Source organism: Equus caballus, chromosome 20 (genome assembly GCF_041296265.1).
Source record: "Equus caballus isolate H_3958 breed thoroughbred chromosome 20, TB-T2T, whole genome shotgun sequence".
Classification (NCBI taxonomy): Eukaryota; Metazoa; Chordata; class Mammalia; order Perissodactyla; family Equidae; genus Equus; species Equus caballus.
The window spans coordinates 39807029-39950003 of record NC_091703.1 but is presented as its reverse complement, the minus strand read 5'-3'; the positions used below and the strand labels follow the sequence as shown (position 1 = coordinate 39950003).

The following is a 142975-nucleotide window of genomic DNA, read 5'->3' as shown; positions in this document are numbered from 1 at the left end:
CTTCCACTAGATTCCCTCCCTACCTTTCATCTTTCTTCCTGCTTTCCTTCCTTCCTTCCTCTGTCATGAAAGTAATACAGAATATTGTAATAGTTTTAAAATTACCTGTGGCTGGCCCCATGGCTGAGTGGTTAAGTTCGCACGCTTGGCTTCAGCAGCCCAGGGTTCGCCGGTTCAGATCCTGGATGTGGACGTACACACTGCTCGTCAAGCCATGCTGTGGTGGCATCCCACATAGAAGAACTAGAATGACTTACAACCATGCGTGGTGCTTTGGGGAGCAAAAAAAGGAGGAAGGTTGGCAACAGATGTTAGCTCAGGGACAATCTTCCTTGCCAAAAAATAATAATAAAAATGTTTTTAAATAAAATAAAAGTTACCTAATATCTTATACCCAGAGACAACTATTGCGAACATTTTGTGTATTTCCTTCCAATCTTTTTCATTACCTTGTTTTTATAATTGAGATTTTTTTTTTTTTAAAGATTGGCACCTGAGCTAACAACAGTTGCCAATCATTTTTTTCTGCTTTTTCTCCCCAGATCCCCCCAGTACAAAGTTGTATATTTCAGTTGTGAGTCCTTCTAGTTGTGGCATGTGGGACGCCGCCTCAGCGTGGCCTGATGAGTGGTACCATGTCCGCACCCAGGATCTGAACCAGCAACACCCCGGGCGCCACAGTGGAGCACGAGAACTTAACCACTCGGCCACAGGGCCAGCCCGCATAATTGAGATTTAACAGAGTATACAATTCCCCTAGTATTTTTGTATGTCACTGATTTTTTTCTAGTAATAAAAGCAATATATGTCTATTATAGAAATTTCTGGAAAAAATTACAAAAAAGGAGTAAAAGTTATCTAGAATATTCCTTCCACAGTTAGAAATTTTAACATGCATTTATTTTACATAGTTATAATCCTACTGCATAGTTTTTAATCTTTTTTCCCACATATAAGCATTTTCCCATGTTGCCTCATAGTCTTTATAATTAATTTTAGTTTTTAACCTTTAATAGATAACACATTTACATGGTACAGTATTTAAACGATTCGAAGGATATTCAGTGGAAAGATTTCTGCCCACCTTGTTCTCCATTTGCCCATTTTTCCTCCTACAGGACCCACTGTTACCTGTTTCTTGTGACTTCCTTCCTGAAGGACCTTTCTACGCATATCTAAACACATATGTGTATATTTAATTGTATTCCTTCCCAATCACCCTATTTTTTGGTTTTGAGGAAAATTAGCCCTGAACTAACATCCACCACTGATCCTCCTCTTTTTTTGCTGAGGAAGATTGGCCCTGAGCTAACATCCATGCCAGTCTTCCTACATTTTGTATATGGGACACCGCCACAGGATGGCTTGCTAAGCCGTGCATAGGTCCGTGCCCAGGATCTGAACCAGCAAACCCTAAGTTGCCCAATCGGAGCATGCAAACTTAACTGCTGCACCACCAGGCAGGCTACCCATCACCTTGTTTTTACACAAAGAATAATGAAATGCCACACTCTTCCTCACTTTCCTTTTTTTTTTAAATTGAGTTCATAATAGTTTATGTCATTGTGAAATTTCAGTTGTACATTATCTCTTGCCTGTCATCACATAGGTGCTCCCCTTCACCCCCTGTGCCCACCCCCCATCCCCCTTCCCCTGGTAACCACTGAACTCTTTTCTTTGTCCATGTGTTTGTTTATATTCCACATATGAGTGAAATCATCTGGTGTTTATCTTTCTCAGCCTGGCTTATTTCACTTAACATAATTCCCTCCAGGTCCTTCCATGTTATTGCAAATGGGATGATTCTGTCTTTTTTCATGGCTGAGTAGTATTCCATTGTGTATATACACCACATCTTCTTTATCCAGTCATCGCCTCACCTTCCTTTTTGACTCCACATGTATCTTAGAGGTCTTCCTATTCCTATTCAAAGAGAGCTTCCTCAGTCTTTCTTTCTATACCGCATAGGCTTCTGCTCTATATGGGTGTAGCATAACGAGTATTAGGCTAGGCTCTACAGATGAACATTTAAGTTGTTTCCAGTCTGTTGCAAACAATGCTAGTGACTAACGTTGCACATATACCATTGCAAGCATCCAGCTGTTGAATGAATGAACTGGGAGTGGAATTGCTGGGTCAACAAGTGCATGCATTTATCATTTTGCTTGATATGGCCGAACTGCTCTCTGTAGGCTAGCAGCAGCAGCAGACGATTGAACCCGGTGTCTAGCCTTCATTACTTTCCCCATCTTTTGTTATGCCTACATAACAGAGTTAGGACCAGCTTCAGGCCAAACCCAGTTTCCCTTCCTGGCCACTCAAATGTGCTGTGCAGGATACTGAAGGCCTGTGAGGTGACAGGCACTTGCTGGGTGCTGAGAAGCAAAGATGCCAGAGACCAGGTGCTGTCCTTGGGGGCTGGCCTGGGAGCTAGTAGGGGCTGAGAAGGAAGGGATATGTAAGAAGAGCCCCCGCCCTGCCCCCAGGCCCTAAGCTCCACAGGGGAGCAGCCGGGTCTGTTTTAGTTCTCCTTTCCCCAGCATCCCGCAGAGTGCAGGGTAGGTAGGCGGCAGCGCTCAGTATGCATTGTGCGGGTAAATGATAGAATATCGGATGTCTGGTGTGGAGGGGGCGACGGTGGGGGTGGGGGGAGGTGCGGAGCGGGCATCGGTTGGAGCAGGTTTCACAGAGCAGAGCGTTTGAGGGCCTCTTTTTGGAGGATTGGTTTCACCCAGTGAAATTCTGGACCTGAGGGGCTGAATGTTTGTTGGCCTCCTGACTCGCAAAGGACAGTTGTGTGAGGGGGGTGACAGTTAGGAATGATTTGGGGGTAAATCTGTGGGTGGGGTTAGGGGTCCCTCTGAGGAGCCCTGGACAATGGGCATCTCCAAAATAAGGCGGAAGTTCTCTGAGTTGAGACAAAGGAGGAAAAGGGAGGTGGTAGTGAGGACCACCAAAGAGAACATCCCCTGTCGTGCTGTCGTACTGGTGTCCGTCCGCCCCTCCCCCACCACCCCTCCAGGCTCAGAGTGCAGCTGCTGTGCAGAGGACAGCTCTCCTGCCCCGCCCAGCCCGGGGGCACCCTGTGCGGTCCAGAGGCCACGGCCTGCTGTGCAGGCTGCAGAAGGGATGCCCACCCCGGCCTCATCAACCAGATGCCGAACTCCAAAAGCTGTTCCGACGGCTCAGAAGCAGCGGCTGCATCTCCAGGAAGGCAGGTGCCCATTTCTCTCTTTGGGGAGGAAACCAGCACAGTTTCAGATCCTCTAGTTCATTTCCTAGAATTTTAGAAAGACAGAACAGTTAAAGATCTGACTCTTACAGAAAATCAAGTACCAGCCCGTCGCCCACCAGCCCACCGGTTTTACAGATGAGGAAACTGAGGCCTAGAGAGGAGAAAGGGACTGCCTGCGGTCACACAGACAATTAGAGGCACTGCGAGGTTTGGGAACAGAGGGCCCGACTCTGCATCCAGTGCTCTCTGCTCTGAACCAGGGCGTGGAGGTCATGATGGTGACCTAGATGTGGCTCTGGGGCCAGAGAGGGGAGAGCAGGGCAGGAGCTGGAGGCAGGGTCAGAGCCAGGGCAGGGTGGGGGCAGCTACCTACACCTGTCCCAGCTGCTGGGTCATAAATCCTCCAGGAATTCCAGATATTCCACTCACGTCTAAATTCCCTGCTTGGAAGCAAACTGGCCAGCGTGGGTTTCAGGGAGGCCTCGGCCCAGAGAAGAGACGCATGTCGTGGAGAGAAACGGCCTGACTAAGGGAGGGGTTGCCAGGCCACCAGGTTCAGGGGACCTCCATGGAGAGAGCTGTCCCAGCCCTGTCATCCCAGGGGCCCAGGGTGACTTCTAGCAGTGACTCAGCTAAGCAATGTTCAGCGGGCAATGTTCCTGGGAGCCCAGCCAGAGTGCGGAGGGGGGGCAGCAGGCCCAGACCCCGCCGTTTCCTGGACAAAGGGTGGGAGGTGCTCCTCTGGCCTCCTGGGACACTGACTCACCTTTGGAAGCTGCTTTGAGAGTTTACCAGAACTTGATTTTATCTGCATAAAATCCTTAGGAGAGTCCCACCATGGGATTTAGCCTCTAAAATTCCTTTCTAGATACCCCTGAGACCCTGGCCCACCCCCAGCCAGGGATCTCTGAGGGGTGAGGGGCACACACATTCCTTTCTCCTGAGGCGGAAGAAGACAAAAATAGTTCACGTACTAGAGCAGACAAACCTGAATTAAATGATGAAATAACAAAATGATGAAATAACAAACCCGCCTCTTACATCAATGAGTGGGTGCCTTCAGGTTCCTTGGCTCCTGGTAATCCTCGCAGCACCCCTGTGAGTAGGTTTTATAAGTCTCCTTTTACAGATAGGGAAACTGAGGCCCCGGGAAGTGGTGTCACTTTTTCCAGGACATAGGAAAGAACCCAAGGCCAGGGATCCATGGCTATTGGTCTGGACAAAGCGACGCCACCCGTTTCAGGCATCACCCTGAGGGCCCAGCTGCCACCCCCACCCTGCCCTAGGCCCCCCTCCCCAGGCCTCCTCTGGACAGCTGACTGGCTTTTCAATCACAAACCCATTCGAAGAGAAATTGAAAACCACTGGTAAGTCAGTATTTCTTCAGGCTTTGGGGATCGCACCTCTCAGTAAGAAATGCATCTACCACCACAGTGCAGTACCCAGACTCACAAACATAACTCATAGCACTTAGAATAATTTGTCATTATTTTATTTGTCTGCTTACAAATATGTAAAGCCAAACGCAAGTCTCATGGAATAATGGGTCCCCTCACTCCCTGAGACGCGCCCGGGCATCTTTTCTCTTCCGCTCTGTGTTGTTATTCTTGAAAGGTGCTCGTGTGACTCCCTAAATTGACTCCATGACTGAAGTTTGAGAGGCACCTCGGTGGATGGCAGCGGGGTCCCCACCCTTGTCGGCAGGTGGGCGGAGCCGGCAGTGAGCACAGGGCTCCGCGTGTGTGCCCCCTGTGCCTGGCATCGAACTGCGCCCTCCGGGCCCACAGGGAAAGACACAGCTGCCTGGAACTTGCCCTCCAGTCATTTATAAGCCGAGGAACAAGCCTTCTCACACACCAAACAAGGCTGACACAAAGTCAAGGCCGAAAGGATTGGCGCCTCTTAAGGACTGTATTTGTCTGCCCCGGCTGCCATGACAAAGTACCACAGACGGGGTGGTTCAAACAAGTTGACCTTCTCACAGCTCTGGAGGCTGGAGGTCCAAAATGGAGGTGCCAGAAGGCCTGATTTCTCCTGGCCCCCTCTCCTTGGAGTGCAGACAGCCGTGCCCTTGCTGCCTCTTCACATGGCCGTCCCTCTGTGCACGCGCCCTGGTGGCTCTCTCTGTGTTCTGATAGCCTCCTCTTCCCAGGACACCATTTTCACTGTGTCAGGGCCCACCCTAACAGCCTCATTTTAACTTACTTCCCTCTTTAAAGGCCCTCTCTCCAGATACAGTCACATTCTGGCACTGGGGGTTAGGGCTTCAACATAGGAATCTGAGGGGACACAATTCAGTCCATAACAAGGACCTACTGTGTGTGCAGCACATTAGCTCGTCTTCACACCCACCCCTGCCGGGCGCTGTGGGCCTTACTCCTGTTTGAAAGACGGTGGAGTGGTGTTGGACCAGGCTGCAGTGGCTCTCGGTCCGCGGCTGACAGTAATGGCGCAGCATTCGAGGCCATGCTCTGCCCTCTGGCATGTCGCCTTTCGTGGGAGAAGCAGGTGGAGCCGGGCTGAGTCTTAAAAAGCCGTCCTTCGGATGAGTCGGGGGTGAGTGGGGCCGGAGGAGCCGGGGAGGCGGTGCCAGGGCAGGAGAGATGGAAGAAGAGGAGACAGCCTTCCAGGTAAGGGCGGGAGAGCTGCAGGGCCCTCCTGAGGACTCAGTCCAGCCCGCCCACTTCACTGGTGAGGAAACTGAGGCTCGGAGAGGAGGAAGCGATGCAACGGTCCACTTGGTGTATCTGCCTGTGAGTCTTGTCTTCTCTCTTCAAGGCCAGGCGGTGGCGTGGGTTTCTCTCTGCTCCCCATAGGGCCCAGCAGGCCCTTCAGAGAGGAGACTCAGGTGTGGACAGGAGACAGCGGGAGGAAATGGGACAGTGGGGGTTCTCAACTTGACGCCCCGACGCCGAACAGTGTGTAAGTGTGTATCACACCTGAGGAAAAGCAAGCAATTGCTAATCACAGACACTCCTAGAGCATGAGGATGTGGATTATATAGACACACACACACTTTTTCCCTCCTTTTTAAGTTTTTCACAGAGAGAGACACCCTTCAGCCAGCATGGAGTCAGCATCAGAGGGTCTTTCTCCCTCTGGACCCCTCTTCCCTGTTCTCCCGGCATGCCCTGGAATTCCCCAGATCCTCCCACGTTTCTTCAAGTGAGGTTTTTGCTGGACAAACCGATCTCTCTTTGACTGAAATCGATCACCTCTCCAAGTGTTATTTTGCTAAAAGACTTGCCCAGTGGTGTGCTGGCAAGTGCTGGACAACCAGCTCTCCAGGGGAAAAAAAGATTAGAGAGATCAATAACTTCTAAAGAACCAATAATAATAAAATTGTAGTAAAGTAACTAGGAACTGATGAGTTTTGAGTATATGCTACTTTTGTTTTTAATATAATTTGTGAGTTTGTGTCATGCATTCTCAGCGGGGGCGAAATTGGTTCTTGGTGGGGGACAAACCATTCTTACTCTCTGTATGTATAAAGCACAATTTACATCCAGTACATAAACGGACATACACTATGTCTGTGATATTAAAATTTCATGGGGAGAATGGTAGGAGATTAGGGGGAGAATGTCTGAAAGGGCTCCTTAGGGGGGAATAATGAACAAAGATTGAGAAATATTGGCGCATATAATTTAATTTCTAATGATGGCTATGTTGAACAACCAGCTCACAAAATACCTGAATATTTAACAGTGGGCTCTTGCGAGCCTGTGTGAGCTGGCCCCGCACACCCCCAGACCTGCCCACCTGGGGTGAGGTGGAGGGAACGAGGTGGAGGGGGGAGGGAGCAACCCCCTCTGCCACCCAAGCAGTACACCAGGCTAGTAAGAAAGATGTCGTGCGAGAGGTGTTGGGGGCAAAGAGGGTCTCTGGGGCCCCACAAATCAGTGGGAGCTGCCCCTCTGTCAGCCACTGAGTCCCTGCCCAAGACACTGGGTCCTGGCCATGTCATCCTCTCAGGTGATTCCCTGTCCTCCAATGGCCCCCAGGCCCAGTCAGCACGGCAGATGGGTGGTGGCATCCTGCAGGGCGCCCCAGCCCCACAGGGCGCAACAGAGGTTTGTGCACATACCCTCACCCCCGCCCTGGAAGGGAGGCTCCAGAATTCAAGTCACCTTCCTCCAGTGCCTCTGGTCTGGTGGTTCTGCTGGAAGGCCGACCTCCGGCAGGCCTGGGGGGTCAGGAAGGGAGGGGCTTGTTTTCCCCTTGGGAATCCAAGGGGCCCATGTATTGCTGTTCCTCCTCATCAGATGTTGCCAGCCATCAGGATGACACAGCCCTCGCTGCTCTATTAGCTTGGGCCCATGGAAACTTGGACGCCTGGGGCACCTTTCAGTGCTGCCCAGGGTGGGGGTGGGGGCCCCCAGGCATGCCGATCCCAGCAGATGCCAGCATGGGCCCCTAGTTGGGCCTTCAGCCTCCGGGAGGGTGGCAGGATGAGGGGGGAGGGTGCCCTCCCGGGAGCATTGACAGTGTTGCTCTAATTGCTTTGGAGGAACCGGTCCAGAGTCAGCCAAAGGCACTTTGTTTTCTGTAAATAGGGCAGAGAGAGGCACGGGAACCTGGGAAGAGGCGGTTCCTCTCTTTCCTCAAGTCTGCCTGTCCCCCTCTCCAGACCCATTGGGAGGCTAGGGTCTTGCTGGCTCATCCCAGAGGCTCTGTGGATCCTGCGAAAACCTCCACATGGCTCCTCAGAGTCTCATCCTCAAAAGGGTCGGCTGAGAAGCCGCCCCAAACAGCAGCGTTCCTCTCCAGCCTTGCCTTTCCCTTTCCCTGCCCTGTAAAATGGGCTTACTCACGGCCTTCCCACCCGGTCAAGGAGTGGGAGTTAATTGGTGTGTGTTGGGTGCTCCAAGACTCCAGTGGAGGTTCTCGTGGTTGGGGGAGGAGCGGTCATTGCCCATTTGTGTCCCCAGCTGCCCTGAGGCTTCTTTTTACAAAGGTCATTTATATGGTGCGCTCATTCGCTCACTCTCCCAAGACTCACTGGGGACTTGTCCCACTCCCCATCCCACAGACTGTCCCTGTGGGTCCCTAGACCAGCTTCCAGTTTGGGGGCTTTTTTAGAAGACCCCGAGGCCAGCCTGTTACCTGGAGCTGAGGGAGGCTGGCACCCATACTAGCCGGTGATACCAGCCTCCAGCATGATCCAGGAAGGGTGGGCTGGAGGGCTCCAAACTGGAGTGGTGGGGTCCTGACAGGTGGGCTACATGCCTGGGAGGGCTGGCCAAGGTCAGCTGGCCAGAGTTCAGGGACAGGACTTGCAGCCCTCATACTCACCATGCCCCCCTGCCTCAGAGCCTTTGCACATGCTGTTCCCTCTGCCTGGAATGCTCTTCTTTCTTTTCTTGATTTGATTAACTCTCACTCATCTTTTCTGCCTCAGCCCAACCATCATTTCCTCCAGGAAGCAGCCTTCTCTCATTTCCATGCTTATGACAAACCTCTGTGTTTATAGTTTTCATAGCAAAAGGCACCTGTTGATTGGAGCTAACATTTTGGGGGGGTGGGGGTGGGGGTGAACATTTAAGTAATGTCTGTGTCTCCACTAGAAGTTTCCCAAAACAGGTAGGATGTCTATTTTTGCTCTACATTACACCCCAGTCTAAAGATTTATTGAATGTACGCGTGAAATGAGTTACCACCTCTGTGAGGCCCTCCCCACATGGCATTCTCCACCTTGTGCTGAAATGATCTGTTTCCATGTCCATCTTTTTAGGACTTGGGGCAATGAGGTGACATCGTGAAGAATCTGGGTAGTGGAGCCACACTGATTCGGTTCGTATTCAGGCTCTGCTGCTTACTGGCCAAATAATAATCTTAGGCAAGTTCCCAAAGGTCTCTGCACCTCAGTTTCCCCATCTGTAAAATGAGAGTAATAGTAAATGGGTTAATGCATGTGAGATGCTGAGAGCAGGGTTGGGCAGGTAACTGTGCCAGTGAACGGGGGTGCTCTTACTGTATGTGTGTCTCTGGCACCCAGCCGCCAGGGCTGGGGGCATACTAGGCGTTTTCCATGAAAGTCTCATTGATTGAAACGGCAATGTTCAGGATTGGTCCTGGAAGGAAGAAAACTGAGAGACGGAACCGAAACCCAGCTGCCCAACATCCCGTCCCCTAGCCAGGCTTTTCCGCCTGACTGACAGCAGCAGTTCACTCCAGGAGGAGCCGTTGAGTCCCATTTGCATGTTTTTCCAGGACTCGCAGAACCAGCCTCATGGTTTCCCCTCAGGGACACCAGCACCACCAGCTGGCACCCCTTCCCCAAAGGTCTGGTTTCACCTCTGCGGCTGTCCTCCAAGCTTCTTGTTCTGACAACTGCAACCTTTTCCCTGTGTGCCTCCAGCCCCAGGGAAGCCCCACTGCTTCCTGGTTGTGACTGAGTGAAGCTGTGACACCTCAGCCTTCTCTCTGCCTTCTCAATGCTTCAGAACCTAATTAACACTTCTTGGTACTACAGTCTCTCTGTTAAAGTGACCGCAGTGGTTTCTGGGTCTGTCTGGACCCTGACTGACACACTCGCGGGTCCTCCGCCCCCAGGTTCACGGTGACCCAGCCAGAAGCAGCCGCCAGACCCCCACACGGCTGCCCTGCCTCAGCTCTAAGGAGAAACAGCTGCTTCGGCCCCCTTTCGGGAATCCTGTGACTAGAGAGGGATGTGCTGCTCGCAGGGATAACTCATCAGCCCTGGAAAACTGGGCCAACAGTTAAACCACACAAACAAAAGAGCTGCAGCTCCACACAGAGCCTCCCGCTGGTCAGATGCCAAGACAAACAGCTCGGTGCCCGGGGCCTGTGGGGCTGCAGGCTTCCTGGGCCTCCTGGGGGCATCTCAGGAAGGAGGGCCTGAGCCCCAGAATCTCTCCTTCCTGGACTCCAAGTCTTCCTTCGTTCCCTCCAGGAGTGTCTGGAACAGGCTGTGCTCTTCTTCTACTCTAGAACCTTCTGGTAAATTGTGGAGCTTTCCAGGGCTTACCTCCCCCAGTGAATGTCAAAGGCAGTGGGGTGCACGTTAGGTTCTTGCGGAGAGCTTCTAAAACTGCTGATGTCTTGGCCCCACCCCAGAGATTTTGGTCTGGACCAGCACTGGTATTTATTAAAACTCCCAAGTGATTCCACTGTGCGATCAGGAGTGAAACCCACCGAGCCATCAGGAGTGAAACCCACGGAGTTCAAAGACCGTATTAGGACTGCGCTTCCCAAATTTTCGAGCCCATCAGCGTCACCTGGAGGGCACGTGAAACCACAGACCGCCAAGCCTCACCCCAGGTTCCTACTCAGTCGTTCTGGGACAGGGCCCGGGACTGTGCATTTCTTACAAGTTCCCAGCTGATGCTCCCGCTGGGGACCACACTTTGAGAACCTCTGGCCATGGAGTCGAACAGCCCAGGTTCAAATGCCAGCTCTGCCAGACCCAGTTGACTGTCCACCTGAAAGGGTTTTGCGGGGACCGAAAGACACAACTCAGACAAAGAGCTTCACACAGTCCCTGCACGTAATCACGTCCAGTGAACACTGTTGTTGCTGTGATTATGATGACTAGCAGGCAAGGCTACAGAAATCTGGAGTTATAGCATGCGACTTTGAACCATCGTTTCCATCAGAGCCTCAGTTTCCCCATCTGTAAAATGGGGATGATACCCTGGCCCAGCCCACTCTACGGCTTGTGGAAGGATCAAAGGAGTTCCCTGATGTGAAATGTGGTGGATGCTGTGAAGCCCAATAGGGGAGTTATATAGGAAGGGGTCAAGCAGGCACAGCCCCATCCCGGGGCCATGGCGTAGGGCTGCTTGCTCACGTGGACGTCTGAAACAGCAGCTTTACGTGCTGATGAGAGAGGAATCCCCATGTCTCCCTCCAGCTGCCTGCATGGCTCCCTGACCCCCTCAGGCATCGGGCATGCCTGGGTGGGGCAGTGGCTAGTTGGCTCTTCAACCGTGTAAGAGGAAGAGATAGGGGCTGGAGGACTCAGCCGCCCCCACCCCACCCGTCTTTCTGCTAAGAAAAGGAATGTGGTGGAAGAGACCAAAGGTGTGCAATCAAAGGTTTCCCTCTCCAGCCCTCGCCGCACACTTTCCATCTTGGTGCCGTCCCTCCTTGATCCCCCCTCTCCTTTTGTCATCCGCTCACCCACACGCACCTCCCGCCCGCCTGGCTCCAGGGAGGGGAGCTGGGCATAAGCTACACCCCGGGGAAGCCCAGAGGGCAGGGAGGAAATGACTGTTCTGCTCAGACTAGGAACTTACTGGTCCACCTGGTCCCATCCCTTTTCAGTTCAACTCGCAGACACTTAGTGCATGTCTGCTGGTGTAAGGCTAACGGGCAAGTTAATATTACTGCTTTCTGCATTGGGGGGGCGGGGGTGGGAAAAAAAGAAAAAAGACCTATTTGGGAGGAACAGCCTCAGAGGAGCTGAGTTGGAAAGAGCTGGAGTCCTTGGCAGTGAGAACATGAAAAGTGAGTCGGCCCCCACGCTGCTGGTGGGGAGGGGCAATCGGGCTTGACTTTACTCAGGGGCGATTTGGCAGAACAGGTCAAAAGCCTGAAAACGGGCATACGCTGACCTGGGGGTTCAGGCCTGGAATCCATCCTGAGGAAATATCACTAAATGATCAGCCTGATTTGAGTCTTGGCTCCAGGGCTGGGTGACCTTGGACAAGTTATGGTCTGGTCCCTAAAATGGGGCTTCATGATCACATCCCCTCACAGGGTTGAGGAGGAAATGAGACAATGCCTTGCATGCAGTAAGCGCTCACTGACACTGCCGTCTTGGTTGGGGTTCCCCCAGATGCAGACTCCAAGACAAGGATTCTGGAGGTGGGGGCGTGGGGCCGTGAGACAGGGAAGGGAGGAAGCCCACGCAGGCTGCATTTATCCAGCTCCATGTGGAATGCGCTGCCTGCGTGGGAAAATGCCTGGAAGTGGAGTCGGGAAGGCATGGGTACGCAGCTGTCTCTATTCCTTTAGGTCTTGCTTCTAAAATCCTCAGGACTGTCTGCCTCCACAATTCTTTTACATGAGAGAAAAATAAAGCTTTCTCCAGTTTAAGCCATTTATTTTGCTTTTCTGTTACATGCAGCTGAGTTTAATGCTTATCTGAAGCTGGAGGCCAGTGGCCAGCCCATCAGGAAGTTGTTCAAGGGACCCACTGTGGAGACCCAATGGCACAGGCAGGTGCTGTGGTGTCAACATCACACCTGCGAAATGATCTCACCAAATGATCTCAACCACTTGCCCTACCCACCCTCTGGGAGCCTAAGTGTGTAATGAAAAAAGTCCTAGGTAGGGGTTCGTCCCTTCTGCCCCAAACCCCGGGTGTCTGGCACCTCCCCGAGCCTCGGCTCCATGCCCCCAACCCCCTTCCTACACTCTTCTTCACAACTTATCTGCTCCATGTGCCCTTCTCCTTGGCTCTGCTCTGTTAGGCAACAGCTGGCACATCTGACAAGTGGATTGGTGTTACTGGGTTAATGTGTCACCCTCCCAAGTAGCAGATGTGCATTTTTGACGGGGGCCAGGAGACACGGCCGTATGCCCAGAGCCGAATGACGTGAAGATCACCAGAAAAACAAGAGGCCGCCTGCTGCTGGCCTCACTTCCTCTGTTCCACTCCCGGTTCCTCCTCCATCCTATCCCCTCCCCTGGCACAGCTGGCCGTGGCCACAGCTCCTACCTCAGCAAATGCCAGGTCCCCACCCTCCACCGCCATTTGGCCAGAGCTTCTATACTGAAAGCGAAAGGAGGAGTTGGAACAGAAAGAAAAATAATAAAACCACTGAAAGAGAAGAAACAGCTGGCAGAATATTGGAAAAATTCCCGGGCAGGAATCCCCAGCCCTCAAGGGCTGTGCCAGGCTGAGGATGTTCTTAAAGGACAATCTTGAAATTCGTTCTTAACACTGTTGCTGGCTCATGGGAGTACCTGACCCCTGGCCCCCGCCAGGCCCCAGAGGGGTATATGCATGATGTTGGGGTTGTGTTTTGAGGGTCAGAGCAGAGCTAGGGTGGGAGGGAGAGGGTAGGGCTAGGTAGGGGGTTGGGGGGGGCATGGACCCTGGTGGGTGGGCCTAACTGGCCGAGGGTCCAGGCCCTTCTGGAATTCAAGGGCAGGGTCTTTCCCTGAGGCAGCGCATGGAGAGGAGAAAGCTTGGCAGAGCTGTGTGGCCAAGAGGGCGTGCAGGTGCAGGGAGGGGCGCTCTCAGAGGCTGCACTAGCAGCAGCCAGGTGGCAGCAGCCAAAAAATAAACTTGGCTGCTCTTACCTAAGCCAGAGTGAGATCCTACATCCGTTCGGGAAATGTGGATGAAAACTGGAAGAGGTTGAAACAGGGATCTGGCTTGTTCTTCTGGGAGTGTGGAGCAGGCGCAGCAGTGGATGGCAGGCAGGGAGACGGAGGCGGTGGTACCACCCCGCACAGGAGCGTGGCTCCAGCCATGCACAGGGACCTGCAGGCTGGCCACCAATAGGGGCTGGTGCCAGGATTCCTGATGGAGAGATGTGAAGGGTCCTGCAGCCAGGGCTGGGAGGAGGGGACAGGGGATGGAGGAGAATGGAAGTGGGTCTGCAACTCACCTGAACACCCAGTTTGGGGTTTGGCTGATGGAATTTGGAGAGGAGGACAGAGGCTGGACATTGTGCAAATCATCAGGCTTCTGGCCAAGCCTGGCAGGCCCTCCTGGCCCCTTGCCGTGGGCTGATGGCTTGACCCACCAGAAAAGCCCCCTCACCCCTCATGAATTGCAATTTATGATAATAAAAAGAATAGTCCACAATAAACTGGGAGCCAGTCCTCTCTGACAGGGAGGGAACAATTTCTGCCAAGTTCATTAATTCCAGGCAAGGTACGGCCTGAGGAATGTTCCAAGCCCTATCTACTGATTCTTCTCTGTCTTCACTCCTCTCCCCCTCCTCAGTGAGGCCAGGGGGCCGTAGTGCCCCCCGAACTCCCAAGTCCCTCCATGCACCTGCCCCTCAGTTGACTCCACACACACCCCAGATTAATCTCCCAAAACACTGGCTCCTCCCTCCCCGTGCCCGGCATTCACCACCCTCCAGACCAGTCCACGTCACCTGTTGACCTGACCTGTCCCCCTCTTACTGAGGGTAGTGGAGGAATGGGTGTCACAGTCAGGTTAGGGCACAGGCACTGGGTTTAAAGTCTGCCTCTACCACTCAGTGCCTACCCTTCTGCTTCCTCATCCAGGAAGTAGAGGTGATAACCATATCTACTTTATATGGGTGTGGGGTTTTTTTCTTTTCTTTTTTTGCTGAGGAAGAGTTGCCCTGAGCTAACATCTGTGCCAATCTTCCTCTACTTTGTATGTGGGTCACCACCACAGCATGGCTGCCCAGTGGTGTAAGTCTGTGCCCAGGATCCAAACCCATGAGCTGGGCCACCAAAGCAGAGTGGGCTGAACTTAACCACTATGCCATGGGGCCAGCTGCTTTATGTGAGTGTTTTGAGGATTAATGAGTAAATAAATATAAAGTACTTAAAACAGTGCCAGGTATGTAGTGAGCTCTCAATAAATGTGAGCTCTTATAATTTCTATTGTTATTCACTGGAATGTTCACTGAAGAGAGATTTTTGTTTTATTCACCAACTTCATCCTGGTGACTCGAACAGTGTCTAGCGCATAGTAGATGCTTAAGGAATGTGTGTGAATTTATTGTTGTAAACTCCGTTCCGACCAAATTCTTCCCTGTAACATACTTTATATACTCCTACCTCCACGCCCTTGCTCATGCCATTCCTGCCTCTGGAAGGGCTGTACCCGGTCCAGCCTAATTTCTCCTACTACTTGGAATTTCCAGCCCCAGCCTCCCCTCCCCTCAGAGGACCTCGCTGGCTCAGAACCTGCACAAAACCACCGCCCAGTACAGGCTTGGTGGTTTGTGGCTGGGCTTTTATGCTTTGGCTCCAAAGCAGAGTTTCCGCACCGACTTGGCGCTTAGCGCTCCCTGCCTCCTGGGGTGGCCCCTAAGAACTGGAGCACCCCAGCTACTATATGTGTCCTTTATCTTGTGACTTTGACATTCAGACAGGGCTTCCCAGGTGAAGCCACCTGAATAACTAGACACAACTAGACATGTGGGCTCCAAACCACAGTTTCTGGGCTTCCTCATTGGTGAGCTGAGAGACATGGCATCTGTGTGTCCGAGAAAGACGAGCCAGGCGGCTCCACATCAACAGGCTGCCTTCCACCCGGACGGGGCGACAGCTGCCTGTAACTTGGCTGTTTACGCACTAAAAAAAGAAATTCCATGGTGACCAGTTGACTCAAGCCAGCTCCCGTTGTGAGGCGGTAGTTTCAAAGAAATCCCTGATGACACCAAAGGCTCTCCACCCAGTCCTTAATAAAAAAGAGGGAAAACAGGAGCCGAGCTTGAGCAGGAGCACGCGTGAGTCAGTCGTCCGAACCGCCTGCAGGGTGCAGTCTCACGGCTGGAGCTGGATCTAGAAGGTCTCGGCCTAACAGCCCCCTCCAGGCAGGCTTGTCCCCTGCAAACCCCGCTCCCCAGAGACGGGGCACTCACCACTTCCAGAGAGGGCCCGTTCTGCCATCAGGAAGGTCTTCTCTGCCAGGCTGGGGGCTGGTGGACAGGAGACTGAGCTCACCAGTGCCAGGCATGGACCAGGCCGGACACGGGCCCCCTCGAATAGCATGATTTCATGTTTTCTCACAACCAACAGATGCGCTCTGATCCATACTAGGCCTTCTAAGTACGTTATATACACAGCTCTCTTCACCTCACACAGGGCGAGGACTGCAGGCCCGATTATTTCTGCCATTTTACAGGTGGAGAAACCGAAGCCCAGGGAGGCTGACTGTCCCCGCTGCACCACCTGAAAATGGCCGGGCTGGTGGGGAGCTGGCTCTGCTGGGCCCCGAGTCCACTCTCTGAGTCTGGGGCTAAGTGGCCTTGAGTGGGGGCCCTTCTTTTGCCATCAGAGCGCCACTTCCTCCTCTCCCATACCACCGCCATGCTTCCTGCCTCTCAGGCTACTATCTGCGTGAACTTTGTGCTCTGCCCTGTTGACCCAGGAGAAGGGCTGGCTGATAAAGAGGACATCGCCCAGGTTTATAGTTTCCTCCCAGCCTCTCTGGCGACACCTAAACCTGCTGCTTCCCCCTTCCCCCAACTTACAGTCACACTCTTAGGCTCACGTACACCGTCACCCTCACACACACAGTAATGCACATACACAATCATATGTTCACATATAGACACACATAAACACCCATGCAGTCACACACAGCGTCACCCACCCCTGTGGAGATCAATGGCTGAAGACTGACAGGCTTGGAGATTTACTTTCCAGAAAATCATGCCTGCCTCTCCTTACCACTCTTTCCCAGCCATTGAGGTTACATGCTTCTGCCTCAGTGCATGTTGAACAAATGAGCTGCTTTTGAAGGCCCGTGGTGCCCCCTTCCCATATCCGCAGGCAAACCTGGATGTCCTTTGCATGGAGTCGCGAACCAGCTTACTTCCCCATGCTGCCACCTTGTGACGTGAGCCCAGAACTGCAGGTTCTGTGCCCAGGGGATAACCACTTCCCAGGGAGGGAGGTTTCAGTAGCCAAGCGAGCTGTCAGGGGAGGTCTCCACGCAACCGGGCCCCGCCTACACATGGGCAAGCCGAGTAAGTGAAGATGCCCTCTTCCTCCATCTGACCCTCATAGGCATGCTCTCTGTATGGGAGATGAGTGTGTGTGCCACTTGGACCAGCATGTGACAGGACCCTTACAGTGACCTAGCCTACAATCATCATACAATCACAAGATTATTGGCCTATATCTGTGTCATCTTAACATCCTTAGAATCATCCAAATAGTGGATTTGGCTAAGCCGTGGTGAGGAAGCTGTGGCAGCAGGTGACTGTGTGACCTCCAACACTAACCCAGGAGCTGCTCTTCACCCTCCTCTAGGGCCTTGGAGGGTGTGTCCACGGTGTCCAGTCTGGAGCTTGAGCTCACAGAGATAGATGTGACTGACTCTCCCCTTGACCTCACTTGCCTGACCCAGGGTCACTCCTCCAGGCCTCTGCCTTTGGTGAGGTTGCCCAAGAGGTGTCCCCACCCTTGCTCCTCGAGCCCAGAGCCAACATGCTTCAGGCAGAGGATTTCATCCCATCTCTTGTTTCTACTCGCTTTTATTTTTGGCCCTCCAGTGCAGGTGGATGAATTAATCCTACTCTCCGGGTGACAGCTGATGGTCATCACTGTCCTGGCTAGTCCCCTCTTGCTTTACGTATTCTTCAATCTGTGGGTCACTCCCGTTCCGCTGCCCCCTGGGCAGCTGTTCCAGTACATCCTTTTATTTGCATGTGTTCTAAAGTGCAGGGTTTTATAGGCACATATCGCCACACAGCATTGCACTGTGCCTTACTCCTTCATTACCATTTTAGTAACAGGGTTTTCACGTGTTTGGGGACAGGGTTAATTTATACATGTCGGAGAGAGGTAGCGCCTTAAGAGTTCACTGAGACTCTGCATTAATGATTATGGAAGTGACTGACTACACTTTTTCACTGAGTTGTTTCCTAGACCATAACCTCAGGATTGGGACCATGGGTGCCCCGACATGGGCATGGCTGTCCAGAGGCCTGGTCCTCACCTCCGCTCTCCCACAGACTTACCAAGATCTCCAGCAGGTCTTTCACCCTCTGACCCCCGGGGTCCTCATCCATTAAACAGCAGGTTAAACTAAGGCCCCTCTAAGGTCTACCTTGAATAGTCCTTGACACCCAGAAAGCTGTTGTCTAGGATTCACCAGCCACAGAATTCATCTATTCATCCTATGGATTCTTACTGAACACCTGCTCCAAAGCCAAACTATCTAAGCTCCAATCCCAGCTTCCCCACTTGCTACTCTGTGACATTGGGCAACTTATTGAACATTTCCATGCCCGTTTCCTAAAATGGAGACAGTAGGAACACCAACTCTCTGAGGGTTGCTCTGAAGATTAAATGAGTTAATACAGGCGAACAGCGCCTGGCACCTACCAAGCATTCAGTAAAGGTGCTTGCTTTTTCCATTCAAACCTTATAATAGCCCTATGAAGTAGCATAATTAGTTCCATTCTACAGATGACAAGACAAAGGCTGAAGGAGCAAAGTGACTTGCCCAGGCTTGCATAATAGTATTGCCAGGAGCCAAGCCAGGCCTCTGGACTCTGAATGCGGTGCTCTTCCCACAGAGATGGCCATAGGACCTCGATCCCAATGTAAAACCTGGAAAAGTGCAGGCAGAAAACTCTGCTGTTGCTGATCTGAGTGACAGGAGGTAACCTAGGGGCCACTGTAGAGACAACTCCTAGCCCCAGCGGTCTTCACTTCTCAGGAGCATCCTTCACCCACTGGCCCTTTCTGAGAAAGCTGCTGCTTCCTTCAGGGGTTTCCTGGGTATCCATGTTCACCAGGCAGCCTCTGAACCAATGTGAATCCCAATGCGAGGCCTGTTAGCACACACACAGCTGAGACGTGCTGAGAAGGCAGGCCTTGGGTTGTAGTCCTGGCTGTGGCATTTCCTCCCTCGAGGGTAAGTTATCTTCCTTCTCTAAGCTTCAGTTTCCACATCTGTACAGTGGGGACAGTAACTCCTAACAGAGTGGCATGAGGACTAAGGTTTAAGAGATTACTCCAATCTTGATCAAATACTAACACTTGCCTGAGTCCTGCAGAACAAAAAGCCTGTTATATAGCCTGCCTTGCCTGGACAGTTACCCACTGTATGCATTTAACATTCTTCCTTTCCCCTCCGGGAAGATGACCATCTGGACCTGCCATCCCTACAAAGAAACAACCTTGTTCTTTCTCTGGAGTTGCCAAACCCTAGAATGTCAGTGCTGGAAAGGAGCTTGAGCCATCTGGTCCCAGCGTGGCAGCCTCATCTCCTGTCAGGGTCCGCCTCTGCCTGAAGCAGTGGATGGGGCCGGGTCAGAGGCTGGCTGTGAGCACACTGTGGTCCATGTGCTCCAGGGTGCAGTGTGGACAGGGCGTGGGCACGTGCTGCATCTGGCCCAACTGCCCCCTCCTACAGATGGGCAAACCGTGCAAGTGAAGATCCTTTCTCTTCCTTCACCTGACCCTCAGGACTACCAGATCTGACTGCTGTGTTGTCACAGGAGACAGGTTTGTGGGCCACCTGGACCAGCATACGGCAGAGCCTACGTCACCCATGCTTACTTACAATCATCACGCAATTAGGGTTCATAGCTGATGTCTTTATCTTTTGGTATTCTTTAGAATTATACTAAGAGTAGATTTCAGGAAACAATTTGCCCACAATCCACTTGGCCTTCACCTCAAGGCATAATTTTAACCACAGAAACAGTGTATATTTGTTACTTTAGCCATTAAAAGAGTGCATGTTTGTTTCTTCTAGAAAACAATGGAAATACCTGCTGGGAACCCCAAGACAGCCAGCTAGAAAACAGGACAGGTCAGAAGAAAGCAAACACAAAGTAAAGAGCACCCTTTAAAATGAGGGAAACACCCAGAACAGCACTTCCATGCAAACCCACTATCCTTGGGAAAGCAAAACTGACGGGCTGAAAAACCCCACCTAAGCAGGTTGTTTATTGGCCACCTGCCCCCTCCCAGGACTCCAGGACTGGCTTGGCCACGAAACAGCAGTTTGTCTTCAGTGGGGAATGGTAAGGACCTGAAGTGGTCATGAGGGAAATACGGTGTGGGCACAGGCTCCCAGCACACGTGGGAGTTCAGGGACCGGTGTCTGGGACCCACCTCTGAGGCCGCTCCCCGTCCTGACATGGCTGCTGGGCTTGGACTCAGCAGCTGTGGGTCTCAAACCCAGCTTAACCTCCCTACTATCTGCGTGACCTTGGGGAAAGCACTTCCTCTTTCTGGAATTCAGTTTCCTCATTCGCAAAGCAGAGCCATGATATCACCTCTCTAACACCCTCTAAACACAATGAAGAAACCTACTCCAAGCAAACAGACTAAAGAGAACAGGATGGGAAAAACTCCTTATGAAACCCAGCAGCTACTGGGTCACTTTTCTCCTCTTTTGTTGATACGTGTTCTCCAATTTTTCGACCATGGTCATGGATTACCTTCGAATTAAAATTGGGTAATTACAGAGGATGGAGCAGAGCTGATGTGAAGGAAAATGCTGAGCTCGGCAGCTTCTGGGGCCTCCCCTGTGCCGGGCACAGCTGTTGACGCTTTACACGCGTTCCCTCAGGTTTTTGTCCCAACAAGCCTGGAAAGGGAAGCAGGGTGGCTCCCACTTCTGGGCTGCTGCACAGACCGAGTTTGCAGAGAAGTCCGAGGCTTCACTATTACGAGGCCACAGTGCCATGCCAGAAGGGAGCACACAAACGCGCAGCAGGATTATCAAGGTCAGCATGGGGAAAGCAGAACCTGCTCCCCCGCCGGACCATGACCGTGACTGCAGGGCCTGAGCCAAGCCCTCCCCAGCAGAGTGCTACCCCAGAACCTGCTCTGGAAGACCCGCTCCAGGTCAAGGGCAGGTTAATTTACGGTTAAATAACAGCCTCGCGGCCAGCCACAGGTTTCAGTGTATGAACTTACTTTTAAAACATTTGTTTCTGTATGAAAACATGGCTTGCATGTGGCATTCTCCTTCTCTTCAGTAGCAATACAAGCCATTCTCTAAACAAAAATGCTAATTATACCGTGATAAGAGACATCTCCTAAGAATAATTTAATATGAATGCTTTCTGAAAACAGAAAAACAAAAGAGCAAGTTAAATTTCTAAACATTCTGACATTTGTAAGCAGACTGCTTCTTTCGAAAGGCAAAGGCTGATAAATGGTATTTTTGAACTCCTGGGGGAGGTAGCCCACCTGTTCTCCCTTGCTCCCGAGCCACCACCTGTCGCCAACATGTCTGCGCCCTGGTAACACAGAGCTCCACCCCGCGACACTGCCCCACCCTGATCCGAAACCGAGGCTGATGGGGCAAGGCCCTGAGGCGCCCAGAGGAATGGGGCCAACAAGCCCCGAGCAGCCTGGAAAACCCTCCTGAAAAGCGCCAGCCCCAGTCTCATGCTCACAGGTGTCTGCCTGTTGCTCAAGAGTCCCAATCTGGCCACAGCGAGGGAAGCGACAACAAAGAGCAGTGGATCAGGGGACAGCTTGGGGGCTGGCACGGGCACAAACCCCCGGGTGAGTCAGACCTGCCCTGACTCCTGGAGCCACATTCTGTTTGCCCTCTGTCTGCGCTTTATCTGCCAGGGAGATGGGCGGGCGGCCAGGCCCTCTCAGGTGAGGGGTTGAACAGCCAGGCTGCGGCACGCTGCCACACCAGATGTCATGGCTGGCCTCTCAGCGCACGGGGCTGGGCGTCAGGAGGCCGAGTGCCGGGAGATGGCCCCGGCTGGGCTCCCTGAGTGTGAGCGACTCACTCCGCGTCCCTTCACCTCAGGCTGCTCATATGTGGGCGGCTCGAGGAAGTCTCACCCCACGCTGCAGGCGCAGGCGGCTCAGACATCTGAGTCGGTTTAAAACATATACACGTACGTCTCACAATTTTTTTAAAGTATTTTTTTACCATAAAATCTATTCAACCATATGCACACTAACATGCTGAAGTGAAGCTATGCTTCTAGGTTGTTTTGGGCTAGACTTTCCTATCATGTCACTTGCGGGAGTGCAAAATGAGGTGTTGACAAATATTACCACTTGCATTTACTTCTCTCCACAACCAAAATACAGGAAAAAAATTGGTTTCTGAGGTCAATCTAAGACTGCATTCATCAAAACAACATTATTTTTCCTGTCTTTATAAGCCAATATTATCTACTAGAATTTACTTTTTATAGTAATATCATTTAAATTTTACATATTTTATAAGATTTCATTCCCAAAAAAGGTTTGGCTCATTTTCAAGTTTGAAAACCACCATCTCCAATGACCTCTAAGTTTTCCTCCAGCTCTGACTTTCTACTAATCTTCAATTCTAAAGCCTGAACAAATTCAGAGGGTCTTAAACTTGTCCACATAAAACCTTGAAGTCTCCTGCCTTCACTTTTACGCACACAGCTTGCCTTCTGTAGCCAGCTTTCTATCCCAGTCCCCTCCTACGACTCTTAGCTCACAACCTCCCTCTTCTACACGAAACCCTTGTCGTGAGTCTTGGACTTAAGCCTGTTTCTTCACCTGCAAAATGAGGTACCAGAACCTCCCTCAAGCGGTGAGACTTAAGTGAGCTGGTGGTATGCATAAGCACTAAACACTCCGCAAAGTGCTGGCACAGTTTAAGAAACGCTAATTATCATCACTGCTGTCTTTAGTATCATCTTTGTTATTGTCTTAGAGGAAAAGACTTTGGAGTCCCTGGAGACTCAATTCTACTAAGAGACAGGTGTGTGACCTCGGGCAAAGAATCTGGTCCAGTATTCTCAATGAAGCAGTACTGCCTCCCAGTGGTTGGTTGGGAAATTGGTTTTGTTTGTTTTTTTTTGATGGCTGTCACACTGTCCAGGGAGCATAACTGGCTTTAGGGGAAGGAGTTTGAGAGATTAAACGTCTGGCACACAAAGAATTGCCCGTGCCCACAGAACCGAACCAACTAGAGGTATAAACCATTTAAAGTGCTTCCATAAGCCCATTGAATGAATAAATGGAAAGAGAGAACAAATGAATGGAAAAAAGACACTGTCTACAAATAACTGAATAATTACCCCGTGCATTCAGACTACGCAATTTTTCCTAATCCACTTATGCCGCTTCTAACAAAGGCTATATACTACTTAATACCTAGACAGTGTTTAAGTTCCCGGAACTGTTTTGAGCACATTTCCTGTATTAATTCACTTAAACCCCCATCACAGCTCCACGGGACAGCTACCTCACCATTTACTTCCCTCTGCCCCACACTGACGAGTTATTTTTGACATCAGTTTTAAGGCCCAGCTCATTTGTGGGAATACTGCACTTCCTCATTTCTCCAATTCAGCAGTCTGTTTGTCCGGCCGTGCTATTCCTTCTTCGATGAAGCTTATTTCCCTCTCTCTTATTACGTCTTCGGGCAGTCATATCTAACACTTTCGCACAGAAAAATATAGACTATTTTATAATCTGCTTCCCCTTTATTTTTTATATTACAGTTAAGGCTTCATCTTGATTTTTAAAAAAATAATGTAGAAAATGGATTTCACTTCAGAATACTCGAATCATTACAAAGCATTTTTTTACAAAAAGGGGGGCCGAGTCTGATTAGGGCTGAGACCACTCTCCCTGTCTGAGCTTCTTGAGTAAATGGGACACAACCCAACATCAGAGTTAATGAGAAAAAGCACCATCCACGTGCTCAGCATGTGGTAATTCCATTTTAGTTCCCTTCCCATCTGCTTGTCTACCTTTTCTCTCCCACACCTTGCTCAAGGGGTATCCCCAATACCAGCACTGTGAATGTGCTCCACGAAGGAGCAAAGGGAAGCATTTTCTTTTTTAAATTTTTTTCTGCCTTTTCTCTCCAAATCCCCCCAGTACATAGTTCTATGTTGTAGTTGTGGGTCCTTCTAGTTGTGGCATGTAGTATGCTGCCTCAATGTGGCCTGACGAGCGGTGCCATGTCCGCACCCAGGATCCAAACTGGCGAAACCCTGGGCCACCGAAGCGGAGCACGGGAACTTAACCACTAGGCCATTGGGTCGGCCCAGAAAAGCATTTTCTGATGATAACAATCTCATCCAGCTGCTAGGCGACACCGAGAGAGGCGCCCAAGGAATGCTGGGAGTTTTCAATCCAGCTCCACAGCCTCTACAGAAACAGAACCAGGGCTGCCTCTCCCAGCGAGGTTAAAAGGCAGAGATGGGCAGATACTCTGTGAAGTATGTTTTTGTTATCCCCAAGTTTACAAATAAGAAATAAAGGAAGATAAGTGACTTGCCCCAGGCACGTGGCCAAAAGATGGAAATTTGAGCCCAGGCTGGCCTAATTTGAAAATTCGTCTTTGGGGCTGGCCCGGTGGCGCAGCGGTTAAGTGTGCACGTGCGGCTTTGGCAGCCCCAGGGGTTCGCCGGTTCGGATCCTGGGTGTGGACACGGCACCGCGTGGCAAGCCATGCTGTGGTAGGTGTCCCACATAGAAAGTAGAGGAAGATGGGCATGGATGTTAGCTCAGAGCCAGTATTCCTCAGCAAAAAGAGGATTGGCAGATGTTAGCTCAGCGATAATCTTCCTGGGGGCGGGGAGGACCCCTCATCTTTAGAAAGCTATTTAACAGTTTTAATCCTTTATCCTATCTTTCCCACCTGCCTATCCTTGTGACTTTCGAGCCCTTTCTTGAACCCCTTCAAGTCACACACGTCTCTCAAACCCCTCAAACCAGTGTGCCCTCAAACTGGAGAATAGACTCAAAAGTGGGTAAGGCCCGGGGTCAGTGGAAACACACTCCCAGCATGCACTGGGGAATGCAAAAACGCACTGGGGGCACTCTTGCCTGCCCAGCACCAAAATGAGTCCATTCTGCTTAAAAGCCATTCCTTGAGTGCTAATTGCACACCAGTGAGCCCACCATAGTGATTGTTTACTGAGCAGTGGCATGCTCTATCTGCCTCACATCACTACATTCTCAAGATACAAACAGTACGAGGTAGTTGTTTCTATTATCCCCATTTTACAAATGAGAAAAATGAACCTCCAGAGATCATGTAGCTGGTCCAGTCATTGAGCTATAAGCGAGGAAGCCAGGATTCAAACTCTGGCTACTGGCTTCAAAGCCCGAGGAGCTTAACATACTGCTCCCTGGAACTAGCACTGGACTGGGCAGTCCTCGTCCCAGCTCTGCCGTGTCCCTGCGTGACACTGGACAAACCCACCTTCTCATCGCTAAACACAGGACTGGGATTACGGACTCTACGGCTCCTTCCAGTTACTCTACACCTGGTCGCAACCTGGGTTACACCACTCCAGCCCCGTCACTGCTGGGCTGTGACCTCGGACAAATAATGTCCAGCTTCCTCTGTACTGCAATCTCTTCCTCAATAAAGTAGTATGATCACATCGCCCTATTACTAATACCTTTTTGGATTAGTTTCTTCATGTCAACTGCTGTCAGGTCCAAAAAGTTGGCCTTGATTCAGGAACCAGTCTTGGATGATGCACACAGTTAAGTACTTAAACACCCTTCCTTCAATCCACCTCTACTGAGAATAAGTCAAAATCATCTGAGGAAAGGAATTGTGTTCTTCCAGGTCAGAGTGCAGCTGCTGGTGGACAATTAAACTTTAATCACCAAGTCCACTGTCAACATCTGAGTGATCACTCACATATGCCTGCTTAACCTGTATCAGTAGATTCTTCCCCAGCAACTAAGAAATGCCGCACAATAGACTCCTAACTTGGGCCACCTGGTTTTCAAACCAGAGAAGGTGCTCTCATGAATCTCTGCAACAGTGTTGTCTGGCCATGGAATTCTTCCGGGGTGCTCCCCACAAGATTCCATTTAAAAAAACAAAAAGAAAAAATAAGTGTGCACTTTCCTCTATGAAGTTGAAAAAGTTAAATTAAAAAGCCCCCAAAGTTTAGTATTTATCAGTCCTTGTCTAAAATACTCACCAACGTCACTCTCACATTCCTAAATGGGTTAACACCACTGGGGTGGTGTCAAGACCAGGAGACCGGAGGAGCTGAAGCAACTAAGTTATAGCTTTGAAGCATGTGAACGACGAGGCGAAAAGTGAACATGGACAGATGGAATCAATGTCAATCCATCCCATCCACATTGGCACAGCTCTGTCCTCCTTGACAGTGACATTTTAGTCACATTGAACATCACTAAACATGAGGACAAAGTTAGAAAGGCCTTTGCCAAGTAACATCTTAACTGTTTAACAATTGTGGTACCTGCCCAGATGGCACATTTTGTAGATTTATATAGTATATACACCTCAGATGTGCATGCTCTGGATGTGTAAAAAGGAAAAAGCTGACAAGACACGATTAGCATTTCTAGCTGTATAAATACTCACCACATATGCCTAACTTCCTAGAAGAAAATATTTTAACAAGTTACCTCTAGAAAGACTAGGGGACGTTAATTATTTTCCAGTGTACATACAACTTACATTTTTTACCAGGAGCACGTTTTACAATTAAAAAGGCATGCCCTTAACTCCTGACAATCAGTGAATGCAATAAAATGGCATGTTAGCGCTGGGCTGAGAAAGCAAAAATGTCACAGAACATAAAACAAGGGCTTTGGTGGCAACGCTAGCCTGGGTTCTGAAGACGCCACTTGCTTAGTAGGACGAGTCACGCAAGTGCAAGGAACTTGGCTCTCTTTTACCAGTGATACTCACCTCTCGAGTGCTTCACGTCACACACAAGTCCTGCAAGATGTTTGGCAGAGTGGTACTCAAAGACAAAACTTCCTTTCCTGGAGGCCACAGCTGGCCTCTGGCCCAAGAAAGGACTTGAGGGGGCAGGGGACGGGCCAGAAAAAGAAACGGAAAATAATAATAAAAACCCTTCCTATCCTGACCGCTCCAGCTGTCTTCACTGCAGCTTCCAGTACCCCAAAAAGCAGCTACTTTCAAAAATTCAGTTCTTAGCCCTCTCCAAATTATCAGTGTTCATCTACTCCTTGCTACTTAGAGGTGGGCAATTTCTACTCCCAATCTCACTCCTGGAAGCCAATTTCACGTTAAATGGACTGCTATACACTGCCAACTGAAGTCCACCCAGGACGACCAGTTCAGTCAACTTCTTGTCCCCATTTAACCCCAGGCAGCCGGGATACACGAGCCAACCATCTCATTAGGGCAGTCCAACGCTCCCAGTTTCTTGGCCTTCCTGCCAGTCTAAAGCTGGACAAGCCATCCACACCCGCTTATCTGGCAGTATGGCTCTAATACACTAAAAATTAGACTGGGGCCAATTCATGCTTTCAATTGTTCCAAACCCTTGTAGACTTGCACACTAAACTGCTCCTGTCCTCTAAACTTGTACTTTGCGACTAGGTACTCACCCATTCCTTCACCAGCTGGTTTACACAGCCTTTCCTTATCCGTGAGCTCTGCCTTTAGTCCCCCAGCACCCTGCCATCTGACTCAATCCACCAGCTTTCCTCAGCTGCTAAGGGGCTTTCCAAAGCGCCCTCAACTAAAGATTACTTGCCACCTCACTGCAGGTCCAAGAGCCTTTTTCTTAGGCATCCAAAGCCCTAAAATGAACCTCTTAAATTATCCTAATCTAAGAGGGGTGAACACTGTTTGGTCCAAGGTCTCAACATCCTCAACTTGAACTGATGCCAAACACAAGTATTATATATTCTTTCTAGATACTGAATTAGTGTTGTGCCTTATTGCTGTACCCTATTCCCCACTAAGCAGCTGTGTCATGGACTGCCACGTGGGGAAGGTGTTACACAATAAAATTAGAGGATAAATCACTCTAATTTGTATTTGTTTGCAAAGCACTTCTTGAAACTTAAAATGGTTTCATCTAAATTTCCTTATTATAAACAAATTCTGATGACAGAAAGCCAGCTGGAATGTGTTAAATCAAAGATTTAAGCCAGCCATCTAAGCTTAAAAAGATTTAGAAATTGTTTCCTGAGGGTTGTTCTTTCAAACAACTTCTAGCTCTCAAAACTTACACGTGTTTTTTACATTGATCATTTCCTTTTCCAAATGATCAATACGAACAGCAACCCCTCCTCCTCAGAAGGGCAGCATTATAGAAGCATTCAGCGACTGCCCCCTTGGCTCTGATTTAAAGTTTTGGGGTGGGGCCAGCCCTGTGGCCACGTGGTCAAGTTTGCACGTTCCACTTCGGTGGCCCAGGGCTTTGCTGGTTCGGATCCTGGGCGCAGACATGGCACCACTCATCAGGCCATGCTGAGGCGGCGTCCCACATGCCACAACTAGAAGGACCCACAACTAAAAATACACAACTATGTACTGAGAGGCTTTGGGGAGAAAAAGGAAAAATAAAAAATCTCTTAAAAAATAAAGTTTTGGGGCTTGTCAGCAAGTAAAACAACCACTAAAGCATGCTAACTTGCCCCAAATGACATCTGAGGTCTGTACTGAAACAAAGGAGCACATTCACAAGTGAACAGGACTTTAAAGAGAGGGAACATCACCCATAGACTACTTTTCTAGAAGGCTTAATTTTGCTCTGGAAATAAAGCAAAATATTTTCCCATCTCAGGACCTCTCCAAATGATGACTAGCAAGGAAGTGAAGTATCAATGTTCCCAGAGATCTTCACTTCCTCAAGACTAAGTACATACACATAGTAACTTACAGTAAAATACTCATATGATCAGATTCTAAGACTTTAGGGAACAATCATATAATACAATGTTTTATGTAGGTCAGAAGGAACTGAGGAAAACTAAAGATGAGAAGAGTACAATGTTCTACACACGTATTTCATGTATTAATCTGGGAAACATTTTGGCTGTTGTCACATGTTCCAGATATTTAAAAAGAACTAGGATACTACATGATAAATCTAAATACCATATGAATTTCTACAATCCCAATAAGGGAAAAGTTGCATGAATAAAACTAAGCAGTTATACCACGTTTATCAAAAGACCAATTTTCAACGCTCTCTTCTCAGAACCTCACAAGTGTGCTACAGCTGAATTCTTCTGAAGCACCCAATGAATCTTCAATAAAATAGGATGAAGATAATTTGCGTGGACATACAAAAATCAAATTCAACACTATCGGACTATTTTGATAAAAATATACTCCAACCCAGTTTTTCTTCATCTACTTTAATTATAAAAATCTTTCAAGTTCTCAAAAAAATGTAAAACCAGAAGGCAACAGTCTAGTACAAAAATATACAACTGGAAGACATCATCACCAACTAGATCTGACAACTGAATCACGTTCAGGATTCTGAAAATAAAAGCATATTAAGACAAAGTGGCTAAACCAGTGGCTCTTGTATAACCAAGGAAGTTTATCACCTGGGAGAATTTTTCCAATTAACACAGGGCTAGATCACCCTGGAAAACTGAGTCAATGGGCCTGGAATTAGGTTGTGTATATTTTGAAAAATTTCTATGATCAACACCCTTCCTGATAAAGCAGCACTGTACTAGTATGAACCATGACTCTACGATAAAAAGCAAGCAGAACTTCCCGTCCCTGGGTGAATCCAATTAAAAGGGTAGAGGCGCCATCTCTAATAAAATTCTCTCTCAAAGGACTGTAAAAAGGATATAAACAGTAGATAAAAGGTATCTGCACCTCATGAAATTAAAATTTCTCTAGTTAATTTATCTTTGTCTTCACCTTTCTGCTTAAGTAAGACATGGAGGTCAAAAGTAACCCACTGTGAACTGAAAACCACAGATCATTAAATATTCTTGAAAGCATAAAAACCAATTATAATCCTTAGATACGTTTCCTTAAATTATCACCAAATATTAATAACAGTGACCTCTAGTGAGCACCTGTACTCATTACACTGCAAGTCAAAAATTTTTGTGACTTTCAGTATCATATTCAACTCAGTGTATGTTATGACAAAACTAATGGGACTTGTAATTTTAGAAATTACAGTAACTTTAGAACTTTCAATAGCCACAATCCAAATGTGCAATCTAAGGTTTTAATAATTCCTATCTTCCATATTTTTTACAAGCCATAAAATTGCGATAGGGCCTCTGGTAAAAGTGATGGTAAACTCGGACCCTAAGTCAGGCTAACTCCCGAAGGTCAACTTTCTCTCTCAGGTTCTGTATTAACCACACTATACCCATTATCTATTATCCTTTTTACAGACATCCTTCCAATTTAAGATTCTGCAAGTTGCATACTGTCAAAAATGCCTATATAAATGTCCAGCTATAAGAAAAGTGTTTTAACTATTGATGTGCTGTATTACTTTCATGACTCAAGTTATTTTGCCTTGCTTTTAGGCCACGGGGAAATGCCAAGACAAAAGGCCCAAGACAGAGCTCCCAGTACACCAACAGGCAGTCTTAAGTGTCTTCCGTAGTAAGGCTCATACTCAACCTCAACTGACACCAATTCTCCCTTGTGACACCAAGGACTCTCTTCCCTCATTGATATTCGCATGAAAGGTTAAGAAGGACCACTGGAAATATTCTTAGGGCCTACATCTTATAAAATATCCTTACAGGTTGAATTCTCAATGCAATGACTTATCTTTAATATTAAAGAAAGTCAGTAAAGCATAATCCAAAACTATCTTTAAATAGCACATTTAAGGAAACTAAGCCACAAGACTGTTGCATTATGATTTAATCTAATTGCACAAAAATTTGAAATTACAACTCCTCTGGATTTCTATGAGGAAGGTTATGCATGCCTCCATATTCAATTCTGCACTGTTACATTTGAACCATATAGTGAATTTTACATCATGATGGATCAATTTAGAATTCCCATGCAACACCTCAAATTATATAAAATGGAAGCAATTTTTAAAGCTTTGTGGAAAGTTCTCATGCTGATGATTTAAAAGCCCCTTTTTATGGGCAACTTTGGGTTATAATGTGCCAGGCTGCTATACTTTAAAATGTTGGTCACTGACTACCATGGACTTTGAACTGGGTTCTACTCCTAAAAAACGGTAATTACTAACAAACACTTAAGGTGACAACCAAAAACTCCTTTCACTTAAAAAGCCTCACTTGTGTTTCCTATAAAGTAAGATTTGTGTAACCAATTGCTTTCCACGGGACAAGAACTATGGTAGTGGGTTTGACTATTACACAATTATACTAATATTTTATTAATTCAAAAGCACTTTACAAGAAAATATAAGTATGGCTTCCAATAGGAATGTTATACCTGGACTTGGTACCAAGCTCATAGATTTTAGTTTTGCAAGGAAAAACAGGCTTTCAGGTTAAACAACAATTTGTAACCAAAACTTTAATCCCAAGGATTCTCACAAAACATATTACAAATGACAGCATGAAAAAAAATCTCGCACAGTTAACTCAAAAGTTCAGCTCTACAATGTACCCTTAAACTGGCAGGACACTGGTATCTTGAATAGTCTCAAATTTCCAAATAAAGAATGTTACAAAGAGTTATATATTCATATACAGCAATCACGTAAGGACCTTATGACCTAAAGCAAAGGTAAACTAACTTTCTTGAAACTCCTTAGATTCTACACCAACTAGACAACCTCTGCCCAGTGCGAAGACTAGTTGGATTCTTTAAAACAAAACCAAACCCCCTCCAATTTAGGTTAATGGTGCAGCTTTAATTTTTACCTGCTGCCTTGTGTTCGCAGCAACTTCTAAAGACTGATTTTTCAACTACAGCTGTACACCATATCCCAGCTATGGAAAAAGTCAGTCTTAGTTCAATTTCTGCCAGTTTTGTCTCCCTCATATTAAACACCACACTTTAGCTGGGCAGGAGTTAGAGGTTTATTATCAGTCTAGGCAAGACTAAATAAAGTTCAAAGCAAATTCAATTTTGCTTAAGGGAACATTGTAAAGTAACAACTGGTATTACATGCCTCATACGATCCATTTCAAACCATAGAGAATTACAACTTTATGTGTCACTGTTCCAAGAGACAAAAAATGTGAACAGCTAAAACATCTTAAAAATGCACCAAGCTTATGAAGTCTCAAACAAAACTTGAATTTTCTGTACATACTCCTGTCAAATGAAGTTATTTCCTGTACACCCCTCCTCTTGCAAACTGGTCTTCTATTTCCTTTCATTTGACCTAGATCGGCTAAGAAACAGAAAAACAGAAGTTATGTAACTTGGTGACACTCAGTGACAAAACATCCAAAGATTTTTATGGTAATAAAAATTACATCAAAAAGGCTTAGAAGAAGACCTATGTATATTTTTCGTATATTATGTATGCAAGGTCTTAAATGGCTCAAGTCATTAAAGATCTTACCTACGAGACCTAGAGAAGGATCGAGACGGCTTATGATTTCTCTCCCGGGACAGTGATCTCTCTCTTCTCCTATCTCTCGAAAGGGACCTAAAATCAGAAGGGAAAGAAAAACAGGGCAAACCAGGATTATACAAAACAAATTATCTCTAAGAAGTCTTTGAAAACTAAAAGCTGATTCATTCCTAAAGTCACAGGCTATTACCATTAACCAAGTCATTTGGAAAATAGGAATAGGAGAAACACTGCCATTTCTGAGAACATGGACCAAAAATGTAGTTATTTACCTGCTCCGGCTGCGGGAGAAGCTTCTCCGTCTTGGAGATCTAAAAGCAGAAACAGGAAAATTAGTCTAATTGTCAATTAGTATTTATGGCGTGAGGCATTTCCCAACTTTTCAATCTCACTGTTGGGCCCAGTGAATGTGCCGAAGAACTGGCACCCATCGTCCAAAAAAAAAAAAAGAAAAGAAAAAAAAAAAAGGCACAGAAGGATTAAGGAACCAAAAGCTCAAGTGAAAAGCAGGTATTCCAACCATGGATTCACTTTAACAAAGAATGCTTCACAGCAGATCTGTCCAATGCAAAACTCCATGTCAAACTAACTTCACTACCCAAACACCACACCAAAATGTAGTCCCACAAGTAGTTCCAAAAACAGTACCGTAAACCAGTATTTGGAACCCATGCAAACCTATTAAGTCCATGACAAGACTTAGGTACCAGGTGGATAGTGTAATTTTGTGAAAACGCGCTAGGTGTAAATATTGATGCCATTAAGTGCTACATTAGAACTGCATTTGTGATCGTCACATTTAAGAGTGTGTTTAGGCTTATCAAAATTACCTTAGCTTGGCCCACTTCACCCCCAAAATTTTAAATTTTTGAAAACTGTTAGTAAAACCATTTAAAGGTGATAGGATTCAACAAATTTTTGCTAGAAAGGAAAGCTAAATCTGTTAGAGTTATTAAAATTTTTAGTTTGGCATCTCACACATGCAAATAAGTTTCACTTGAAGGTCTAGTTACATTATGAGTTCCCTATCACCCTTAAAAGTTTTATTCAAGCAATATCTATGTACGTTACCATTCAATTATGCACAGCCAGCCTTTGATCCAGAAAAAAGAATTACTTTAAGCCGCTTACTCCTTATTTTAACCAGCAGTAAACTGTATAAGCAGGAAAAACTTACTAGTTTTGGGTTTCAACAAGCTAGAAATGGTGAGGTGAGGCTGCCGGACTGACGGCCAGGAAGAATTTGCTGAAAAGGTTTTGCCAGATGTTGCGTTGGATTTAGTTGGTTGGCGAAGGGGGTGTTGTGGATTTTTCCTGCTTTTTTGTTAGCCGAAGGCTGCTGCTGTAGTTGTTGTGAAGACATTTGGTAAATAAACAGCTGAGCTGATTGGCCAGGAATGTGTGGGCGGTCGAGGTGGCTGCTGCCGATTTGGTTAAGGTTGGAGAGAAGGCTGAGAGAAAACAGCATGCTCGGGAACCAAAGGGCGGTGCAACCTGACGACTGGCCATGCCTGGGTCATGTGAAACGACACCAGCCAAGCTGAATGGGGCGCGCTGGTCACATGACGCTGAAAGGGCTAGTTGACTGGCTAATGCAGACTCAGAGGGTGGTGAGAAGAGACATGATGGTGACTCTGTAACGGGGTTCATTTTTATTAATAGATGGACCAAAAAGCACAAAAAAAAAATGAAAAACAAGCCATCAGTACAACCATCTATTAGCTAACAAATACTCTTTATTATGATGGGCAACAGTGTGTTTTGTTTTTCAAAATAGCAAAAGGGGCAAGATTTTGAACTCTTATCTCCTAGAAGGACTTCACTCACCTGTAAGAGGTAAATTCAGTCCTATAGAAACTATTTTGGAGGTTTGAGGAGATGTGGAGTTAGCATCCAGACAATACTGCCTGGTCCAAGAACGATGCCATTTTCAATTATAAAAAAACTGAATTCTCTCCTATTTGGGTCTGAAGAACAGATGACTGGGATTACTTTTTTAGCCCCCTTTATTGGTCAGTGACTTAAGTTAGTTTCAGAATGATTTCTACTTTACCAGCAGTAACATTAAAACAGCTGCCTGTTTGATAAATATTACAATCGTGCTAACAGTAAAAAAACACATTTTTGTGAAGAGCTAGAGTTGAATGTAATGTTTGTCATTATGGAGTCAAGAAATGGAAAAAGGCCTAAACTGAAGTATAAGGGAAGACTTGGAAAGATGCAACTAGAAGATGAACTAGAAGATAGATCCAAGACAGAAGTTACTGACTACCAACATGAACAATGACCTAAAGACAAAAGCCAACACTCAGCACAACTCACATACCCCAAACTACACCCAGCAAATGTTTCATAAAAACCTCCGATTCTTCACAATTAACTTTAAAACCCACCAACAGACTTTAAGAGAAATACCTGCTCCTATTAGCTACTCCATTACACCAATACCTCTCAACACGCTATCTCTCAAGTACCTGCGTCGAGGTGGAGGACTCCTTCTCCGATAATCATCTCGAGGGCGGCGACCCCAAGAGGGAGGTGGGCCACGATTTCGACTTCTCTTTTCACCATTAGACAGTTCCACTCTTACTCGGCAGCCACATAATGTTCTAAGAGGGAAAAAAACATTATTAAATTTAAAGCAGCCCAACTGACTTTCTAAGAGACATGCATTAAAGCAAAAAACAAAGCCATTCCTAGTTAGCTTCTTCGCAAAGCACACATCTGAACGTCTGTAGAATCCTTAATACCAAACCAAGTTTTAGTTCCCTTATTTTTTCCAGTAAAGAAAACCAACTTCCTTACATTTTACTGCTCTGTTCGAGTCAGTCTGATCATTGGGCTCAATGTTAAGAGTTGTAATTTAAGTGTGAAAACCCCAGCATTCATCCTCAAAGTAGTAGCTCTAGCTCATCTGTACATCCTGTTGGGACTTCATTAGAGGTCCCAGCACCTGTTTACTGCTGTTACTACATTGGTCTCCCTCCTCCCCCCATCCCTCTCCAAGTACACAGAGCAGCCAACAGGGAAGCAGTATTCCGGCATTTGACATCACCCTCTCCCCTCAATCAACAAGAGGTGACACACAAGAAATTGCAGCTGAAGAGCAGTAGAAAAAGACAGTTATTTATCCCCCACCTCTTCACTGGTCCACAACCATTAAGTTTAGATAAGCCACTATATTCGGACAGTGATCGGGAAAAGGTAGGGCCCCGGAAAACTTTGTTTCTGCAATCTGCCTGGATAAATGACCTTTTATACAGCTTTACAGCCAAGCTTCAGACCCGTTAAGTTTTTGGTTTCATGAAATCCAACGGTTTTCAAATGCCAAGGAGGGGGAGACGGGCAACACATGTTCACTGTAAGACTCAGGTGTTACTAACCAGCTAGCTAAGAGGACACTGTAAACACAAAGGGAAATAACCGTATGATCCACACTTCCCAGGTGAAATATTTCACAACATGTAAAAGAAAGATGACGGTACAATAAACCCCATGTAACCATCACCCAGCTACAATTATCAGTTCATGGGCATTCTTACTTAAAGAGACTATTTTATTACGCAACTGTTTTAGAAACAATTCCAAAGCTGAATGCTTTGTGGGGGATTTAGATTAAAATGTTTCAACCATATTTTGGATGCAGCTATCCACCCACCAAGAATTGACTATTAAACTTAACTATTTTCTTGAACAGTCAACTGAATAAAAAGAAACTTCCTGCGTATCTTCACTAAAACTGTTGTCCTTTTTTTGATTGCAGAAAAGGTTTATGTAAATCTCCAGTAGCATCAGCTGCAGATCACCAAGAAGCCATCTCAAAGTGATGTATCTTAGAGAGTTTAAACACTAAAAACACTAACAACATATTTACCATTAGCATAAATTAATCATTAAATTACCTCCCATCTAGCTCTCGGACAGCATCAGCTGCATCTCGGGGATCTTCAAATTCAACAAAAGCAAAGCCGGGAGGGTTTCTAGCAACCCACACGCTTCGGAGTGGTCCATAATAACCAAAAGCTCGTTCCAATTCAGTCTTGTTACCATTGTTTCCAAGATTACCTACATAAACCTTACAGTCCAATGGACAGGAATCACGATGCATTTCTGTAATAAAAAAATACCCAAAATGTTAATCATTTACCCAAATAATATACACAATGAAAAATCAGATCCTCAGGAAGGAATTCCAAAATACTAAAAACTAATCAAGTAAAAGTACTAGCCGTGAAACACTCATTTCTTCCTAATCATTTCTGATAACTACCAGGAAGCCAGCACAAACTGCTAAGAAAAAATGCCTCCTTGAGAAGCGAGGGGGGAAAAACACTGGAGGAACATTTACTACAATCTGGGCACTGCATTTAGAGACTTAACCAGTCCTCTCAATTATCTCAAAAAGAAAGCACTTAGAAAAGTAGGATAACCTACTGAGAAGCAAATCGTGGAGACTCAAAAACGAAATGAAAACAATGCTGAAAATAAAACAGGAGTTAAGGCTAAATCGCTAGGAAAGTGACGCTAATGCACCTTCATAAGCAAAGCATAACCAGCTTCATTCCTCATGCAGCAAGACAAGCTGTTCATTTTAAAATATATACCTCATAGCAGCACTACTCTCGACAGCCAAGAGGTGTTGACCCAAAAGGCCGTCAGTGGATAATTAAGCACTACATTATCCATACGATGGATCATTCCGGAAAAAAGTGCTGATAAATGCAACTGATAAAGGCAAAGGTACTGACAACCGTGGGTGAACTGCAAAAACATGCTAAGTCACACAAGCCAGACACAAAAGTGCACCTATTACGATTCCATGTGCATGAACAATACTCAAAATAGGTAAATCCAGGCACAGATTAGTGGTTACCAGGGGTTGGGGCAGAGGGGTCAGGGGAAACGGGGAGCGGGTGCTTAACAGGTACAGATCTCCTCAGGGGGGAATAGAAATGCTTCGGAACTAGAGAGATGTGATGGTTGCACAACATCGTGAATGTACTAAATACCACTGAAGTGTACACTTTAAAAGGAATCTTCCGTTAATTTCACCTGGGGCGGGGGGGGGGGGATAGGTGTGTGTTATGCCAAGAATTCACTGCACCTCGGGGGCGTCTGTTTGATAAACCTTCAACAGTGAAGGTCGCCTGGGCAATACAATCTAGTCAACTTGCCGGCCAGCTTCACCTGCCCGACAGAACAGCCTACCCCGAAATTCAACTCAAGGGCTTTTCCAAACGCCACGCACTTCTCACTCTGATCTTATCCTATTAAAAAAAACCAGCCCAGACACATCCTATCCGCGTGGCCCCACCCTGTGCCCACGAGTTCTGAGCCCCAACCACGGCTGGAAATTGCTTCCCCAAAAACTTTGCCGTGGACCCGTCTCAAGCCTAACTACGCGGGAAATGGCTGCAAGAACAACGCAGCTCAAGGAAGACCGGTTTAAAAAAAAAAAAACGTGGGTTCAGGCTGCAAAAAACGGAGTCCAATTAGAACAGCATGAAAATAAAGACTGAATACAGAAATCACTTCACATGGACGGAAAGGACCAGTGTGGATGAGTGACTTGAGAAAAAAAATCCCGTGAAGCTTTCTATGAAAACGTGGGGCCCAAAGATCGAGGGGCGGAAAAAAAGGCGCCATAAATCGGAAGGCCGCAGCCCGGAGTACAACTCGGCTGCCGGCTCCCCCCACCGCCGCCGGTCAACCCTCGAGTAATCCCACAGCCCGCTTCACCCCAGCCAAGGATTCCAAACACCTCCGCTTCAAGACCGGGGGACATCCTCTGAGGGGCCGGGAGCCCCCGCCACCGCCACCGCCCCGTGCTGAACGTCACAAAATGGCGGCGGCGTCTCTTTGTCTCAATCCGGAGCCGCCATTGGGCCTGGCTCCACCTCGGCACGGTCACGTTCCATTTCCCACTTCACTCCTTCAGTCGCTGGTCTCTTACCGAGATCTTGGGATAGAAATGCGGAGGCTCAAATCCACACACCCTCGGACGGCTCTTCCCGCTCCCCTCCCGCCCGGACCCCGCAGATGCTCACGCTACCCCGGAGTCCACGAAATGGCGGACCACCGCCTTCTCCTCGCCCCTATTTATACGCCGCCCTGGGGTCACATGATTGGACGAGTTCGCCCAATGAGAGGCGGAAGAGGCCGTGACGTAGCGGCTACAAACGCAACGAGAACCGCGGTTGCCGAGAGCGCGCCGTGGCTGTGCCTCTTGGTTCTTGGAGAGGTGCGCTTCCGCGCTCCGGTGGCCTCGGGCCTGGCGCTCCCTCGGGTGTCGTTCCCGCCTTGCCGACCTCCAAGTTACTCTCAGTCCCCTCTCCCTCATCTCCGAATAGGCTGGGGTTTAATAACACCTCCACCGTCACTCCCAAACCCTGATACAGCCATGGCTCCTAGTAAGATTCAGGTGGTGGATGAATTCGTCAATTACTTCATCCTCGTGAGCGGTTAGGCTGGAAATCAGACCATCGCGTTTGCAAATATGCTTCACTGTAGCTCCCAAGGTCACTGAGCTGTTTGTGACCGAGCTACTATCACACTATTCCCGCCCAGGTCCCACACTTAGGGAATAGCTCGATCCTGGGAAGTGCCCGCATCTGGCTGCTTTCCCGCCTCTCACCCAAACGGCGGGATTAGGCAGAGACGGTGGCGTCATCATCCTGGACTCTTAAAATGTGTGATAAAAAATCAAAAGCAAGTGAGACCGGTCAGGCCATCTGGAAATTATCACCTTTAGTAAATAACAGTAAAAGGAAGCTCCTGAAAAAGATCGAATTTAAATTCTGGGCCCCCAAACAAATGCCAGGCACGGCACCTCTGGCCTTTCTCCTAAAAGGCTGCTGTATTATTGACCTGGGGTGGGGTGGAGTCCGTGGGCCACGCACACTTTCCTCTGTTCTCTTCCCCTAGGAAGACAGAGCTGCGGGAATAACTCACTGTTGGGAGAGAAATACCGCGGTTGTGTCAGAAAAATCAGCAAACTCTCCCTCTCTGGAACAGTGAGTTCAGCAGGAAAGTTTGTCTGATGTCCTCAAACTTACTCCCCCAGCCTCTTTCAATGGAGTCTGACTTACCGCTAAAATTTATTGAAATCTCTCCAGAAAAAGAAAAACAATAATCACCTGTATTTTCAGTCATTGGCTGAAAGATGCCAGTTATTTACTTATGTTTTCTCTCTCCCAGATAACTTTGTTTTGAAGCCTTATCTCTTATTGTGGCTCTAAAATGTTTCTCTATAGTGGGAAAGAAATGCAAAGATTTAATCGTGCTCTGAGCCTTAGTTTTCTCACCTGTAAAATGGGGATTTCATACTGCAAGGGAAGACAGGCTCTGAGAACTACTGTTGTTCAGCAGGATCCTGAGCTCGCCTTCCTGGGGCGTTTCCCAGGGGAGGGAGGATTCTAGCAAATCCTTTCTCTTTCTCTTCAGACTTTTCTTCCCTTCACTACATGTTTTTCTCCTGTGGCTCACTTATATTTACCTTGCTTTGCTCCCTTCCTCTGTGTAAGCTTTTCTCCCTTTTTTAATTTTGTTTCCTTCTATCAAAGCAAAGGCTTTGAAGTCAAACCAGTCCTCAGTACTGCTGCTCCTCACTGCTAAAGTGTCTTGGGAAGAATCCCTTCACCTCTCTCAGGATTAGCTTCCTCTCTGTAAAATGGGATAATAAGACCAGCCCCGCAGGATTGTTACTGCTGTCTCCTCCCACAGGAACTTCAGCTTTTGTCAGTTGGGGTCACTCTTGCATCCCCAGGGCCTGGGGACAAACCTAGTACACAGCAGGCAATCAATACGTGTTTGATTATTTAATTAATTAAATGAGTATGTAAATTATGTGGCACAATCTCTGCTCAAAAAATACTTTTTAAATGTTGTTTTTACATCTCAGTATCCAGTTCTTTCCCACCATTTTCCTGTTTTTTTGTTTGTGTGTGTAATGCTAGTATAGCAACCATCTTTCTTTTTTTTTTTTAAGATTGGCACCTGAGCTAACAACTGTGGCCAATCTTTTTTTTTTTTTTTTTTCACTTTATCTCCCCAAATCCCCCCTGGTACATAGTTGTATATCTTAGTTGCAGGTCCTTCTAGTTGTGACATATGGGATGCCTCCTCGACATGGCCTGACGAGTGGTGCCATGTCTGCCCCCAGGATCCGAACCAGCGAAACCCTGGGCCGCCGCAGCGGGACGCGCGAACTTAACCACTCGGCCACAGGGCCGGCCCCGCAACCATCTTTCAATGGAGCTCTCTTCCTCCCTCCAACTGTATTCTCAAATACACTTTGAACCTCCTCTGGCCATCCACACACACTTTCCATCTTCTGGTAACTACAGCCAAGTGGATTATCCATAAATTATGGAATAGTTTAATGTTCCTTTAAATTTATTCGACCACCAACCGCTCTTGTCTAGACCCCAGAACCACATGAAGCTTCGAGAGGACATATAAGAAGGTCTTGGGAGGGACAGAATGGGAATCATATGTTGTAGTGAACATCTCTTGATTTTCTTTGGGGAACTTTTTCACAGTAGACTATGTTATTGACTCAGGTGTGGTTGGGCCCTATGCCCCACTTTTTCAGGGTTAGGGACATGACCACCCCTGGTTAATGAAATCATTCCATTTCTTAGCCCCTCCCCACCCCATTACTTCAGGAATGAATGAGTAATCATTCAGACTAGTCAACTGTTAATTCCAGCGCAACTGCTAGGGCAACCAGAGAGGTGCTCATTTCCTCTGACTAGTGGGGTCCTGAGCCAGGGCAGCCACCCTGTTTCCAGGAGGGAAGCAGCTGGTCTCAGTGGACCCAAGGGGAGAGGGAGGGAGAGCTGAGAGGTGGGAAATAAGGAGCCCTGGAACTCTTGGTTAAGAAGCTCTAAACCCAGTTCCACTTTTAGAATTCCGTTAAGCCACTTTGACTTGGTTTTTTTGCTGTCACTTACAAGCAGAAAGATTCCAAATACGGAAATTACTCTGACAGGCTTCTCACTACCTCAAGTTGAAAACCATGGCACTAAAGTTATCTTCCAATTCTAAGATTCACCCATTACCAATTCACTAAGTACTTTTTTTTTAATTAAATTAAGAAAGTATTGATGGCCCACCATTAATACCCATGTATAAGAATTAAAGCTTTGAATATTGTGAGTTCATTAAGTAATTCATTAACTACTTGGTTCAGTCAAGGTCTTGGCAGGAGACAGATGGCCTGATGAACAAAGAGTTAACTGAAGAGTTAATTATTTACGGAGTTGTGGGCAGCGTTAAGGAAACCCACAGGGGAAGTGGGACTCCCAGAGGCAGCTCTTAGGCCCAACGGGGCAAGGAACGGAACAGGGTTACCAGAACCAGCCAAGTTCCCTGGGGAAGAGAGGTCACTATGGCCTTAGGTAGAGCTACGGCAGCCCAGTTTTGGGGGGATTGGAGGTGGAATGGAAGCCGGGTACCTGAGGGTTACTGTGGATGTTAAACCAATCTGCTATTTTCCTGTTTAAGCTGAGGGGTGTCTCAGGGGTCTTGAAGATTTGTAAGCTTGTTTTGCAGAAGACAGAGAATGCCTTTGGGGAGGTTGCAGTCACCAGATGGCTGGCCCCCAGCAGCCAGTGGCAGCCCAGAAGTCAGGTTGCCCAGGGGCCTATTGGGAGGGACCCTTTGTTTCCCTGAAGCTCCTCCTGCCACGCCCCTTAGCTCTATAAAACCCCCCTGCTTTCTGTTCTTAGATGAGGTGGATTTGAGCAAACCCATGCTCCCGCCTTCTCCTCTTGGCCAGCTCCAATGGGGTCTTTCTCCGTCTCCAAGCACTGATGTCTCAGTGTTTGGCTTTCTGTACATCAGGCACACAAATTTGAGATTAAGAAGTTCGGTATTAGAGTAGCTGGACCACTCTCTATTCCCGTAGTCCCATCTTTTAATGATGGCTTTTATTGCCCAAAGCCATCTGGAAACCTGAGGGCAAGAGAGCTGAGTGATACAAGCCTGGAAGTAGGCCTCCCAGGGCACAGAGCAGGGAGGGCAGTGAAGACCGGAAAACTGATGAAGGGTTGTGCTGTCCAATATGTCAGCCACATGTGGTTATTTGAGTCTGAACTGAGATGTACTGTAAGCATAAAATATATGCTAGATTTCAAACAGTATGGAAAAAAATAAAATATCTCATTAATTTTTTATATTTATGACATCTTGAAATGATACTATTTTGGGGGCCAGACCGGTGGGGCAGTGGTTAAGTTTGCATGTTCCGCTTTAGTGGCCCAGGGTTCGCTAGTTCTGATCCCGGGTATGGACCTACGCTCTGCTTGTCAGACCACGCTGTGGCAGCCGTCCCACATAAAATAGAGGAAGATGGGCACAGATGTTAGCTCAGGGCCAGTCTTCCTCAGCAAAAAGAGGAGGATTGGCGGCAGATGTTAGCTCAGGGCTAATCTTCCTCAAAAAAAAAAAAAGAACGAACCGGCAAAACCCGGACCACTAGAGCAGAACGCGCGCACTTAACCGCTGCACCACCAGGCTGGCCCCCGAGAGTGCATTCTTTAATGGTTATGCAGATATGCAGTGTCTGTTTGAGAGGCCCTAAACCAGGCTTTTTAGTTCAAGCTGAATCAGTTTTGAACCTGAATAGTTACCCCATATACCTCAATACGTAAAAATTGTTTGTCAATCTACAGGGACAAATGGAAAATAACTACACACAATTGCAGCAAATAATCATTTGAAAATTCCTTTTAGTTCAATATCCTGGACAATTATGTGAAATTAGTGTTTCTGCAAATTACATAGTTTTAAGCTTTTAAAAAAGTACTTTGATACTTTGAGACTGTCAGCCTTCTCTGTTTTTATATGATTCCCTGAAATGTTTTTTGGATCATATTACAAATTTAACCATCATTCATTCATTCAAGAAGTACTTATTAGGCACCTTCTCTTTTCCAAACACTGAGATGGATTTGGAGGAAAAAGTAGTAAGCTAAAACAGAGCCTCCAGCTGCCATCATGGGGATGTGTTCCAATATAGAGGAGGATTAGAGAAAAATCACACAAGTAGTCGTGAAATTATTTGTGTGGAAAATGGTCTGGAGAGGGAAGTGGTGTCTTAAAAACATGTCATAGAAGAGATTGGCCTGATTAGGTAGACCAAGGAAGGCTTCCCGAGGAAGTGATGATTGAGCAAAAGCAGGTGGCATCAGGCAAGGTTTGTGGGAGAAGTGAGAAAATGTTCCTGGAAGAGGGTACAGAATGTGTAAAGTTCCTGTAGGAAGTAGAGGAATTTAAAAAAAAAAAAAAAAGCCAGTGTGGCTGAAGTACAGAGTGAAGGATAGATTTGAAATTTTATTAATATGTAAAATACTCATTTTATACATGTGTTTATTCATACATCAACAAGTACTTACCAACTGCCTAAGTGCTTTCAAGAAGCAAAGATGGGGGCCGGCCCGATGGCACAGCAGTTAAGTGTGCACCTTCCACTTGAACGGCCTGGGGTTTTACCGGTTCGGATCCCGGGTGTGGACACGGCACCGCTTGGCAAGCCATGCTGTGGTAGGCATCCCACATATAAAGTAGAGGAAGATGGGCATGGATGTGAGCTCAGGGCCAGTCTTCCTCAGCAAAAAGAGGAGGAATGGCAGCAGATGTTAGCTCAAGACTAATCTTCCTCAAAAAAATAAATAAAAAGAACCAAAGATGAATCCATCCATTCAGTCAGTCAATAAACATTCATTGAACACTTATTATGTTTCTCTCTGGAAGGCTGAGAGAGCTGTTATAATGTATGTTAGATGTATGTGCACCCAGGAGACGTCCCCCTACCCCCACTTAGAAGATTCCAGGTGACAACTAGACTTTTTATTGTCCGAGGGGGACTCTTGTGCCTGGAAAGGAATAATGATTGATTCTGGTGTTTTGCTTAATATTAAATTCATCCACATTTCCAATTCCCAAATCCAGTTCTTTTTGTATGGTTAAGCAAAACTCCCAGCTGTTATTTTATTTTCTAAAAATCTAATATTTTTAATAAGATCAATAATTCCCACTGTCTTTAGATAAATCTTTAGTTGGATCAGAAGTTAAGCAGAATTTTCCCAAAAAATTAACCTTATTTACACACTTGACTGATTGAATTCTTTTAAATATATCAAGCAAAATTTGTCCACTTAATACATTTAATTTTCTGAAACATTTCAAAGGTCTAACTTAAAATTCTAACAGGGAAGATATCCACGTTCATGGGTTGGAAGACTAAATATAGTTAAGAAGTCAATACTACCCAAAGCAATCTACATATTCGATGCAGTCTCTATCAAAATTCTAAAGACTTATTTTGAGGAAATAGAAAAGCCAATCCTCAAATTCATATGGAATTGCAAGGGGCCCCAAGCAGCCAAAAAAATACTGAAAAATAAGAACAAAGCTGGAAGATTCACACTTCCCAGTTTCAAAACTTACTACAAAGCTATGGTAACCAATACATTGTAGTACTAGCATCGGGATAGACATACAGACCAATAGAACAGAATTGAGAGTCCAGAAATAAACCCATTCATCTATAGCCACCTCATTTTTGACAAGGGCCAAGACTATTCACTGGGGAAAGGAGAGTCTCTTCAACCAGTGCTGTTGTGACAACTAGATATTCACATGCAAAAAAATGAAGTTGAACCCCTAACTAATACCATCTACAAAAATTGACTGCAAATGGGTCAATGACCTAAGTGTTAGATCTAAAATCATAAAACTTGAAAACATAGCCGAGGCTGGCCCCGTGGCCGAGCGGTCGAGTTTGGGCGCTCAGCTTTGGTGGTCCAGGGTTTCTCTGGTTCGGATCCTGGGCACGGACATGGCACCGCTCATCAAGCCATGCTGAGGCAGCATCTCACATAGCAGAACTAGAAGGACCTACAACTAAGATATACAACTATCTGGGGGACTTTATGGAGAAGAAGAAAAGAAAAGAAAACACAGGGGTAAATCTTCATGACCTTGGATTTGGTGATGGATTTCTAGATATGACACCAAAAGCACATGCAACTAAAGAAAAAATAGCTAAATTGAACTTCATCAAAATTAAAAATGTTTGTGCTTTAAAGGGCATTATTAAGAAAGTGAAAAGGCAACTTTAGTGTAATAAAGAATTTGTCTTGGACAAATCTTTGTCCCGGGTTCCTGGCATTAAACTTCTAAAATCCTTGGAATTTCCTGAGCAACCACGTGATTAGAGGGTTGGGACGTTGAGCCAGCCCTCCCTCTAGGGAGAGCTGAGAGGGCTGGAGATTGAGTTCAATCATGTAGCCAATAATTTAATCAATCAAACCTATGTAACGGAACTCCCATTCAAATCTCCGGACTGAGGGTTAGTGGAGCTTCCTGGCTGGTGAACACACTGATGCACTGGGAGGGTGATGCACCCGGATTCTAAAGGAGAGAGCACAGAAGCTCTACGTCCGGGACCCTCCCAGACCTTGCCCTTTGCATTTCTCTATTTGGCTGCTCCTGATCTCTATTTTTGTAATAAAAATGGAACAGCAAGTATAATGGTTTCCTGAGTTCTGTGAGTCATTCTTATGAATTATCAAGCCTGAGGGAGTAGTGGGAACCCCTACATTTGTAGCCACAAAGTTCAGAAGTGCAGGTGGCCTGGAGACCCCAAGAAATTGAGGCTGGTGTCTTGTTGGGAACCATGCCCTTAAACCTATAGAGCCTGATGCTAACTCTGGGTGGCCACTGTCAGAGTTGGACTGCACTACACCAGTTGGTATTGCAACAGTTGGGGGTGAAATGTAATAACAACCCACAGAATGGGAGAAAATATTTGCAAATCACAAATCTGATAGGGGTCTAGTATCTAGAACTAGTATAAAGCACTCTTACAACTCAACAACGAAAAGACAAACAACCCAATTTAAAAAATGAGCAAACTATTTAAATAGACACTTCCCCAGAGAAGATATACGAATGGTGAACAAGCACATGAAAAGATGCTCAACATCACTAGTCATTAGGAAAATGCAAATCAAAAACACAGTGAGGTACAACTTCACATCCATCAGAATGGTTATAATAATAATTTCTTAAAAAAGGAAAATAACACATGTTGATGAGGATGTGGAGAAACGAGAACCCTCATATGTAGCTGGTGGGAATTTAAAATAGTGCAGCTGTTGTGGAAGTTTCACAGTTCATCGCAAAGTTAAACATAGAATTACCTTATGACCTAGTAATTCCACTTCTAGGTATATACCCCAAAGGATTGAAAACTGCTGCTCAAACAAGTACATGGACATACATGTTCATAGCAGCACTATCCACAATTGCCAGAAGGTAGGAACAGCTCAAATGTCCATTAATGGATAAACGAATTGTAATATATACACACAATGGAATATGATTCAGCTATAAAAAGGGATGAAGTACTGATACATGGTACAACGTAGATGAACCTTGAAAACATGATGCTAAGTGAAAGACACCAGTCACAAAAGGTCACGAATTGTCTGATTCTCTTTATAGGAAATATCCAGAATGGATAGAGTCACAGATAGAATGCAGACTGGTGGTGGTCATGGACAGAGGGGTGGTGGGAAGCAGCTGTTTAATGGACACCACGTTTCCTTTCAGAGTCCTGAACATATTTTGGAACTAGGCAGAGGTGGGGGTTGTACAGCATTGTGAATGTTGAATGCTACTGAACTGTTCACCTTAAAATGGTAAATTTTATGTTATGTGAATTTCACCCCAATTTAAAAAAAGAAATGGCGGGGCTGGCCCCGTGGCCAAGTGGTTAAGTTCGTGCACTCCGCTTCAGCGGCCCAGGGTTTTTCTGGTTCAGATCCTGGGCATGGACGTGGCACTGCTCATCAGGCCATGCTGAGGTGGCATCCCACATAGCACAGCCAGAAGGACCTACAACTAGAATATACAACTATGTGCTGGGGGGCTTTGGGGAGAAGAAGGAAAAAAAAAAGATTGGCAACAGATGTTAGCTCAGGTACCAATCTTTAAAAAAAGCAAAAAGAGAGAAAATTATAATAAGCGAAAGTGTTCTAAGCCTCTAAGGAACTCATAACTCCAATGGAATGGACTGGAGGTTTGTGTCCTCCCAAATCAGTATGTTGAGACTCTATCTCAATGTGATGGTATTTTGAGGTGTGGCCTTTGGGAAGTAATTAGGACAAGAGAGTGGAGCCCTCATGAATGGGATTAGTGGCCTTGTAAGAGGTTGCTAGAGAAGAAGCTTCTAGAGAGGCTTCTAGCCCTGTTTTGGCCATGTGAGGCTATGTGGAGAAGCCAGCAGTGTGCAACCCAGAAGAGGCCTCTCACCAGAACTTGACCAGGCTGGCACCCTGATTTCAGACTTCTAGCCTCCAAACCTGTGAGAAATACATTGGTGTTGTTTATAAGCCACCCAGTCTATAGCACTGTGTTACAGCAGCCCAGACTAACTAAGACAGCTAATAAATCAGATCTATAGATGTGATACATCCAAGTTTCAACTCTGGACCAGGACGTGGGATCTGAACACTGACTAAATATTTGATGACATTAAGGAATTATGATCAATTTTTAAAGAATTTATTTATTTGGTGAGGAAGATTGGCCCTGAGCAAACATCTGCTGCCAATCCTCCTCTTTTCTTTTTTTCCTCCCCAGAGCCCCACTGCATAGTTGTGTATTCTAGTTATAAGTCATTCTAGTTCTTCTGTGTGGGATGCTGCCACAGCATGGCTTGATGTGTTTTTTTTGGTGTGTAAGTCTGCACCCAGGATCCGAACCGGCAAACCCTGGGCCGCCAAAGTGGAGCGTGTGAACTTAACCACTCAGCCTCCTGTCTAAGTTTCTATACTTAGATTTTAATGACGATTAATACAAGTTCTTTTTACTGAAGAGCCAAAATACCTAAAATAGAATTCGGCTTTAAAACTTTTAAATTGGTTCACAGTTAGTTTCCAATAATCATCAGTTAATTATCTGATTTCTCCTAGTCTGGGGGGTGTCACATGACCACGGAAGTTTGTGAGCTGGCTGAGAGCATTTGAGTTGTTTTAGTTCCCTGACACCACTCCCACCAAATACCTTTCTCCACATGCAACTCCTCCCCGTCCCGAACACACACAATAAGTTTCACTCTCGTTTTCTCTGGAATTCACCTGATTTATAAAATGTCATTAGAGAAGTTGAAACAAGTGGAAATTGGGACACAGAGAGCTTAAATAACTTGCCCAAGGTCACGCAGCTTGTAAGTGATGGAGACGGGATTCAAACCCCGAGTCTGAAGCCTGGTGATAACTTGAGGAGCGGAATGCAGTAATGCTCAGAAACCGTGGCCATTTGGAAAGGCTGCCTTTGGCGTCTCTGCGTGTGTGTGTTTGTTTTTCAGCTCCCCACGTTCCTCTGGGAGCCCAAGGAACAACATGTTACACGAACAGATGTCCTTCCTCGCTGTGCCCAGCCCCCAGCGGCAGCTCGGTTCCTGAGCCTCCTTTGCTGATTTCAGCGCCACCCTCTTCCCCCCTCCGTGGCGGCGCCTGAACTTCAATGCCTGCCTCAGTATATTACCTTATTTGGTTCTCAGACCCACAAAGAGGTCTGGAAAAGGATCCAAGCCAGAATAAAAGGATTGCTTATGCAGCTAGGGAATGAGAAATCTTTATTTCCGTGACCCTGGCTCAGGCTCTGGAAATCACAAATACAGAAAAACAAGTTTGGCCTCAAAAACAATTAGAAGAAGCAACTGAAGAGGGCAGAGTGGAGGTGTGGAGATGTCACGATTTTTACTGTGTGCTAAATGCTGTTTTTTGAAAGAGATCTGTGTTTATTCAGGACCGCCATGGCTGGCTTGCTTTCTTTCCTTCTTTCCTGAGTTTCTAGAGTTTACACATCAATCCAAGGAAACTCAGACCCAGAAAGTACAAAAAATTTTATGTAGCCGGTGCCACAGCTGTCATAATTTAGCATATGCTTATACGAAGCACTTACAACCTTGTAAACCTGATTCAGAGTCTGTCTCACTCTCCACACGCACTCTCTCTCATTTAATCCTTGAAACTCTCTGAGGTAGATGGTCTTATTCTCTCCATTTTATGGATGAAAAAACTGAGCACAAGAGGTTAAGTCCCAAGGTCCCAGAGCTCAGACTCACAGAGCCAGTGTGGAGCCCTGCAGTCAGGATACTAGCCACAGGCCCCGACTGCTTCTGAGGCCACCCGGGCGTTTGGAGTCCCTGTCCTACTTGACCTGTCAAATTTTAGCCTGCTGATTGCCTTCTTCTTACGTCTCTGTCCTTCTGCTCCCAGGTTTGCAAGTTCCCAACTCTCTGGCTCCTCATTCTCAGTGCCTTTCTCTGTACTTCTTTCTCCCCTGCCCACTAAGGTATGGAGCCTCAGGATTCCCTCCTCCATCTTCTGGACTCGCTGTGTGTGTCTCTCCGTGACGGACCTCATCTGCTTTCAGGACCTAAGTTCTTTGCTTTGTCTTTGATGAGGTGTCTATTCTTCCACTCCTGAACCATGCATCCAAACATACACTCTATTTTCTTACGTCCCCATGGTACTTCAGATCCCCAAATCACCATCTTTCTATCCTGTGCGCCACATCGGAGTGTTGCTGCCTCCAGGCCATGAGCCTCATGGCTGTCATACCTGGCCCCCACCTAGTCCCTGGTATCTCATCTATCCTTTCCAGAAACAAGCTGTGTGCCTCTGCATCGAGTCCCCTTTGCCTGGAATGCCCTTGCCTGGGTTTTTTCAACTTTTGATCCCAACGGTAAGAGATACATGGGACAAACAACCCAGTATTCACCTGAGTACATGACTCAGAGGTAAGCGGTGTCTAGGCTGTCTCAACAGTGGCTGACAACACGTGGTCACATTCAAGTTAGAATATAGGTGCTAGGTCACACCAATTAGAATTCCAGTCCAGTTTGTGTCCACACCCAGAGGAGTTATTCAAAATATTTAACCATAGTTCAGCCTAGACCCTAACTAGTCAAAATGGTCATGAGAGGGTGGCAAGAGAAGAGGCTGGGTGCTGGGGGTGAGTGGAAGATAGGCACGGGTGTTGAGGGCCATTCTCAAGCAGCGGTTATTTACCAACGAACACAGAAGCATTTGAATGTTTTAACAACTGCTTATGTCTGTTCCAGAGCCTTCCAGCTGAACGTCAGCCCTGTCTTCGCCTTAGCTTCCGTGTCTCTTACCGATCCAGCCTCTAACCCCCCTTTCAGATTCCTGGCTTTTCTGCCACTTGCTACTTTCTGCCCCATCCTTGCTTGGAAAAGAGCCCAGGAGGTCACCTAATTACTTCTAATTTCTGAAAGAAAAGCAGTCTGTTCAGACAGAAGTCAACGAAGGGGGCTTTCATGGCAAAGGAATATATTTGAGGCCTGTTGGGCCCCAGTGTTCAGCTTCCGCCTCATTCCAGCAGATTCTGGGAAGGGCAGCACAGCAGCCTGTGGGACACTCAGTAATGACTGTGCTGTGAATGGATGAGTTAATGAGGGGGAGATGAAATGTTTCTCAATAGGCTCTGACCACGTGACTAGGAAGCAGGCGCCCAGTACAGGCCTACTGTGACAAGTCTTCAAAGTACCTTGGCAACTGAGACCTTTTAGTTTAGAGGCAAACTCTTAGCAGGATTCTTTTTTTTTTTTTTTGAGGAAGATTAGCCCTGAGCTAACACCTGCCACCAATCCTCCTCTTTTTGCTGAGGAAGACTGGCCCTGAGCTAATATCCATGCCCATCTTCCTCTACTTTATATGTGGGATGCCTAACACAGCATGGCTTGCTAAGCGGTGCCATGCCTTCACCCGGGATCTGAACTGGCAGACCCTGGGCCATCAAAGTGGAACATACGCACTTAACCACTGAGCCACCGGGCCAGCCTCCAGGATTCTTATTGTTGGCTGAGATTGAGACCTTGAGCAGCTTCCTTAAGTTCTTTGAATTGTATTGTCATATCCTACATACTGCAAAATGGGAAAACAAGAATGAGTTACCTCAACCAAAAAGGAGCATGAGGATTAAAACAAATCTTTGTTTTGAAAATTGGCAATTAAAGGGAAAGAATTAAACATTTAACCTCCTTTCTAGTGGGAACTATATTTAGGATAACTACATAATCTCAGTTGGTGAGAGAAAGCTCTATTTTACTGAAGAATGCCAGCTAGTCAATATAGAAATAATGTTGGATATTTAGAGCATTTTGCAAGCTCTAATGAAATCGATTCAAGAATTATCAATTAGTTTTAAAATCTACCCATTAGAATGGCTAAAATTAAAAAGCCTAGCCATACTAAATGTTGGTGAGGATATGGAGGAACTCTCATACAAGGCTGGTGGGAATGTGAAATATACAGTTTGGTAACTTCTTAAGAAGTCAAACATGTACTCACCATATGACTCAGCCATTCTACTTCTAGGTATTTACCCAAGAGAAAGGAAAGTGTATGTCCATACAAAGACTTATAAATGAATGTTCATAGCAGCTTTCTTTGTAGTAGACCAAAAAGACTCTTTGAAGAGATCAAGGGTGTGACTCATAGATCCTCTCATCTATGTCAACGAAAAAAAAAATAGAGATGAGATTATCTAGGAAAGGTAAGTAGAGAAACTGCTTATCTCCTGGAGTGAATTCCCATGACATACACAGGAGACCCACAAGGCTCTGGAGAATTTTATACCAGCAAAAACACTGACAGCTTGGCCTGAAAGGGACAGAGAGAAAGTAAAATGAAAGGAGTCTGTTGGACCCCTAAAATTCTACAGACAGGAAGCAGGCTGATAAAACTACTTAGCTGTAGGGGCCAGCCCAGTGGCATAGTGGTTAAGTTTGTGCACTTCGTTTTGGTGGCCTGGGGTTCACGGGTTTGGATCCCAGGCATGGACCTACACATGGCTCATCAAGCCATGCTGTGGCAGCCACCCACATACAAAATAGAGGAAGAGGCACAGGGGTTAGCTCAGGGCCAATCTTCCTCACCAAAACAAAAGAAAACTACTTAGCTGTAAACATGCGCGCCTTTCATGGAAAGGGAAAGATGACTCAGAGGACAAAGTCTTGGACCCAGAGAACAGGGCTGAGAGCCATAGAGCATTATTCCCAGGCCTTGAAACCTAATGAAATTTACCCAGCTGGATTTTTAAATTTCTTGGGTCCAGTGATTCTTTCATTCTTTCTATTTTTTTCCTCTTTGAATGGAAATGTCAATAACTGTTATCTTATGCCAGTCCCACCATTGTCTTTTGAGAACAAAAAACTTATTTTCTAGTTTCACAAGTCCACAGATAGAGAAGAATATTGCCCCAGGATGGATTATATTCAGAGTCTCACTCATATCTAATTTAGATGATTTCAGTGATGAGATTTAGATGGGATTTGGGACTTTGAGTTGATGCTATAATGGGTTGAGACTTTCGGGGAATGGGGTGAATATATATGGCATATCAGATGGACATAAATCTCTGGGCATCATAGAGCAGATTGTGGCAAGCAGAATAATGATCCCTCAAAGACGTCCACATCCTAATTCCTGGAACCTATGAATATGTATGTTACATGGCAAAATGGAATTAAGGGAGCAGATAGAATTAGGGTTACTGATCAAATGACTGTAAAATGGGGAGATTATCCTGGATTATCTGGGTAGGCCCTATGTAATCACGGGGTCCTGAAAAGTGGAAGAGAGGGTCAGAGGGAGACATGACTACGAAGAATGGTCAGAGAGATGCAACATTGCTGGCTTTTAAGATGGACAAAGGGGACCGTGAATCAGGGAATGTGAGCAGCCTTTAGAAGCTGGAAAAGGCAAGGAAGTGGGTTTTCCCCTAGAGCTTCCACATAGGAACACAGCCCTGCGGTCCCCTTGATCGAAGCCCAGTGAGACCCATGTTGAATTTCTAACCTGCAGAACCGTAAGGGAACACATTTTGTATTGTTTTAAGCCACTAAATTTGTGGTAATTTGTTACAGCAGCAATAGAAAATCAATCTAGTACCCTTTAAAAATGTGCTTGTATGCCGATTATACCTTAAAAAGCTGTTAAAAATTAAGCAAATGGTTGATAGAGAACCGGATAAACAAATAGTGCCAGTTAATACTATATTGGTTTGCTTTCAGTCTCAAATTGGGAGTGTAGTGGACATAACTGTATAATGGGAGAATCAGACTGACGTTCTCCCAAGGCTGGTTCCATCTTGGCATCAGTAACGGGTCTAGACATTGTCTTCTGATGAGGTAATATGAAAACACAACACTTAAACTGTAGCCTAGCCAAAATGTTGAAACGAGTCTCTCACACCTTTAGATATAACTTTTAATTTACAGTAAATGCAGGGTGCAAGATAAACACTGGCACAAGGAAGTAGACAGACAAATCAGAAAGTGGAACATTCTGCAGGACAGCTGGCCTGGTCCCTCTCAAAGTCAATGTCATGACAACAGGATTAGGAGACACTAAGGGCCACATCCACCAGATCAATGAGCAGTCCTGCACCAGTATTGGTTTCAACAAATCTGCTATAAAGGACATTTTAGGGAGATATTTGAATATTAGGGAGAAATCTCAATATTAAATAAAATGAAAGTTTATGAGTGCAAAGGAAGAGATTGTTGACTGAGAAAAAGATTACAAAATAATATGAAGCATATCATTTTATTTGAGTTAAAAAGTATGTGTATGGAAAAAGATCCTGAAAGTTATTCACTAAAATGTTAAAAGTGGTAATTTCTGGGTAACAGGAGGATGATATTTTCTTATTTTTGCCTACTTGGATTTCCTAACTTTATGCCTTATACACACATGATTTTATAGTAATAAAGCGTTATTTCTAAAAAGAATGTTAGGATTACGTGAGACAATAGATAATAGAAAGAAAGCATTTGGACTACGTCACGCACACCTGTGGCTACCCCACAGCGTCTAGCACTGCGATAATAACTAACATTTCCTGTGGGTCACAAGGTGCCCGGCCCACCTCTAATTGCTTTGCCTGTATTCACTCACAGGCTTTCAGACCTTCTGGATGGTGACTGACAATAAGAAATGCATTTCCAGAACAATGCAGCACACTCATACATACACACTTTCATACTGTTCACAACAGAAACAAAAGCTTTCAGAAAACAATTACCTCTCCTGCATGTGTGCAATGCATTCTGATATCTTCTGTTAGATTGTATTCTGATTCTATTTCATTTTTTAAGAAACTCTGGTTAACCCATTAAATTGATTTATGAGCCACTAATGGGTCTTGACCTGCAGTTTGAAAAATCCTTTAACTCATTTAATATGCATACACACAGACACATACAAACTCCTATGTAGTAGGAACTATTGTTGTACCCATTTTTCAGAAGAGGAAATTCTGGCACAGAGAGGGTGAATAACTTGCCTAAGCACACACAGCTAAAGGTGACGTGGGAGAACCAGGATTCCAACCCAGGGAGCCAGCTCCAAAGCCTGTCCTCTCTCATCCCACTAGCCACACCCACTACTCACTTCTGCGAGTATCGGCTGATATGTGTCTCTGATTCTCCAAAGGAGTGATGCAAGAGTATTTGAACAGAGCTCTCTGTTAAGGTTATTGGAGTTTTCAAGTTTACAGCAGATTTAGGGAGCGGAAATCATATTTTCTGACTCTTGTAATTCGCAATTAACAGCAGTTCTGTGTAAAGAGCATAGACTTAAAAGTCAGATAATTCTGGGTTCAAATATTGACTCCATACCAGGGACAGATCCAGATTTTGTGGATCTAAGCTAATACAATTTTGAAAACTTAGGAGAAAAATAACGCTTATGGATACAGAATCAGGTGCAGCTCCTTGAAAGGGGCTCATGGAAGAGGGGCCCTGTGGCTTCAGCTTCAGTAGCTTCCTGCTTAATTGGCCTCAGTCTGCTCTTCATTAGTCCTTTATTTCTGACGCTCAGTTTGGTTTGGTTTGGTTTGGTTTGGTTTGGTGAGGAAGATTGGCCCTGGGCTAGCATCTGTTGCCAATCTTCCTCTTCTTGCTTGAGGAAGATGGTCCCTGAGCTAACATCCGTGCGTGTCTTTCCCTATATTTTGCATGTGGGATGCTGCCACAGCATGACTTGATGAGTGGTGTGTAAGTCCCTGCCTGAGATCTGACCCCACGAACCCCTGGCCCTGAGCTAACATCCATGCCCATCTTCCTCTACTTTATATGTGGGACGCCCCCTCAGCATGGCCTGATGAGCAGTGCCATGTCCGCGCCCAGGATCCAAACCAGCGAAACCCTGGGCCGCTGAAGTGGAGCGTGTGAACTTAACCACTCGGCCACAGGGCCAGCCCCTAACACTCAGTTTTTTAATCTCTGAAATAGGAGTAACAATTCCTCTTTCTCATGGATGCCAGAAGAGCAATTGAAAGAACCTAGCTGAAGGACCTAGTGCAATGTTCTTTGACTAGATTCTCAATAAGTGATTGTTAATAATAACGATGATAATGCTTAAAAAATAGAATACTTCAATGAGAAGTCCATTTTTAAGCAGGGTTTTGAAATAAAAACATGATATGGAGAAAAATTATTTTGTCAGTTTGTTTAAACCTCATCTCTGCCACTCAGCTCTCCCTGGAGCCCAATTATTCTGGTTTCTCCAAAGCTCTCTCTCCAAGGAGATATCTAAGTGAGGGCAAGAAAGCAGAGCTTCCAAAAACCAAGGCAGATAGAGAGAGCATCACGGGAGAAAGTTGTCTGCAGGGACTCCTGAAGGCCAGATTTCTGCTCTATGGCTGTCAAGAAGAAGAGAGATTTCAACTTTTTTTTTTTTGAGGAAGATTAGCCCTGAGCTAACTACTGCCAATCCTCCTCTTTTTGCTGAGGAAGCCTGGCCCTGAGCTAACATCCATGCTCATCTTCCTCCACTTTATATGTGGGACGCCTGCCACAGCTTGGTGTGCCAAGTGGTACCATGTCCGCACCTGGGATCCAAACCAGCAAACCCCGGGCTGCCGAAGTGGAGGGTGTGCACTTAACCGCTGTGCCACCCGGCCAGTGCCAAGATTTCACCATTTTAAGTCTTTCTCAATCAGCCAAAGGAAGGCAGATGTCAAGGTGCGTCTGAAGGAGGCGTTGAGGGTGTTGAGGGAGAAGGCAGCCAGACTCTATTCTGGGAGTGTCAAGTTTTAGTCACCTGCAGGCAAACTCTTAGTGCGTGTTGTTCTGCTGTGTCCGGAGGGATTATCAAATAGCAAGAAGCCTCTGGAGTCGGCCTCCTGCCCCCGGAGAACCAGCAGTATTTGCAGAAAAGCATGAGGTCACTGGCCTTCCACTTGCATCTGACATTTGCCTCCCAGGGTTTGAGATTCTAAAAAAAGGAGGTATGTTAATAATGCAGATTCAAAGAAAATGTGATGCGAGTGTTTCTCAAACATGTGGCTTCTCTCGGTTGTCTGCAGGCTTTTTGTTTGGGGTGACCGTGTTGCTCCATTTAGGTAATAAATAATAAATGGGGATATGTGGGAAGAGAAAGGTCAAAAAATGGTAGGAGGCAATTAGATTAATTAGGTAACTAAGGGGAGATATGTGGGTGATTATTAACTTTCTTGCTAGCTACGTTTAGGCACAAATACATGTTTTATTTTTCTTAATATTTACAAATGGCTCATACTCTTTGCTATTCAACAGTCACAAAATCTTCACATTTTCCCCCAGAAATTCCTCTGTGTAATGTTGAAGATGAAACAACACTTGTTTTTCTCCTCTCTGGCAAAATGATTTTTTTCTGTCTGCTACGCCTATTTATCTACTAAGGACATCAGGCAGTTCTGGTTCATCTGCTGTCTTCACACCCACATTTCCTAGATTCTCAGTATCCACAGCACTGTGCCAGGAGGCTACTTTGGAATATTGACCGGTGGCTTTTGTCCCCAGGATTTTCTTTTCTCCATTGCCTTTCCCCCCATTCAATGAACCAAATGTTTGTTAACCCAGGGAAGGGTGGACCATGCTGAAAGAAGGAGTCCTCCTGACTTGGAGCCAGGACCCTGTGGGAAATAGAAAGGACCACGTGCAGACAACTCTCAGGGCTGGAAGAGTCCACCCCACCTCCAGGGGAGATCAGGGGCCCCGGACTGAGGAGAAGCGGATGGAGAACTCAGAAGCGTGTGCATTCCAGGCCCTGTGCTGTGCCCCCATCACTGGTCCAGGCCTTCTGAGATGGGAGTTAGGAGCGGGGAGGAGAAGAATGCCCTGATAACGGTTTTGGTGTCTTCAGTGGTTGTTCCGTAAAATCTCATAGGAAGAGGCCGTGTGGCCACTGTCAGGTCCCCCTCAGGGACTGCTGCTTCAATCATTTCCAGTGACCACTTTGGATGAAATCTGGAAAAACATAAGGAAAATATTAAACTGCCTGAGGAGAATGAAAGAGAGCTTCCAGATCCCTTTAAACTAGCATTGCTGGGCACTGCGAACTCTCAGCACATTTCAGCCAGGCCAGCATAAGAGATCATGTTCAGGAGCAGAAAGCCACCCTCTCCTGTGTCTTCCCACCATAGGAGTCCCTGGACATTAGATACAACTCAGGGGAAAAGCTGGGGGTGTAGAATGACTCCAACACATCTAATTGCAATCTGTGATAATTGCTCCTCAGGCAAGGTACGGGAAGCCATGCGGACTGGTCCAGGGGGACAGGGAAGGGCATCCTGGGCTGAGACCTGAAGGGTGAGTTAAAGATAACTAGGTGTTTGTGAAGGTAGCAAGAAAATACAGCCCCTGGGCTGGCAATTACCTGGTGAGCCACCCAGAACTAATTACAAATGCTGTCACGAGGAAATCAGCAAGGAAACAAGGAGCAGGGACTGGTCAACAGTGGCAAATGCTGCCGAGAGGCCAAAGCAAATAAGGAGCACTGGATTAAAGAAGACGGAAGACATTGGTGTTCGCTTTGTCAAGAATAGTTTCAGCAGATTGTAGGAAGAAAGCAAAATGGCAGGAGGCTGAGACGTAGGGAAGGTGTAGAAATAAAGATGGTAAACAGAGACAACTCTTTCATGAAATTTGGCTGTGAAAGGAATGGTGGCAGTGGGAGCCGCACATGGGGTCAAAGGCAGAGACTTTAAATTGGGGAGCCTTTGAATATGTATAAACATTGCTGGCAAGCAGCAAGTACAGAGAGCCGGTAAAAGAGAGAGGATGGAGAGGGTGGACACTCAGGAGCAAAGGAGCCCTGAGGAACTGGGAAGTGACACAAGCCAAAGCCCAGGCAGGAAATTGGCCTGAAGAGGAAAAAAGTCTGAGAGTGAAGATGTCTGCAGATTTGGCGGCAGAAGGTGAGCGAGCCCTCTGTGAAGTGGGGCTGGTAGGATCTGCTAATGGCGGTGGGAAGGATTAGTAAAATCAAAGAACTGAAGAAGGTCGAAAAGAGCTGAAATAGCTAGTAGAGTGGGTACAAATTCCAGACGTGCAAGAAAAACCTTATTTTTCTGTACCTTTATTTCTATTTTGAGCTCTCATTCCTCTAGGGGGCAGATGCTTCATCTCAGTGAGTTCAAGAAGCGATAACAGAGAGGCTGTCAGATTCAGGGGTCTGGAGCTCAGAGAAGGGAAATGGGCTGACAACATCAAATTTTGGGGTCAGCAGAACACAGTTTGTCTCTGGAGTCCCAGGAGTCACTGACGCGGCTCAGGGAGAGAGGAGGACAAAGAGCCAGACTCGGAAAACCCCAACATTTAAAGGCCGAGTAGAGAAAGGAGAATCAGCAAAGGAGATTCAGAGGGAAGAAAGAAAAGCAGGAGAGCATCAGGTTACAGAACTGAGGGAAGTGAATATTTTAAGTAAGTGAGATAAGAGGTCAATTAGGATTCGTATTATAAAATAGCCGTGAGTGTCAGGTCTTCTTTCTTTGGGTTGGGGCACAAAAAAAACAGTGAGAAGATATAATCATAATACCTACTCTTTATTTTTATTTATTTATTTTTTTAAAGATTTTATTTTTCCTTTTCATCCCAAAGCCCCCTGGTAAATAGTTGTGCATTTTTAGTTGTGGGTCCTTCTGGTTGTGCTATGTGGGACGCTGCCCCAGCATGGCTTGATGAGCGGGGGCCATGTCAGTGCCTGGGATCCGAACCAGCGAAACCCTGGGCCGCCGAAGCGGAGTGCCTGAACTTAACCACTCAGCCACCAGGCCAGCCCCATACCTACTATTTATTGAGTACACAGTGCCTAATCATATCATTCAGCCAACTAATCAATTCTCAGTATATTAACTGAGGATACACCATGGGCTAAACTCTGTGCTGAGGACAATGTTCCCTCTCATTGTGCTCATCAGGGCTTCCCAACCTTTCTCACTGTCACACATAAAAAACGATAACATTTGTACATCCCCTGAAGTAAATGGATGATGAGGCTCTTTAAGGCTGCCTGGCACCTCTGGCTACACCAAGGGCTGGGAGATCCATATTTCATCACCCCCTGCCTCTGACCCGAGTTCTTTCTATTCCTATAGTGACAATGACTGCAGAGGAGTTTTATTGTTATGAGGGCTGAGCTGGGGACCACCCAGGGTAAGAGCTGCTAGTAGTCAACAGGGGGTTAGTCAGAGCCTTGGAGAATGGGGCAGGTTTCAAAAGGTTTCAAAAAAAAAATGCTAGGGGCCAGCCCGTGACCTAGTGGTTAAGTTAAGCATGCTCTGCTTCACCGGTGCTGGCCCAGTTCCCAGATATGGACCTACACCACTTGTTGGCATTCATGCTGTGGCAGTGACCCACATACAAAATAGAGGAAGATTGGCACAGATGTTAGCTCAGGGCGAATCTTCCTCAGCAAAAAAAAAAAGAAAGAAAGAAAGAAAGAAAGAAAGAAATAAGAAAAGCTACATTGGATTGTTCAGCTTTCACTAATGAGGAGGGGTGGGGAGAAAGAGGGAAAGAGAGGGGGGGAGAAAAGTTTATTCTAAAAATTAGGGAGGGGAAAACTTATTCTAAAAATTAGGAAGATTGGGGCTGGCCCCGTGGCCGAGTGGTTAAGTTCGCGCGCTCCGCTGCAGGCGGCCCAGTGTTTCGTTGGTTCGAATCCTGGGCGCAGACATGGCACTGCTCATCGAGCCACGCTGAAGCAGTGTCCCACATGCCACAACTAGAAGGACCCACATCGAAGAATATACAACTATGTACTGCAGGGCTTTGGGGAGAAAAAGGAAAAAGATAAAATCTTAAAAAAAAAAATTAGGAAGATTAAGCTTTGAGGTTCTTGAAGCAGTCTGAGATTCAACCTTAAGATTTAGGAGGTGAAAACACTTGTGAATTTCTGTTTGGCACAAGTGTGTCCACAGGTGCTGGTGCCTGCTCTGACTGTGCACAGTGCACAAGCAGCAGCACCCTGAGAGAATTTTGTTCCCCACGATAGAGTGCAACCGAAACAGGACTTCAGGGGTCAAATCCGATTGTCAATGGAATAATAGAGTTCACTCTTAAAAAATTCATTTTGGTATATCCATCACTGGAAAATTATACAGCCCTTAAAAAACCAATGAGGCAATTCTATTTGTCCTGATATGGAAGGATTTCCAAGATTTATTTCTCAGTGAAAAGTACAAAGTACAAAACAGTGCATTTAGAGTACTGTTTTCAGAATAGGTTATATATGGATATGTTTGCATGTGCAAAGAACATGGAAGGAGACACAAGATACTGATGACGAAGGTGGCCCATGGGGAGTGGAGCTCGGTGACCAGGGATCAAGGCGGGGTGTTTTCATCGTATACTCTTTTGAATTTTGTACTAAGGATTACTTATTTAATAAATAAATACATGTAAATACATAAAAGATGCCTTTGGTGAATCATTTTACAAGGTTCATTTGTAATACGAACAGCCACTCCCTATTTTGCTTTGGAAATGTTGACATTTGTGTACTGGGTGTTCTTAAAGCATGAAATACCAGAGTCCAAACCACACCCTGAGTGTTCTACATTTGAGGTCACTGACAAGACCAGCCATGCAAGTGTGACTTTCCAAAAGGCCAAACATTGTTAAGAGAGGCAGAATGAGTGGCAGGGGGCTTGATGCATTCCCAGCATCTGAGAACATCAGACAGAGAGGACGGTGGAGAGAGTTGGTACCATCTTCTTTCTTTTTTTTTTTTTTGAGGAAGATTAGCCCTGAGCTAACATCTGCTGCCAAGCCTCCTCTTTTTTTTTTTTTTTAGCTGAGGAAGACTGGCCCTGAGCTCACATCCGTGCCCATCTCCCTCTAGTTTATATGTGGCATGCCTACCACAGCATGGCTTGCTGCACAGTGCCATGTCCACACCCAGGATCTGAACCGGTGAACCCCGGGCTGCCGAAGCAGAACGTGCGCACTTAACTGCTGAGCCACCAGGTCAGCCCCTCCTTTGTTTATAAATGAGGAAACCAAGGCCTAAAGGAGGAGTCTTGCTAATAGAGAGATCATGCCATTTTGTGTAAATAATGGAGAAAAATAAGTCTCTATATTCCTATTTGCAGAAAGAACTCCAGAAATACATAAAACACTATTATGAATGGCTAACATGTGGAGAGGGAAGGTGAGAAATGGGAGGACGGGAGACAGAGGTACGAAGGAGATTTTCACTTGGAACCTTTTATAATCCTTGATCTATATTTGAACAATACAAACCTATTTAAACACTTTTAGAGATGGACCATGACATCAACATGACTTACAATTCAGCTTTCAAGGAAGACAGCGTGAGGCTGCAGTCTCAGAGATAAATGAAGAATCTTGTGTTCAAACCACAGGTCAGCGCATTTGAAACACTGCCGCTTCAAATGCCAATGACTGCCTGAATTATTTTACCAAATCGAGATTTGTTTGAGATAACATGGGCCATGAGCGGGGCTTAGATCTCATTTTAGACCATAGGCAGACTTGTCAAAGTCATGCAGTAGCAGCCCCTTGCTAGTCTGTGGATTCAGTTGCATGGAGAGAGGAGAGTGGACAGGAAGTCAGGAAACCTGGTTCTAGCTGAGCTTTGCAATTTAATTTACCTGTGACTTTGGGCCACTTATTCCACTCCTTAGGCGAGTTTTCACACCCGTAAAATGGAAGGCTTAGATGAAGAGATCTCCAGGTCCCCTTTCGGCTCTGATATTATTGGATTCTGAAACAGTCGTTAGCAAGTCAGAAGTAAAGGGGAATTCATGAGATCATTTTTCAAAGCCGGGAGATGGTAACGGGCCGTTGGGTCTTCTTTTGCTTCTCTGACTTGAAGCTATACAAGACCTAGCAAGTGATCATCTTGTCCCCTTTCTCCTACGACTAAACAAGAGACACCCTGATGATGACCATCTGGTTTAGAGAAATGTTAATCAGTGCTCCATGAAACATCTCAAATACATTTGGGGAGTCCTGTAATAAACGTTCCTGGTGGAGAGTCGCGATGCTACTAAAGGTCCTGAGAAGTCCTGCAATAAACATAATTTTACTTAACCCAGCATTTCCAAAACTTATGGATATGGAACGCTTCGGTGTCCTATGACCTCTATTTGGAACAAATGGGATTCCCATGCCTCCGTTTTTATGGAATTTATGAGATCAGCTATCTGTTGGCATCCGGGACAGTTCCGGGGCCTCTGCAAATCTGGGAAGATTTTGCACATTCCTCAGGGAGCCTGAGAGTCTTGTGATTCATGCAGTTCTCCACCCCACCAGTTGAAAGAAAACCTTTCAGCAGCGGGAGCCTCAGAAACTCCCTTGTTTTACAGGAAGTTTCCCATCTAAGCACGATGAGGTCAGTGGATGTCTTCTCCCTCTCACTTCTGGCTTTCAGATTTATTTTTGCTTTGGGGAACTTGTTTTTGTCACTCTTTTTGTTCAGAAATTATAGTTCTCTTTCTCTCCTTGCTCCATAAGGTTTGTATACTCTCTTCCCTCCCAAACAGGTAAATGGGAAAAGTCTATCTATCATTTGGGTACTAGACCTGCCATGTTTCACATCCTTCCCTAGTTTTTGAGGTTTTTCCACCCTCAACTCCCAAAGAAACATTGACTCATCGTGACACACACACACACACAGTCATTTGGAAAAATTAACTTAAAATCTGTATTTCTTAAGACTTCTCAATTATTTTGGCCCCATCATGAAGCATTCAGTTTAAGTAAAAATCTCTAAGAAGGCAAAAATCACATGATCAAAGTTATCATTGGACTATGTGTTGGTATATCTGTAAGTCTGAAACCAAGAAATAACATGAAAAGCTACCTTTGCATTTAGTGCTTTCTTTTAGATTTTTGTTTGTTTGTTTTTTTGGCGAGGAAGATTGTCGCTGAGCTAACATCTATGCCAGTCTTCCTCGATCTTGTATGTGGGATGCTGCCACAGCATGGCTTGATGAGTGGTGTGTAGGTCCACACCTGAGATCTGTCCCACAAATGCCAGGCCATCGAAGCAGAGTGCACACACTTAACTTCTATGCCACCGGGCTGGCCCCTTTAGTGCTTTCTTTACTATGAGGTTTTCAGGTTTGTAGCCTAAGCATTAGGATAAAAATGACTAGTCAGACAGCTGCTGCAGGCCCAGTTAATTACACTAATGCTTCCTAGAAGGACTGGACCTGCAAATAAATTCTTTCTCCTGGCCAGGCTTGGTTATTGGCATTTACCACACAATATATGCTGTCTGAGCTCAGCATTGTCCCTGTTGCTCTCCTAGGACAGTGGGAAAGAAATGGAGATGAGAAGGCAGCTGGATGGGGGTGGAAGAGGCACCCACTGACGCTCCCATCCACTTTATCCACCCTAGCACAATTCCACGATGGGTTGTCTTAGTTCACTTGGGAAATATTTGCTGAAAACTATTGCTGATATTTAAAGGGAGGGCCATGAGATTAAGTGGGAGGGGGACACTAAAGAGAAAAAAAAAATTGTGGGAGAGAGATTACATAGGAGGATGGAGGGTGTGATATTTAATTTTCTGTGTCAAGTTGGCTAGGCTATGGTCCCCAGTTTGGTCAAACACTACTCTAGATGTTGCTTGGAAGGTATGTTTTAGATACTATTAACATTTATAATCACTTTAAGTTAAGCAGATGACCCTCCATAATGTGGGTGGGCCTCATCCAATCAGTTGAAGGCCTTAAGAACAAAGGCTGAGGTGTCCCAAAGAAGAAGGAATTCTACCTCAAGATGACAATGTAGAAATCCTGAATTTCCAGCCTGCTGGCTTACCCTGTGGGTTTCAGACTCAAGACTGCAACATTAACTCTTGCCTGTGTTTTCAGCCTGCCAGCCTACCCTACAGATTTAGGACTTGCCAGGCCTCACAATCATGTGAGCCAGTTCCTTAAAACAAATCTGTCTCTCTCTCTCTCTAGCCTATTGCTTCTGTTTCTCCGGGAACCCTGAGTAATACAGAGGGCTCCAGAAAGGATGACCCTAGAGAAAAAAATGGAGCTGACAGACTGTGGGTTTGGCCACAATCTGAGAAAAGTTTTCCAGTCTTGGCAGAAAGCTTGCAGAAAAATCAGCGACAGATATTTTAAAACAAAACCGAGCAAGGGAAACCCTTAGGCCACCGTTAACTCCAGGGAAAACGAAAAATAGTACAAGAAGATAGGGTAATTATTCTGCTCTGCTTGGCTCAGTTGTAAACACTAAATATTAATTTAAGAAGAATGGCAGACGTATAGAAGAAGTTATGTGGAAGTTGTGGTGTAAGTGAGTTAAAATCTCATCTTCAGTGAGGAAATTAAAAAATACCTGAAACTGAAAATTTACACAATAGCATGTTATTTAGCACCAAGGAGGTAAACAGCAGAAGAAACAACTAAAAGCGTTGAAAGCAGCTGCTTCTGCCGAGTGAGTCCAGTGGGAGTGGGTGGGGCAGGCAATTGTTTATCATCATAAGTCTTGTAGAGCGTTTGGTTTCTTTGAAGTCCATATGCGTATTACTCTGATAAAAATAAAAACTGAATTAAAAGTTATGTGAGTCCAATGGGGAAAGTTGGGAAAGTACAGAAAAGTATAAAGAAGAAAATAATAACCACTCACAATTCTTCCACTCTGAGAAAGCAACTATGCGCATTTCAGAGGAAGAGGATTATTAAATAAATTTGCTGAGATTAAATTTTAGAGCTTGAGGATTTCAAAATATTACAACTTAGGTATAAACGAACAAATAATAGGATAATTAACTGCATGTGTAATATTGTGGGTATAATTATATTCAGTATAATCATATACAATATGAGCCCATATGTGTTTATATGTGTATTAGAAAGTAGTCTGGAGGGATACTCACCCAAATGTTACTTGGTGGTGACCAGGGCCAGGACTAGGGTGGGCAAGCGAGGTGCCTTGGATACACAACATAAGGGTGAGCTTACTCTCACGGTCACGCAAGCGCCGGGGCCGCATCTGAGCTTGCACGCCTCCTTCAGTGCTGTGTCCTAGGTGCTTCACTTGCCTCACCCGCGTCTGGCCCTGGTAGGGACCTAGGGCTGCCGGATCATGGGCTCTTTCTCCTTCTGATTTTTCCCTTAGATCCATGTTCAAGTTCCTGGCTACTCCAAGTGTGGTACATGGACCAGCGGCATTAGCATCACCTGGGAGCTTGTTTGAAATGCAGAATCTCAGCCCTGTTCAGACTATTTGAATCGGAACCTGTAGTTTAACTGAATCCCAGGGGATTTGTGTGCGTGTTACAGTTTGAGAAACACTGGGCTAGCAGACACCAAGCACAGTTCCTATCCTCTTATGGTAGGAATTTTCAGAGGCAACTGATGTCATTGTCCCCAATGGGTGGGGCACACACTACAGGGTAACATACCTGTCCTTTAGAGGACTGTGGGCGCTGCTGAGAGGCTGGGTGTCAACGGGTGAAGTAATCGCAGGTCAGCCTGATGGAGGAGAAGCAAGTGATTCCCTTGGGACAAAGAACAATTTGGAGCAACGTTTAAAAAGAAAGGATGGGGCAGCCTGGTGGCACAGCAGTTAAGTGCATACGTTCTGCTTTGGCAGCCCGGGGTTTGCCAGTTCAGATCCCGGGTGTGGACATGGCACTGCTTGGCAAGCCATGCTGTGGCAGGTGTCCCACGTATAAAGTAGAGAAAGATGGGCATGGATGTTAGCTCAGGGCCAGTCTCCCTCAGCAAAAAGAGGATTGGCAGCAGTTAGCTCAGGGCTAGTCTTCCTCAAAAAAAAAAAAAAAAAAGGGAAGGCTAGTGGCTCTGAAACTGGGGAAAAGAGCAAGACAAAAAAGTATTCACACCAAGTAACTCAAGTCCCATGGGGATAGAGAATAACAGTGTATTCGGTTGTTTTTTCTAAAAGTTTTTAGAGAAATTTGTTATAAAACTGAGAAGCTTGGATTAGGTGATTTATATAGTAATTATAATTTTATGAGGGCAGAGATAATATATGATAGAAAATATAAAGGGATTGACTCTGTCCAGTGTTCCCATTAACCAGAAGTCAATTAACAAGGGTCCTGCTATATGTCAGTTCTCCATTTAGGTTAGTAAATTAGACTAAGAACAGCAAAGTAATATAATTACCATGGCAGACATTATTAGCTAGATAACCCCAAACCCCTTTCTTCCTTGCCTGCCCCCATTACAGAGCATAAAAAAGCTGAATACTGCTTTCCCAAGGAGGGTGGCCATGTGATACAATTCTGGCCAATGAGACCTCAGTGGAAGTCTCTAGAAACTCTAGCAAGCAGCCCCCATTCTTGCTGGAGTGGATTCAGAGCGATCTTTTCAGGGCCTGGAGCAAGACACTCAACTAGGTACAAAATTTATGCGGGTGGCAAAAAACTCAGCAATCAAGATATCTTAAGAATTAAAAATCAATGTAAAAAAATCCATGATGAACAAAATAGCAACATTTAAAATAAAGGCAGGATCCAACAACACCAGTATTAGAGTGAGGCAAATGAGTCCAAGTCCAGGGACAGATCACCCTACTTTCCAGCTCACAGTCTGGAGTGGGTAAGTGATTGGTGGCACTGTGGTTTTGTGCCCACTCCCTAGGCGCAAGGAAGTCTAGGAGGCAGGATGTCTGGAATTGCCAGTTTTGATAGTGAGAAGTGGATTCAGGACCTAGGGGGTCAAAACCAACGACAAATATGCGCCACACTTTCTGGAGTCAGGGTAAAATGCCATCTCTTGGATCCATGAAGGGAGAGCAGCATATTCTGGCTGGGCTATTTTGAGGAAAATTTTAGTATTTATTAGAGTTAGGGAACAGATAAATTAACATAGGACTATAGAGAGCAGAGAATGAAATCTCTCTTCTGAAACTGGGAAAGCTCCAAAAAAAGGATAAGATTTGATCTGGGCTTTAGACAAAGGAAAGGGGAAAGCAGAAAGAACACTGAATCTGGAGGCAGAAAATGGAGTTCTCAGCTTCCCTGCTCGACTTAACAGCTGTGAGAATTCGGGCAAGTCACTTTGCTTCTCCTGAGTGAGCTTTAGTTACTATATCCGTAAAATCTCCTCCTATGTGACCTGCCAAAGAGTTGGGAGGATCAACAGAGATTAAATGAGTGAATGCGGTTTATGAACTGAGAAGCACTATTCAAACATCTACCACTGTCATTAAGTGGTTAAGGATGGGAAGGACTTTGACACAAAAGGCTTTGGGCAGAAGGGCCTCTAGGCGGAGAGAATGAAAGGTGAAGTGGTTTTCGTGAGGCTAGACAAAAGGAAACTGGGCTTTGAAGTCTAGAAAGATGAAAGAAGTCAAGGAAGGCCTATCTTTTTAAAATCATTAAGGAAACAAAGCCTGGGACGCCAAGCTTGAAGGATCAAACCAAGCTCTATGGTCTTACGAGCAGTTACACAAGAGAGTGAGGCACCGTAATACCACAAAACACCTTAATGATGACTTGCACACATGCTGTTTTCGCTCCCTGGATGGCCCCTTTAAGGCAGGCAGGGGCTGCGTCTCACTCATCTTTGTTTCCAGGAGACTGACACTTTCTGGTCAAGAGCACCGTGCTCCATTTTCAAGAAATGAGTGAGTGTCCAAAGGCTTAGGACCTCTTTACCCCAAGGGGTAGTACAGGCTAAGCGGTTGGGTAGCCTTAGACAGTAGGTTCCTCTATGCACACTGGGACACCCTTCCGGTAGCCGACATCCAAACCTATGAGGTCTCGCCAGATGCCAAGGTGAAGCATGTTAATCCTTACTGTAAGGAATAGTAGGTGGGGCCAATGGCTCCTGCAGACCTCTTGCTACGATGGTCGAAAATCAAGGGAAGGTGGGGGGTGACGAACATGGTCGAAAATCAAGGGAAGGTGGGGGGTGACGAACATACAGATGATAAAATTTCGTAGAACTACAGATGCGCGCGAGCACGCAAACACGCACAAATGCGTGCATGCGAACCTGGTTAATCTGAGCAAGGTCCGTAATCCAGTTAATTGTATTGGGCTAGTTAATTGTATCGTGCCAGGGTCAATTTCCTGGTTTTGACGATGTAGTGTAGTTATGTAAGATGTTGAAGGAAGCTGGGTGGGTGATGGGGATACAGGACTTCTTTACACTAACTGCAACTTTTTGTGAATCTATAATTATTCCAAAATAAAAAGTGAAATAAAACAAGACCAAAGGAAACCTCCGCCGAACCCAACCCAGCCCACCCGCAGGCCGCCGCACACCTGACATCTCTCCCCTCAGCCGGGCGTGTCCTGCTCGGGTAGCGCGGGGCGGGGCGGGGGCGGGGCGGGGCTGCGCACGCGCAGTCCTGAAATCCCTGCCGCGTCGCCGGGAAGTCACGCTTGCGCAGTCTCGGCCTGCGGCGGCCGCGCCAGCTCGTGTCTGCGGTTGGGGACCCGGCTGCCTTGGTCCTTCCGCGCTGCCGTCTTTTCCGGCAGTTGGGGCGCTTCCTGTTGTCCTCGCCCGCAACGGCCCCTCGGCCGCTACTTCAGAGCCCCTGACGCGTCCCCTCCGGTCTTCTGGTCGGCTGGCTGCTGCCGCTGGGGCTTGGCCCGTGCGCACGTCCAGACGGCCGGCCGGCGGCGTCGGAGGCTGCCCGCCGCCCCCAGCGCCGCCTCCCCTGGGCTCTGGTGAGTGTCCTGCTGCCGCTGTCCTCAGTCGGTCGCAGGCTTTTTCCTTCATCACCTCTTTCCCAAGCCCTTTTTGGGGCTCTGCCCTCCCGCCGCGCCCTCCTTCCAGACCTGTGCTCCCGGCCCCTGGCCGCTCCCCTCCCCTCCTGACAGTCCCCCTCCTCCCGCTCCCGGAGGCTCCTTGTCGGTCCCCTCCGCACTCCCCATCCCAGGCTCCTCACCCCGTCCTTTCTCTTCCTTCGCGTGCAGCCGGGGCGGGGAGCCAGGCGCTCTCCTCCTTTACGTGTCGCCCGCTTTGTCTGCTCGCTGCCACCGCGCCGTCCCCGCCGGGATCTCGGTCGTGACCAGTTTCCACCACCTCCTCTTTTTCCTGGGGTCTGAGAACCTGAGGGCTGTTGTGTGAGACAGAGGTGTGGAAAGCCCGCCTTGAGGTGGGGTAATTTAGCGTCTGCCCCCTTCCCCATGGTTCATCTTAGGGTGCGGGGCTTCATGTCCCAGGAGAGTTTAGTGAACTCTTCTTGTAAGAAGAGAGTGGGAGAGGAAAGTCGAGGAGGACTTGGAGGAGAAGCCGTGTCAGGAAGTGTGCAGGACGGCTGGTGGAGAGGACAGGTCTCCCAGCCGCGTCTGGAATTGACTAAAAGACGCCCGGGGCCACTGGTTCCTTTTGAAACGTACCGAGGAAGGTTGGAGTGCGGTAGGCTCTGTGCTTCCTCTCCCTTTCAGCTCACCTCTGCTCCGAATTAGAACTCACCAAGCGGTAGAGGTGGTTTCCCCCAAACGTAAAACCACCACCGCCACCGTAAGAGGCTCCACTGTCCACCCCAAACCTTGGACATCATCTTCCTCCTGAGGAGGTGGGAGCTCTGCAGAGGAAAGCGTTCCGTGTCCCGACCCTGCGCGCATACGTATTCTCCCCTCCTAGTCAGGGGCATAATAAAGGAGAGATTTCCTAGTAAATCTTTTATAAGGTGCTTCCTAAGTGCATAGCGTTGCGCAGAAGATGGGGGAAGGATATTACAAAGTAGCATCAGACAGGGTGCGTGCTTTCCAGTGGCTTACAGTGCAGTAGGAAAAGTTAAATATGTGACTCTTAAGGAATAATCTTAGTGCGAGTATTGAATTGGAGTCAACGTTGTCCAAAAAAAAAGATGTTGAACTGTCAGTCACAAAGAAAGAAATGAAGAATTGGTGAGAGAAGGGGTATTTGTGGAGCTAATAGAGTACCATCGTGAATTCAGTCAACGAGGCTTAACTGTCTAGATTGAATAAAACAGCGGTTTTCATTTGATCTCCTTTTATGTTTGCAGTACCTACCTCTGACTTATGAGGATCATGTTCTTTTGTTACATTTTTTAAACTTTTAAGAATTTCTCACCTACCTATTGTTCCCTAATTCTGCAGAGTTGGAGAGTGGAACAAATAGGGCAAGGGCCTCCCGTGGCCTGTAGGTCAGGGCATGAAGGCTTGAATTATCAAAAGCAGGAGGGAAAGCCTTGTCTTATTAAAAGCACTTGGTTGACCCAGTAAACCTATAAATTACTGTAGGGCAATAGTAATTCTATCTTTTGATGACAGGTTATTAGAATTAAGCTAACCCTTTATGAGTGGGGAAAGAGGAGGAGGGGGTTTTGAAGAAAGGTCAAAGGGGAAGACAGTGCAACCTTTGCCCTTACATTAGAGACTGTATGTGAAGGTTGAAAACCATTCTGCTAGAAAGTTTGTTGGCCGAGTATATGAAGATCTTTGAGTGCACTTACTCTCCTGTTGATCTTTTAAAAAGTTCAGAGTCATCCCAGTGACTCAAATGGGGCAAAACTTTTCCCCCTAAGTTTTTATATACCTATCAATGTTAATGTAATTTTGTTGTTTAGCTTTGTTGACAAATAAAAATCATTAACTTGCTCAACTTAGAGTTATTAACCACCTATTATGTGGAAGGCACTGTTTGTCTTAGGCTTAAACACTCTGGTTGTTGTATTTTTATGTTGAAATAATTTCAGTTGTTCAACTGTAGCTACATATATGTATAAAGGGTCTCCAGAAATTTTCAGACAAGGGAGGAGTACAAAGCGCTTGCTTGCTTCAGACTTGTTTTTAAATCTGGTTTTAAAATTTCTTCACCAAACTTAGAGTACATGTGGTTTTCATTGTGGGTGGAGGGGGTACAGGCTGACAAATAAGGAACCACACCCAAGCTTCAAAAACCAAACAGAGATTTAAAAAAAATTCTTCTACTGATATCCTAAAAACATTTGAGTTTGCTTTGGTATTAGTGGAAACTTCCCCATAAAAAATAACATTTTGTAGTTATGTAGAGCTGAGTACAATGTCTTGAATTTGTGGTTACTGATCATTTTGGGACATCATGAAACAAAATGTTTGACTCTGAAGTAGAGCCTTGATTTTGAATCTCTGCTCTGAAAGGATTATTCTTTATGTAATTTTCCCTTGAGTATCTTTTTTATAAAATTGCTTAATGTTGTCTTTTTTCTTAGTAATAACAAGTTTGCACATTCCTTAAAACCTTTAGTTTAATCTACAAAACAATTAAAAAAGCTGGTAAGTGTTAAGGAGAGGACTTTAAGAAAACTTTTCATAAAATGCACTATCTTTGAAAATGGCCCTTGGCCCCTACTGATTTTTATTTTATCCGGATGAAACGACAGACAGTGGCAGGTCATGTGGGAGGAAGGCACAATAAGGACAAAGTGTATTGAGCATTATTGCCAGTGCTGGAGCAGGTTAAGGTTGGTGAACAGTCTGGCCAAGTGTGACAATATAGATTGACAAAAATACCTGGGGGATTGGGGCTGGCCTGGTGGTGTAGTGGTTAAGTTTGCATGTTCCGCTTCAGCGGCCTGGGATTCGCTGGTTTGGATCCTGGGCCCAGACCTACACACTGCTCATCAAGCCATACTCTGGTGGCATCCCACGTAGAAGAACAAGAATGACCTACGACTAGGATATACGACCATGTACTGGGGCTTTAGGGAGAAAAAATAAAAGAGGAAGATTGGCAACAGATGTTAGCTCAGGGCCAATCTTCCTCACCAAAAAAGCCCACAAAACCCAAAAAACTACAGCCTGGGGGAAAATGAGATTTAAACTTAGGGAAAAAAACCTTCTATAAGCTATCTAAACCTTGTTGGTATTGGTTTTCTCATGTGTAAAACCAGGAAGTTAGGGTCCCTTGCTTTTAAGGTACCTTCCATCACTAAAATTATGATTCAGGTTTTTTCTTTGTAATATTGTTTCCATCACAGGTCTTTATTTTAACCTATCAATTCAAATAAACAGCAAACGTATATCAAATACCATGAGACATGTCAGAGTACATGTATACCTATAGATGAGGATTTTAGTTACAGATTTTTTTTTTTGAGGAAGATTAGCCCTGAGCTAACTACTGCCAATCCTCCTCTTTTTGCTGAGGAAGCCTGGCCCTGAGCTCACATCTGTGCCCATCTTCCTCTACTTTATACGTGGGACGCCTGCCACAGCATGGTGTGCCAAGCGGTGCCGTGTCCACACCCGGGGTCTGAACCGGCGAACGCCGGGCAGCCGAGAATCGGAACATGTTCACTTAACTGCTGCGCCACTGGGCTGGCCCCCATGGTATTTCTTAGTATGTGTCCACAGAATAAAATAAAATAAATATTACTTATTTATTTCCTTATTAACTTGCCTCCTACTTCCTATAAGACAAATGATGCCATAATGATCCTCTTATCTGTAACGCACATCCTTGTATGTGTCCCTTTAAGAGCCTGTGTGACAATTCCTCTAGGTCTGATACCAGGGATGATATTTCTGGGTCACAGGACATTAATATACACTTATTTTCACCAAGTACTCTGTTTGTTTGGCTTTTTTGCGTATTATAGTCATGTGTTACTTAACAATGAGGATACATTCGGAGAAATGTGTTGTTAGGCGATTTCGTCTTTGTGCGAACATCATAGAGTGTGCTTAAATAAACCTAGATGGTATAGCGTACTACACATCTAGGCTATATGGAACTAATCTTGTGGGACAGCTACTGTATATGTGGTCTGTTGTTGACCGAAATGTCGTTATGTGGTGCATGACTGTACTTGTTTGTCCTCCAGAAAACTTGTACCAATTTACATTGCTGCCAGTAGGGTGGGAGAATGCATAATTGGTGTATTCTAGCTCCAAAGCTAATACCTCTTCTTTTCTTTGTTCCTAGCAGCCATGGCAATGACAGGCTCAACACCTTGCTCGTCCATGAGTAATCATACAAAGGAAAGGGTGACAATGACCAAAGTGACACTGGAGAATTTTTATAGCAACCTTATCGCTCAACATGAAGAACGAGAAATGAGGTAAAGATTTGACACAGTTTGTTTGAGAAAATTTTGTCATGGTTTTGGCATTCATGTCTGGTATTATAAAACACATTCACAATATCAATGAAAGGGGACAAGGATAGCACCAGCCATGGTATAGCCTTGTTATAGCCCATCCCATTACAATGGAATGACAGTGTCACTGATTTCCAAAGCCCTTGCTATTAACCCACTTATTTCTACTACTGGTCAATAACACATAATTCCATGGTAGTATAAAAAAATTAATTGGGGATAGATCCTTGGAGTTCATTGTTAAAGCAGCGTGATGTAGTGGAAAGAGCAGGCCTTATGGAGTCAGACCTACGTTTAGAGTTTTTTACTATTAGTAGCTGTATGGGGCTGGAACAAGTGCTTTAGTCTTTCTATGTATCAGTTTTCCCATTTGGAAAATGGGGCTGATACTGCTTGCCTTGCAGGATTGCTGTGGGGATTAGATACTTGTGAGTACTCACCACAGTGTTTCATACGTAGTAATCGCTTAGTGAATAGTGGTAGTAGCAGCTATTGTTATTGATCTCATGTACACTATCCATGTAGTAACTCATAATTAAAATATTGTTTCCAACATTTTATTATGAAAATATTCAAAAGTGCAGAAAAGTTGAAATAATTGTATGGTGAATATATACATCATCTAGATTCTATACTTATCATTTGTTGTTTTATCACAAATCCTTCTGTCCATCCCTCTATCCCCTCATTAATTCGTCTTAATTTTTTGCTGTACTTCACAGTATGTTGCAGACATCAGTATGTTTTACTTCTGAATATTTCTGCTTGTATAACAAACTAGAATTCAATATTTATACAGTCTTGTGTTGCTTAACAATGGGGATATGTTCTGAGAAATGCATTGTTAGGAGATTTTGTCATTGTGCAAACATCATAGAGTGCACTTACACAGACCTAGATGGTATAGTCTACTATACACCTAGGCTAAACATTTGTAATGTAATGGGACCACCGTCGTATGTGTGATCTGTTATTGACCAGAACATCATTATCTGGTGCATATGGTGTATGTTTTTTTTAAGAGAGTGTGAAATTTGCATATAATTAAATGTACAGTCTTAAGAGTATTGACAGATGCATATACCTGTATAACTTATTCGATGAGTATTGACAAATGCATACACCTGTATAACTTAAACCTCTGTCAAGACATAGAACATTACCATCATTCCCAGAAAGTTCTTTCGTTCTTGGAGACGCTCCTTCAATCTCAGGCAACCATTCTTGTGATTTTGTTTCTGCCATAGGTTAGTCTTGCCTAATCCATATAAATTGAACATGTAAATAGATTTGTATAGTAAGTACTCATTTGCGTAAGGAATCTTTCAGTCAGCCTAATGCTTTGAAGGTTCATCCATGTTGCTCTTGTATCAATAGTTTGTTCCTTTATATTGCTGAGTACCATTTTGTTTTCTGACTGTACCTCAGATTGTGTATACATTTGTCTGTTGATAAACATCTGGGCTTTTTTCACTTTTTGGCTATTTTGAATAAATTTCTGTGAACATTTGTGTACGGAGCTTTCTGTGAACATTTGTTTTCAGTTCTTGGGTGAATATTTAGGAGTGAAATTGCTAGATTATAAACATACATAGGTATATGTTTAGTTTTATGGGAAACTGCTAGACCTTTTTCCAAAATATTACCAACAATGTATGAGAGTTCCAGTTGCTTTACATTTTTGCTAACATGTATGTTGTCAGTCTTTTTTTTTTTTTTTTAAAGATTTTGTTTTTTCTTTTTCTCCCCAAAGCACCCTGGTACATAGTTGTGTATTTTTAGTTGTGGGTCTTTCTAGTTGTGGCATGTGGGATGCCACCTCAGCATGGCCTGATGAGTGGTGCCATGTCCATGTCCAGGATTTGAACTGGTGAAACCCTGGGCCGCCGAATCAGAGTGCATGAACCGAACCACACGGCTGTGGGGCCAGCCCCCTGTCAGTCTTTTAACGTTAGCTATTTCTGTGGATGCTTAATGGTATCTCACTGTTGTTCTCATTTGCTTTTCCCTCATAATTAATGATGTTGAACTTTTTTTATGTGCTTTTTGGCCATTTGTATATTTTCTTTTGTGAAGTGTTTGTTCAAATTTTTTGACCACTGAGTTGTAGGAGTTCTTTGTATATCCTAGGGTACTGGTCCTTTGTTGTATATATGTTTTGCAAATAGTTTCTCCCAGTCTGTGGCTTTCCCGTTCATTTTCTTAACACTATCTTTAGATGAACAGAAGTTTTAAATTTTGATGAAATCTAATTTTGTATTTTTTCATTTTATAGTTATCGCATTCTGTGACCTCTAAGAAATCTTTGCCTGCTCCCAAGTCATAAAGATATTCTTTTATGTTTTCTTCTGGAAGTTGTATAGGTTTAGTTTTTACATTTAGTTCTGTGATCCACCTTGAATTAATAAGTTCGTGTGCTATGAGGTAGTGGTTGAGATTTATTTTTTTCCTTATGGATATCTAGTTATTTTAGCACCATTTGTTGCAAAGGTTTTCTTTTCTCCATTATATTGCTTTGGCATTTTGTCAAAAATCAAATACCATATAAGTATGTATCTGTTTCTGGGCGCTCTGTTCTGTTTTGTTGATCTATTTGTCTGTCCCTATGCCAGTATCACACTGTCTTGATTACTGTAGCTTTGTGGTAAGTTTTGAAGTCAGGTACTCTAAGTCCTCAACTTTTTTTTTCCCGCCAAGATTGCTTTGGATATTCTGTTCTTTGTGTTTCCATATAAATTTTAGAATTAGCTTGTCAGTTTCTATAGAAAAGCCTGATGGAGTTATGATTGTAATTGCATTGAATCTGTAGATCAGTTTAGGAGGGAATTGACCTCTTAACAGTATTCAGTCTTCTGATGCGTGAACATGGTATATCTCTCCATTTTGTTAAGTCTTCTTTAATTTTTCTCAGCAGCGTTTTCTAGTTTTTAGTGTGAAGGCCCTACATGTCTTTTGTTCATCTAATATTGTGGGGGTTTTTTGATGCTATTGTAAGTGAATATTCAAAATTTCATTTTCTAGTTTGCTGCTAGCAAATAGAAATATAACTGAATTTTCTATATTGACCTTATATCCTGAGGCTTGCTAATTTACTTATTCTAGTAACTTTTTTGTAGATTCCTTAGAATTTTCTATGTAAACAATCATGTCATATTTAAATAGAAAGTTTTGCATCTTCCTTTCCAATCTATACACCTTTTCTTTCTTTTTCTTGCCTTATTGCATTGGCTGGGATTTCAGGTACAATGTCGAATGTAAGTGGTGAGAGTAGACATCTCTCTGTCTCTCTCAGTCTCTCTCTCTCTCTTTCTCTTTCTCAAGTCAGTGCTTTTTTTGTTTTGGTTTCTTAAGATGCAAGGACTTTCCAGAAGCTTTGGTAGCTTTCCTTTTCTTAAAGGTGAAATTAATTAAAAGACCGATAAGAAGAAGAGAATGTTAGACATTTAAGAGGGTTAGAATTTTGTTTTTGGTAATTTTTTGTTGTTAGCAAATCACCATTATTTTTCATTTAGAAAAAGCAGTAGATACTTTGAGCTTTTCAGAATCAGTATTTCCTTGTTAATCTTTTTTGTTTAGTGCCATCTTTTTCAGACATGAGTTGCTATTTGGTTTGGGGTTTGTTGATACAATTTGATAAGACTATTTTAGGTTTTATTATCCCTAGAAAATTAAAAAATTAAAAAAGAAAAACAATGATTGGCATGAGTTACTGTAGTAGCAAATAAACTAAAATTAGAGCTATCAGATGAATTTTCAAGCTTTTTGATGTTATGGGGGGAAACATCATAGAACCTTGAGAAATAAGCAGAGTTTTAATGATGTGAGACAATTGATGATAAAGAGACATTTTATTGTTAGTATATGGCTATTATATGATGAGGAGTTTGAAATAATAAGTATTGGGCTAGTAAATTTTGACATCGGGTTGTAATACAAATTTTCATTTTGGGGGCTGGCCTGTGGCTGAATGGTTAAGTTCGGGCACTCTGCTTGGGTGGCCCAGGGTTTCGCTGGTTCGGATCCTGGGAGCGGACATGGCACCGCTCATCAGGCCATGCTGAGGCGGCGTTCCACATAGCACAACCAGAGGCACTCACAACTAGAATATACAGCTATGTACTGGGAGGCTTGGGGGAGAAGAAGAAGAAGAAGAAAAAAGAAGATTGGCAACAGTTAGCTCAGGTGCCAATCTTTAAAAAACAAAGATTTTCATTTGTTTGTATGTGCCTCATCTGGATGGCTTTTAAATCTCTAGTGTTTCTCCCACTTACATGCAATTTTTTTGCTGTTCCATTTATAGCAGAGCACTAGATTATGTTTGAACTAAAGGACTTACTGCAGGAGGAGATGAGACTAAGCCTAGAGGTAGAAGAAAAAATAAAAATCGTTTGGGAATTGTTTCTTGTTTAAAAGTAAAGTATGAGAACATTGGGCATTCTCAGAAACACTCCAGCAAGTTCTACAGATTGGTTTAAAAACAAATGCCCTGAGTCTAGGGTGCATCACACAGCGTTGCAGAATGCCTGGTTGGTGGTCTCCTATTAATGCTACTGGTAGACTATAAACCGGGTGCATTTGATAGTGCTCGTTCATCTTTGTTATTTAATCTGTGTTTTGCCTTCAGTAGTGGCCTTTGTGGTAAGCTTCCCTAGGAACAGAAATTCTCCTTCTGTTCTTTCTCTTATGTGATCTGGGTAGCCAGTAGGTAATTGCCTAGTTATTCTTAAAAAATTAATGGTTTGTGGGCTGGCCCCGTGGCCAAGTGGTTAAGTTCGCGCGCTCTTCTGCAGACAGCCCAGTGTTTCGTTGGTTCGAACCCTGGGCGCGGACATGGCACTGCTCATCAAACCACGCTGAGCCAGCGTCCCACATGCCCCAACTAGAAGGACCCACAACGAAGAATACACAATATGTACCGGGGGCTTTGGGGAGAAAAAGGAAAAAAATAAAATCTAAAAAAAAAAGAAGTAATGGTTTGTTTGGATAATTTATAGCAGTCCAAAATAAAAACTTAGGAAACTGGCATTTCCTCCTACAAAATATTCTGTGTTGTTTCTGTTCTTCATGAATACTATTTTGGTGGGTTAATTAAAGCCACAAAAACCTAATTTAATAGGCGGTAATGATATGCTTGCCCCCTTCTCTGTCCCCAAATCAAATAAGGACTTTCCTACATTTTACCCTCTGAGAGCCAGCATGGTCTGCTGCTCCTCTAACATCTTCTTACCCAGGTTTTCCGACTGTCTACATTTGGTCTAATCTGATAGGAGTTGCAATGTGTGATTATTATTAGTGAGCAAGTGTCAGTTTTATTTATGCCCCAGGGGTGAGTGAGTCTAGACCTTCTGATGGTATTCACTGACCAGATAACAGTAAGCAAAGGAATTTGTTGAGGTTTTTAAAAATCTGTGTAACATTCATTTTTTAGGATATTTCTTGAGGATTTTCTTAATTTTGGTTATGGAGAGAACAATCACTGTTTATTTCTGTACTGTTTTTCCTGATTTTAAGTGTCTCATCCATAGAAACTAGAAATATTGTCTGCTGAACTCTCTGTAGTGTGGAATAGCCATTTTCTCCCATCCCTGCTGCCTCTGAATCAAGCTGTGCTGGGAGGCGAGCCTGAATTGGGCTTAGAAAAGGGGGCTAATTACAAATAGTAGTCTTGAATGTCTCTGCACATTGTTACACATTCTTACCTTTTTTTTTTAAATTTAGCAACATAAATGTTAAAAAGTTACTGTGTACAAAGCACTCTTCTTAGTGGAGAAGAATTCACATGTGACCCCTGCTTCAAAAGAATTTACCATCTCATATGGGAAGTGGGCTCACACACAAATAAATGGAGCTCATGGAAGGCCTTGCTAGGGTAGGTTGGGTGTGGCGTCTAAGTGTGAAAGTGGCCTGTCTCTCTCCCAGGGTTCTGGTTTGGAACATTGGAGTAGAGTGGAAGAGGGGCTTTGCCAAAGGCTGGAGTGTTAGCTACCCTGATGTGACCAGAGACTGCCAGTGGAGGGGTCTGCTTTTCTTTTCACTTTGAACACTTTTAAACACACACACAGATAGAAAGAGTGATACAGTGAACCCCTATATATCCATCCCTCAGATTCAGTAATTATCAAGACTTTGCTAAATTTGTTTCATCTGTTCCATTTTATATTTTCTTGCTATTGTGTTTTAAAGCAAATTTCAAACGTCTGTCATTTCAATCCTATGTACTTCAGTTGCATCTCCAAAAATATGGCCATTTTCTTGTATAATCACAATGCCACCAAGACTCTAATAAAGTTAACAGTAGTTCCTTGATATCATCTCGTGGAGGATGTCACTTGCAAGCCTCATTTTAGGCTGTTCTTGCCGTTTTTGGTGTCTTCAAGGTTTTTGTTGAATTGGTTCCAGTAAATCATTACCGTGGGTAATTCTTCCTGATAGGCTTTTTTTGGATACGTTCCCTAATGAGAGAATGTGAGTGTGTTCAAGGAGGTGATACTGGTACCTTTACTCTCAGGCAAGTATTCTGCTGAAACCGATTGAATTAACTTGCAATAAAACTATGGAAAACTTCTGAGTTTGAATTTAGATTTAAAATGTAGTCAGAAGGAGCTGTCTCTGTGACAGACAGTGTGATAGCATTTTAGACTTCTAGCCCAGTCTGGTGTGATCATTCAAAAAAGAAGATATAGTCAGAAGCTGTGGTGGATGATGGTAGTTGATATTCAAGACACCAGAAGAGCTGACCGTGGTTGAGCTCTTAGAGTTTTTGCCATGATGTTGTGCTTTGATTCTTCATACTCTTCTTACTTCAACTGTTTAACCACTGAAATGGAATGAATTTACACTCCTGAAACTACCAACGGTACAGCTTTCTCCCTCCAATACATGTGCACACATAGATGCATATCCCACAATATTTTGGGAACTAGAAGAGTGGGCAGTCTGGGAGCCGTGTATATGGTTTCTTCTTTCCCTCAGGGTCAGAGTAGGTCTTTCACTTCCTGAGAGTTGAGACACAAATTCTTATTTATTGTCTGATCCTGTGGATTTGTAATATTGATTTCTAACGATATATTCATTGTAACCAAATGCTGTTGTTGCAATAAATATTCATTGACCAAAATAAAATTCATTATCTTCCCATGTTCCTCTCTGTGTTTCCTGTCTTGGTTAGTGGCATCATTATCCTCCTACACAAGAAATTCTGTGACTTTTCCCCTGACTCCTACTGCCGGTTGATCATCTTTGCAGTAGCTCTGTTTACTTCCTTCTAGGTTTCCAACCGTAGTTCCAGATCTTTACTGCACATCTGAATCATTATGCCTTTTAATTTGCCTCAGTCTTTGTCACTTGCTTTCCCTGCCAGTTCATCAGCTCATTCCAGCTGGCTGCCATTCTAAAACAGAAACCTCATCACATCACTCCTTTGCACACAAGCCTCTGTTAGCTCTTCGTTGTCTGCAGACTAATAGCCAACCTTCTTAGTATGGCATTTGAAGTGCTCTGTGCCTCAGCGGCACTAGGCTACATGCTGTTGCTTCTTGGACCCAGTACTTGTATTCTTTCCTGTCCTGTTCAGATCACCTGTTATCTGGAATGCTGATAAGTGATACAGGACAGAGTCCAGCCCATGTGCTTTCATTTATTATACTGAATAGAAAAGGTGTGAAATGGGTTGTAAGGAAGTTTTTCTTGTTTCTTTGAGTTTAAGCAAATCAGTATGAGACTGTAGATCATAAGTATTCTCGGATGCAGTTTCTAAAGTTCAGTTCTCCAAGGATTTGGAGTCTTAATAGTGGTGCCAGTCACCTTTTTTGATCATTTTCCCCCCTTGAATCTCCAGATTCTGCCGTTACCTTTGTTGTTTATTACTCTTTGCTTGTGGCAGGGAGGAGGAGGAAGATGTGAAAATAAAGGAAGTAGGTTCAGTCAGGGAGAGGGAGAGAAACACTGATAAAAAGGTTATCAAACACCGGCTGTTTTGTGGTTTGTTAAGGAGGAAACACTACCAAAAAGAAGAAAAAAAAAGAGAGAACTTTTCATTTCGAAATAAGATTCTTTGTTGCATTAACGTCTTATACAATCTTTTTCAAAATGTAGAACTAACAAAGGGTGGGAGTCTTTGCACTTGTCTTGGTAGCTGTAATTGGTTGTTTTAATGAGGCGTTTTGAGATTTACCTGTTTTTATCCTTTAAAAAAATAATTGTATAGACTTTTCAGAAAGCTATTATTCAAATGTTACTTCACATCTTTATTTTTAGACAAAAGAAGCTGGAAAAAGTGATGGAAGAAGAAGGCTTAAAGGATGAAGAGGTGATTAACATTGGCAAGTTCTCCCTGCAGCCCGGCGTGGCAGGCCGCGTCCTGTCCAGCAAGTGTCAGCCGTGGTGCACAGGGGGAAGGGTGGCTCATGGACAGAGGGACGTATGAGGGCGGGTGCACTTCTGGATTTAGGTATTTACGCAGAGGGAGAAGTTACCTAGTAAGTACCCAGGAGAGGAAGACTTTTCTAGGCACAGTTGCAATAAATTAATTAGATTTAGAATTCCAAGAAAAGGAAGAGATGAAATCAAATTAATATTTAAAAAAGCAAATTATGGTATACTTACAGAATTCTCTGAAAAGGTCCATAGAAGTGGGGCAGATTTCTGAAACCATTATCAAGGCAAAATATCTCTCAGATCAGCCTTTCCCCCCAGCGCCCAGATGTGGAAGAAGAAAAATATAGGTAACAAGAAATTGTGCAAGGAGCTGAAGTGCCAGTGGGATACTTTCAGAAATAGGAATGAATTGCAGAACCCAGGAAAATGGTGAAAAATACCTAAGACTTATAGGAATAACAGAAAGAGCATAAAATGAACTGCAATGTGTAAAAAACCCAGAGGGACATTTTTTAAAGCACATTTTTATTTTCTATTAAAAACGTTAAAGGAAAATGTTGATCGTTTATCCTTCTTCAGAAAAGTTAGAATAGTGCATTGCAGAAGCAGGTTGTCAGAGTCCTCAGAGGAGGCCCCATCTGTCAGTAGGATTTGGTGATTGCAGTTGAAGGCTGAGGAAGGGAGAAGTGACCTCTCCAGGGTCCTTCCGTGGTGCTTCCACGTGTGAAAAGATTACCCTTAGTCTAGTGGGGCCCTGCTTTCCAGATGGGTCAAAGCGCAAATAAAACTTTGTTGCAGTTTCAGAATTTCAGCTCCTTTCCTTCCCACTTCTCCCCCTTGTTTAACCATTAGAAACGACTCAGGAGGTCAGCACACGCTCGGAAGGAAACAGAGTTTCTTCGTTTGAAAAGAACAAGACTTGGGTTGGAAGATTTTGAGTCCTTAAAAGTAATCGGGAGAGGAGCCTTTGGTGAGGTAATACACCACAGCTACTTACAAATACAGAAATCCCTCAGAACTCTGAAGCTTCTAACATACAATGAGCTCATGATTGTTAATGTAACTGAAATATGGGGTAGGAGGGTCAAGCATGCCAGGCCCACGTCTTAACTGCCCTGTGTGTCCTCCTCCTCTTTCTTCCCCTCTCCACTGTCCCAGATCTCTGATTGTTCTTTTCTTTTTTGCCAGAGATGATGTTGAGTCTTTAGATATTGGTCTAGAGGGAGAGTTGAAAGGTAGAAGGAAATCAATATTATTATTTCCAGAGTGCTTCTCTCCTATAATCATGGCAATAACTCATTTTATAGCTGATGAAATTAAGACTCAGAGGGGATATATATAATGTTCCAGTGTCACGCAGCCACTGGGCAGGGGTACAAGGGTTGGGCCAAGGTCTTCCTGATCTTAAAGCTCTTGTTTTTGCTAGTATCACACTGCCTCTCCATGAGCAAATGACATGTCTCCACCCTTTATTTCTTCCCGCCAGATTGGTACAGCTCTAAAAAGATGGCCTTAGGAGACAGGATTTATAGAAATGAGTTATATAGATGGTGCTAGAGAGTTGAATGCATTTGAAACTGTCCCAGCTGGTCTTGCAAATACATCCTACTTGGTCACAAGAGAACTCTGTTGGAGAGGGTTTGAATGAGCCCATGCAAGGTCCTCCCCATTAATGAAACACACCCAAAGTGGGTGACCTACTACTGCATTAGTTTCCTTATCTTTCTATAAAAGGAGCAACATATTATTAAAAACCAGTACCGAGGGGAAACGTGAGTAAGTATTCAAAGGCAAAGGTGAACGATTAAAGTGACCCCTCAGTGCTTAGAATCCCTGTTTGCCCCTTGAGAGAGGCAAACGTACAGTACCACCTCTCAGAGCGGAAGGGACATGGGACTCGATCAGGAAAAACGTGAAGAAAGGTGCAGGGAGAAGAAAACAGAAGAAGACATATGTATCTTGGGAGAGGGGTGGGAGGACGTGGAGGGAATTGCCAAGGTTTTTCTTTGGGTATGTAGACCATTAATTTTCTTTTTGTCATAAAATTATCGTTCTCTCTAAAAACATTGGATAATAAGAAAGAGGAAGGAAAACTGCATAAACCCCATTTCCCTAATTACATATTTTAAGCTTTTTTTCCTTCCAGACATTTTTCCTATGCATGAGCTTTGGTTTTGTTGTGGCCCTGAGCTAACATCTGTTGCCAGTCTTCCTCTTTTTGCTTGAAGAAGATTGTCCCTGAGCTCACAGCCATGCCAGTCTTCCTGCACTTTGTCTATGGGACGCCGCTGCAGCATGGCCTGATGAGCAGTGTGTAGTAGGTCCGCGCCCGGGATCCCAACCTGCGAACTCTGGGCCTCCAGAACGGAGTGTGTGAACTTAAGCACTGTGCCACCAGGCCGGCCCCTATTGTTTTAAACATTGTTGTAATAATTTCCTTAGGTTTTCTGAGCTGGCTGGGTGACATGTGCTGTGGGATTTATTGAGTCCTTAAGTTTGATAGTGAGGGTTTTGAATTAGATTGATTTGTTCAACTCGGGAGCCAAAGCTGTTCAGAAGTGGAGATGTTTGATGGTGTTTCCAGCATTGATTTCACTGAGTATAATATATCCATTTTGGAATATCGAAAGGCATTTTCTTCTGCTTTTTTATTGCTAGTTGCTTATATTAAAATTCTAGTACTTTTTCAGTTTAAATATTCCTATAACATATGAAAACATTAGCTTGGCATTGTGAACTTTTACTTGACATTTCTTTTATAACTTTTAGGTGCGACTTGTTCAGAAGAAAGATACAGGGCATGTGTATGCAATGAAAATACTCCGTAAAGCAGATATGCTTGAAAAAGAGCAGGTAAAGCACATTGTAGCAGTGATTTTAGTCAGCTTATGAATTGTCTCTTAAAGCTGTTCTTTTTGCTTAATTGAAATTTATATTCTTATTAGTTTTCTTTAGCTCTGTCATGTGTGAATATATATAATATTAGTTTTCTTTCCCCAACAAAGAAGCAGTGACATACATTTTAAAAGTACAAACAATGCCTGTACCTTATGTGCAGTCTTTCAAAAGTTGAAAACCTGTTAGAGAAGCATCTGCTGTTTGTGTCTCCCAGTTGATCACAACCTGTTCTTGTCACGAGGAGCTTATTTTTGAAGTCATACTTGCTGTGGTAGCATGTTCCTTACTGAATGCTGAGAGATAGAAATTCTTTACAGACCTTGGAACTGAGGCTTAGGAATTAGAATTTGGAATTTGCAATCTAAAATGTGTCTTAATATGTTTCATTCTGTACATGCAAACTGAAGTTGGGTCTTCTGAGTACCTACCTAAAAGAGACCAGTCTTCTTTCTGAGTGAACTTGAAAAGATATACTCCAAATGGCAGAGCAATACAAATTCCACTTTAGTGATTAAGAACACTTTCTAAAACCTCAACCTACTTTGCAAATAGATTTATAAGATGGATAAGTACTTTATGCAAAATCAGTAAGATTTAAATATTGGACAGTATATTAAAAACAAGAATGCAGGCTTTCTATAAATCTAGTTTAATTTAGCTGGTTGCTTAAGAACAGATTGTAGTGGGTGACACCTGCAAACATCCTGTAAAACATCAGATGCTACCGGCGGGAAAAGAGAGACCCTGTGGCCGGGAGACCTCCAGATACAGAGCCCAAGAGAGGGGAGGAGACTGCCCTGTACCCAGACCTTTCTGCCCTTTGAAAGGAGGTCATCTCACCGAGGTTTCTCTGCCCTTCATTTAAGTGCCAGCTCAAGATTTGGAATTGTTTTCTCTTTAACTTCATATGCTGCCCAGAAGCTTTGGGCTCCCAGGAATTTCGGTTGAGTATCCAGTGCCATGGCAGTAACTATTCACTATAATTTATGCTGACACTAGCCTTATTCAAAAGGCGCAGCAGCCCTGTTTGTGTGTTATCTAAAAATCAGTGTCTGGTCTTGGGGTAGGCACTGAAAGAGTTTCAGCTAATCTTGAAAAGGAAAATGTAAAGCCATATTGATTAGTCAAAATATTTTGTATTTCACAAGTAAGTTTTATTTGTACAAGACATATTTCCTATAGTTTTAACCAAGGCTCAAGACCTTAATCAAATAATTAGCATTCAGAATAAAATTTAAAGAGAAGTACATACCATGACTTTTGCTTTTAATCCTTCATAGCATGGGCCAGTTGCCCAGCATGGTAAGAGAGGATGACCCAAACATATTGTGTAAAAACATTTTCTCAAATATTCTTCCTTCTTCAAAATCAATTTCTAAAATTTTTCTACGTGAAAGTAAAGGAAATGTCTGTTAGAATTAGGATTTTAGACGATGCATTAACTTCATTGTTATCTCAGTTTGCTGATGGACTCAACTCCTTGGGTCCGGTCTTGTTACGGTCAGTTAGTTTCCGGCCACAGACTCCCTGGGTCAGCCATCTTGAAGAAGCCTGCTGCAGGTTCGTGCGAGGCGAGAGTGGAAGGAGACCAGTGCAAATCCATCACTTTGCGTAGGACTCACAGTTCAGGTTCAGAGCCTCACGTTTTGTAGATATAGGTGCCTTATCTAGAGGAAAAGTTTTTTGTTGTTTTTACTAAACTGAGCAGGAATTAAAGCTACCTGCTGAGAGTTTAGTTTGTTATTCTGTCCCCCAGGGTGGAAATACCTGCTACCTGGAAAGTAAACTTTAAAGGATAAGAGCCCAGCATGTAGCTGGTGTCTTCACGTTTCTCTTCCAGTGCAAAAGGCAAACCTCCAGTTGTGATTCCAGTGTAGTGTTAAGACGGGACAGACCTTATCTCTGCTTTCCTGGTGCCCAGGGTAGCAGCTAGCATGCAATTCCCCACACTGTTAAATATTTATGGAACAAAGGAAAGGGAACCTGTGCTGGGAGCTGCACCGCTGGCTCTTCCCTGCCTTACCCTATATTCACCTGACTCCACTCCTAGAACTTGAGGTTCCTAGCTGCTGTTTCAGCCCCAGGAGAGAAGGGCAAGGTGTGCTCACAGTGACTGTAGCTTTCTTCTTAACAAACGGAATGTTGCAGTCGCCATTCTGTCCTCCAAGGTGAGTGACAAGTGGTAAGCGTAGTGCCACCCCTTTTCTCTGGCCCCTCAGTAGGAGGAGGCCTTAGCAGGAGCCAGGGGAAGCAGAGGCAGTGAAGGCCGCCTCCTGCAGTCTCCGTGTCTAGTAATGACTGGGTCATAGTCACGGCTGCAGTTCAGCAAGTGGAGTTAGTATTTCCCAAAAGCTTTGCTTCTGTACTAAAGCCAAGTAAAGGCAGATACTTTACTCAGCTTCCTCCTGGTTTCATAGCCCTGTTCCTTATCACCCTTATCTTCCGTTTTTCCCATCCTCGTAATGTAAGTAGGGATGTAAAAATGTAAGTTTTAGGCAACATTGAGGCTATTTAAAAATATCCCAAAGAACAATGTTAGTAGAGACTGAAAACTCAAATATGTAAACTCAAATGCCTTCAGGCCCATGGGAGTTAGCCTGGAAGAGTGGGGCAGGTTAGGTGTAAGACAGGAGAGAGGGGTGGGGTCTGTGTCCAAAGGAAGAGAGAGTGCCTGGCCTTGCTAAAGACCTTCCGCTAAAACAAACGTGTGCAGAACATTGTATCAAAGAAGACAACCGCCAGTGGCTGAATTTGCCAACAGAAGTGCTAGTTAGTGAACCTTGGTACATCTTTACCTCTCAACGTGTCGTGGAACTCCAGCCCTGGAGCATATGTTAAGACCGAAACCTCTATTGAGGATTGGACTGGGGCTTAATACATTTAGACCTGATTCAACCCAACTTTGCATCTTGTGACATTTATGTAAGAGGAGAGGGGGCAGGACTTGATAATGTGCAGCGGTGTTTTGATTACTATTATATATTTAAAGTAGATAAGGTAAATTTGATAATAAAACATTTTAATGAAGTAATTCTGCCAGTTCTCCCAAACCTTTGGCAACTTGAGCTCCTTGGCTAGATATTTCAGTAAAAGTAGAAAACTGGAAATGTCGTAAATTTGAATCTATAACTTTTCTTAGGTGTTCTTTTATTTCAATTCAGTAAGAATTGATTGAGCACATACTCTGTGCATAGCGGTGAACTGAAAGGTGTGGTATCGTAGTATTCTGGAATTGTCAACCAGGGCACTGTCATCTCAGATATCATTGCAGACATGAACAGGACTTGTTTAGAGAGTCTCATCTTGAGGACTTATTTTTATCGTAAAAGATTATTAGAACAAAGAAATATGCAAAAGAATGGTAATTTTAACTAATCAGAGGTTCAGTTTGTAGCACTATTAAAGTTGCCATTTGCATTAAAACCTTTCATTTTGCCGTTTTTAAAGCCTTTCCTCACTCAAGTTTTCATCACCGAACACTTTCACGTCAAATGTTGCGTATTTTGAGTTAGCAGGTTTGCCTAAGCATAAATTAGATCTTTTGCATCACCACAGTTTGATACTCAAAACAGTATTTAAATTGTTTAAACAAATATACAGTCTAATAAAGCAGAGCAAGGCTTGTCATTAATCAACTGCGTATACCTCCAGGTTGGCCACATTCGTGCGGAGCGTGACATTCTAGTGGAGGCAGACAGTTTGTGGGTTGTGAAAATGTTCTATAGTTTTCAGGATAAGCTAAACCTCTACCTAATCATGGAGTTCCTGCCTGGAGGTAATTACTTGACGATGAAAGGTCATTTTTCCTTTTTGTTCTGTGGTTTCTCTTTCACGTCAGTTAACCCTCCTTTCTACTTTTACTCATGCTCACAAAGTTGCTTTCTATATCTTTTCTAGGTCTGTAAAGGAGGTCAGTAACCTGTCTGGTGCTGGGGTGCCTTACTACAATTCTTAGTGCCATAAAAGTAACCTTCTCATTCATTCTCATGATTTCAGATGGACGTTTCTTTCTTTTTCTTTTTAAATACATAGGAGTAAAACTAGGGACTCTGCTTGCTCTCAGTCAGTGGGAATCATATATAATCAGTTACCTAAGTGACAAAATTGAACCTATGACATTCTTTGCTTCAACATTTTTGTTTCTTTTTCTATACAAGGAGTGACTTTCTCATTACCTATATTAGTAGCCAGAATCAATGTCTCATTTCTTCCTTTTTTTTTTTTTTTTTTTGCTGTGGAAGATTCACCCTGTGCTAACATCTGTGCCAATCTTCCTCTGTTTTTTTGTGTGTGGGTCACCGCCACAACATGACTGCCAATGAGTGGTGTAGGTCCGTGCCTGGAAACTGAACCCAGGCTGCCAAAGCAGAGCACTCCAAACTTAACCACTAGGCCGCAGGGCCCACCTCTCACTGTATCTTTTATGAGATTTTGAGTTTTATGTAATTCAGCATGTGCGTCTCCTAAGACAGCTCCAAAGTAAACCCAGAACAGAACATACCATCTGTTCTGTGGAACACAGTCTGTTTCCCAGGGAGCAGATGAACTGTGAGCAAACTCTGGTGGGAAAAAAAGAAAACTTTCTTTTTTGGTTCTATAGCAAAGCAAATAGAATTGTGGCATAATATTTTGATCATGTGACAACCTTTAGTTTAGATCTAGGGTCATGAATAATTTTTTATTAAAAATTGATGAAAGTTAGAAAAGAGTCTGGTAGAATGAGGAGAAACTTTTTTTTTTCTTCCTGCTTTTTTTCCCTCCCCAAATCCCCCCAGTACATAGTTGTATATTTTTAGTTGTGGATCCTTCTAGTTGTGGCATGTGGGACGCCACTTCATCATGGCCTAATGAGCGATGCCATGTCCGCGCCCAGGATCCGAACCCTGGGCCACTGAAGCGGAGCCCGTGAACGTAGCCACTTGGTCACAGGGCCAGCCCCTAGAATGAGGAGAAACTTTTTAACATTTAAATATCAGTTCTTCATTAGGTGTTAGAACCAGTTCAGTCACCAGCCCCTTGACGTGTGTCTCCTCAAACCTTACATGCACCATCTTCCATAGCTTCTCGTGTCTCCTGGGCCCTGCCCTCTGCGCTCAGTGGAGCTGGCCCGCAGAGCCGTATAGCATCTGGCCTGAGCTCTCTGATTTTCTGGGCCAGCTCACACAGGTGAGGCCCCTGGCTGCTCTCCTGGGCCACAGAGCTATGGCCACACAGCCCCCTTAGAGCCTGCCTGAGTGCAGCACCCCCATGCCTCTGGTGTGCCTTCAGAGTGAATATGTGGCTGCCAGGAATGATTATGGAATCATATTTTCCAAGTCTTCAGTCAAAAAAGAGAGCATTTTAATAAATGGTTTAATTTTTGTCTGAAGGCAAAATACCCACTTTTCTCTAAGAATACAAAAATTCCCCCAAAGTTACAAATGAAATGAAATTCAAAAAGCAGCATGATGCTCTATTAAAATCAGAGGTTTCTTTCTCTTTTCCCTGTTTCTAACATAAATGGCTTTATATGAGATACAAACTGAATCTTTCCTGTTTCTCTTAGCTTTAAACTGCTTATACATATTTTCTTTGCTTTACTTTTGTCTAACCATTGAGTTAGGATCAGAATCTTTTTTCACCATTTTGTGTTGCTGGTATTAAGCAGAAATAATTAAATTTTGACTTTGCAGACAACTAAGGAGGTTACCTTTTAACTGCTAAAATACTGGTGTTGTGTTGTAAAAGTTGCATAAAGCCTGTTGGTGTGTATTTAAATACCTGTGAGAAGACACGGGAGAGAAACAGCCCGCTGGTCTTGGGAGGGGTTCAGTGTGCACTTGGGGGAGGCAGCTGTTACACAGTCCCGTATGTAGTGTTGTCAGTTCCTTTGTAGCTTTTGTTGACTAACCCTTTGCTACCTAAATCCCACATTTTTATTTGTTTGTGTTCTGGTGTTTTGTGAATAGACATTGGAGAGCTTTTTTTTTTAGCCTTGCCAAACGTTTATGTTTTTGTTTGGCTTGTCACCTCTCTGTGCAACGGCAGTCTGACCTATCTGGAAGAGCCGTTTGCTTCTAGGTAGTAGAGAGGTTTGCAGATATTTGTACAGACAAAGTGAAAAGTAAAGTAGTCTTTTTCCCAAGTCCAAAAAATTATCATAAGCAAATTTACTTCTTTTTTTTTAGCCTGAGAGAAATTTCCTTTTTTTCTCCCAAGTAAAATAGAAATCACAACTTAGTGGTCAGCATCAGTTAGGTCAGGGGAAAGTGCTTTGCTCTCCATGGCTGTGAATTTGAGCTTTTCAGAGTTAGAAACTACTTCCCATTTCCCCCTATATCGGCAGTGTGGGTCACTCTCTGGAACAGTTTTGCACTGCCTTATGTTGGCAGATAGGAAAGACCTGTCTGAAACTGGCACTTACTCATGTGTTGTTGTGTGTGTGTGTGTGTGTGTGTGTGTGTATGTATGTATGTGTGTGTGGTGGCTTTGTGTCTTGTTTCTAGGGGACATGATGACCCTATTGATGAAAAAGGATACCCTGACAGAAGAGGAGACTCAGTTTTATATCGCAGAAACAGTATTAGCCATAGACTCCATTCACCAGCTTGGATTTATCCACAGAGACATCAAACCAGACAACCTTCTTCTGGACAGCAAGGTACCATGAGGGGTGGGGCATGCCCACTGTATCTTTACCGACCTGAGCGGCTGCCTCTGCCTTACTGCCTGTGCCACTTGTAATCACAGTAGGGTAGCTGTGAACTATCTTGTGTATTTTTCTTTTTTTACAGGTAAGTTTGTTGTTACTTCCTTTCTCTGAAAGCCTTATGATTCTATAATTTGATTGAATGTTCCTCTTAGAAACAAAGGACATTTTTGAAAATCATTAAGAGTAAAATTGATTCAGGTTGTTTTGTAATAAAACCAAAGATAGTCATCTTGTCTTAGCATGTAATTAAGTATCCTAATGTGTCACCTATGGAGAACCCCTCTGCTGGTCAGCCTCATCATTAGGGAGGAGTCCAGCCAAGAACCAGGAAGTGAGGCAAGACAACAACAATCTGTGACAAAGTTCAGGTTCTAAATCATACGACATCTGCTCAAAGAAGAGTCCTGCTCAGCCTCTTTAATGGCTTCTTTACGTTTATATTCAGATAGGCACATGAGCTTAGCTGCTTGGTTCTTAAGCTCACAGCAACTTAGAAGAGAATCCATGGGCTGCTAAACTGCTGGATACCCCTTGGCAAGTCTCTCCACTGCCTGGACCTCGCTTATCTATAAAGCGAGTATATGTATTGGTCCAGAGAAGCTCCAAAGTCCCTTCCAGGTCTAAAATTCTAGACTTTTCTGTTCTTTTAACACAGGATTGTTGTCTTGACTGAATTTTTTTTTCTTTTTTTGTGGAAGATTAGCCCTGAGCTAACATCTGCCGCCAATTCTCCTCTTTTTGCTAAGGAAGACTGGCCCTGAGCTAACGTCCGTGCCCATCTTCCTCTACTTTCTATGTGGGACGCCTACCACAGCATAGCTTGCCAAGCGGTGCCATGTCCACATCTGGGATCCAAACCAGCGAACCCTGAGCCACCGAAGTGGAACGTGCGAACTTAACCACTGTACCACCAGGCTGGCCTCTGAATTTTTCTTTTAAGTAGAAAAGTAAATTTAATTTCTAGAGTGTTTTTCTTTCTTGCTGTCTTTTGCTAACTTTCTCACTGTTTTAAAAAACCTGAAATTTTGGTTTACTTACTTTGAAAGCTTTTATCTTTCTGTTTCAAGAGGGCAGGAGCTTTGTCAGATAATTTCTTTTGGTTAATAGCTTTTTTCTTCATTATAAGAATAATGTACATACATAATAGAGAATTTGAACAATACAGAGAGTTGTAAAGAAGAAAAATACCAGGGCCACCCTGAGGCAAAGTGGTTAAGTTCACATGCTCTGCTTCAGTGGCCTGTGGTTTGTTGGTTCGGATCCCAGGTGCAGACCTACACACCACTCATCAAGCCATGCTGTGGCAGCATCCCACATACAAAATAGAGGAAGACTGGCACAGATGTTAGCTCAGGGACAATCTTCCTCAAGCAAAAAGAGGAAGATTGGCAATGGATGTTAGCTCAGGGCCAATCTTCCTCACCAAAAAAAGAAGAAGAAAAATACCTAAAAGCTAATTGTTCAAAGATAACCACTATTTTGGTATAATAGCCTCAATACCTTTTCTGTTTGTGTCAATAATTTATATACAGTTAGCATCCTAAAAGTAAATAGCTTTGTATTCTGCTTTTAAAGTGTTGGTGTATCTGAGAGTATTTTTCTATGTCATTAAGTTCAGGTACATTTTCAGTAAAGCACTGGCTCTACTTTGCGTGGTCATGTACCCAAGGTGTGTCAGTGCTGGCTTAGTTCTACCCTGTAGTCTCTGGTCAGGTCCAGCAAATGTACTGAAGGCCAAGAACTTGAGGACTCAATCTAGCTGAGAAGTGGGGAGCCCTGTTAGGTGTAGATTTGCTTTCTACAATATGCTAGCCCAGACTTGTAGAAAAACGTGCTCATAAGTGAGCTCATTTGTATTCAGCCATATAGATTGCAGAAGTGAAAATGTAGAAGTTTTGAGTTCCTGCTGTATAAAGGTATTTATTTATTCAGAATAAAGCTACAGAATTCCCTGACATTCTACGGTTGAATAGCATTTGCTCTAGGCACTGCTTTTCAAGACACACTTCTTTCTTAGAAGTATCCAGGTAAAACATGTAATTATGAGAACTATAAATTAAACTCTGTTCCTTAGTTTGTAGAACAAAGTATTTGCAAATCTGAAAAAAAAGGTACCGGTTTAGTAGGCTCAAAGCTGTCGTTGGCAGTTTATTGCACACACCTGTGTGTACACACACCCCCACACACACAGCAAATCTAATAGGATTTCTTTAAAAACAAAACAAAATAATACCTGACCCATCTGAACAGGGCTTCTGTAGCCTTGTACCCTGGGAAGTTTGTGTGTTAAGCCCTGAGGATGTCCTGAAGGAAGATGGCATCACGGAAAGACCATAGATGTTGAAGTCGTTGAGGCTCAAGCTTCGGCCACACTACTTCTAATTGTGTGACCATGAGCAGTGTAGATTCCTGAGTGTCAGGATTCCCTCCTCTATTTTTGGTTTTATTTCCTTGTATACTTAAAATTTCACCACCCCAAGAACACCTACCTCTCCCTTAGGGCTGGTTATGTGCCAAGCACCAGCTTGGGAGCCTTACACACATTCATTCTCATCATTCCTGACAGGAGGATATTATCAGCCCCATTTTCCTGTGAGACTGAGGGGTTGCAGAGGTTAGGTAATCCTGGTGTGGGGAGGAAGAACGTGGATTGATTTCTGGCTTGGGTTCTGCCATTTCACCAGCAAGCCATTTAATGACTCTGAGTCTGTGAAGTGCGGCTTAAGAGTTATAACTGAGACAGCACATTTAAAGCCTGGTGCCTGGTTCATAGGAGGTGTGAATTTTCCTTGAAGAGAATGATAAAGTTTGAGACTTGTGATTGGAATACAGTATGGCAACATTTATCAAGAACTGTGCAGTTAAGTTTATTCCCTTTGTCTTTGGAATAATTTATTCCTTGGAATTTATCCTAATGAAATTAATTCAAGAGAAGAAGCTATGTGAACAAAGATTTGTTCATTTACTCATCATTTAACAACCATTTATTTAGACCATCTTCTGTACTATGTGTGGTTAGGGTTGGGAACACAGGCCCTGTCTATCACAGGAGTACTTATAATCATCCATATTACATGAGAGTGAAGAATCAGAACTTGAGTAGGCACCCAGTATTAGGGGGATTATTAAACAAAGAAGTACTAAGTCAATTGAATATTACGTAGACATTAAAAATGGTAATTTTGAAGACCATATAGAAACACAGAGAAATATTTGATTGAGTTAGTTTAAGAAGTAGTAAAATTAGATGCTATGGAGGGTTCAATGATGTTTAAAAGTTTATATTTGGACAGAAACAAAGATAATGTACAAAAATGAAAATACTTTTATTAGTATAGTAGGATTTGGGGTGATCTTTACAAAATTTATTTGCTATTATATATGTATTTCCCTGTAGTAAAAAAAAAAGCAGCATACTTTGGCTGTGGCGCTATAATGGATACTGTAAGGAGCTGGACAAGATAATGTTCTGTTCCACATCCCTGAATGTTCCTCCATTCTGTTACCTTGTTTCTTCTTCCCCACAGGGCCATGTGAAACTTTCTGACTTTGGCCTTTGCACAGGATTGAAAAAAGCACATAGGACAGAATTTTATAGGAATCTGAACCACAGCCTCCCCAGTGATTTCAGTAAGTGTAACAGTGATGTTAGCCTTTTTATCCCTTAACTGGGCTGAGAAGAGCTGTTCCCCTGGTAACTAAAATGTGCGGGACAGGTTAGGAGCGTCTCACAGCATGTCCTGAGAGAATGAAAATGCTTTCCCAGGTTTGACTGCCATTTGTATTACAAGGTGAGGCAAGATGAGTGCTACCAAATGTGTTAAGGCAGATGTTGAAAAGTGCTTTGTTTGGAGCTCTGCTGAGGTTACTGGGGATGAATATGGGGCAGGCAAGCAAAAGTAGGAGAGGAAAACGTCCCGGGAACAATCCAGCTTAGATTTATCCTAGGCGCTCTTTCAGTTGTGACAGAAAGAAATTTATCTTTATGAGTGTTGTTTCATTGAAGCACTATCAAACCATTGAAATTATGTAGTAAAATTACAGTTCATCCTAGAGAAGCTGATGTCAAATGTGGATTCGAAATTCAGAAGTCTCTGATTATGTAGCAATTACTGCTCTTGAAAATTTGATGGTAATTTTGAGAGATTGTGAATGTTTTAGGCCACTTGGGGCCTTTGCTTCTGAGGAGACTGAATTCCTGTAATTCTGCTTAAGGCCTACCTGTCTGTCTCCTCTCTGGCTGTGTGGTCCACGTGGGAGTGCTGCTCACAGCTCTCCTTGTGTGATTCTTTGAGTTAATGCTTTAGAGCCTCTGATTTGGGTCTGTACACTTGCGGGTAGTGTGTCATCCAGAGTTATCGCTCTATAGGCAGAAAAGCAGCGGGTCTGTGGGTCTCATATGGCTTGAACCAGAGCTTAAAAAAACAGTAAACATTCCTGTCTGAACTTGGGTTAGAATTTCTTTTCTCTACTTTTAGCTTTCCAGAACATGAATTCCAAAAGGAAAGCAGAAACTTGGAAAAGAAATAGACGTCAGCTAGTAAGTAATATCTGTGGCTTCTTAAATGCTACAAACCTAGTATGAATAAGATAAAATATGCAAATTTGCGTTTGATAAATGTTTGCAGCATATCTATCCCTTACTTTTGAGATTAGCTTAACAGAGCAGTGTCATTATGTCAATAGCAGCAGAAGTAATCTTCTGAAGGAGGGCAGATAATATTAGGTTGTTTTGGTTGTGATGTTTTCAGTGGATGACCTCATTCTGACTTTTTACATGGGTGACAACCCTTTTTCTTCTTGTTGCATCTTTTCCCTCTTTTTCGGGTGGTAAAGGTGTTTTATTTAAGCTGGAGCTCTCTTAAAAGGAAACTAAGTGCAAACGCCCACGCAGAGCTTTAGGAGCAGTAGTTCTCAAACTTTTAGAATTTCGATTCGCTTAGGTGAGTCAAGATTCCTCAGCTCACGCGCTCCACCCTTTCCTACTTCGAGGTGGAAAAAAGAACTTGGTGATAAAAATTGGAGAAAAATGTAAGGGAAATGTTTATTGCTTGCTTTATGAGTATTTGAGTATATACACATAAAATTATGCCCCACAAGCTTAAAAATAAGTAACATTATTGCATTTACCTTGATGGTACATTAGAAGTTATTTAAATAGTACAAATTCGCCAGTGAAATATTGCTATCTAGGCAAACTTTTATTCCGATCCATTGGTTCATATTTGAAGTTCAATATACATGTCCCAATGTGTAGTTATTGGAAAATTATTGACCAGAGATAATAAAAATGTGTATCACTCTGTACTTAGGCTTTGCTCAAAACCCATGGCAAATGAAATTGATGATGATAAAGCTAAACTAACGTTTGGTCACTAGAAAGCAAGAGTAACAGTATGGAAGACTATGACTAATTTGGAGTGATGATCATGCCTGTGTATTAATCTGGGAATGATGGCACTTCTGCTTGTCAGTGTATTCAAAAGTAACTTAATGGGTTTGCCAAATACTGTGTTTCGGCCAGACTTCTGAGTAAAATACTGAATTAGAGTTTTCTGTAGTATCCTTAATAACTCTCTGTAGTTCACTAGTAAGTAGCTGTCAGTTGTATGTGGAAATGGGAGCCTGTAGGATTGTTTGAGAAAGAATGAAAGGAAAGGCTTGCATTGTGATTATTTGAGGCCCATCAGTGGGCCTTAGACCAGGCTTTGAGTATTATGATTTTTTATCTTAAACCTGGCCCTGGGAGAGGCATTAACTTAAACCGAACACTTTTGGAGATGCAGTAACTGAAATTAATCTTTGATATCTTTTTTCTAGTATTAACTTGGGGATACTTAAGTTTGGTATAGTCACATCATAGTCTCCTTTCTCTAGGAGCTCTGATACTCTTTAAATGTCTAAATTCTGTATTTGGTTGCAAAACTGTTTATATGGCTTGTTGAGGGTTAGGGGACATCAGGAACAAATGTGTCAGATGCTCCTGTTATGTCTCTTCATGGAGCAGTAGATCTTAACCTTGGCTGCACGTCAGAATCACCTGGGGAACTTCAAGAACGTGCTGCTATCTGAGTCCCAACCCCAGGGATTCTGATTCAGTGGTTCGGGGTATACAGTCTCGGTATCTGATTTTTAAAGGACTCTGGGTCATTCTACTGTGTGTTGAAGGTTGAGACCCTCCACTGAAGGGACTGTTTCTTAAACAGTATCTCCTGCCTCATTGAGAAACTGATAGTAACCTGTGTTTTGGAAGCTAACAAAAGGTAGGGAATCTTCTGTGTTTTTTGTTTTTTTTTTTAAAGCAAGCCAAGATTTAACCTTTGGCCACTGTGCTAATATTTATTTTGGGGTAATTAAGCTTAAATACCTTAAATTATCCTTATACTCTGAGACCAGCTTTATGCTCTTTGACGTGTACCAGAGTGTCACGGGAGACTTACTGGGAGCCACTTATGGGTCTGAGAGGAAGGAGATTTTACAGTTTCCAAATTTGGAGTTAAATGTCCTTTAATAGTTTAAGATGTTTTTTAAAAAACATCTGAATAAACTAAGGTTCTCAGCTGTGATTAAGGTTTTTCCCTTTTTATTCCACCTACAGTAGAAATGGAAAAGTATTAAGGTCATTGTCATGTTACCTCTTTTGATAACTTGAAGAAAATAAAGCCACCCATTAGCCTTCAAAAGGTCGGTTAACCCTGTGCTTTTGACTTTTCGTGTATGATCCCATTCAACTAGCACAAAGTGGAAGGTTAATATTAGTTAATGCTTAATATAAATTTACAGCTCTAGGTTAAGCCTAACGTATATAATTGCTCACGCAGCCCATTACTTTTCAGTCCACTGAGAATCACTGAAAGAAGTAGAGGCTTTAGCTTCCCTCGTTGGCTGCTTCAGTCATATTGTAATGTTTTAAATAGCTCTGTGGTCCTGAGTAACCTGAGGCCCTAGTAACTGCTTAGGAAATAGGTATGAGTCAGCTTTAAGTTCTGAAACCAGAGGTAAGAGATGAAGTACATCCATCTTTGTCAGTTTATTTTTTTTCAGTGTAGAGTTTACAAAAGTGATTAAGTAGGAAATTAAATTGCTATATTTCCCCTAAAATCCTATATGAAATCATAAGTTGGAACATATCACGTGTTTGAAATGACTATTAACAACCAGCAAAGCTCTTTTAGAGTGCAGCTCTAATTGGCGCTGTAAATACCCAGACAACAAAAGGAAAAAGAAGAGTGCAGATTTGAGGTATTGGGAACCTGGAGTTAGAGAACACCTGGGTGTGGAAAACAGACACAAGTTTGGGAAGGGGTAGTCCCTAGATTAGAAGTCCCTACTGCCCGGTACTGTCAGTGCGGGCAAACACGAGTGGGCTCCCAGAGCGGGACTCTAGTTCCCAGAGTGAAAACATTACCTTAGTGCATGGGTTTGAGCCTGCTGTTGGCTATAGTTTATAACTCCCAGAGATTTTTTAACGCCTTGGTATCTTGAAGGAATTATTTTCCTGTGGCAGTAGATCTCGATTTTATAATAAAAATCTTTGAACAAATAAGGTTTACTTAACATTCAGTTATGCTGGAATAAATCCAGTCTCTAAATTGAAGGGTTTTTGTAGTTTCTTAACTTTTATAATTAGAATGAAAATACTTTGTTTCTTGGGGAGGACCCAATCCATGTTTCAGATGTTAAAGCTTTAAAGAGAACAATTGGCATTTATGTTATTATAAATATATGTATTTAAAAGAAAACAATGTACAGTTATCTATATGGAAAAAATGGATTCCTACCTTACAGTATACACAGAAATAAATTGTAGATGGAAAATAAAACTTTAAAAATTTTACAGGGCCGGCCCGGTGGCGTAGTAGTTAAGTTTGTGTGCTCTGCTTCAGTGGCCCAGGGTTCGCAGGTTCGGATCCTGGGTGCGGACCTACCATTCCTTTTCATGCCGTGCTATGGCGGCCTCCTGTATAAACTAGAGGAAGATTGGCACAGATGTTAGATCAGCACCAATCTTCCTCAAGCAAAAAGAGGAAGATTGGCAACAGATGTTAGCTTAGGGCCAATAATATTCCTCACATTAAAAAAAACCCTTTAAAAATTTTAGAAGAAAATACAGGGCAATATCTTTATGACCTCGGAGTAAGGAAGGATTTCTTGAATAAGATAGAAGAAGTACAAATCATAAATGAAAATTTTACCATTTTAAAGGAAAAAAAAATCCTCCTGTATATTGAAAGACATAAACAAATGAAAAGACAAGCCACATGGTCCAAGTACTGTGGAATTATCTTCCAGTTCATGTGCACACCCTGCTATCCGGCAGTTCTACCCTAGTCGTATGCCCCGGAGAAACTCTTGCACCTGTGAATCAAGAGATATGTATAAGAATGTTCATTGCATTTTTGTAATAGCGAAAAACTGGAAATAACCTATTGTCCATTGACAGCAAAATGGTTACGTTCTGGAATAGAATATTTTAGAGCAGTGAAAACAAAGGAGATGAACAGGAATTCACAGAAAAAAGACCTGAATAGCTAATTAACATATGAGAATGTGCTCAATCTTGCCAGAAATAAAGGAAATGCAAATTAAAGCAACAAGATCCCATTTCATATTCAGATTGGTAAAAATGAAAAAGTCTGACAAAGCCAAGCGTTGGTGGGATGTGGAACACCAGGAGCTCATCCCTACTAGGGGCGTTTGCATAGGTGTAGCCACTTTGGAGGACAATTGGAAGATGTCTAATTAAGTTGAAGATGCTCATAACGCAAGGCCCAGCGATGCTGCTTCTAGTATATCCTCTAGAGAAATTTTTGCGGATTGCGTAGGAGGTGTTACAGAATGTTTATTCAGGTTTTATTTGTCATAGTGAAACATTGGAAGCAACATAAGTGTCCATTTACCAGAGAATGGATCAAAAACATTGTGACTTGTATAATGGAGTAATTGTGTACAGCAGTGAAATGGGTGAACTGGAGCTACATGAGTAAATCTCAAAAGCATAATGTTGAGTAAAAAAAGCACGTTGCAGGGCCAGCCCCATGGCCAAGTGGTTAAGTTTGGTGCACTCTGTTTCGGAGGCCCAGGTTTGGTTCCTGGGTGCAACCTATGCCACTCGTCAGTGGCCATGCTGTGGCAGTGACCCACATACAACATAGAGGAAGATTGGCAACAGATGTTAGCTCAGGGCAAACATCTTCCTCAGGAAAAACAAAAAAAGGACAAGTTGTAGAAGCCCTTTATTAAAAGCTGAAATCTACAAGAAGTGATAGGTCATTTGGACAAGCAGGGCGCAGCAACTTCAGGGTGGTTTCCACCTCAGGAGGGAGGCAGAGAGGGACTCGCTGGCTTTAATCGTTTCTCTAGTTTCGTTTCTTGTAAAAAGACACATGATCTGAGACAAATAGACATGTTATTAACCTCTCTTTAATATGGGTGATGGGTAGCTGTGTGTTATATTGTCTGTGCTTTTTCTCCTGCATATTTGCAGTATTCCTAATATTTTTAAAGACAGCGCAGCTGTAATTTGTAATGTTAGGAGTGACACACTGTTGAGAGCACCTAGGTTTGGGCCTTCTGGGGGTAAAACCTCAAGTGCGGTGCACAGGGGGAGGTGCTGCCCGGGCCTCCCCACAGCGCTGCAGTCCTGTGTGCGCGAGCAGAGTGCTGGGGCTCGGCAAATACTCCTCTGAGAACTTTTGACATCGCTGATTAGGTTTAGTAAATAGACATTCATAAATCTTTAACCTATAGGCGATAACTTTAGCTTTTGATAATAAAGCTTCCCTTTATGATTTTCTCAAATCAAAGAATATATATGGTGCAAAGAGGGATGATTTGGAGCAAGATATTTAATTTCCAAATGGGGCTCTGCCACTGAACTAGTCTGAGGCCTTGCGGAAAGCTCTTTTGGGCATCAGATTTTTTATCTACAAAGTTGAGCTATTAACGTCCTTTTTGCTGAATTTTGTCAGGACTTAAACAGGCTCATAAACATATAAGAAGTACAGAGCCTGGCACTCACTGGGTGCTCAGTAAGTTGTGGTACTAGTAGTTATGACACGTACCTTTGACCTAGTGAACTGTGGGCTTTGGCTATACGTAGGAAGATCCCTTGCTCACTGACAAAGCTTTATTGTTCATTTTGGAAGTGCTCTGGCAAATCAGACTTGCTGTTAAGCTACTGGGCCGTCCTGCTTATTTAGTTTGTGGGTAGCTCTAGGTGGTACCTGAAGCCTTAGGTGTCTAGAACAGAACTCTGGGCACCCGACTGCCTGCTGGGCCTCCCTGACGTGTGGTACGTGTTTCAGGCCTTCTCCACAGTAGGCACTCCTGACTACATTGCTCCCGAGGTGTTCATGCAGACCGGGTACAACAAGCTCTGTGATTGGTGGTCGCTTGGGGTGATCATGTATGAGATGCTCATCGGTAAGTTGCATGCCTTCAGAGGGCTCTTTCTGTGCAGCCAGGAAAGATTCTTGCATTGTTAATAGACTCTTTCAACTGCGGGTGATCTAAGCACTTTCCTTCCTGTGGTTTCAAAGTGAAGTTTCCTAGGGAGAAGACTCTTGGCCGTCAAATGTACCCCACCATATCCTCTGGCTTACTGGCATCCTGTGGTTGCTTTGCTGATCATCTGTCATGTTTTTCTTCTACTTTTTCATCTTCTCCATCTAGTAGCTCTTTGAGTCACTGGCATTTATTAAACGTCTATTGTATGCAGAGAACTTTAGGCATTCCCTCACACACTCTTCTTATTTGCTGTTCGCTTTCTCTCTCAAAGCCTTCAAAGCATGGAACCCCCTGGCCTTTCTCCCTCCTATTTGGATGGTGTGTCTGTGTATCTGGGGGACACATCTGTGGGTGTGGTCATATGCGCAAAAGCACTAGGAGAGTAAGTAGGTCTGTGGTGGCACCGAGTGAGTCTGTGTGGATGACTGCTGCGGTATCTGGAGCCTTGTCTTCGGAGACATTGGGTGGCTGCCTGTGGAGACGATGTAATGTCTGTGGCGGCCAGGTAGAGGAATACGGCATGTGAGTATCCTCTTGCCTGTAGTTCTCAAAAAGAGGCCTGGTGGTCACTTTTAAAACCTATGCTTTCTTCTTACTCAACTTGTTTGGCACTTTACCCACATAAGGCTATTCCGAGACTGGAGTAATTTCTTAATGGTGCTATTTCATGCTTTGATTTCTCCTTTGGGCACAGTGATACCCACATCTGCACCTCTGCTTATGTCCTCCTTTCTTTTCCCAGCTTCAGCTGTTAGCTGACTCCTTAGTTACCAGAAGTACAACTTCATTTTGGGTTTAGAAGTTTGGGGGGAAATCAAAAATTGCTTTAGATGTTTTCTGGTATGAGTGGAAATGCTGTCCATGTCATGGAGGGAAGGACGTATGGGGTCATTAAAGATGTATAGAATCATATTATGGAGAATAGTCTGTCGGATTCGAGGTCCTGGGATGCAGAGGCTCCGAAGTTCCTTTTTGATTGCAGGCTACCCACCTTTCTGTTCTGAGACCCCTCAAGAGACATACAAGAAGGTGATGAACTGGAAAGAAACTTTGACTTTTCCTCCAGAAGTTCCTATCTCTGAGAAAGCCAAGGATCTAATTTTGAGGTATCAGTCAGAAATACCTCCCCTGCCCCCCCACTTAGGCTTTTTGACATGAAGGAATCCATTTTTTTTAAACTTTCATCATTTATCCTGGATCTGCCCCCTGCTTCTTACCATTCCTCTCTTTAAAACAAAGGGAGGTTATTCCTTTTCTTTTTCTCAGGAGACTCCCTGAGGTGTGCTGAAAGGCCTCTGTCTTTTCCAGATTCTGCTGTGAATGGGAACATAGAATTGGAGCCCCTGGAGTTGAGGAAATCAAAAGTAATTCTTTTTTTGAAGGCGTTGACTGGGACCATATCAGGTATATCTCTATGAAAGCTTTCAGGATTATTTCAGAAAGGCTGTAGTTGGCTTAATACTGTCTTGGAAGCACTATTACTGGTAAGCCAAGTAAGAGAAGAGAGCTGCTTAGAAATTCAGGTTCTCTTCTTGATTTTCATTCATGGTGAGGATTGAGAGTTGAGGCTTCCTGTCGGCCATGTGCCATGGGATATGTTGAAGCCCGCAGTTATTTCCAAAGGGAAGTGACCTTTGGGTCCCATGGTGAAGGGAGCATCTAAGAAGCAGGTTGCCATTGCTTTTACCTGGAACACACAAACCTCTCTGCTGTTGGGGGCCACCAGCAGGACTGTCCTTGCCCACAGGGTAGGGGCTATCACTGGGAGAGAGAGAAGGAAGAAAGGAGTGGAAGAAGGATTGGGGTGGGCAGTGGTGCAGGCGGGGAGTGGTGAGGGAGAGTGAAAATTGTCATGGCGGGGGTTGTAGAGTGCTGTCAATGGTGACGAGAGCCCGTACCACCTGATGTGTCTCAGACCCTCTTACTCAGCATTCATTGGTTGCTAAACAGAAGATGAAACTGCTGTCACCTCTTTGATAATCGTGTTCTGATTTGTTCCCTTTGTCTCCCGTGTGCTGCATTTTTAGCCACCCTACTCATTGATGCCTCTGGTAGAAGAAGGCCAGAGCCCTCCGTGAGGGGACACTGAGAGGTTCAGTTTCCCTTTTTAGCAGACAGGGCAGGCCATCAAGGGGAGTGCAGTAACTTGGGATTTAAATTTCTCATTATTTTTGTCTTTCTTCTTAGCTATGAATATTTATATTTTTTCATCGTAACTTATTTTTTGTTTGGATGTAGTCAGTTGGCGTGGTTGGTCAGTGGTCATGAGCTTTTCAGAGAAAGTAAATGCTGCCAGCCAGTGGATAGTCCTCTCATGTCAGACCAGGGGTCTTTTCTGGAGAAGGCTTAGTTATGATCACATGATTACTAACCATAGTAATGTGTGGCATGTCTGTTCTTGGCAGAGAGAGGCCTGCTGCAATATCTATTGAAATCAAAAGCATTGATGATACCTCAAACTTCGATGAGTTTCCAGAATCTGATATTCTTAAGCCAACAGGTAATACCACCTAACTGCCTCCCGCTGCCTTATAAGTCCATTATTTCCTCCCAATTTAGGATGATGTTTACAAATTAGGATAGGGAACATGGAGGGAACCTCAGTTCCTCGGGTTCTTTGTAAGTATTTTTCCAGTGCTAATACTGGGTAGCAGTGGGACCGTGTCGAGTGGGAAATGGATACAAACTCCCATGTTTAGACTCAACGTGATGGGTAAATCACAAAGATGTTCTTTTGTTGTTACTGAATTAAAGGTTAGGTAACGTGAGATAACACAAATGGGAAAAGAAAACTTTAAAAATATTTATGAAAAATAATGAGGTTCAAAGAACACAGGCAAGCAAATGTAGAAAATTCGCAGAGTGAAAAGCAACTTTTCCCAAATAAAAACTGAGGTGTGTTCTTCAGAATGTCCTGCCTTCAGTTCTGAGTAGTCCGTCTGGGTAGGGCAGTGAACCATCTCTTACGTCTATTTCTTTCCCAGTGGCAACAAGTAATCACCCTGAGACTGACTACAAGAACAAAGACTGGGTCTTCATCAATTACACGTACAAGCGCTTTGAGGGCCTGACTGCGCGGGGGGCAATACCGTCCTACATGAAAGCAGCAAAATAGTACGCTTGAACCGGAGTCCTAAATGTGCAACATCACGGTCTTCCTCTCAAACACTCTTTTGAAAGAGCTTCCAAGAAGTTTATGGAACCTACCAATATGTCATGGTAAACTTGCCTGAAATGTGATAGTAAGTGGATTCTCTTCCATATGCATCTGAAAACCTGTAGAACAAAGACAACCATCTCTACTACATTGGCCATAAACTGCTGTCCTGCTTCTTCAGAAGCATCACGAGCCAATTTGATAGATGTTTTGAAAACCTTGTGTTTTCCTAAGTTCATCAGAAGGAAGGGGAAAAAACAGCCATCATTCAACCTTATTGAGATTGTAACATATACTTATCAAATATCAGCCAATTCCTGTCATTTCGTGACGTGCTTTCCGCCAAACCCACCAGGTATTTTTTTCTTTACAGCTAAAAGTTCCACAGTACAGGAAATAAAGCAATAATGAAAGCCTCAGCAGCCAGCATTCTGGCTGAGGGAAATGACCCACCACCCTCTGAGCGGGTGGTGATGGCGGTAGTTTCCCCCCATACCTCGGCCTTGGGCAAGTGGCTTTGTATAGCCTCCATTCATGGTGCACTTTATTTATGGTACTAGGATAAAGACCTTCAATCCGCTGACTTTTTCCTTCTGCCCAGCTAAACACTCATGCTGTTTTCCGAGTGTTGATGGGGCGATACCCGCTTGATCCATTGCTACTCTTAGAAGACCGAAAAGCCGCCGGGCGTTGCCAAGGAGTCCTGCATCACGTGGAAGACCCTCTTCACGGCTGCCTCAGAAAATCCCTAGACGGATGTTGCCGTGGACCAGCAATACCGAGTGCTGCCGACGGGAATTCGGTTTATTCCTGGGAACACAGCAAGGAGAGCCCAGGCAGAGGCAGGCGGCCTGGAACCCGCTTGGCTAAGGTGCTGCTCCGTCTCTGGAACCTCCTGGGAAGTGGTGAAGGACCAGCCCAATAGAAAGTGCTGAGCCAGCCTACAAGTCCTTGTAAAGTCCACTCTCAGTCCTGGGTGCAACTGTGTTTTGTCTTCTCTCTCGGTATTTCTCGTCTCCCGACTTTAAGTAACCATTTTGCCTTGGAATCATGATTACAGATTTTTCGTTTGCAGATGCCTTTCTGGGGGATGCTCCTCTCTACCCTAAAGGGTCGCCTGCAGCTTGGACTATCCAGGCCTCTCTGCTGTGGCTCTCCCTCATGAGAGACCCTCTGAATTTTAGCACAAAGTGCCTTCTCTTTTACAGCTGCCACCACCTTTAGAGGACTTCTGCTGTGTCAGAAAAATATGGAGCCTCCATATTAATGCATTATTACTTTTTAAAATTTAAAGCATCATTTGCACCTGTGTGTTAACTTTGTTGCAGAGTGTGACGGCCAAGCTATAACTGGGGGACTGCTTTCTGCCAGTCTTGAGGTTAAGAGCAGCTCTGAAAGGAAAGTATACCCTAGCTTAGCCATTCAGAAAAGAAAAATGGTATATCAAAGTTATAGCAGTAAGTCAAACTGCTTTGGGTTTTAATGTCTTAGAGGAAGAAAAAAGATGATTAGGGGAGTATTAACTCTGGATGAAGGTAATGTGTGTGCCCCTTAATCTTTCATTCACGGTCTGTTAGTGAAAAGGAAGTAAATGCGATTCTTTTGTGCAACTTGGCAGTTTCTTTGTATTACCCAATAGTTGGGGTCATGACCCCGTGTCCTGTAAGAGTTTGAGAATAACAGGAGTGGTGACAGTCTGTGTGTTAGGGAGTGGCAGGGGATGGTTTGTTTTAGGGGGAGATGCCCACATTTTAACTTTGAAACTTCTGAATAAACTGCGTGAAAATGATGGTGTAAATCTGATGTGTTTTAAAGCAGATGTGATTCAGAGAGGTGGTGTGCTGGTGGCTTCTTTTATCCCCTTTGTCTGCAAACCATTGGAACACTGCATCACCAGCTTTAGGCACAGTGCCTTTCTGTCTCAGGGAAGCTGGGACCTGCGGTTTTGTTCCCTGAGAACAAGTCTTCTGAATGGATGTCCATATAAAGAGACAGTCTTCTGTTGGCCCTGTGTATGTGCTCTTTCCGCCTGGCTCAGTGTTAAAGGGCAGTGGGCTGTCCCTTTGCAGGAAGGCCAAGGGAGACCTGCTGACAACAGTGCTGTCAACTGGCGCACCCACATGTACAACTCCAGAGCATGGCCAGCCATCCTCCTGGTGCCTTCATCATTCCTTGCCAGATCCATTGCAGTGATCTCTTAGCTGACCTCTTAGTCCCTGGTCCTTCCCCTTTCAAGTGTTATCCTTCCTGCTGCCAAAGAAATAATTTTAAATTTCCAATCTGATCATGTCATTCTCCTGCATAAACCCTTTATGGCTCCCAGTAGTTTATATAACGAGATCAAACACTCTTGTCAGAGGTACAAGAGTCCTTCCTCATCTCTGCATCACCACGTCCCTTTCCCTGATGACAAGCAGCGATTATTTCACCTTTGCTCATACAGTTGCGTTGGCCTGGAATACTTCCTCTCCTTGTATTCATGGATCCGAAACAACTAGTGTTTGTCCTCTATAATTTGGTTCATGTGTCACTCCTAGAATCCTCTTGGGAACTCTGCTCCTCACAGTAAGCCTGGCTACTCCGTCCTTTCTGGCTTCCCCAACGACCTGGACTGTTTATGGATTTCTCCTCCACGCGAGTGGAAAAGCCCCCTGAAGGGAGGAGCTGTATCCTAGTCAGCGTGTCCCTGTGGCCAAGCAGTGCTTGGGACAGAATAAACTCAACAGGCCGTGTCTTCAGAGCATGTTCTTAACCTCTGTGCTGATACAGGCAGGCCTGCTAGGGAGGCGCAAGCTTGCTTTACGGCACCCCTCGAAGTTGTCAGCATCACTAGGAAGCTCTTAGGCTAAGTGGGCTGAGGGAGCTCAGCAGACATCTGGCTAGAGTAGGGCCAGACCAAAGGATGAGCAAGAGGCTCCACAGCAGCGGCCTGCCTGGACTCCACCGTGCTGTCTCCCCTGCCTTCCTTCCTGCCATGGTTCCTCACTTGCTTTAAAACAAAACTAGAACACAGAAGTTGGTGAGTCCTCTTACCCTTCACATTTACATTTGGCTTTGTGAGGTCCTACTTAGTTGGATTTGAGGGTTGAAGGGGTCTTAAATGCAAGTTAACCAGAAACTTGAGAAAGCAGGCCATTAGGGCTCTGGAACCTGTGACCTCTAAAGAAACAGCAGGGTGGGAAAAGCACAGGCAGGCTCGAGGCCAGCCCCACGGGAAAGGAGGAGGCTCTGTTCTGGGCAGTCTGGCTGCTACTCCTTTCAGTCCCTTTTAACATCTTGACTTCCAATTTTATTTTCTGCTAAAAAACAACATGGACGCAAATGATAATATTTTATTATTATAGAAAAAGCATCCCAAATATAGGTTTCCGTAAACACTGGTAGGTGAACAAGTGCAACTTTAAAAGTCAATACAAAGTAAAGGGGCAAAACCTGCAAGCATTTTGCCTTTGAGAAATGTAACGTTCTCCTGCAGGTGATCCCACCCAGAGTGCGAATGTGGCTCCATCTCCCATGAAGGCGTCAGGTTTGCTTTCTGAACTCACTATGCCCATTTGAACAATTTCAAAACGATGGCAAGAAGTGGCATTGAATAAATTACTAATACCCCCTGATTCTTAACTTTCTATTGACACTCGATTAAAAAGCCTCCACATCACATTTTGACAATTTGAGTTAAAGCCTGTGCTCTGATTTTACTTAGACAAGGACCCGTTGGGACACTATCTGAAAATATATTCCCCCTTCCCAGGCTTACTCCACAATACTTTCATAGACCTCTATACATCAGGTATCACAGTTCTCCTGGAATTTAGTTTAAAATAATATTGGCTATTGCATATTGTGCAGTAAATACAACTACTTTCTAGTTTCCTTACCCTTTAGCTATCATCCTTTTAACACCTTTCCTCCACGCTGGGGAAACCAGTAAGTAATCTCACGAGACACAGTGTGACGCCATCTCCTTGCTGCTCTCCAGCTCCTCAGTGGCAGTGTTTCCTAAGGAACTGTACGTGACAGGATGCAGACACACACTCAGATTCTAAACCTCAAATTCAGGTTCATCTTGGCTTGCTGAGACACCTCTGAGTAAGACAGCCTGAGTTAAAACCATTTTCCTGTGAAAATGTTTCTGTATAAGCAGCCTGGCTTACTTTTTAGGCACTTAGAAAAAACACCAGACCTGAGTTCCAGCTTTTTTATTAGAAACACCTCTTGCCCATCTGGCCAGTAACTGACTCTGAAGGGAATGGGCACAATCCAGCCCTTGTCCCTGCGAGGACTGAGGTCCTGCCATTGCGGAATGTCCTGGCCCTGGGGACAGAGCAGCTGTGGCTGAAGGGAACCACCCAATCACAGTGCTGCTGAGTGCAGGCTGGGAGGAAGGAACCTGTGGGCCAGCTTCTCCCTCAGACACACCACCTGGTGACACTGGCACATTTACCTCCACAGATTCCCAGCTCACTCAAACTCCAAGGTTTGGGGCCAAAAGCATGTTGACCCAATTTGGAAGGAAAAAAGACCCAGTTCTTGACAGCCTGAGGAAATTAATCACACAGAACAACTTGTTAATTACATGCCATACTTTCATACCTGGCTTTTGACCTAAGCAAGGACTAATGAGTTTTAGAGTGTTAGCTGGAGCATGTTTACACTTGAATGTTAACAGTACGCAAGCTGTATAACAGAAGTTACACATACTTGTCAGAGACTACATAGTTAATTCAAATTTCCTTTGTGATGGCATGGGAGTCAACTGAAAAGCATAGAGGAAGCACCATTAAATAATCACCTGGACTGGTCAACTGCTAGTTGAATGTATGAATGTAGGTAAGCTCAAAGCCAAACCTGACCTCAAATATGAGCCCATTAGTTTCACAGAAATAAAACTACCCTCTGGCTACAAAATAACCCTAAACCTTAACCCTGGCCATCAGCCTTACAAATGGATGCCAATGGTAATCAGAAGAACTCTGCACGTGGGAATTGGCTCAGTTTAACTCCTTACTAGGGCTTTTTCTGCGTAAGGAACAGAGCATTGATTTCCACTGTGATGCTGTTCACACGCACGGAGAACACACTTAAGAACCCTTGTTCAAGCCTGCAAAGAATAGCTTTCATCACCCATCTGACTTTACCTTTGGAGGATTGTGACTAGGGCAGTCATAAAATGGAATCAAGTAGCTTGCCTTATAGTATCTTACGGGAATGGAATTTAAGGAAACAGTCATGTTCTCATCTTAAAGAACTTGAAGGAAACTATGTGCCTCTTCATAATCTGTGATGAGTAAATGCTCTGGGTAGGTACCTGGAAGGCCAAGCTCTACCACAAAATGGGAGATAATCCCAAGACACTTACACCTGGCTCTAGACTAAATTTTGCTCTGCTGTTAATAGCCATGGGACATCAGGGAAGGTCATCAGTACTGGGGGGACTGGGAGTGTGTTCTGGGTTGTCATCATCATGCATTGTTAATCCATAGCTGAAGAGCAAACAAAATTACTAGGCCTAATCTCCCTTCAACTCCTCCTTCCTTTGGGGATGACATTATTACGGTTTCCTTACCCAGTGTGAGCAGCTGATAGGCTATTTCAAAAACTGAAATAGCCTGATATGCAAAAAAATTCCACAGTATGAAAAGAATATACAAAGAAAAATTCTGCATGGGGACAAAACCTGAGCAGGTGATGTTTCCCCACCCAGCTTCACCCCAAATGCCCCCTCCTCCCTGGAGCTCTTATTACAAGTCTACTGAGAAACTGAGCACTTGTGAGAAACTTCTGCCCACATCTGGAATGCCTCTAAGCTGTATCTGTCGTCTCCCAGCGATACCCACAGCAACGTGCTGCCCTAGGGTGAAGACCTGTGGCTTCATACTAGATTCCGAGCCAGGATAATCAAAGTGGCCTGATTTAGAGAGTTCTACTTCAGTTCTAAGTTTCATTCCAAATGAATAATCAATTTGTTTAGGCTCAAAAACCTTGAAGCTAAAAAGGTTTCCTAAACATTGTTATGCCACTGTCCCTCCTGTCAGAGAATCTCTCTGTGTGGTTGGATTGTTCACTGAATTAATGAAAAACAGAACTGAACTGAAGCTCTTACAAAGTTCCTTTTGCACATTTTGAATGAGGGCCCAGTTCTTCCCAGGTGCAATCTGGGCACACGGGCCACCAGGAATGGCATCTTCATTAACCTCTAATGAGCATCCCATTAGTGCCTGTTTGCAGAAGACAGAGATTGTCTTTTAAGTTTGGTCCCTTTGCTCAGTAATTTGCCTGGTACAAAACAAAACAAAACAAAGCCAGGAACAAAGTGTCAAGGATGAGGATTGCTTTGCTGAGCATGAGGCAAGAGGAGTCCTGACTTCTTTTCCTGCTTTTGCAGTAATGCAAAGACTCAGTGAACAGCACCAGACCCAAATTTTTCAAGTTACCAAGGCTGCTGTAAAGCTGGTAGCTTAATTACCAGTGAGTGCTTTCATCCCCTGCCAGAGGCACAGACTGACTGAAAAGGACACACTTTGATTATGGAGAAAGAGAAAGGATGAGGGAGAAGCATGTCTCCTACTCAGGGTGAGACAAACCACGGGGAGCACTGGCTGTGGGCCTCCCAGACAGAAAACCTCTGAAGAGGGGTGAACCCACAACTGGCCCTAATCCTGAAAGTCATTAGAGGCCATCTGAGAAAGTGGGGCATTTAGCCGGTCAAGTTCATCCACTTGGGGTGGGTGGTACATTAGTACCTCCTGGTCCTCTAAGACGTCTTCTCCAGCAGCTACCAGATTAGTGAGGGATTTGCTTCGAACACACTGGAAATCCACATGGCGACTCTTTCCTTCTTCCTTTTCCCACGACATCTGGATAAAGGGGCGCTGTACATAATTATAGATTACTTCAGATCGGCCACCAGGTCTTCTCTTAATTTTTTCTTTACAGGTAGGGTAACCTGAAACAGGAAAAAGGCCATTCTCAGGACTCCAGCAAATTGCTCACTCTGGCTTCCATACTTTCTCCTTCCTAACCACATCAATTTCCTCCCAAATCCAAAGACTACGTGTGAAACCTACTGGGAAAGTGCCCAGGCTCTGACCATGCCCTCCCACCCCAACCACCTACACGCTCGCTTCCCTCCTGCTCAGGTTCTTGTCCCTAGAAGGGAAGGAACAGAAATTCTATCCCTTCTAATGGAAGGGGGAGAGAAAGGCTTATTAATTTCAGAAGCCTTTAGACGCTGGCCACAATACGGGAACACAAATCCTGCTGGCGCAGAGCTACTCCAGTCCTCTAGATCCACTGCTCAGAGGGCATACTGTATGAGAAGTAGTTAAGGAAATGTGGACTGGTTTATCCTAAAGAAAAAAACAGAGATGCTGCCTAAAACATCAGAAAGGCTGTCACATGGAAATGGGAGAAATCTTATTCAGAGTAACTTCACAGCTAGAGCCAGAAGGAAGACAGAAGAGGGAGGCAGTTATCTACTAGATTCATGACGAATGTTCTCATGGTAGAAGAGTCTGATGGGCTGCTCTGGGAAATGGAGTGATCCCTATCACCCTGTCTGTGGGGTTTCCAAAGACACAAGGGAGGGACACAGTAGAAAGAGGTTTAATGGATGATCTCAAAAATCTCTTCCAACTTTAAATTCCAACCTAAGTTAGATGGGTTTCATGGGCAAGACTGAGACAGCAAGAATAGCAAAACACAAAAGTCAAAGACCCATGGAGGGGAGACCAGGATGGCTTCAGCACTCTCCAAGAATCAGTTTCCAAGACCCTTCCGTGGAGACCACAGGTTGGAAGCCATTGCTCAAGATAGTTTAAGGTTCTGTCCATACATCCAGATATTCCTCAAAGGTATATAGTGGAATAAACTTAAATTCGGAGTCTCCAAGCTATAGTTTTCAGAAGGGCCCTTGCAGATCCCAGGAAGATCTTCACCAAGATTGTTGGTGGCATGGCCCTCCCACTTAGTGGCTCCATGAGCCGTGCCACATTTACCCACCAATGTCCTTAGCCCTCAGTGCTCTTCATCCTGAGGCAGTAAACTGGAACTTATTCCTACAGCTGCTTTAAAGCATTTTCAACCAGAAATAAAATGAAAAGGAAATGTAAGGTCAAACAAAAAAAAATAGGAATCCTTCAAACTTGGGTAGGAAGGTCGTTTCCATGTGTGCCTGTTCTCTAGGTCTCCTGGAAGCTGAGTTTGAAGGCCATAAGCTGTGGTCATAGATCCAACCTACTCCATAAAGCCGTGCAAGCTGAAGACTGACTGGGATATGTTTTACCTTCAATTCCAATGCGAATGTTTTTCAGGCCCCGCTCCTTTAACACTGTTTTGGCGACATCCCGATTCTCAATGTACTTGAAGAATCTGTAGAGCTTAGAGCTGTAAAGAACTAGAAAAAAAGTCTGGTATTAGTCAGAGCAAGATCTCCACAAGATGGAGGAGACAGCTACCAAAATGAAAGGTACATCTGACTCTGATGCCAAAACAGTCCAGATGGATCACAGACTAAATGTTAAGTAATAACCACAAGCAAACACCATATGAAAAACTTACAGTCTCAAGGTGGGGAAGGCCTTTCTGGGTATGACATAAAACCTAGAAGCCATAAAAGAAAAACTGACACCCTCGGCTACATAAAAATATGTCTCTACTTAGCCAAAACCACCATTAACAAAGCTAAAAATGGCAAATAATCAACTGGGAAAAATATTTGCAAACTCATATTACAAAGGGCTAATTTCCTTGATAAACAGAGAGGGGTAACAAATAGCTTTCACAAATCACAAAGTTTTTAAAAGACTAACAATACAATTTTCTAACAGACAAAAGACATGAATACAGTTAACAGAAAAGGAAATTAAAATGGCTCTTAAAAATTAAAAGGTTCAGTTTCATTCATGAAATGAGAAATGCAAATTAAAACTCAAATGCTGTTTTTTACATATCAGAGTGGCAAAGATAAAAGTTTAGCAAAACACCGTTCGGTGAGGGTATGGGAGACAAACCTGTCATACATTGGTTTATGAGTGTAAATTGGCTCAACCTAAATTATGGAGGATAATTCGGCAACATCTACCAAAATTATAAAAGCACAAAGCTTTTGATGTAGAAATTCCATTTCTAGGAATATTATTATATAGAGATATACATGTGTGAAAAGACTGTTTAAAAGGATATTCACGACAGCATCATTTATAATTTATAGCTTAAATGTCCATCAACAGGGCTGGTTAAATCAACCATGGCACACTCATGCAATGGAATACTATACAGCCATAAAAATGATCATGGAAGCTTTATGGTATAGAACAGTCTGTATAATATGGTCTCACTTGAAAAGAAAGGAAAAAGCACGTATGTAATTGCTTACGTACGTGCAGTGAATACATCCGGAAGGATATAAAAGAAACAGGAGGAAAACTAGGTAGATGAGGCAGGCGTGGGAACAAGACTTTTCAATGTATATCCTTTTGTACTTTTAAAATTTTTAATTATTAACAATTCAAAAGGATTTAAAAATGAAACAAATGGAGGGCAGAAGGACTCCACCATGTAATGTGCTGCCTCAGTACTGAGTACTGGACACCAGGGGTGGCAGTGGAGGTCCCCAGCACGGCAGTTAGACCTGCATCACTAGACTGACTTGATCACCCAGGTGAGTGTGCTCACCACCAGCTCCACAGTGATCTTCATATTGGTTCTAGGATCTAGTTGGTAGATCCGAGCCTCTGGGCAGCATGTTTTTGCTGAAAAGATCTATACCATGAGGGGGCTCCTACTTTGGGAATATTCCTCCCCCATGGGTGGGGGGTGGTCTTCATCCCAGTCCACAGAATCCTCATCTGTCAGCACAACGATATGGCACTCGCGCTCGCCCTTCTTGGCACAGCCCACCATGATGGGCAGGATCAGCTCTTCGAGGTAGTGATCAAACTGCTTGTGAGCACCGTCGTTAGACAGTTCATGCAGTAAAGCACCTGCGGGAGAGAGAACGCAGGTGAACATCCTCTCTGCCAATGCCTCTATTCCTGGTGTGAAAAAGACCCTGAGATAACAGCTGTTATCACTGATAAGGTCCACAGAAGGAGCCCATTTAAAGGCAGAGATTGGGGGCTGGCCCCGTAGCCAAGTGGTTAAGTTCGCGCTCTCTGCTGCAGGCGGCCCAGGGTTTCGTTGGTTTGAATCCTGGGCGCGGACATGGCACTGCTCATCAAACCACGCTGAGGCAGTGTCCCACATGCCACAACTAGAAGAACCCACACGAAGAATATACAACTATGTACCAGGGGGCTTTGGGGGGAAAAAGGAAAAAAACCAAAATCTTAAAAAAAAAAAAAAGCAGGGGTTGTTTCCAGCTCCAAGGCCACAATTCAGCTGATTTTGTTAGACATGTTTCACATTCCACCACTCTTCACTTTCTTCATGGTTTACAATCCCTGAGCATTCTGATCAATGGAGGTTTTGTTGGACACACAGGGTCAGACCATAAACATTAATCCTACAAGAGACAGACCATCATTTGGGGATGACTCTTTGTAGTACCTCTTCTGAAGATGCTCTGGCCCCAATTTCATGGAGTCAGAATACCACAGAAGAGGAATAACCTGAAGTTTGGCAACACCAAAGGACTTGCCTTACGTGTGTACTAGACCCAGTATAAAAACCACAAGTCCACAGCACTTCATGGAATATGCAGGGAACTGTATCATGAAGTTCAAAGAATAATTCTGAAAATAATTTCAGGAAGCCTAGGTAATGATAAGAGCATGGAGTTTATAGTCAGACAATTAGTTCTAATCCCAGCTTTCATGCTTAGAGCTTCGGAAAACTAATTTCTCAGTTTTCTCATTTGTTAAATGAGGTGTTCACCTATCTTTCAGGGTTAACTGTTGTAAGACTTAAGCAAGCCCACATCTATAAAGCACTTAGGGAACACTAAGTTAATAATAACGATAAAAATAACCTGTAAGAACCCAGCCAGTTTGTGCTGTTTGACTTTACTAGTGAGCCCTCCCTCACAGCTGAGAATTAGTATCCTTACTGGTTAAAGAGTTGAGACACCAAGGTCCCAAGAGAGGAAGCAGTTTGCTGGGTGACTCCCGGTCAAGCTAGATTTAGAACCCACTACACGTTCTCTTTTGTTTACTCCACTTCCTCACAGAGTGCTCTGAAGCAAGAGAGGGAATAAGTTAGTATCACATCTCTGCCCTCAGATGATTTTCAACCCACACTTGACTCTGTTTAGTAATAAAAATATCACTCAATTCCAAGGCAACTCAAAGTTTAGCTGTTCGAATGCAGCTGGCAGCTGTTCCTGTACTCACTCAGATCCTGACATCGGATAGTGTTGAAGTCAAAGTTAATGCAGAGATAATCGCACGTGTCTCTAAGGTCTGGGATAGAGATGCCATCAGGACAATTGATGATACCAGTTTTGTAATAATCCTGTAAATAGATTAGGAAGAAGAAATGTAGGCAAAGAACAAGATTCAAACATTACCTCTTCAACCCCCTATTCATTCCTGGTTCTGTCCAAGTGATGAGTCACTAGAACTATCGCCAAGTTGGCTGATTCATGGGACGGCAGAGTGGCCCCTGGTATCCTGACATGTTTAATAATCATGACAACGTGATACCTGACTGGGCTCACACAAAGAAGGATGTAAAAGGCACAGGAATAGAACATCAAGAGGGAAAGGCAGTAACTGGAAACCGGAGACCCTCGAGACAGTAACAGTTTGATGGGACTCTCAAGGCTCTGACTCTGCACGGGCCTGGGGAGGATGTAACATGAAGGCGACTACACACCAGCACCGTTCGAAACACAGCTGCACTGATTCCTTCAGCAATCTCATACTCCCCCTTCTCGTTGGGCCGCGTGAAGTTGTACTCTCTTCCTGGTCCAAACATCCTGAAAGACACCCAGGCAACGACGTGACCTTCTCTAGCAGGATTCTTCACAAATGAGACTTCTCCCTTCTTCACCTCATTCTGGAAGGCTCCACTCCACTCTCACAGTGTTAGTTATAGGGACCCAACCCCTGTAAGACACACTCAAGTCTTAGGAAAAGGGGGCAGCAGTTGCTTTCAGCATTTGAGTGCAAGGAGGGATGAAGGAGCAAGTCCTCAAGCTCACCTGTACTGAGCTGCTGTGACAGCAAATGAAGTCAAACAGCATCTGCAGAGTTGCCTTGGGAAATCTCTGGAGTGAGCGTTGCCTCTCACGGCCTCCCCACTGCCCAGGAACCTGCCCCCACACCGGCAGCCCAGGAAGACAGCATGGCCGGTGCTCCTGCCCTTTCCTATTCCTTTCCCCTCCTCCACCAACATTTACCTCTCCAGTCTGCCAGTGCTCACTATTTCTGGGTTTTGCTTTTCAACATCTAACCTGATAGATGAATCTGTATTAGTAGGTGCAGATATGGTAATGCTGTCCCTTTCCTAGTACGTTTTGATGGCGGAGTTCTGGAAAAAAAGCCCTTCTTCATCCAAAGAGTAATTCTAATGATGAGCATTTCGAGTCAAGTGGAAAAGGAGGGTGGGAACTAGGCTCATCAGCAGTTTGACAGTTCAGAGAGGAGGCCTGCTCTGGGCATGAACTCAGGGGTCACGAGGGCACAGGGAGGAGGTCTGGCTTTTCTTACTCATCTTTGTCCATCCTTCTTCCCTTTTCTCAGATCCCCTTCAGTAAAGCTGGCCCCATGACTTCAACAACTCCCATCACACTTCTGTGAATGAGTCGTGGAATGGGAAGCCAGCAAGGACAGAGCAGGGAGTCGGCATCTTCAGCCAGCTTGACTGGAATTCCCGGGGGGCTCACTGCCATTTCCTTCCTTAACCTGCTGGGAAGGCCTGCTGTTCAACTGTCCAAAACTGTTCTCTTCCACCCTGAATTGGCTGCTTTTCAGAGATCTGAAAAAGACTCCACAGCACATGCTTTCCAACTCACTACACCATACATAAGAAATCTATCCTGATAAAGGTAGTCTTCAAAGAATGCTGACATTTTTCTGGAATATTCTAGTTGAAGTCTAGCTAAGACAGTTATGAATGAAAGTAGTGAATAACGTGCCATAAATATAATGCCCCCATCTATCATGAGGAGGACCTAAGCTCAGAGTTATTTATCTAGTAGTGGCATGGATGTGCATTAATCCATTCTCAGTTTTGCAGCTTGTCCCCCTTGTGACTAGCGGTCTACATTTTAAGCTTACTGGCTAGGCTTATGAACACCGTATGTAGTAGCCACAGGATGCAACAAACCCAAGTAACTCTCAGAATTCATAACCTCAGCTGACTCAGCTGACGAACCACCTAGATAAAGAATCAGACTTTCTTCATGGGAAAATCCAGTCCTAAATTCAAAGAACCAGTGTCACTCAAGAATCTATCACCCAGAAAATGCTTGCCTTTCTTCTCTTGATTACTACCAGAGGCAACCTATCTCAAACAGCCAGCCAGCCCCAAGGAACAATTTTTTGTGGGGAGTGGCAATAGTGGTGGTGATATCAAGATTGAGGAAGTCAAGTCTGGTAAAATATAGGGCCAATTTGAAAAATATTTTAATGTTTTAGTTTAATCTTAATTTAGATGTCTGAGAAATATATAGGTTTGGGTCTGGTTAAAAATGGTTCATCATGAATTTGTATGTATATGTTCAAATATAAACATAAAATAGCTGGATTCCATCATAACTTAAAATTCAACAAATCAGTGTGGCCCATTCTGATTTCTACTTCAGTTCAAATTAGTTCAAAGTCTTGAGTGAGGTTAGGTCTTTAAATAAAATAAAATCTACTTCTAAGTAGATAAAAATCCTCAAAGACCAAATTTGTTTGTGTATTCACACCCATATTATTATTATTATTTTACTGTTATCCCAATTTGCTCTTCCTCATGTTAAGGTCTACGGTTGGCCAGGAGGAGGATCTCCTGACTCCCAGCCAGGCTCGAGGAGTACTTCCTGGACAGTGCTCCTGCTCAGTAGGCTCTTTCCATGTCCTAAACTCTAATCCCAAAAAGCCAGGGGCAGGAGAGGGTGAGACAAGGATAAGACTATTGTCTGGAGCACCACAGAATATGAAGAACAGAGAGCAATCAGGAAACGACAAAACAGTCAGATATAAAGATTCAGTTTCAGAAAACTTGAGCTGTGATGGCGGCATCAGAAAATGAGAGCATAACACCTACTGCCAAGCATAACTGGCAGAGATGGCAGGCAAAATGCTTTTCAGTAAAATGGCTTTGTTCTTGTGTCATGTGGAACATTTGTCTGTTTATTAAAAGACAAAAGACCAAAAAAAAAAAAAAAAACAAACCACACTTTAGAGCTCACCTTATCCTAGTATCTTTGACCCGTGGAACTCAGAAAACATTACTTTTTCTGAGGTTATACAAATTGTGGATAAAAGAAAGAAAGAATCTGACTTCTGTTTTCGAGTGAGTTTATAGAGGAATAGGGAATGAGATTCAGCAAATTATTCTCCATAGTTCTAACTGATGGCACCCCCTTTTGTGGGGGCTCGTTTCAGTATACTGGTATTGTAAATAAAGTAAGTACTCCCCCCAAAAAAGTCACCAACACATATAAGGCTTTTACCAGCTTGCTCTCCATGTCTCACAAAAGTATAAAGGCAGAAAAATAAGCAATGCAATGTTTTCTATTCTGAAATCTAATGTAAGATAAATGGCAGGTATTTCTTTTTTTTAATAATTTCTTTTTATTTATTTATTTTTTGGTGAGGAAGATTGGCCCTGAGCTAACATCCAACAGCAGGTATTTCTATTCATAGGGAACAGAGTGAGTTTCGAAGGAAATTATCGTCTATTACCTTCCCAACATGGTATCTGGATGAGCAGTGAAAATTTGTGGATTCACAACAAAACGTGTGCCATCTACGAGAAGAGTCACTTTCTCTGGTGCCTGGGAATGAACATTACTGCCAAAGCCCACAGTGCTGTTTCCAAATCGTTCTGGAGCAAGAAAGGGGTCATGGTTACGCTTATTCCCGCTCTGGAAGCAAGAGCCTTTGATGTCTTCGGGAAGTGGCATTACGTGCGGGAACTGAAGGTTTGCTGGCTGAGATGCAGGGTCGAGTGAAAGGTCTAAAAAGATCAGATAAACCAACCAAAATAACTTGACAGCAAAAAGCACTGGGGGGAAAACAAACCACGTCTTCTTTAAAAAACATCAAACACATTAAACAAACAAAAACCCCAAACTTTGAGGTGTTCCCAGACAAAAATTCTTGCCTAGAGCAAGTAAAGAAAAACTACAAACTAGAGACTCATGTTGGATCCCCTGCGCTTTTTTCTACTGCGTGTGTGTTGAGGGGGAATAAAGGCAGTAACACCCACACTGTAAAATAAAATGTAGTATTCTTCTTTCCTTACAAGGCTGCAAATAAACATCTCACTCCACCCCTCTTGCATTTTAAGTTTGTATACAATAATCCATGAATGTGATTACTGCCCATGACCTGGGGAAATGAGTCTGATTTTGGGCACGCAGATAACCAAACAAGTTGTAGCTAGAGTACACTCAATTTTTTTCCCATTTACTTCCAAAAAAAAAAATACGGAAACCAAGATCTAGACCAAAAACCTACATAGGATGCACATCCCACAGCTTCTGAAATCACTAATCCAGTACTTTAGAATGCTTTTCATTTTAACTGCAATGAAGCAATTAAACTGGGTGGATTCCTGAAGGCCCCGAGGGTTCCGCCTGCTCCCGTGGGTGAGCAGGAAGACTCCTGGCACCAACTCCCCTCATGGTGCACTGAGAGGGGTATCACTCTGCTGTTCTGTCAGCTGACATACACAAAATACCAGCCCCTCTCGGTTCAGAAAGACACGGGTTCAAACCCCAGTCCCCTACCTCCCAGCAGTGTGAACGTGAGCGAGTTACCGAAGCTGTGGAAGCATCAGTTTCCTCAACTGTCAAGGGAGGATTAAACTGAGCAGAGATGGGCAAACTTGCTGTAAAGGGCCAGAAAGTAAGTACTTGGGGCTTTGTGGGTCAGTCTCTGCCTTTGTGGCAGGAAAGCAGCTACAGCCAAAATGTAAACACAAGGGCATGACGGCTGTATTTCAAAATTTTATTTACAAAAACACGCAGTCCAGATTTGGCCACAGCTTGCCACACTTGATCTAAAACATGCACGTAAAGTTCCTAGCAGAGTGAATACTCAATAAATGGTAATTGCTATTATTATTGTTTATCAAGAGCCTTCACATCCATTAAGTTAATAACCTTCCCGCCCAGTGAGGTAGGAAGCATATTACTAGCCCAGTTCTCTAGATGAAGAAAGCAGGGCTAGAAAGATGAAGGATCTCATCCAGCTTACAGCTGGGCAGCAGCAGAGCTACAATCTGAATCTGTCTTCTGACTCCACTTTTTTTCTTACACTATTATTGCCAAGTTCGATGTCCTACACTGATGGGGTAAGTGGAGATTTTCTGTGATGATCAGCTTTCTATAATTGTGATATGTAAGCTAAGCCAATTAACTGGATATTTTATTTAGATTAAGAACATTTTTGCCTTCTGGGTGGAGTGGATGCTCAGGTGTCATCCCTGTAAATTAAGTCACTATCTAATCACCATACCATCATTCCTGGGACCTAGAGGATAAGCAAGGGTTTGAAGACCAGAAGAAGTCAGATTATTTGTTTCTTTTTCTTGGGCTGCAGCTGAGGTTTCATCCATCAGGCAGCTGGCCTCTGGCCGCAGGAACCTGTCACTCTCACTGCCACAGTGAACGTTCATCCTTGGACTCTGTATCCTGAACTGTCTGCTTGATCAGAAAGAAGTCCTGGAAGACAGGAATATGCATGGTTTAGAACTCTCTCAAAACAGCTTCCAAGGACTTCCATGGCATGAACGCTGAACTAGAGAAGCGACAGCTCTCATTCTTGTTCTGAGAAGAAATGACATCTTAAGCATTTCTGTGATTTTTTAGTGAGAAGAATTGGGCTGGTTTAAATTCTATTTACCAAATCACTAAGAACATTGATAAACTTCTTACTAGGGAATAATTTTAAGCTTTATCCATAAACAGATATCAAATTCACTGACTCTGGCCACATTCACAATCAATTCTACATGTTAAGTGGTGGTGCAGTAATTTGGTGGTGTTTATACCAGAGACACAAAGGAGGGAAGGGAAGAGCCCAACTGGTCAACTAAAGAAAACCTGCCCTTATATTTTTAAAAACTGAGACACATACACTCCTGCAACAAGCACTAGAAAATGAAAAACAATCGCAACCATAATGCTAGTTTAAGAGTTGAGACTAGAAGTAACTTACCCTAAAAAAAGCAAAATCTGACTTCTAGTGCTCAAGTTCTCCTTTGTAAGTTCTCTCTTTCACTTTCTGTACCTTATGCCCAACCCCTAACCCCCACCTCAAAATCACACCAAGATTGGGACTGGCCCGGTGGCATAGTGGTTAAGTTCACGCGCTCCGCTTCAGCATCCCAGGGTTTGCAGGTTCGGATCCCGGGTATGGACCAAGCACTGTTCATCAAGCTATGCTGTGGCAGCATCCCACATAAAACAGAGAAGACTGGCACAGGTGTCAGCTCAGCAACAATCTTCCTCAAGCAAAAAGAGGAAGATTGGCAAGAGATGTTAGCTCAGGGTCAATCTTCCTCACACACACAAAATATGTATGCATCACACCAAGATGTCACTAGCTGTAAGGCTAACTTTCCCGCAAGCAGTGCATGCTCATGATGAACAATACCTGCTCAGTGACTGCCAGGAGCAAGGTATCTGGGAAGGCAGAATGGAGGCACCATGCAGGAGACTTCACACCTTTTTTCCAGATAATCGTGCCCTGCAGCCCTGCCATCCCTGGGGGCTGCCCAACACTGAAAACATTCCTGAAGGTCACTCTGCTTAGCACTTTCACAGTTTACACTGTACTGATTTCCACTTGGTGTTCTGGTGGCAGAATCATCTTTCCTCACCAGCAATTATTATGCGTATGAATTGCCTGCTAACACCGTTTTAGAAAATTAGATCACTAATTTACTGATTCACTCATTTACTGCTCTTAGCAGTAACATGTTTTAACATAATACTCTGATGTAGAGGTGTCAATAAACATTTGCAATGTGAATTAAACTTTGAATCCCTTCATAATCTGTATTAATACATTTTTGAGCATAAAGTTGATTGGTCAGTTAGTCACTGTTTTAACTTGGACGAAATATAAAAATGACCACTTTGAAAAAGATGAGTCAATATGTGTGCCTGAAAACAAATTATTTTAAAGAAGAGACACTTTGAGAAGATGAAATCTTTTATTTTCAGACAATGGCTCTTACAACGTCAGAGAAATTGAGGGAATAAAGTGAATGTTCTGATGGAAAACTTAATGTGTGGCTACAATGTTTTCAGGATTACCCTTTCCTAAAGAAAAAACATATTTACACAAAAATGCAGCCACTTAAAAATTGATCCCTGGTGATTGGTAAAGTCAAATAGATCCACCACTGCCCTTAAGTTTGATTCAGATGTCAAAATCAGGTCTACAGAACAGGATAAAAAAGAAGATCCATGGAATTGGAAAAAGCATTATCAACACCAGAAAGACCAAAAGGGGGTCTGCATCTTTATTTGGTTTTGAACTATGTTTCACTCAACCTACAGCGGCCGCTTCTCAACTCTTCATTAGCTGGTCAAGAACCAAGTTCAAATTTCTCTTTGTTGCTCTCCTAAAGACCTCTTGGACCAAAACACACTAAGCTTGAATACGCCTCTCTCTTGAGAATTTGCACAAACTAGACTGTATAAGTTACTTCCTTAATTCCTGATAATGTAGGAGAAATAGTTTCATTATAATGGAATAGAATGAAGACACTTTCTTCCTAGCCTATTGTACCAGGGCTCAAAAATCAGTTTAACTTGTATACAGTAAATTAATAAACAGAAAGATATACCTGGAACTTAGCAAGGTAGACATCTCCAATGAAGGAAAAGAACTCGTTGAGCATTTAAGAGGCATTTTATTTGTATTTAGTTAACTTTTATTATAAATTATACATGAATTATTTCCCTTCTTAACGAGGACCCTTTGACTGTCACCTCCAATCCCAGTCACTTTTCCAAGTAACTATCACTACTTGCTTGGTATGAATCCTTTTAGACTTTAAAAAAATGCATTTATACTATACACATATACTTGTAAAAGCAGATAGTTTAAAAAAAATGATATACTACATGCATCATTCTAATTCTGTAATGTTTTTATAAATGTTGAGATCCATCCACGTTGGAAGATCAAGATCTAGTTCACTCCTTTTTAACTGCTGTATAATATTCTAGGATCCCACTCGCCTATCTATGAATATTTAGGTCGTTTCTAACTTTACCTTTACAAACAATGCTTCAATGAACAAGGTCAGAGTGTACTATGAAACTCCAAGACAGAACCCAGTTTGCAGAGTTTTCCCAAATGGATTTGGCATCAGAACTCTTTAAGAAACTGTCTCAGCATTAATGCTTAATGGCACACACTGTCACCTAATCCAACATTTCCCAAAGTCCCTTATGAACTAATTCCTCTATAATCCTAGAATGACAGAACAAAACTCTCTTGATCTATGAAACCTAAAAAATAAACTGACACCAAATTATTCGACATACACCAAAGCAGCCAGTCAGTTTAAATATAATAGTAAGGGTCTACTCCCCTTCCAGGATGGATGTTTCATTCAACTTTGAATGTATATTTTCATTGCCTACCATGGTTCAATTCTGTAACCATCCCCCAAATGAATCTTGGTCCTCAGAACAGATCTAAGGAAAAGAAAAAAAAAAGAAAGAAAGAAATAAGCAAAGCACTTCAACAATACAATTCTCTATTGCTACAAAACTATTTTGGCTAATGCAGTCCTAAAAGTCACAGTAGTGTACAAGAAGAAGAACCAAAGGATCATGACACCCCGGGCACAGCTAACAGTAACTAAAGAGACTGCTTGAGAAAAGAACTAGGAGTTAGAATATATTAATCATGGAACTCCGACTGCATAGCTGTGAAGCAAAGAACACAACATCAGCAAGCCAGCTCAAGCTTCACTTCCATACAGTATGTGAAAGCATTTTTATACACTCTAAATAGCTACACAAATATATTTTTTATTATTTATTTCACAGGCTTCCCATGAAGACCCATATTTTGTTAAGTCTTGATCTTGCTGACCTGGAATAGCAAAACCATTTAGCATCATCATTTCCCCACCTTGGAAAATTTATACACAATCTTTGCTGGTGGAATTATCTCCACATATTCCTTATGCCTAAAAAAAGGACACACTGATTTCTCCCTAGAACATAACCATCTTGAGTATTAATCCAAAATAGCCTCTGGATAATAAGTCTAAGTCTTTTCTTCTTACTTGCAATTTCCTCTCATCAATTATTTCTGAAGAAAACAAGACAATTACACGGATCAGTATTCCATCAACTTCAATATCTTGCCATTGAACTATTCAGATTTTTAAAATCTAGTTTGAATGGGGTTCAGGGCATGGATGTAACTCAAAATCATAATGATTTCAGACTGTCAGTGGTACAAGGTATGATCTTTTAAAAGGCAGTGTCCTTTTTGACTTCAGGACCATGCCTCCTCTCTGTAAGAGCTGGGTGGTGAAGATGAGGTAGGATGCCACAGAATTTGGTAAAGAGACCAATCTACCCTTCATCCTTACTCCATAGTTAAATTTAGAAAGTAATTACATCTTTGCCAAACCTTCATTCTCTACTGACAAATCCCAGTCCTTTCAGTCTGTTCTTATGTGAAAACCATGACATTTCTTTAACCATTTTAATGCCCTGTCATTGACTTTCGTCTGGTTCCATTAGGCTTTTTTCTTAATGCACAGTAACGAGAACTCTGCTCATGTTCCCTATGAAAGGGGAACAGGTTTTCTGTTTTGCTTCACGTATGCTCTCTGGTGATACCTGGGATTTCTGGGTATTGAAGGTTAAAAGAGGGTGAGGGTGGAGGGAGAGACAATTTAAAATGATAGACAGATAAAAAATGTAAATTGACTGACAGATACAATCTAAAATGTCTACAAGATCACTTTCTAGGATATTGTTAACTGACGGCTAAGAGGCCCATCTTCAGAATGTACTCTGCGTACACATTTTTTAAACCAACTCCACGGAAGCTTTTCTGTCATGGTTCTGTTTACTCCCTTTGCATGTGCTACTCTACTGTTCCAATCTCAGAAGAAACGTCTTCTATTTAAGGCTTCCTGGTTTTCCTTTTTCCAGATTATTTCTAAAAATATTGAATAAAACCATGCCAGTATTAAGCCCATATAAACTCTATTCTTAATATTTCTAAATCTTGTTTTCCTACAATGTCCCCAAATGCATAATAATTTAGCTGTTTAAATCAGCAAAGAAAGAGACACTTGTTAGTAAGTTATTTTCACTGGGTCCTCCCTTCCCACGCTCTTGCTGTCTTCCTCAATCAACGCTGGCCGACTGGTGAGACAGGAATACTTCTCAGAGATCTCTTGCTACATCTCTCCCCAAGTATCATCTTCCATTACGGCTCTACCCTTTATGAGTGCAGCCATGGCAGGTTCCTAAGTCTCTCCGTGTCTCAGCTTCCTCACTTGTAAGAGAGGATAATAATCATTAAGCACACAAGGCTGACATAAGGATTAAATGAGGTAATCCATTTAAAGTACAATGCCTGGCACATACCACCTGAGAAATGTTGATTATTGTTATTATTCTCGAACCAGAATCTACAAAGACCTTTACAAACCTAATCTCATTTGATACTGAAACAACTCCAGTAGAGATGCTTTAATTATCCACACTTTACTGCTGGGGGGAAAAAAAAATCAAGCATTAGAGAGGTTAGCAACTTGCCCCAAATCACAACTCTAGCTAAGGGGAAAAGACAGATTCCAAACCCAGGTCCTCAGATTCCCATATTCTTTCCATCCAATCACACTGCGTCTCCCAAACCATCTTCCTTTCCTCCATTACAGATTCTAGAAGTTATTCCTTCTATTGTCTGTCAGCAATGAAAGAGAAAACCAGTAGCTTCCAGGGTCACTAGGGCTGCAGTTCTTATCAAGTGGGAGTTATGGTAGCAATGCAAGAATCCTTGATAAAATGGTTATGTTTTTCCATAATTAAAAATAGCATTCTTAGTGTTTTACTGCTTATAAAAGCAGTATGTGCTCATTGAGAAAAATTCAGTCAATATAAAAAGATGTAAACACTTTAAAAATCAACAAAGTTGTCAAATCTTTGCACACATATCTTTGGGCATCTACTCCATTATATCCTTGGAATAAACTCCTAGAAGGAAAGTTGCTATGGAAAAAGGTCAATTTTCAAGTTTTCATATGTACTGCCAGACTGTCCTCTATAAATATACCAATTCACTACACTCCTTCCAGCACACGGAGTCTCCATTCTCTAGAACCCTTGCTAACACTCAGGGTTTCAATGTTCCTCATCTTTGCCAATCTGATAAGTGAAATATGATAGCTCGTTTTAATGTGGTCATTTAAAAACATTCATTTTTATCAACACTTCCAAAATCTCACCTTTGAGAGCCTTAAAAGTTTTGGGTGGGTAGTGTCCAAGCTGGGTGGATACTAGGTAAGAGCAGTGACTTACTCAGAGCCAGTTTGTCAGGCTTGACTAGAATCACCAGATGTTTCCCACGACTTGCTCACATCTCCTGGAAGCCAGTGAGATGACAACACGGTATGATGACAAGACCACTCACTAGACTGAAGCAAAGCAGGTTTTGGCTCTGGCTTTGTTATTAACTAGCCATGTCACCAAGAAAATGTCCTTTAAGTTTCTGTGTTTTCATCCATAAAAATGGGATGGTATCTGTCACTACCAAGTTAGACAACCCCTTCTCAAATGAGATGTATGAAAAAAACCCTCAAAAAGCATAATGCACAGGGCTGGCCGGATGGCGCAGAGGTTAAGTTCACATGTTCCGCTTTGGCGTCCTGGGGTTCGCCAGTTCGGATCCCGGGTGCGGACATGGCAGCGCTTGTCAAGCCATGCTGTGGTAGGCGTCCCACGTATAAAGTAGAGGTAGATGGGCACAGATGTTAGCTCAGGGCCAGTCTTCCTCAGCAAAAAGAGGAAGACTGGCAGTGGATGTTAGCTCAGGACTAATCTTCCTCAAAAAAAAAAAAAAAAAAAAAAGCATCACGCACCCTGCAAAAGCAAGAGCTAAAGCTGGGTATGTGAACCTCTCTTACAGAGCTGCTTAGTTACATTCATTCGGCTCTTGAAACTCAGCATCCTCATTCTCCACTTCTGAATGTACTCTTTACCTTCTGAATGGTTCTACAGATTTCAGCCACCTTTTTCTTTTTGTTTTAGTGAAATGATACACTGTACTGCTTTTGAAGTTCTTTGAATTACTTTTTGCCTCAGCTGCCTCACTTTTCATTTGCACCCAACCTTCTCTGTCTTTCCATTTTTCCCTCAGGAAAATACTGTATCTTCCCCTTCTCCTACCAAGCTGTCCTTTCTTTAGCTCTTTTACTCCCGAGGAATTTTAAAAAACAAAGACAAACAATAATCCTGCACTGGGTAGGACATGCTCATTGTTCGTGGCAGAAGATAGCGAAAAGACAAAAATCACCCATTAATTCCTCTTCCACGCTTTCCTAAGCATAAATACATAAATCTATCTTTTTTTCTTTTACAATCTGAAATTCTGCTATAAATACCATGTTGTAGTCTCAACATACCATGAACTTGGTTGTATGTCAATAATCATACTCCTACATCATTTTCAATGGTACATGATATTCTATTACATGGTTGTACCAAATTTTACTCAACCAATTTCACAGGGTGGTTTTTTTTTACATTTAATCTTTAACACATATAGAATTTATTTTGTCATATAGCACAAGGTATGGATCTAACAAAATTTAAACAGTTAAACAGCTAACTGCCTTAACAAAATATTCTGAAGAGTCCATTTTTCCACACTGATTTGAGATGTCACCTTTATCAAATACTAACGTACAATATACGCTTGGTCTGGTTTTTAAACTCTGTTTCACTGACTCATCTATTTCTGTGAAAATGTCATATGATTTTAATTTAACAATCTTGCCATTGGTTTTCTATGTCACTTGTCCAAAATGGTAGGTATTTTTAAGTTGTCAACAGGGAAATTTTTTCTTCTGATCTTTAAAATTATATCTTAACCACTCATTTATATTTTTTTCTGCAATGAGTAACACTCATTTTATTATTAGTTTTATTAGTTTAGAATTACTGTGATAAGTTTCAGAGAACATCAAAGTTAATGAAGATGGCAGTTGCACAGATTCAGACTCCCTGCATCAGTTTATTACCCAGAATGTAGCTTTTTTGTTCTCCTATTATATAGAAGGAAAAATTTGCTTTACCTAAAAATATTACTTTCATAACTCATCCCAATGCAATATTAACAAAAATATGCGTGGATAACTGAAACTATTCATACTAGAGCAATTTTGCTGTTTATCATTAAGAGACAGTGTTTAATCAAATTTTTAATTCAAAAAGTAAAGTTTACTCAGCTATTTTAATACACATTAACATGTTATATACTTTAAAGATAGATTACGTTGTCTAGATTAACACTGCAGCCATACTGGAAGACTTTTCTTCTGTGCAGAAAAAGGACTTCTCGTGACGTGGTGTTTCCTGAAGACTGGTCAAGGTTTATACACATGCCTTTCTTCTATACTCTGCCTGTGAGCCTGAGCAATTGTAGAATTAATCTCTGGTAAAGCTCAATTCCCTTGCCCGAGCCACTTTCTCTTTTGTTTCTTTCTCTTTTCAAAGAACTGACGCTATAAAATATTTCCCCATTTACCGTACCGTTTCCACACACGGTCTCAAATTAAGGGAAGCGCTACTTAACCAGAAGCTATCCTGCCCCCTATTTCCCAGCAAGCGCTCTGGAACCAGCCTGCCTAGTTTGGTTCTCGATTCCACTGCTTCCTAGCTGTGTGAGGCTGGGCACATGGCTAATTTCTCTGAGCCTCAATTTTCTCATCTGCAAATTAAGAATAAAACTAACTATTTGGAAGAACTGTTTAGGGGTTACAAATACTTGAGATAAAGCACAGTCTCTGGGGTATGGTAAACACTGAAAAAATGTTAGCTGTTGTTATTTATATTAAACTCGCTTCAAGCTTACAAAAATCATATACAAAAACTTTACTTTTTAAAAATCTCTACTTGTTTCTCCTTTCTTGCATTAATACCTAGCCACCACAGCATCCCTGCTCTCACCTGCAATACCAACAACCCTCTATTTATATTGCTGGGTATCTGTATTTTTATAGAGAATAAGTACAGGATTCTGAATATATCAATTTGCAGAGTTAATAAAACTCAATTATGATACCACTGTTTAACTCTTAATTCAAAACATTTACTGATAACAAACATGTCATTTCTGTAAACCAAACCTGTAGTTTTAGAACTAAAAATTACACAGCTTCCTAATGGATCTTTTGTACCAACTAAGCACCTTTATCAGCTGGGTTTCTTTTTTAATCTCTCAAAACTGTAGAGAAGTTCCTGGTTATCTCTTCAGATTATCAACAAATCAGTTGACATATATAGTCAGTATGTATTTACCAAACATCTTCTGTGTGGAAGGCATGTGCACTGTGTGCCGGTACCGAGGGACACAAAGGACTGAGCAACACTTTCCAGGGTTGGTCTGAAGCTGCCCTGCTGGTTAGGTGGGGAAGTATGTAAAAGATAACTCAAGCGATAAATTCAGAATAAGCGGTGCAAACCAGTAGTTCCACATCCTCAGGCCTGCCCTCCGAGGGTCGTCTCCACAGGCTCACGGTGGGGCTAGGATTTGCAACTTTTAAAAAAGTCAACTTCTCAGGCAGCTCTCATGCGCACTCAGGTTTGGGGGTCAGAAGACAAACATAAAAGTTATAAAAACTCATGAAAAATCACCTCTAGCTAGTGTGGTTGGGAAAAGGAAGTTTTCACATAAGACAAAATCTTAGCTGGGCTCTGAGGTAAACGTAAGAACTTGTTATTTTGAAACTTTCCAAAACTGAAAAATCATTACCATCTGCACACTTACATACCCCTCCGACTTCCCAGTGATCGTCCTGCCTCCCTGTGTGCGCACTCACGCTCTACCCGCCCCGCCCCGACAGTTTTCTGAATCACTTGAAAGTTACAGATATCACAACACTTCATCCCTCGTACTTCAGCATGCATATTCTAAGAACTAGAACACAGTCCTACAAAACACACAGTACCATTTTCACATCTAAGAGATAATTACGTATCATCAATATATAATCCACATCAAATTTACTCAACTGGCCTCATTTTCTTTTATAGACTTTTTTTTGGATCCTTAATTCAATCAAGGCTCAATCCTTGCATTTGGTTGTTCTGAATTTTTTAATCTTGTATATTATTCACCCTCACTTTTTGGGGTGGTTTTGTTTTTCATGAAATTGAAATTTTAAAACTCTCTAGGTCAGTTCCAACATTCTGGATTTGTCTGATTGTTTCCATGCGATTGGACACAAATTTTATTTTATTTATTTTTTTTACAAGAATACTACCTGGATGGCAGTTGTATCCTTCCAACTGCCATCACATTAGAGGCATATAATGCCAGGTTACCTACTACAGGAGATAAGTTTGATCACTTGGTTAAAGTGATGACTATACATCTCCCCTTGTAAATAGAGATGTAACACCCTATCTCCCAATAACCTTTCACCCAGCAGTTTTTGCATCTAGATTCTTGCCTGAATCAATTATTACATTTGGGGCTACAAAATGATAGCTTTGTAATTCTATCATTCCTCCTACATTTATTGCCTAGCATTCTTCTGTGAAATAGAACTATTTCTTCACTCTCCCCTTATCTCTGTCTTTTCAAGTTTCATTATGAACTCAAAGATTTGTTTTAATCTAGTGTATTATAATAATCTATTACCATCAATTTTTTTTCAAGTTGTTCCCGATTTTTGGTTCAAATTGTCCCAAATATGGCTAGCGGGGTTCCCTTCAAGCCAACAAACATCTGTGTCACTTTTACACAATTCTATTGGCTTTCGAGGCTACTTCCTGGCACAAGATTTCTCCAAGCTCACCTTTACCATCTCTGCCCCAGACCTGGAATCTGCCACTTCTCCCTGGAGCCTCTGTTCCTTTTAGTAGGCAATGGCATTTATAAATCAGGATCTCAGTACTATGTGTCCTCAATAGCTACTGGGTGCCGTTGCTTCTAAGCCATTTCAGTAGAGAAAATTGGGGATTTTTTTTTTTAAAAACAACCATGAGTTTATACCGATGTTTTCAACTCAAATTCAACACTATAGTTTTTCCTTATTTATTTTATATTAGTATACCTTTTCCCTCACTTTGAAGATCTTGGTTCATAAACTAGTTTCAAAATTATAACATCAATATTATTACTAGTAAGCCTACTAAGTTCAAGTGTCTTTTGGGGGCAGTTCTTTTTGTCCTTAAAGTACATCCTACTAGGGATGTATAGTCAGCTGCTATATTCAGGTTCTTTTATTTTTTTCTCTGTATGTCCTGTAAGTTAGGTTTCATTTGTTTCTCTTTATACTCAATTAGAGCACATTTTTCATTATGTTTTGAACATGTAAAATACTTACAAGGTTCAAAAGTTAAAGTGTTATAAAAAAGGAATGCTCAGAGAAATGTCTCTCCCTTCCCTTTCCCTCCAATGTTTTCCCATCTATTCCCTACAGACACCAGATTTGTTAATTTGTTGTTATGTGTGTGTATACATATAAATTCTTAATTCCTCTCTTCCTTACACAAAAGGTGGAATATCATACCCAGTCTTGTAGTTGGCTATTTTTCCTTTTCAATATATCCTGGAAATCACTCCATAGGAGTGCTTAGACATCTTCCTCATTCTTTTTAATGGCTGCTTAATACTCCATTCTGTAGATGTTAATAGGCAGAACTTTGATAGAGAAAAGAGGAAACGGCATTCTAGACAGGCAGGAATGAAAGGGGGCAGGGGGAAACCAATCAGGTGAGAGTGAAGGATTAATGCAAAAGGGTGGGAGAGATCAGGGTCACCACCACATCATACAAGTCAGGGAATCCCCTGCAGATAAATGCATCATGACAGTAGTGACAAGATTCTAACTGCTTGGATATATTTTCCTGTCTCTTCTCCTTGAGATCCCTAACTTACTGCCCTCAGTACCTTTTTGTCAATATAAGTTTATGCTCAAGAAGAGCTTTAGTGCACAGAAAAAGACTACATTATAGTTACTCGAATTTAAATTAAGACTTGAGACCTTATGTTCAATGTGTAACTGTCTGAAGGCCCTTCAACAATCAGTTTAGTTTCTTTTACAACTTTATCAAATTATCTAATTAAAAATTATCATACTATAAACAAAAAGATTTAAAGAACAACATAATAAAAACTCTTGTATTCACCACCCAGTTTAAAATATAAAACATGACAATATAGTTGAATCCCCGATAACCACTATCCTATTTGGCACTTCCATCAAATATTTTAAACTATACTTATAATCTTAAAATACTCTCTTTTCTTGTTTTAGCACTTCAACTGCCTACCAAGCAATTCTCTCAGTGCTGAAAAAACTACAGTAAATCCTAAAAAAATTAAACTTATGAATCTAGTGTATCTCAAGAAGTTCTTAAACATTGCAATAATCTTTTCAAACTTAGCAAAGTTTTCTTACAACCTTAAACTAATAATGAAACCTAAACACAATTACTCAAGGACACATTTTACATCAGAATCACAAATTAATCAGTCGAGATTCTTCAATATGTCAAATTACTGCAAACATTACATTTTAAGTCCAGATGACAAAAGCTATTGATTTAATACATATCATGTCCTACATATTATTTTAAGCACTTTATAAATGTTATTTCTACCTAAGTTTCACAGGTGTGGAGCTATGATTCTAAGCCCAAGATCTAGGACCAGGACATATGATATTTCCGTGCTGCTAATGGGCACACCTAGCACCTTTACTGTTTAAAAGTTGCTATGAGAGGACCTCTAAATCAGTTACCTCCAAATGGAGGTTAATTTCACAATCTGAGTTCCCCAAGTTCAAATTAAGATCTTACCAAATTCTACTATAACTTTCAACTTTATTACCTAAAAAATGGGTAGATGAAATTCTATTAATTTTCACACAGGGTGCTTCTTTTTCTTTCTTTCTTTCTTTTTGCAGGGGAAGATTTGCCCTAAGCTAAAATCTATTGCCAGTCTTCTTTTTTTCTTTCTCCCCCAATCCCCCCCCAACAAAGCCCCAGTACATAGTTGTGTATAGTTATAAGTTCTTCTAGTTCTTCTATGTAAGCCACCACCAGAGGACGGCTACTGACAGATGAGTGGTGTGGTTCTGCTCCCGGAACTGAACCTAGGCCACTGAAGCAGAGCGTGCTGAACTTTAACTGCTGGACCATCGGGGCTGGCTCAGGGTGCTTCTATCTTTTTCCTTTTTTTCCCCAAAGCCCCCCAGTACACAGCTGTGTATTTTCAGTTGTGGGTCCCCCAAGCTGTGGCAAGCGGGATGCCACCCCAGCATGGCCCGACGAGCAGTGCCATGTCCACTCCCAGGATCCAAAGCGGTGAAACCCCAGGCCTCCGAGGCGGAGCGTGCGAACTCAACCACTTGGCTGGCCCCGCTTCTATCTTTCTATTGGATTCAACTAGTTATGATCACTTTAGTGACACCTTTAAACTAAGAACAATCTAAGGCACATAATAGACCAGGCAAAGCTTATCTCCTAAGAAAAAGTCAGTTAACATATGATAGAATCTCCAGGGTGATGGACACTTTTCTGCCTGCTATTACCTAAAACTCTCTACAGGAAGAGATACACAGCTGTTGAAAATTACTTAATGGGAAACTTCCAGAAAATATCCAAGGGATATACTATTAGCAATAATGTCTTAAAAGGACAGTACAAGGCAGTGTAATTAAAACATTTTTAAAAAATGTTTTAGTCAACACGGTAGGCCATTTTACAGGAAAGAGCTAGGTGTTTGTATGGCAAAAAAAGATCTGAAGGTCTCAGGAGACAGACCCCTGGATTAGTACTCTAGTAACAGAACTAACACGTCAAATTCTGGAGACAACCCAAAATCACTCACTGTGTCAGAAGATGGTTCAAGGACCAGTACCAATTAGAGTAAAAAGTTTTCACCGATTCTTAGCAAAAGTGAGGACAATGCACACAATGTCACATGCACACACACACAATTCTCCCAGTTCTAAGACACCTGACGTTGACTAAGATATCAATCTAATACAGCTTTTTAGGGAAAAGCATCACTATATTAAATATGCACATGATTTTCAGATATATTCTGATTTCAAAAATATTAAAATGTGAACTTAAGAATGATGGTATATGTTAGCGTAAAATGCTTTCTTGAAAAGGACTGTCCTTTGTACCTAAATTATATTTTTACTCTCTTTTTGATATTAAATGCCTTTTCTTTTAGGAAATGATGATGACAGAAAATGATGGCCAGATATCTATCTTTTAAATGTCCTAAAATGCTGGCAGTCCTATGATAGACCCCCGGTTTTGCCCCTCCAATTTTACCAATCATGAATCTCAGACAATCTGGGATCTCAATGACCTTCCATCTAGGACTACAAAAACACTCTACTAGTTCAGTCCAGTCTACCTAAAAATATTAAAAAATAAAGACTCTCCTGCTTAGATCACTCTATTGTCGGACAGCAATCCTTGGAGAAAAATTTTGCTTTCTTAAATCAAGCTGAAGTCTGCCTTCCTTTCCGCTCCCATCATGACTTCCATGCATTGGGTTTAGTCCTGCCCCCTGAAACAACACATCCTTCAGAGAAGCTGGGTAAAACAGAAAAAACATGTTTGAAGGCATCAGCCAACTAATAAGGTAGCCAAGGCCAATTTCTGGAGAGGTGTGATGGTCAATTTTAGATGTCACCTGGCTAGGCTATAGTCCTAGTTATTCAACCAAACACTAATCCAGGTGTTACGTGCAGGTATTTGGTAGATGTGACTAAAGTCTATAATCACTTCCCTTTAAGTGAGGAAGATTATTCTAGATAATCTGGGTGGGCCTGATCCAATCAAATGACAGGCTTTAAGAGCAGAAGTGAGGTTTCTCTAAGGAAGAACGTCTACTGTGGACTGCAGCTCCAGCCCCTGCCTTCCTCACGCCCAGCCCAGGCCCTACAATTGGATACGGCAACTCCCTGCAACAAATATGTTAATATCTGTGTGTGCACGTATACAGAGAGATGATATATATTATTCTGATACATACACACAGAACCTAATGCACAATTAAAACTGTTCCATAAAGAAAACTCCAGGACCAAATGGCTTTACTAGCAAATTCTTCCACACCTTTAAGGAAGAAATTACATCAATATTATACAAACTCTTCCAGAGAGTACAAAAAGAGGGAACATTTCCCAATCCATTTTCTGAGGCCAGCATAACACTGACCCAAAACTGACGAGGACATTACCAAAAAGGATTACAGGCCACTTTCTCTCATGAACATCAGCACAAAAATCCTAGACAAATTATTAAAAAATCAAATCCAGATAGATAAAAAAGGATAACACATTAATAATACATTATAACAAAGGTTAGGTTTACATTCAAAAATATATTTCGCCACATTAAAAGACTAGAAAGAAATATGTTTTAGGGGCCAGCCCCGTGGCCCAGTGGTTAAGTTCACTCACTCCGCTTTGGTGGGCCAGGGTTTCGCTGGTTTGGATCCTGGGCACAGACATGGCACGGCTCATCAAGCCATGCTGAGGCGGTGTCCCACATGCCACAGCTAGAAAGACCCACAACTAAAAATATACAACTACGTACCAGGGGGCTTTGGGAGAAAAAGGAAAAATAAAATCTTTAAAAAAAAAAAATACGTTTTAGAATACTAACTAAAACAGCATGAAACAGTATTCATATACTAGGTTTAAGATAGGCAGGATGAAACAATAAATACATTCATAGAAAAAAGACTGAAAATGTTAATAGTATTCTTCTTTAATTATATGTAATTTTATACCAAAGTCTCTAAAATGAATGTGTTATACTTTTAAAAAGGAAAATGTATCTCTAAAAACAGGGAATTCCTCAAGAAAATGTGGAATTTGTTTTTAAAAAAGCTTAGAACAGTTTAAGAGAAAATTTTAAAAGTTTAAAAAGAAAATGATATATTCCTACATAAGAGATTGTGACATTTTCTCATCTGGATTAAAGAAGAAACATGCTTACCAGTCGAATTAGGGATTTAAATTAAATACATGAAACAGTTTCTCAAGCAGATTTTTCAATGGTATGACAGGATAACCTCGATGGCTTTAAGCCCAATGCACGACTTAATGCACGCACAGGCCTGCCTCTCAGGGTGCTCACCAGCAAGCATGGAAGGTGGGCAGGCACAGGGCAAAGGATGCTCTGAGCCCCAGGGCACAGGGCACTCAACAATAAGGGCAATGGAGCATTCAGATTACCTGGCATACAATTCCCTAAACAGACTGTTATGAGCTAAACTGTGTTCCCCTCAAAACTCTTAAATTGAAGTCCTAACCCTAAATCCTCAGAATGTGACTGTTTGGAAATAGGGACTTTAAAGAGGTAATTAAGGTTAAATGAAGTCATTAGGGTGGGCCCTAACCCAAAAGGGCTGGTGTCCTTTTAGGAAGAGAAGATGAGGGCACAGGCACAGAGGGAAGACAATGTGAAGATGCAGGGAGGAGTAGGCAGCCATCTCCCAGCCAAGGAGAGAGGCCTCAGAAGACACCAACGCTGCCGAGACCTTGATCTCAGCCTCCAGAACTGTGGAAAAATAAATCTCTGTTGTTTAAGCCGCACAGTCTGTGGTACTTTGTAATGGCAGCCCTAGCAAACTAATCCACGGATACAACTGCGAAAATTAAATTTCACCCTCTCCCACCGAAAGGAGAGATTCAGGACAAACGCACGGAAGGGGTCTTACATGGTTTTATGGACAGACTGCGATCTTATAGAGGTATAAATCTCTAGCTGTTTTATTCTAAGGAAGTTGAACTTCCAATAGTCTTCAACAGTAATTTATTGTCTTTCCTCTATAATTTTACTAACAGTATATTACATTTGTGGAGCATACGCAATTCAAATTTCACTCATTTGTTACTTCATCTGATCTTTACAACGTTCTCTACGAAACAAACAGGATTATAGTAAGAGAAACAACTAAAACCAAAACCTTTGGCCCGGGTTACCGATCTTTCCACTAAACCCCAGTGCTTTCCAAAGTTTTAGTAAGGCTCCCCCTGTTTTAGTAAGAGCAGAGATAAAGTTTACTTTATGCTTATCATAAAGACTTAATATTTCAACAGTGGAAAGGACGATCTGAATCTAAAGAAAACAGTGTCTTGAAATAAATGAAATTATAATATTTTAAAAAACAATTAACAGCCAGCATTTCCTGAGAATTTACAAAGTGTCAGGCACAGTTCTAAGCACTGTACATTAATTAACCCAATCCTAATAACACTCCGAGGTAGGTCCTATTACGGTCTCCATTTCAGAGACAGAGAAACTGATGAGTACTCTATCAGCGCTCATAAATGAAGGAGCTAGGGTTTGAACCCAGGAAAGACCGGCTCCAAAGCTGGCATTCTTAACCCTACCCAACGAAGCACAATGAGGGCACTACCGAACAGGAATCTTAATGGCTCTGCAGTTAGGGGATTTAAGCTTGAACAGTGGCTCCTGACACTTACTAGGTGAGTGACTTTGGGCAAGCTTAAGCTCTTCATGTTAGATTCTTCAGCTTTAAAATGGAGATAATCAAATGGGACAAGGGATGTAAAAGCCTTTAGTAGTGTCTGATACATAATAATGTCTAGTGCTCATTAAGCCCTTATTATTTCTAATTCTACTTTAATGAATATACAAGAACAATCCAAGAATGTCTAATCTGGGGATTCTAGGCAAAAATATCGAAAAGATTCTCTTCTTTCATCCATCCTTTCCCTTCTATTTCAGAAATGCATATACTATTCCATTAATCTCATTTCCCATAAGAATGTAAGACATATATTGAATCAGATTAGTGGTTAGATCAGTCATATTCTGTCTCCCACAGAGATACCTAACAACTTAGGTAACGACAACAATACACTTATGTGACAATGTCAAAAGATTCTGGACATTGCTCAAACATGTAACATTTAATAAGAATTCACCAATGTACTTAATCTTTACTGAATCTTTTTTTTTTTAAATATTGAGTCTATAACATCTCTTGGGATCACAAGATAACTATCTGTTTGCTCCTATTTGTCCTTTTACTACTTATTTCAGGCGTTGGAGTTCTTACTGTACTATTCCCACTCTTCATGATTTATATGCCTAAGTCACATTCTCCTTCAATCTCCATGTTTCCAGATAATACTGCTTTTGTAGTTATGTGGAAGTCTCTCCATTTTCTTCCTCTACTTATAACAATTTCTCTGGACCTTTCCCATTTTTGAAGCATTTCTGAGATGATTTAGTGAGAAGAACACTGGGCTAAAAGCCAGGAGTCCTCACTGTGCCATCTCATCTCTCAGATTCTTTATCTGAAAGATGAGAGGACTGCACTAGATACATTTATAATAGGTTCCCTTATATCTCTAAGCCTCATACTTCCATGACTATGGGTCTTCAACTAGAAATCACTCAATATTCCAACAAATTCCCTAAACTTGTTACTCCAGTTAGCTAAGCAGGGGCAGGCACATTCAGATTCCAGGGCAGAGGAAGACACAATAATCAGGAAGCCCAGGGCAACAGAAGGAAAGATATGTTTTGTAAACCAATAGAAAAAGATCGATTAATAAGAGAAATCAGACACCAAAAAGATACCAAAGATAGAAAAAAAGGCAGAAACACATAGCCTAACTCTAACCTCATCCCTACACATCTATTTGAAGAGGGGCTAAGAAATAGATATTTTGGCAGCAGAGGTTATCCAGCCCTCATTTCTGCCTCAAGGGAGCAATGCACCTCTGTGCCATCTCTGCAATGTTGTTGCTAAAAAGGCCTACTACACTGCTTTGCACAGAACAGGCATCCTTGCACAGAATAGTATTCCATGACTGAATTCATGTTCAGTTGAACAACATACCAGGAAATCTGAGAGCCCAAGGCCACGGGAATTACATGGCAGTGACGGCCCTGCTTCTAAAGGGAAGGAGACTCCATTAGATGGGAGGGGAAGATCTGGCCTAATGGTGTTGCTCAAGCTCTGACGGCACTGCAAGCAGCCCCCAGAAGGAAAGAGGACAGATTAATAGGCACGGGCTGTCTCAAAACCACCAAGCCAATATCAGAGTACTTCTGAGAGTCATTTCCTACTCTGCTGTCAGAGTCCAAGAAAGCACTATCTTTTCTGAAGTTTCCTTCCGGAAAGTCAGAGCTTCTTGGCTTATGACTGGTTAGGGGGCAGGGGAGAGTAAATCGACTAAAGGAATAAGGGAGCTGGGCTGTTCTAGAAATTCTCAGGCCAGCCCTATGGTGGTGTTTCTCAAATTGTGGTCTCTGGATCACCAATAACAGACCAAGAGAGGGGGGGTGCATGCTAAAAATGCAGACTCAGGGACCCATCACAAATTTCTGGAATCGAATTTCTGGGAGTGGTACTGGGTTTCTTTAGGAGCAAATTTCTGTTTAAGAACTACTGCCCCAGAATTTTTTGGCGGGGAGGGGAGCCGAGGAGGAGTTGAGGGTCCTTCGACTCGGGATTCATTACATTCCACTGATATTACTACAACACTTTGTTTTAGGGACCGTGAGAAGAAACACACACCTCAATTTCTCAGGTCACAGCCGCAGCGATAGTTTAACAGCGCAGCGAGGCACGATTACCGGGGGTGTTTTCCTAAACGGGTCAAACACCGCCTCCCCCCACTGCCTTGTTTATCCTGTTAGTTTGACACTAGTTTATGGCTTAAAAATAAATCGGTCCAACCCAGGAATTTGCAGAAAGAGTCACAAACTCCAAAACAGAAGAGCTTTTTCGATAGTGCGGAACGAGGCTTGTAAAGCTGAAGACACTGTCTGCTATGAAAAGTAAGGTTTTATTTAACAGAAAATTACGGGTTACGGCTCTCCCCAGCGCCACGGATGAAAGCTAGTCATCTGGGGGTGGCAGAGAAGGCAGACTCTGAAGCAGGGCGACAAGAGCAGCAAAACCCACTCTGCCCCAGACAATTTGGGGAGAAGTCCGACCAACGACATAATTTTTCATGAATTCAGCGAACTGCCAGACAAAAACGCGCCTGCAAATGTTTTTCTCAAGAAACACTCCAGGGTCCTCGTCCTTTCTCTTCCGGCGGGATAAAAACACCCAAGGCCCGCAGGAAACCGTCCCCGCGCCCGCTCACGACTGCCACAGGAGGCGACCCCCTGCCCGCTCGTCCCCTGCACCCCCCGCGCGAAGGCGGCCGCCGGCGCCCCTCTGCCCACACCGTCCCCGCCGCGGCCTTTCCCCCGGGGCCGGCCCCCGACGCACACACACACACACACAGGCAGACTCCGGGCCGCGCCCACCGCCGGTCTCGCCGCCCGCCCTCGCCCCGAGCCGCCACTCACCTGCCGCTCCCCGCCGCTCGGGCCCGAACCCGCCCGGGAGGCGCGCACTCGGCGCCGCGAGCAGCCGCCGCGGGGACCGGCCTTGCCGCAGCGGCGCTCCCCGCCCCACCCCCACCCGCCGGCGCGGCCACGCGGCTGAGTCACCCAGCGCTTCACGTTAAGAGTCCCTCGGCGCGGGGCACGCCGGGAAGGCCGGGCTCCTGGCCCGCCGCCCGGGGCCGCGGCGCGCTGGTGGGCGTGCCCTCTCCTTCCCGACACGCCCCGCCCGTCCGGAGCAGGACGCTCTCGCGCCTGCGCAGCCAGGGCAGCTCCGGTTTCTGAGCTGCGGGTACCCTCTCTGAATTATTAAAGGGAGAAAGCGGAAAAGTTAGTGGTTATCTGAATTGTACACTACGCTCGCGCAGCCCCAGGACTGCTAATGCTTATAGGAAATTGTGGAGCTCGGAGCTCTGCAAACATTTTGGTAAGGAGGTGGTAGGAATGATGGGGTTCATTAAACACGTTTTGCCTGGAAGCCCCTGTACTAGATAACCATTCTGACCAAAAAAAGAGGAAAAAAACACATTTTTCTCAAACCTTGAGTTTAATGAAACTACGTGCTATAGCTAACAAAGTTGAACTACAAAACTTTAAGTTAACTGGAAGCAAGTTATTGGAAAACTGGTTGTGTTACGACTGCCGTATAAGGTGACCTCCCTGCCTGGTTATCACTCAAAAAACTATCTGTGGTCCATGTCCTATAAAACGAATGCTGGAAAAGAGAAGGAAAGAAAGAGCGTCAGTCCTTACCCTCATGACTTCTAGTGGATTTTGTACTTTTAAGAAGTTATTATACTAATTAAATAAAAAGTTATACTGATAATGCAAACTAGTCTATTTAAAAATTGTTGAGAACCAAATGTGATCATAACATGATTTCTTAAATTCTGAGTCAACTTCTTTTTCATTACAAAAGAGTCTACAAACTAATTTGGGGCTAAGGATTAGGAGTAGAAATGGAAGAAATGTGAGAAAATAGTTTGACTCTTGTTCCAATAGGTTGCAAATGGTTAGTGGATATTTGTATAGGAAAACTGTGTTATCAGGCTCAACAACCTTAATTTTAAAAACTGAACCTAT

At 43.6% G+C, this 142975-nt stretch overlaps 4 protein-coding genes and 1 long non-coding RNA gene across 20 annotated transcripts in view; 2 read left to right on the top strand and 3 right to left on the bottom strand.

The window, feature by feature from the left end:
• LOC138919497 (uncharacterized) overlaps window positions 1-6157 on the top strand; it is a 15871-nt gene extending 9714 nt beyond the window's left edge. The window contains exon 3 of the long non-coding RNA XR_011429712.1: window positions 3023-6157. This is a non-coding gene — a long non-coding RNA (uncharacterized lncRNA). The remainder of the gene's footprint in view (window positions 1-3022) is intronic.
• Window positions 6158-28965: 22808 nt separating this feature from the next.
• SRSF3 (serine and arginine rich splicing factor 3) lies at window positions 28966-38227 on the bottom strand. Its single transcript, XM_001499830.7, has 6 exons — window positions 38084-38227; window positions 36033-36240; window positions 34605-34739; window positions 32403-32441; window positions 32119-32205; window positions 28966-31944 (listed from the first exon to the last, which is right to left on the bottom strand). The coding sequence occupies exons 2-6, from the start codon at window positions 36236-36238 to the stop codon at window positions 31917-31919; spliced, it is 495 nt and encodes a 164-aa protein (XP_001499880.1). The 5' UTR covers window positions 36239-36240; window positions 38084-38227; the 3' UTR covers window positions 28966-31916.
• An 18479-nt stretch (window positions 38228-56706) lies between these two features.
• LOC138919488 (zinc finger protein 469-like) lies at window positions 56707-69987 on the bottom strand. Of its 8 annotated transcripts, XR_011429698.1 has the most exons (4): window positions 69816-69987; window positions 69362-69532; window positions 65898-65967; window positions 64845-65021 (listed from the first exon to the last, which is right to left on the bottom strand). XR_011429698.1 is itself a non-coding variant. In XM_070244483.1 (2 exons), the coding sequence occupies exons 1-2, from the start codon at window positions 69190-69192 to the stop codon at window positions 57441-57443; spliced, it is 489 nt and encodes a 162-aa protein (XP_070100584.1). In that variant the 5' UTR covers window positions 69193-69207; the 3' UTR covers window positions 56707-57440. The 8 variants fall into 8 exon arrangements, 1 of the variants encoding a protein (XP_070100584.1); XR_011429702.1 differs by lacking the exons at window positions 64845-65021; window positions 69816-69987 and adding an exon at window positions 56707-57469; XR_011429699.1 differs by lacking the exons at window positions 64845-65021; window positions 69362-69532; window positions 69816-69987 and adding exons at window positions 56707-57469; window positions 68733-68805.
• STK38 (serine/threonine kinase 38) lies at window positions 68857-106945 on the top strand. Of its 2 annotated transcripts, none has more exons than XM_023624837.2 (14): window positions 68857-69140; window positions 73351-73486; window positions 81782-81833; window positions 82754-82876; window positions 84671-84754; window positions 88451-88574; window positions 91285-91439; window positions 95018-95120; window positions 95969-96030; window positions 101798-101915; window positions 102982-103105; window positions 103308-103403; window positions 104405-104499; window positions 104984-106945. In XM_023624837.2, the coding sequence occupies exons 2-14, from the start codon at window positions 73356-73358 to the stop codon at window positions 105112-105114; spliced, it is 1398 nt and encodes a 465-aa protein (XP_023480605.1). In that variant the 5' UTR covers window positions 68857-69140; window positions 73351-73355; the 3' UTR covers window positions 105115-106945. The 2 variants fall into 2 exon arrangements, with proteins under 2 accessions (XP_023480605.1, XP_023480604.1); XM_023624836.2 differs by having other exon boundaries at window positions 68859-69140; window positions 73354-73486.
• Window positions 106946-108474: 1529 nt separating this feature from the next.
• KCTD20 (potassium channel tetramerization domain containing 20) lies at window positions 108475-142038 on the bottom strand. Of its 8 annotated transcripts, none has more exons than XM_023624840.2 (9): window positions 141857-142038; window positions 124919-124972; window positions 121773-121978; window positions 119994-120135; window positions 116971-117073; window positions 116487-116607; window positions 114942-115139; window positions 113441-113551; window positions 108475-112102 (listed from the first exon to the last, which is right to left on the bottom strand). In XM_023624840.2, the coding sequence occupies exons 3-9, from the start codon at window positions 121930-121932 to the stop codon at window positions 111810-111812; spliced, it is 1128 nt and encodes a 375-aa protein (XP_023480608.1). In that variant the 5' UTR covers window positions 121933-121978; window positions 124919-124972; window positions 141857-142038; the 3' UTR covers window positions 108475-111809. The 8 variants fall into 8 exon arrangements, with proteins under 8 accessions (XP_023480608.1, XP_023480606.1, XP_023480607.1 ...); XM_023624838.2 differs by having other exon boundaries at window positions 119994-120267; window positions 141857-142026; XM_023624839.2 differs by lacking the exon at window positions 124919-124972 and having other exon boundaries at window positions 119994-120267; window positions 141857-142024.
• Between the last annotated feature and the right edge of the window lie 937 nt (window positions 142039-142975).

Excerpts from the sequence above, each read along its gene's own strand:
- SRSF3 (XM_001499830.7), bottom strand. The coding sequence starts at position 36,238 with ATGCATCGTGATTCCTGTCCATTGGACTGTAAGGTTTATGTAGGTAAT. Across the intron at positions 32,206-32,402 it reads TTCTCCCGCAGCCGGAGCAG|GTCCCTTTCGAGAGATAGGA; the intron begins GTAAATAACTAC and ends TTCTGATTTTAG. Across the intron at positions 31,945-32,118 it reads TCCTTCTCTAGGTCTCGTAG|CCGATCTAGGTCAAATGAAA; the intron begins GTAAGATCTTTA and ends TCTGTTTCTTAG.
- LOC138919488 (XM_070244483.1), bottom strand. The coding sequence starts at position 69,192 with ATGAAGGAAAAAGCCTGCGACCGACTGAGGACAGCGGCAGCAGGACAC. Across the intron at positions 57,470-68,732 it reads GCTGAGGGGAGAGATGTCAG|ATTTCATCCAAAGTGGTCAC; the intron begins GTGTGCGGCGGC and ends ATGTTTTTCCAG.
- STK38 (XM_023624837.2), top strand. The coding sequence starts at position 73,356 with ATGGCAATGACAGGCTCAACACCTTGCTCGTCCATGAGTAATCATACA. Across the intron at positions 88,575-91,284 it reads CATGGAGTTCCTGCCTGGAG|GGGACATGATGACCCTATTG; the intron begins GTAATTACTTGA and ends TCTTGTTTCTAG. Across the intron at positions 104,500-104,983 it reads TGATATTCTTAAGCCAACAG|TGGCAACAAGTAATCACCCT; the intron begins GTAATACCACCT and ends TTTCTTTCCCAG.
- KCTD20 (XM_023624838.2), bottom strand. The coding sequence starts at position 121,932 with ATGAACGTTCACTGTGGCAGTGAGAGTGACAGGTTCCTGCGGCCAGAG. Across the intron at positions 120,268-121,772 it reads TCTAGGTCCCAGGAATGATG|ACCTTTCACTCGACCCTGCA; the intron begins GTATGGTGATTA and ends TGATCTTTTTAG. Across the intron at positions 112,103-113,440 it reads CATTCGCATTGGAATTGAAG|GTTACCCTACCTGTAAAGAA; the intron begins GTAAAACATATC and ends TTCCTGTTTCAG.